Source organism: Seriola dumerili, unplaced genomic scaffold, assembly GCF_002260705.1.
Source record: "Seriola dumerili isolate Sdu_G_001 unplaced genomic scaffold, Sdu_1.0 BDQW01000147.1, whole genome shotgun sequence".
NCBI lineage: Eukaryota > Metazoa > Chordata > Actinopteri > Carangiformes > Carangidae > Seriola > Seriola dumerili.
In genome coordinates this window covers 117617-241895 of record NW_019174402.1, presented here as the reverse complement: position 1 = coordinate 241895, position 124279 = coordinate 117617, and the positions used below count along the sequence as shown (strand labels likewise).

General features: G+C 40.9%; 3 protein-coding genes across 8 annotated transcripts; 1 reads left to right on the top strand and 2 right to left on the bottom strand.

Moving 5' to 3' along the window:
* Positions 1-25699: 25699 nt before the first annotated feature.
* On the bottom strand, positions 25700-84771 carry nrn1l (neuritin 1 like). The gene is made up of 3 exons (XM_022750017.1): positions 84731-84771; positions 40367-40517; positions 25700-25997 (listed from the first exon to the last, which is right to left on the bottom strand). Coding segments are annotated over exons 1-3 (450 nt in total). The 5' UTR covers positions 84732-84771.
* Positions 84772-85722: 951 nt separating this feature from the next.
* On the bottom strand, positions 85723-110025 carry edc4 (enhancer of mRNA decapping 4). The gene is made up of 30 exons (XM_022749948.1): positions 109852-110025; positions 108025-108187; positions 107794-107905; positions 107252-107351; positions 106740-106926; positions 106336-106483; positions 105819-105923; positions 105437-105549; positions 105203-105286; positions 104954-105049; positions 104604-104703; positions 103966-104146; positions 103593-103659; positions 103317-103408; positions 102184-102368; positions 101654-101733; positions 101214-101346; positions 100835-101127; positions 100320-100550; positions 99812-99913; positions 99502-99645; positions 98921-98957; positions 98510-98657; positions 97930-98085; positions 95138-95253; positions 94430-94595; positions 93094-93280; positions 92101-92320; positions 91157-91320; positions 85723-88293 (listed from the first exon to the last, which is right to left on the bottom strand). The coding sequence occupies exons 1-30, from the start codon at positions 109937-109939 to the stop codon at positions 88110-88112; spliced, it is 4182 nt and encodes a 1393-aa protein (XP_022605669.1). The 5' UTR covers positions 109940-110025; the 3' UTR covers positions 85723-88109.
* A 726-nt stretch (positions 110026-110751) lies between these two features.
* On the top strand, positions 110752-120644 carry LOC111225237 (proton myo-inositol cotransporter-like). 6 transcript variants are annotated; one of them, XM_022749985.1, is made up of 13 exons: positions 113461-113600; positions 113885-114354; positions 114586-114745; positions 114953-115161; positions 115303-115411; positions 115592-115755; positions 116140-116254; positions 116653-116778; positions 117086-117204; positions 117389-117541; positions 118293-118465; positions 119749-119817; positions 119925-120644. In XM_022749985.1, exons 2-13 carry the CDS (start codon positions 113910-113912, stop codon positions 119931-119933), a joined length of 1851 nt encoding a protein of 616 aa, XP_022605706.1. In that variant the 5' UTR covers positions 113461-113600; positions 113885-113909; the 3' UTR covers positions 119934-120644. The 6 variants fall into 6 exon arrangements, 5 of the variants coding, with proteins under 5 accessions (XP_022605705.1, XP_022605706.1, XP_022605703.1 ...); XM_022749984.1 differs by lacking the exon at positions 113461-113600 and adding an exon at positions 110752-110824 and having other exon boundaries at positions 113882-114354; positions 119749-120644; XR_002665260.1 differs by having other exon boundaries at positions 118293-119817.
* Positions 120645-124279: the final 3635 nt, after the last annotated feature.

Below are 124279 nucleotides of genomic sequence, written 5' to 3'. Positions count from 1 at the left end.
AAGAGGAGAAACTCTAGAAAATGACATCCTGTGTCAGATATGATCCTTGTTGGAGGATATTACTACCCCCCCCCCCCCCCCCCCCCCCACCCCCCCCCCCCCCCCCCCCCCCCCTCTTCTCACTCTAGCCGGGGACTCCCCTAGAGAGTCAGGGGTAAAAAGAGAAAAAGACAGAGAGAGACCACTGCATGCCGTCAGTACAATCAGGTCATAGTAAACTCACTATTGATTACCGCAGGCACATAATTCCCTGAAGGAATATTGTGTGAATATAATACTGACACCGCAGGAGATAAAAATCTCAAAATACAACACACCCATTGCAAGGACATTATTGACCACCTCAGCCAAGCTATTAGTTTCCAGAGGAATATTATGAGAGCATTACAGTGATTTTTTTCTATTCTTGTTGGAGGGTGCTGCAACTGCATTTCAGGTGTCACAGAGACTAGGATTTTCATTTGGTCCCAGTTGAACTGTGCATGTCTGAAACACCTGTGGTACTAACATTTATAGTCCAGCTAATGGCCCATAACTTCCTTCTCCTGCTGTGCCTCTTTTTTTTTTATTGCAGTTGTTTTTGAAGTTCCTCAAAATCACCAGGGGAATATTTCCCCGTGTAACAGATTCAAAGTCCCTGGCGTCCTTAAAATTCAAGTTTAAGGTGCCCACAGCTGGAAAGTGCCAGAATAGATAGTTTTCTTTTTTCTTGTTGCAGTTCTCATCAAAAAAGCACAGTACGGAGACAAGGAACAAGAGAAGCCAATAGACTGAGCAACGGAAAAAGGCTGATGGAAACAAACGGTGTTCGAGGCATGCGTTGGAATAGGTGAAATAACAGATTAGAAAGTGATTCGGCTGTAGCAGCTATCCATGAATACTCCGCCAAGTTTAAAGTAAGTTAAGTTCTTAGTAACTACGACGTCACTGCTTTTGTACAATGTAATTTAAAGTCTTCCCAGGTTACATCATTATTAAACCATAGTTTTGATCAAATGTTAGATGTTGACAGTGTTATTAAATATCTTATGCTTAGGGCTGTCATATATACATGGTCATATATGATAGCAAGCTATGGTTAGAGCTGTGAATTGAGGCTAGTTCAGTTACAACTTGCAGTTGCTGGGTGTAAATATTTAATAACAACTAATCTCTACATAATAATTTTGTGTGACACAATCCATTTAAATTCAGTAACGCATAAATCTCCACTTACATTATAACTAAGCTAAGTTTGAACCCATTAACAGCTGGTGCAACTAGCTCCAGATGAGGAGACTGTTGATAGATGATAGAAATTATAAAATATATAGTAATAATGTGACAGGACATAATAAGATATTGGGCCACCACAGCCTGCCAGGTGGTGCCTGGTGGTGGAGAATACTGGTCCAAAATCGTCTGAGATCTGATGACTTTGAAAGTCAAAGCATGTGATTTACATCAGATCCATACTCCTCAAGCCATTCACTGTCCCCTATGAAAGGGGACTTTGTCTTCCTGGAAGAGATCAATAATAAACAATCTTTCATATGCCCTTTGAATTTTTTTCCTCATACCTTCCTGATTCAAAATCAAGGTAAACTCGGCCTTATCAGCTATTCCATCCACGTCACAGGGCAAGATAGGATGGTACGTTTTCAGCTGTACAATTTGTTGTGTTTCTCCACTCATTTATTCAGAGTTTTTCCTTTGTCACCCATAGAAGACGCTACAAACAGATGGACGGAAAACTATGACTTGACCTGCACAATTAAAGAGTGGAGAAGATGGAGAGACAGACTGGAAAGAAATCCTGGAAATACTGAGTGGTGGAGAGCAGATAGTTAGGAGCTGTATGCTGACAGTTATGGGCTGAATGGCAGACAGGCTAGCAAATAGACCAGCCGGCAGAATGACATGCAGACATAGTGACAGTGACAGATGCAACCAGGTTTTGACCAACTTCTGTCCAGCGTCAACACTGGAAAGTGGGGTGACTCGCAGAGGAGGAGAAAGCACTATTTTAGATACCCTTAAGTAAAAGAAACAAGTTCCTCAAGTTAAATTTAAGGCCTGATTAACCACTCTTGTAGAAGTGAATAAGAAACTGCTGTGGTGATGGAGTACTTAAGAACTCCTTAGACATTGCAGTCTGGGTATAGGTGTTAATTCATTAGCTTCCAGCTTAGCAGACAGAGGAGTAGAGAGGCTGGCACAGTGGGATCCACAGGCAGACAGAGATAAATAGAGCAGACGGGTCTCAGAAACCACAGATGTGGAGGAAGACCACATTTACTCATGTGCATTTACTCCAGCCACAGCTTTAATGAGCAACGTTCATATTAACCCCAACTGCAGGTAAAAGCATGTGTGATTCGCTGCATGCAAACAATTACTTTGGCTCAGCCAATTGAATCTTCATGGTTTGCTTGACTTGTCTAGGAACCTCTGAGAATCTGTGTTATTCCTGAAATTCTGCAACAACAGCAATGGCCAAATAATGACCAGAAAGTCAGGCCTGACAGGCTGTTTTTAAAGTCCCTCTACCATCAACATTTCTCTGTTCTTACTGTTTCTCAGATGAGGTGGTAGATGAGACTCTGAGAGCCAACATCTGTCATCCTGTTAACACTGAAACAACCCACTGAGTTGAATCCCGTCTGACTTTCAACAATCTTTTTGTATTTACGGAGTTTACTTTTACACTACACTCAGATATAGTCTTAAAGCTGTCAAAAGGGAAAAGCTTTTGAAGTCAAAATGTGGATTGTTTTAGCTCAGTGTTAGATTATCTTAGACTTGTTTTCCCTCAGTCTGAAAATGTAATGGAAATAGATGACAAAGAAGGTATCAGCAGTATCCTCAACTTTGTTGATATCATGTAGGAATAAGGTGGGAGCAAATTCTTCTGTGGTACAGTGCACCATTATGAAGATTCACTGCATTTCAGGCTCTTAACAAAGGTTTGTTTAAATCAGTGAAGGTTTGCTAAATAACCCCTTCAAATTAGTAAAAGGTGCAAAATGAAGAACAACAAATGAAAGGAGAGTCAGTTCCGCTGCCCAGTGGAGTCTCCATACAGTGCACCAGATGACTGTGATTTTTATGGAGGCTCATGAAAGCAGAACAATTGAACAATGGTACCACAAATGACTTCATTAATGGCTAATAAATCATTTTGCTAATGATTAGGAATGGTTGATTTAGGGTTCTTGGAATAATCCATCAAGTTTTTAGCTGTAAATGTTACTAAACTGTTTATAAGAGTATTTTAATCCAGATGCCCTGCAGACCTTTTCCAGAAGGGAAGTAAAACAGCCCATTGGAAGGGTCTTAAAGAGCTGGGTGAAAAAGCAAAGCATCACGCTGGAGGAAGATTTTCCACAACCTGGCAACCCAAAGATATAACTGATCTATAAAGCAGCAGTAAATAATTTATAAACCATCGACAAAGCCATTAATTGCATCTTTTAAACCCTTTGTAAAGATTGCCTTGTTTTTAAGTGGCTGTCTCATACCTTCTATTTATATGAGGTGATCTCATCCTTGTATCCAGAGATAGGCAACAAAATTCACATTCCTGCTTCTGTGCAAAAATGCATTCAGTTCAGTGGAATATGAGGCTGCAGCAGTCTGAGTTAGCCGCAGTGAAGAAGAGGTCAAAGATACAGTCAAGAATTCCTCATTTATACACAGAATGATGACTGACCAATAACATGTCTAGTTAACAAGACATCCTGTTTATACACAACTACTTTGCAACAGTAAATACATTTTAAATACATACAAGGAAACATAATTGAAGTTACATTTTGTCTTTAACATGATGAGAATATATTGTTCATTTACACATTTGGCAAGTAGCAGGATTTGGTTAATGTTAAGGAAAGATCCGGGTCTGGTTTAGTACAGAAAAAAGTCCACAGTGACTTCAGATACAATGTGTTTATTTGTGATGCAGTTTGTAAATGTGCCTCTTCATTCTTTCAAAGAAAGGTTGCCTCTGAATGTTAATCCAGCCTGGGATTACATAGCCACCACAATGTAATGGGAAAACAATATAGTAACATATGAACATAAAAATCTGGTGCCACCGGACTGCTAAGATGACAATATGGATGTATGGATGTACTTAAGATAGATGGAGAAAGCAGAGGTGCCAAGTCATGCAGATCTTTATACAAAGCGACACAATGAGAAGACAGGAAGCTGGCTGGTACAGAAGCTTCACTGCTAAGAGATTGAACGATTCAAATTTCTCAAGCAGAACGGACAGTGGACGACTGTGCAAAGAGGAATGCTTAGGGCACCCAGGTTAAAAGACATACTGTAATAAGACAAGTCCTCGTAGCTCAGCGACAAAAGGCAGTTCAGTCACAACGCTTGCATCAAGGTTTTACAGAATACATGTTTTACCCTTATGGTGTGGCTCTGCTCATGTGATGTTTCACTGAGCAAGCGTGACACATGAGACTGGCCCTCGCCTCACAGAGATGCACAACATTTCATGAATATTAAATATTAACACATCTTACAACTCTGTTTCTGTAGGAAACACAATTGCTGGCTGAATTATATTAAGAGGCAACATGAATGAAGCACTACATATATAATATCTATATCATATAACAATAATAATAATGATAATAATAATAGTAATAATAACGATTAACAGTGGAGTGGTTGGAGTGGATGGTGGGCATACAAAGCGCACGACTGTCACACCAGAGACCGTCGTTAGGTTAAGGTTAGGGAAAGACTGTGGTTTTAGTTAAATGTAAGTGAAGTCACTGTGAACCTAAACTTAACCATTACACAGTGTGATAACGCTGGAGTCAGTATAAGCAGATATTGAACTGCAAGATCGGTGACTTTGCTGGAAAACAAATGTGTTGTCTGTGAACATCACACTGATATGTTTAGATATGTGATTTGATAAATACGTAAAGTAACATGTCCTCATTACATTGATGGAAAACGTGATCCAGTTGCGATGATGTAGCTTACAAAACACATTTGTTGTTGCAGGTTGTGTACAAGTGGCACATTAAAGGGAAACATTCAAAAATGGTTAAGAAAAAAAAATTGCGCTCAGCCAAGCAAGTTTGTGTTTAGACTTTGGTTTTTGAGCAGAGCTTTACACTGCGCTCACACATTCAGACACAAAGTACAGCAGACAGTCTCTGAGCTGCTGGTAGACAGACAGAGCTAGGCTAACTCTTTGCCCCTGCTCCCTGTCTTTATGCTAAGCTAAGCTAACAGATGTCTGGCTCCAGCTTCAAATTTGATGGAGAGGTATCGACCCTTTGATCTGATGCTTGGCAAGGAAGTGAATGAGCTTATTTCCCTAAACGTCTCACAGTTTTTTTACATTTTGTTTTTTAACAAATGAAGACACTTTTTTTCTGGTGAGGACAGTCTCCAAGAGGAGCAGCTCTGCAGCAGTTGAATTCCCAAATGATCCGTGCTCAGAAACGTGTAAACATGTGAGGATGCAAAGTTAATCTTTGCTGATAGAGCTGTGAAGCCTCTGACAGCAACACATGACCATACATAAACAAAAGTGGATTATTCTGCCCTTAAAAGTGCAAACGTGAAGCATTGCCTCTGAATGTCGATTGAGGTTTATTGTTGTTTAGGCACACATTAAGACAGTCATGATAAACCAGGGATTGTGAATACCAGTATTAACATTTGACCTAATATCCTGGCAGAAAGCTCAAAGGACTGTTTATTCTGTGGGCCACGACTGTGCCTTGGGAAGATGCAAGAGATGAGGCATAAGAAAAGGAAGAGCAAAGTGAGCTGGCAGGTGAGACTGAACAAGCAGACAGAAAACTCTTGTTTAGGTGGTGTGGCTTTGTGTCCACATTCACATCTACATAAATTGAGGGAGTGGAGGATTTGAGCAGGCCACAAAGGCATCTTCTGAGGGAGGCAACATCGAGAATAAAGAGGTGTCAGGGGCATAGTCTGATGAAGCATTTGTCATGGAGCTCCAGGAATAAAACACCGACAAGCCTGTACTCACCTTCCTTCAACGTCTAGTCTAATTTTAAAAATACACCCAATTTCCCAACGGCGAGCAGTAAAGTTTCTTCTTGTCACATATGCAAAGCTCTAACAGAAGAGCTCAATACCTCTTGTCCTGTATTTTAGTAAATGCCTGTGCCCTTCTCTTCTAAGCACTGGTCATTAGACATTAAAAGCAGCTTATGAGTTCATTACAGGCATAATGATCATAATATAATAATCTTCTGTGCAATTTGCACAACCTCAAGGCAATGAGTACCTTCTGAAGGAACTGTGTGGGTAATAGTACATTACAGATCCATAATGATGGATAGTATGTTACTCTCAAATGTAATAATAATGAAGCACAACACTGCAGTCAATGTAAACCAAGGACTCTAGGTCATTCAGAAATACCCAGAGAGCCATGAACAGGTACAGTTTGGTCAAACACATTGATGAGTTACACAGCAGGTCAATGATGTGGTTTTATCATATTATCACTGATTCATTTAACACAGCTGTTGAATGATAGGAATCACTGTGCTGCACACCCACTTACCACACATACTACAAATTTCATATACTGAATAACAGCATGTGTATCAAGGCAGCCAGTATTTGAAGAGATATGAAAAATACATGAATTAGACCTTGTGAAAGAATGAAATATGTATAGCAGATATGTAAGCAATGCTCATGCCAGTATGTGTTTCTCTATGAAATCTGAAATTGAGAAGATGTATGAATGAAGATACACACACCCATACAAGTTTGATAAGTGACTCAGTCACTACACATTAAACACTATATATATATATATATATATATATATATATATATAATATATTTAGTGTAATTACTTTCTTTTTATCTGTTACTTTCAGTCTTACATACATATTTATATCTCTCTTTTTTTGCCTACTTGGGGGCAGCAGACATTACATTACATTATACAGTTGTTGTGGTTAAAAGGTTAACAAATAGTTGCCTGTTTTTACTGAACATATTTGCATTTGTTCGGAGTAATGTATAAGATTCACTCCCTTTCAACTCTGTTTTTCTTTCGACCATCAGGGAAATATCTGGCTCTTTGGAGCCTAAATGCTTCACTGTGGTCGCCACGCTTCTGCTTGATGCTGGGTCAGGCAGCGTACAGTAGGTTTATTGTAACTTCCTCACATTTGCAGTGGCTGTTGATGGAAGCGGTGAAAGTGAACCAGAAGCCACTGCCAGTTGCAAGCTAACAAACAACATAAACAAATAAAAGATGCTAACTTTGCTAACCGGTCCGTTCTGATATGTCTGCTAGTCTGCACAACAGACTTTCAAATGTGTGGCTGAGACTCTCCGACGTTTCCTCTAACCGCCTTGATATGCTCTGCTCTTTCACCTGTCAACCTAGTGCAAGCAGCGGTGGTGGGCGGGGCACAAGGCAATGAGGAAGTAAGTGTAGCTGTGCTTCCAGCCCCAGTTTTCCTTTGTTTTTTCACTTCTGAAGTGGGAAACCATGTTAGACAAAATGTTAATCATAGCAAAATATATTTTTTTTGCGTTGCTTAAAACATGTCTTTAAAAAATATTGATATGTGCAGCTTTAATAGTGAGGCATCTGTAAGCAACATTTAGTTTTGTAGTTGGTGTAAGGTGAAACTAATTTTAATGTTTCACAGTTTTTTGTCATTTTCGGTTGTATAATATGTATAACAAATATGACACATTTTGGTGATTTGTTCATTAAAACAACTCCACTACAGCCCAATTATAGCTTTAGGAGTGTTAAATCTTTAATTAACTTGTGCTGACGGATTTATTTCTTTGATTTATTTTTAAATTCCAGGTTAGCTCTAAAATGTCTCCAACACACATACTAAATTTGGCTTTCTGAAAGCTGCAGCTACAAGTGTGTATGTCACATATAATTAAACTGTTGGAGACCTGCATCTACTGACTAATACATGTGAGAAACTACAAGAAAATCATGAAGAAATGAACTGAGAACATATAATGAATGCAGATTCTTCCATAAATGGAACAAATGCTTCATGTCAATTTTATTTTGACCTTTGCTCTTGGCAATGACTTTATTTCAGGGTGGATTTTCCTTCTCAGTTCAGTGCCAGCTGCTGGTATTGAGCTGTAGCCTGAAAATGTATGTTTCCAAACAGATACAACCAAACCAACACACTGATCCAGCAGTGAGGGGAGTCACACACTGGGGGTGGATTGGCAGTAAGTGTGAATTTTACAGGAGGGAAAAACATAGCTTTCACTTTCCCCCTTCATCCATCAGCAAACACACTCTCTGCCGCCAGTTCTATCTCTCAAATTTCTCTCAGTCACTCTCAGGCTCTCTCATCTCTATTTTGCTTAATTCCTCCTCCTTTCTCTCATCTCTACCTTTCTATAACCTCCTATAACCTCCTTCCTGCCTTCACTTGCTCTCCTTGTACCCCCCCCACCCCCACCCCCAAACCGCCACCCTTTTTCTGTCTACCCCCCCCCTCCCCTCCATGGATAATTCATCAGTGTTTCTCAGAGCTTGCTGTCTGCCTGCCTGCCTACTGTGATTTCCACTGGGACTCTTTCAGGGACCATTCCCACCTCAGCCGGGAATTAGAGCCATGGCTACAGAGGGAAATTAATCACAGCCACCTTTACTAACGTATATACACAAACACACACACACATACACATGAACAAACTGTGACACACTGGAGACTTTCCTGCCTAACTTTGCTTGTTTTTTTTTTTGTCATACACATTTATTCCCCCTGCTTTTTGTTTCCACTCACTTTCGCTTTTAGCTTACATACACTCGAGAGATAAGTGCATGTACAAACATTAGCAATTCTCACACGCGGTTTCCCCCACACACACACACACACACACACACACACACACACACAGAGCAGCAGTCTTGCTTTGATCACTTGTATGTCCCGCAGCTGAGCAGAGTACCTGGTTTGAAGCAGTGATCGCTATAACTATTTTATATATTTCAAATAAAAGTTGAATGCTCTCATCTACAGATTTCAACACAAATGAATGAACATACATATTCCAATCAAACAGAGACTTTTAGACCAAAAGAAGGATGTTCATGACAAATGGCTGTCAAATATTTCGTATCAGAATATGTCTACTATCAGAGGAAGTGTAGAGGATTAGAGGATGTTTTGCTCTGTTAGTTATTTATGTGATACAATGAAGGAAGGCAAAGGAGAGAAGAAGAAGAAGATGGAGAAAGTGGAGAGTGGACACAGAGAGCAGATAAGATACAGCAGAGACACAGTTAAGCATGTGAGTCTGCGTGTGCGTGTGTGTGTGTGTGTGTGTGTGTGTGTGTGTGTGTACGGGGAGAAGCAGTGTATTGATCAGAGATCGAGTGGCTCCCAGTGTGAGCACCAGAGGAGGGATTGGGAGCACAGTGAATGTCACCACATGCACTTGTGTGTGTGTGTGTGTGTGTGTGTGTGTAGGAGTGACAGAGAGCGAGCAAAGGAGATAGAGAGAGAGAGGGAGAAGAGAGAGGGAGAGAGAGTGAGAGAGACAGAGAGAGAGTTGTGGGAGGATACAGAGTGATGGGAGAATGTCTGATGAGATTTGTCTTTATTAGAACTTGATTGAAACATCCTATTTTCTGCCGTAACAAGCTGTTTGAAGCATACTGTATGTCAACAGTTGAAGAGTCAAGGCTTAGCCATAAACAAGATGAAGCAAAACCTTCATGAACAAAAAAATACATGGAAAATGCAGACAAAAAAGTTCTGCATAAAAAAAGTGGCAGAGGCAGAAATACAAGTCTAAAGAAGTCACAGAGAAGATTTTATACTTGAGGGGAAAAGTTGATGTATCAATAAAAACAACAAGCAATAAAAGTGAAAGTGGTATAGTGCAGGATATATGCAGGTATACAGCGCATATCCACTTCAGTCAGCATTGGGGATACACACTTCCAAATCCCCTCTGATGTGCATCCTCATTTTTTTAGGATGGTGAAGGCATGACCCACCCTACTCTACTTCTGATTGCATAATACTCGTTGCCTTAGCTGGTTGGGTTGGTTAGGTTTAGGCATGTTAAAAAGAGTTGGAGGTGATATTGTCTTGGTGGAACATTTGCACGTGGGGAAGTGATCGAGCACTGTCATTAAAATGGCTAATCCCCTGCAAAGAAAACGCCACAAAAACAGCCAAGACGTATGTCGACTGTATGGTTGCAAGACTCAAAAACTCGCCATAGGTCGCTAGCTTGGAGGTTGTTGTTGTTTCCAGTAGCACAAGGCATTTTAAAATGGAAAGGGAGGAGAATACCACCTCAAACAGGCGCCCAATGGCAGGCTACATCCGGCCAGTCAGACTACTGCTGAGCTAACCACAAACTCGCTATCCAGCCAGACAATGCTAACGCAAGTCAGTCACAACAGCTTCCTTAGCTTTTTGCTATTATCTCTGTACTCTGTCCTTTATTCCCCCCTGGCATGTAATTCTCCAGATTGTTCATCATTTTATTCAAGAAAGTTTTTTTTTTTAAGAGCAAACAAGTTAGCTAACAGCTTAGCGTGGATGCTAATAGAACAATAAGTTCACACAGTTTATGAATACTGAACACTTTTAGGACGTCAATGCTGACTAAAATGTTGAACATGTTGAAAAGATCCACAACAAGCCAGTAAGTGGACCTTGAGTTGTGTTTGTTCTGTCAACTGAATTGGTACTGTTAAAAGATTTAGCAGGGAAAGAATTTACAAGAATAACACAGAGAAAGAAACGATAGAAGTCAATTGATTAGAGTCAATTAGAGAAAAGGTCAGGCCACAGCTGGGGCAATAAGGCCACTGTCACTGGGATTAGTGCAGCAGTAACACTACGGAAACACACACATATAAACACACACTTGAACTTAACACGTGTCTGCTCTCATGTAAACTAACACACATACAAGTACATCTAATAGAGACAGATAAACAGAATATGTATCATGTCACACTCAAGCACACAAGCTGAGAAAACCAATGTTAACACACACACAGACACACAGACACACACAGACACACACACACACACACACACACACACACACACACACACGTTTCCTGCTGCTTATCTGATTGCTGTTCTGAACACTGGATCAATCCTCCTCATGTGTAATGAGCCTTGCAGACCATTAGGCCTACCACTCTGTTAGCTCATCCTCACCAACAATATATATGTGTGTGTGTGTGTGTGTGTGTGTGTGTGTATGTGTGTGTGTCTGTGTGTGTGTGTGTGTGTGTGTGTGTGTGTGTGTGTGTGTTTCTGCTCTCCTGTAAACTTCGGCACTTCTACCTTCAATTACATGTATCTACTGATTTGGTGATTTGGCCTCTCAAGGTCACACACACACACACACTCACACACACCCACACACACACACACACACACACACACACACACACACACACACACACACACAAAGAATTTTTTTTTTTTCTTATAACAAACCATCTTTCTTTAAACATCCCTTGACACCCGTACATTCTCTTCTTAACCTCCCTCTCCTCTCTTCTTTGCTTTTTACTCTGCTCCTCTCTCTGCCCTCCCCAGTATCACCATTCATTAGTATAACCTTCACTCGCTTTCTGTTCCTTCTTTCTCTTTTTCTTTCCCCCGTGTTCACATCTCCCTTGCATATATCTTCATAATCTGTCCTTCAAGTTCTCATATCTCCTTAGCATCTTTTTCTTCCCTCTCTCAGTTTTTCCTTTCTTTTGTTTGTCACCACAATCACCTCCATCCATTCTTCCTGCACCCTCTCATTCTCAATGTGCATTTAAACAATAATGCTTTAAAAGCAAACAAACTGAGAGGAATAGGGAAGCTACTCTCATTCTGGTATCTGTACATGTAATACTTTTTGATTATTTCTACTTCACAGATTTCTCTTCTTTGTTCTTTCTGTTTTACTTGCAGCGAATGTTGATGTTCAGAAGGAGAAAAAGGACTCTTTCTGAAGAGAGGTCCCTTTAAGTTATTGATGTGCTAAACTGAGAGCAGCCACAGTTTTCAAATACTTTTGTGTAGTTTCTATTTGTAAGTTTTCTCTGCCGCCAAACGTGGTCATTGTCTTTATAATACAAGAGGTTATAATACGCCATCTGAGCAGTGCTAGGTATCCAGGGCAGAATACAGGCTACAGTGAGATGCTATCGGAAATTTGCGAGACGGGCTGAGGCTAGCTGCTTAGCATGCTAACTTCAGTAGAAGAAAAGATGTGATAGAGACGAGAGTTAACGTTGGCGTAGCTTTCCAATGCTGGAGGCAGCTCTTGGTGAGTAAACAGCTGACAATGCTAACACTGGGCATGCAGCAATAGCAAAACTTACAAATAGCTCCTTTAAAGTGAGTCTATGTAACTAAAATTAATAACACAATGTCTATTTTTAGAAGTTTAAAAACTGGAAATTTACAAACAATAAAACACCTTTACGCTAACTTCAATACACGCATGTTTTGCTGCCACAGTCTTACTTGGTCTGGTATGACCAGTGGCTAATGTTAGCTAACAGTGGCTAATGGCATGGCATAAAAAAGACAAATAGTGGTAATGCCGCATTGGTTTTGATACATTTTTTAACCGCCCATCTTCAATCTAACAATGTTATTGGAGCGTATACTGCTAAATCAGAGGAATACTCTTTTAACGAACAGCAGCAAGTGGTGCAGCGGTGTCTCGGGTTAAAAAGAGACTGTTTTATCTTATTGCTTTATCTTACTGCAGGTACTACTCTGAAGAGGTATAGTAACTTTGTTTGTTTGGTAATGTTTATATTTACAGTTAATCGTCTCCTAAAACAACCCTAGAAATGAACATCTGTCAGAGACAAAACACTGTCAGGTTCGTCCATTAACAATCAGATACATACGTAGTATTTACATTTATTTATTGCCTTTTTTTTTTAGCTATGGAAGACACAATAAAGCACTAAAACACGTGGAGCTGATATTAAAAAATATGTAAAAAAAAAAAAAATACAAAGGTTTGAGAAAAAAATTGTAATTTAATAACCTTACAAATGTACCTATTGCTACATTAATCAATATTTTTATGTTAACACGGAATCATGACTGGATGTAAAGTGACAGGGGTTAGTTGTTGTGACAAACCCACAGTGAATAATTAAACTGGCACCCAACTTAGCGCCCTCTTGTGTCTGTTCTCTAGGGGCAGCGTGCAGGACTTTGTGACTTACCACTTCTGCTAATAGTAACAGCATTAGTAGTAGTAATAGTATGAGCTTGAGCAATAGTAGGGGTCTTAGTGGTAAAAGTAGTAGAGGTCGTAGTAGTGGCAGCTGAATATTACTAGCAGAATTGTAGTAATACTAATAGCCTACTAATATTAATAATACAATAAAAGCTTTGTCCTTTGAAATTCACCCACTGCCTATAAGACTGTAACAGCAGAATACAGAGAAGTTTCTCCTGTACGCTCAGTCATTAAGAAGTTCAGCCAGTAATTTCCGGGTAATTATTAGATTTGTTGTGTCCCTTAAAGACTTTTGTGTAATTAAGTAGTTTAATTTCACTAGCAGATATTCATCAGCAACCTTACAAAATGATACAGACATGCATGTGAGTAAGTTTTAGAGATATTGCAGAGGTAATTAGTTAGTTTCTTATTTTAGAACGTCATGGTGAAAAATGAATCAGTGACTCATAATGTGATTAATGGACTGGCAACCTGTCCAGACTGTATCCTGCCTCTCATTCAAACAGATACCAATGACCCTGAACAGGATAGACAGGTATATATGAACATGCAAGATGGAAACTTTAGCTTGAAGTCCTTTAATTACATTCTCAGCCAACACATATACGTATATGTTCCAATCTTAGTAACAAACCAAATGTAATCATCAATATAAAAAACTGAAAGTGAATCTCATTGTAAAGCAGGGGCCTCGTTTATGAAAAGGACTGCGATTTGAGATTTCTTTTTAAATTCAACTGCACAAGTAATTAATGCAGTAACAAAGGACAAAACAGAACAAAGATGAACTTCAGTTCATCATTTACAACAGTGGAGTCTGAGTTTGTTTGAGAATGCTTTTAACTTCCCTTTAAACCCTCACAATTAATTCCTATTACAATGGGGCTTGCTGCAGTTTAGTGTTGGCTTTCATTATGTAGAATAATCACTTGTTTCACAGCTGTCTCGTATATATGCAGGAGTGCTGCCGCTGTGCTGGAAACATTTGCACCTCAAGGTCAAAATGAATAAATAACGAACTTTGACACAAACTGCTACCTACAGTTTTCTGAGCACAAGCCTGAGAAGAAGCTTTCTCTATAACCGAGGCCACTGGGGCTGGAGGTTTGCTGCTCATTGCCTGTTGGAAACACAGAGGAAACGCAAGGAGGGAGAGGAACGCTGAGTCCGAACACCTTCACACCGCCTGTAAGTGCAGATGTAGTTTTTGAGTCTGCAAGTATTTGTGTGTCAGTGTCCATCGGAGTGTGTGTTTACACGTGCTTATGCACTTACTGTGTAAACCCGAGGAGCTCTGGGACTTCATCTTCACTCTATAAACTGCTGCTGCTTCTCTGTTTACGGAGGCATCCGGCAGTGATAAAATATTCATCTGCAAAAAACCATCCAAATAACTGGGAGCAACTCCTGCGTAGCATACAGTACATGGCTTTCACCTGAGACTCTCACGCTCCCTCACACCACACCATGATGATGAAGTACAGTGCAGGGATAAATATGGGCGAGACCGACACATACACTTTCCTAGGGTTGCATTTACAGCTTGAGGACTCCTCCTCTAAATGACCAGAAATAAATCACAGCACTGACTTGGGCTGTTTATGTGGCTTGAATACTCCACTCGTTGTACAGTTTAAAACATTTTTTATTTTCAGTACATTTTCTCAGGGTCCACAAATATACTTGAATACATATATGTATACCATATTCAAGTTGCTCAGATTAAATTTATCATTTTCAAATATAAAAAATTAAGTCAACTCATAAAATCCAGTCACTCAAATTGACTGGTAACTTCAAAACAAAATTCAAGATGAAAAACTGAAACAGATTACTAATCCTCAAAAGGAAAGAAATTGTACAACTTGTGAATACCTTTTGGAAATTTCAAAGTGGGGAATTTCAAATTTCAAAACATTAAGTTTTCAATAGTTATTCAATTTCATGTGATTAAATGGAAATTTTTTAGGAAGCTGCAGTGGTTTCCAAAGTAATACAGTTTTAAAAACACATAAAAACTGTGGTCTCCTCATAGTGACAAGATCCTGGTTTTGAATCTTCAAGCAAGCTGCGTGGCTGGATGTGTTATTAATATAAGAATCATCATATTCATACCTCTCTTATCAGTGTTTATATTCTGAAAGTGTATATACTGTATGTGTTGTAAAATGTATTAGACACAACATATGTGAAAACAATTTTATATGTTTATATATATATATATGATGACTGGAAACTGGTGAGAGACATACTGTACATGCAAATACATTGACATATACACTGTCAATGTAATTTCCATATATGCCTATACATCAGATTTATGCATGGGTTATGATACACTTCTCCGGCTCATTGTATGCAAACAGCAGCAGAAGGTCAGGAGGTAGTGTGCCCACTGTAGGTCAACGTCTCTCACCACATTAACACAGGAGATATTTTAGGAGGCCCAGAGGGTAAAACTATCCCTGTGGTGGTTTTGAATGAACACGAGGAGTCGAGGCAGTGTGTGCGTATCCTGAATCATATTTCACATAATGGCCATAACGAGCAAAAATAGGGTTCCTGGAATCCGCTCTGAATCACTAACCCAGGGGAAAAAACAATCAACCTAGAAGTTGTTTTTCAAGAAAAAAGGCACAATATGTTGTGTGTGACATCTTTAAGTGGTCAGAGAAAACACTCAAAGGCCAAGAGGCCTGAGAGCAGATTCAGGCAGACTAAGGCCATGTGATCAGCTTTAGTGCTCGCATTCAGCTGCTGTTACAGAAAGCAGCACAACATTTTCCTTTTATTGTCAAGCACATGCTGTAAGTTCACTTCATTTGCTTTATTCCAAACACTTTTAGCCGGAGCTCCTCGATGACGTCTGGTGAAAAAATAAAACCTGAGAAATTCAACGACAAATTACTTCCAAACATGTTGTGTGAAACTGGACTGGAAGCAATTTTAAGTGTCAAATTCTACTGTTGGATGTGTTGATGTTTCTGGTCACAGGAAATGAAGAATCAAAATTAAAGAGTGGAGTCCAGTCTGACTCCCACACACACACACACACACACCAGAGAAAGCAGCTCTTTGTCCAGAAAAAGCTGCACTCAGCAGTATAAGACCTTCTCTGCCTTCATTACTTTGCTCTCCTTCGGTATAAAAGCATCACAGATGAGAATGTTGTGCTGCTTACTGATGTCACCTGAAAGGAGTTCTGGGCATTGAAGTTCAAAATGTTCAAACACTTATCTCTTGTGGCCATTTGGAGCTGCAAACATGCTGAGTTGCTCGGTGAGGCTTTAATTTGGAGTCATGAAATGTCAGAGAGAGAGAGAGAAAAAAAAATCCATCAACTTTTTAGAGGCATCTTCTGTAATCAGGTCTGAACGTGGTGGAACCTTCTTTGTTTCAACATGAAGAGTGAACAGATAATAAAGAAAATAAATCCACATGCCTGTTTTCTTCTGGCCCAGTTCACACCTGGCTCCACGGCCCGAATCCGGCCCGTGTGCAGCATGATTTTTAAGATGCTACTTGCATATCTGGACCAATTCTGATGCACACAAAGAAAATCTTCCGACTGTCAGTCAATACTGGAGGATAACAGCTGGACTCTGCCCAGACGTGGAGGTACATGGGCCGGACTCGGGCCGAGGACCCAGGTATAGGTTGGGCCAGAAGTTTCAATTTGCTATCTGCTATCTATAATTTACAACAAAATCCACTTATCAGCACCTCTAAAGCTCACTGATATAATTTGTTTGTTAAATCCATGAGAAAGCTACCACAACGAAATACAATGGAGCAGTCAGACAAACAACCAGATTATAAACAAGTTGTAACACCAAACATACAGCTACAATATCTAAAGCACTTTATTTGAAAGTAAAACTGAAAGTGGTTGTTAATGAATGCCAAATTCAGCAATATGGTTCGTCAAATATGATCCAGGGAGTTGGTCTGTAAACTGTGATGATGCAGTTTGGGTAATAATTTTACTGTTACGTTTGGCAGACCTTGTTGCTTTGCTTAAAACTTGTCTGATTGTCTGTTTGCTTGTGTTTCTTACCATGTCTGACTTCTTGTGAGCTAAGTTACCCTGTTCCCAGATGTTACTCCCAGGACACACTGCTGGCGTGTGTGTGTGTGTGACGACTACCTCTCTGAACTGCTGCGTGTCTGCTGCCGCTCTGCTTCTACCAGCTCTATCTTTCTACGCTGAGTTTGTCTTGGATAATGGCCATCAATTATCAAATGTTTGATTTCTTTTCATTATAAACCTTATTAACCTTATGTACCTTCGTTGAGAGCAATACACACACACAAAGAGAGAGAGCGAGAGAGAGCAGTGGAAAAGTACTGCCCTTCACCTGCCCTTGTTAAATTACTGACATAATATGATTATTATTATATAATATTATATTCTGCTATGGCTCTATAGCATATGTGGCCTCAACTGTGTCCAAATTCAACTGTTAAAATGGTTACAAAATACTTATTTCTTGTGAGTATCGTATTCAGACTCAGCCTAGACATTGAATCTACAGTGAAAGGTGTCAGTTTTATGTAATGTTGCTGTTGGCAACAGATCTTTTCCCTGTGAACCTCACGTCACGCATGAAAAGCAGGTGAAACGCTAAAACTGTAGACGTCCGTCCCATGCCGGCTGTGTGGCCGCTCTAACCTGTTAACATGAACGATCCATGACCGCCGCACACACACACACATCGGAGGCACTGTGGGCCGGGCTTTGACCATTAACTTGGTAAGTACGATGTTTTTATTAGCAGTAGGAGAGATGGCCAAAGCCATAAAAATGAGACGCGAGTCGTAATAAACTGAAATTATTCTTCGAATAGCGGGTCACAGAATTTTACTCGTCTCTCTCTTGGACTTTTTGTGTACAAGAGACATAAACTGTTAAAATTTCACAACTTTATGATGAACTTGACGGACCCGAACAAACAAATCTCAACTGTACTGAATAAACAACACAAGGTTTTTTCCTCCTGCAGGAAACATCCTATGAAAACTTTTGTGAGTGTAGAAACCTGTCCTTGTGTTTTGCAATAGTTCTGTCATTGATGAACTTCCATACTTGGTCTAGTGTTCAAACTGAAGACAAATGTGAACACTGGGAACAAAATCTTGCAAGGGCTCAGTCAAAACACTCAGAAACTTGCTCCAAATACAACTTGTAAGACCTCATCACAAACCAGCCCAAGTGCTTTTTAGAACATGTAACCTTGAACAGGGTTTGAACCGCCATGAGAAAGTACATACTCTGATGAACTGTTTCTAGAGGAAATAATGTTGCTTCTTTTCTTTTTTGTGTATGTAACCTTGCTTTCACCTCAAGCACATAACTCACTACCCAGAAACAATTATTTGAATATTAGAGAGCAATATGAACACACTTAGTAATTCAGTCAGTCAGCACCAATTTAATGATTTTCTATAAAGGTAGCAAAACCTACTACGTATGTATGGATATAAGCACGGAGGGGCAGAGAAAATACCTGGAAGAGAAGCACAGAGATGGGACATTAAGGTCAAAGAAAGAAAGGAAGGAAGAGGAATAAGTGCGACAAGCAGATATAACTGAAGACGGCCAAGGGCAAATACAAAAATTCTTAACAAAGTTCTTTTTGAAAGCAGGGAATGCTGCATCTGCACCATTTGAAAAGACTCTTGGCTGTATGAACTAATGAACAATATAGAGCTTGTCGTTACTGTCCACAGAAATATACAGCTACAGCTATGTGATCTGTGTGTGCACAGAGCGTCTGTTATGTAGTTTCCCGCTTTCATCCTCAGAAAAGTCCATCCTTCATCCATGATCCCACATGTCTGGATCTCCATTCTGTTTGATGGGGAGCTCTGAGCAGCAACAGCAGCAGCAGCAGCAGCAGCAGCAGCAGCGCCACTTAAAAGCCAGCTCATGTTTCTCAACAGCAGGAACAGGCTCTCTTTGCTTTACAGTTTCACACAGGTGTGTTACGTAAGTATAAAGTTAACGCATGTCACAAAATCATACATGTACACACACTGGCTTTAGTCCTGCTGCTGTGCTTCTCACACATACAAAGGCAACGAAAGCTCAACACTGCATGCTATCTCTACAAACAAACAAGGTTAGAGAGCGACATTTTGTAGAAGAGCACAATGAAGTGCGCGTGTTGCGTGGATAAATGGTAAATTCAACAAAGAAATTTACACCACAGTGAGATACAGCATTTGATCTCTTCTTTCTCCCTCCGTCTCTCACACATTTACATACAACCTTGAAAACAGAAAGCCATCACCATCTGCCGTACAAAGACAACGATACAGTGAGAAAAAGACAAACAATCGAGTTAAATATCTCCTTAGAGTTTATGTATATGCTCTCTTTTTTTCTTTTCTTTACAGTTTGGTGTAGATTTGAATAAAGGTGGCACAATCTTTAACTTTTGTTAGACTGGTCGTTTTTAACCAACACAGTATGTGTATTCTGCTTAGACTATACATATTATTCCTAGTCCCATGAATGTGAATTACAGGTGCAAATTTTGGTTTATCCTTTCTCAGAACTGACCTCAGTGAGAGTTCACGCTATTCTACAGAATTTGATTTAGCTTAATTGTTGAACTGCGCAGCTTGTCCCCGAACTCTGTTACATGTAAGCTAATGCGAGCTAACTCTAGTTCACTTCTTCAGGTCGTCCTCACATCCCTGTGTAGTACAAGGCAGAGGTGTGATCATATTACCTGATTTAGGGTGTGACAGCCTGTGTTCCCAATCGTAGACTATGTATAAAGATGGACGTTTGAAGCTCAGAGTGGGTTGCTCCACTGTCGCCATCTTGGCAGTGACTGACTCCACCTGTGGGGTGTGTGTGGAGCCAAGACTACACTCTACCTACTCAAAGCGGCCACGCCCTCAATTATGCAGAACTTTAAGCCTTAATAAAATAAGTGGGAGAGTTATATAAAAATTCACCCCTCATACAGTTGTCGTGAAGGGGGAAATTAGCTATAGAGCATAGGCGGAACAAGGGGGGTGGCTTATAGGGCTCCGGCTCCAGATGTTTCCCCAACACAATGTCTAGCTCCACTCCTGCTATAGAGACCAAAACTATTTTTTTGTACCAGGCTGTAAACATGTTTATTTCTGCTGTGAAGTTGGGCATTTTAACGTGGGAGTCTATGGGGACTGACTCGCCTTTGGAGTGAGCCTCAAGTGGCCATTTGAGGGACTGCAGTTTTTGTTAATGACTTTGAGCCACGAAGGTTGCTGCTTTGTTCCCACATAATTTATTTCCAAAAAAAGATTGAAGAAAAGGGAAGACACCTGTAGCATACGGCTAGACTCATGTTCAGTGACGGGAATAACCAGGAGTCACGCCCATAACTCACACAGGGAATAATGGAACTGGGAATAACATGGATAAGGTGCAAAGCACAACTAATAGAAAATGTTAAAGCTTTAAAAGTAGCACTTGCAGGGCATATATGACATTGTCTATATACATATGAAATACTGCTATTTACACTGATATTCATAGAGCTGTAATTATTCACACTATACACAGTGATGCGACTTTACTCATTGACAATCTGTGCATTTCTTGTCATAAAACAGTGATTTGTAAGACTGATATTTAGAAACAGTTCTTTCAATTTATTTGAGCAGTGTATGTACGCGCGCGCGTGTGTGTGTGTGTGTGTGTGTGTGTGTGTGTGTGTGTGTGTGTAAATGAAGGGAGGAGGATTTTAGATTCATTTCTATACTATCTTCTTCCTTCATATAAGCAATAAATTTAAGATAAGAAGGGAAAAAGCAGAATTATTTCCTATCATCACTCTCCCCAAACTTCCCAAAAAGCATCTTCTGTGGTGTATACTGGAGGTCAGAGTTACACTTATCTTGTACTTTACTCTCCCAAGTTTTCAGTTTCTTGTAATTTCTCTTTTGTCTTATCAGTAATTAAAACCGGGAAGCCACAGGTTTGAACTTTGAGCATTAAAACACAGAAACTTGCTGGAGGCGAGTATATGAATCCGGTGCTCAGGTGAGAGTTTGCCTTTCTTTCCTCGAGTCTGATCCTCGCTGTACTCTGGTCAAAATGTCATACATTTTTCACATTGCCATCTGCCACATTTCACCCAGCCGAACTTCTGCTTGTTCAAATTCAAAAGTTACTTGCTAAAGCGCTGTTGAGTTGGAGGGGTCTGTAATTATTCACAGCAAAACCCAGGTGACCTGCTGATGGAAAAATAGACCTGGATTGAAGCACACAGTGCAGCTGAATGATTTCCGTGGCTGATAGACTCTGAACCTCAGGTTGAGAACGTCCTGTGTTTGATATTACGCCTTCTCTCTTTTGGTTCGACCGCTGCATTTAAGGTGTTATGTGCTTCAAAGAGATAGTTCAACATATTGGGGATTATTATTTGCTTTCTTTTCAAGAGTTTTATAAGAAGATAGACACTACACTCATCTCTCTGTATTGGTATTTTAAGAGCTGGAGTCAGGATGTGTTTAGCTCAGCTTAGCTAACATGACACGGCTCTGTTCAGTGTCCACGAATACACCTACCAACACTCATTAATTAACATGCTGTATCTCATTTATTTAATTTGTGCAGAAGCAGAAATTTAAAAACAACAATTTGTTTCTGCACAGAAATACTGGGCATTACCCGGGGAACCCTCGACACCTACTTGAGTAAATGTTGAACAATCTCTTTAACGTAGAAACAACAGTTGCTGCGAAGATTAGCATTGAGAAGAGGAGCGTCTATCAGCCTCTACACTGTGTTTTTACACGGTGCACCAGTGGGCTGGATTTAGAGGATTTATTGGTTTGCTCTGTGGCACAACGAGGTTCTCTCCTTTTAAGTTCTGATAGCTGTTTCAATTATGGCTCAACATGATGTCAACATACCAGGATTTGCTAAACTCTAAATCCAACAAATCTCTTATTGAACCTTTTCTCCCTCCTCAATCTGTTTAATTAGCGAAGAGCCAGGAACAGGAGGAACAGGAAACATTCAGGTAACTTTAGCAGGCTTCTCATTTTTAGCCCTGACCGCTGCTTTGACTAGTCAAAGTGACGGATGTTAACAGAATGTAAATTAGTTCGTTAATTATTCGTGAATTCTTTACAACTGACATGAAAGTTTTGTCATCTATCTGGGTAACACACTCTCTGCATGTGTGTGTGTGTGTGTGTGTGTGTGTGTGTGTGTGTGTGTGTGTGTGTGTGTGTGTGTGTTTTTGCACCTCAACAAGACAGAGTGAGGAGTTGTCTCTAGTGAAACAATCAAATGAATCATGTCCTGTGAATTTCAGGGGTGTGAATCTTTTTCTTCAGCAGAGAAAAAGGAAACCAAGAGCATCTTGGAGGGGGGAGAAATAAGTGGTACGTGACATCAAAAGCAAAAGGTGTATACAAAATGCAATCTAACAATAGCGTGATATAGAGGCTACCAGTCATTTGTTCATAGTAATAACACCAAATATACTGTACCATTAATGTGACAATGATGTATCGGTGTTTAAGAGTGTGTCTCCTTCTCCTGCAGTCCTTTCTGTCCAATTTAACCTATTTGTCAGAGCACCGAGCTTTTGCTGGAGGCGAAGAGATGCACCATCTCAAATGTGGTGCTGGAAAATAATTCCCTGCTGTGCTCCGGTCAATAACGTTGCATTTACACTGCTGCGTTATTGGGAACCACTCTGAAATCGGATTTGTCCACAAACCTTACATGAAACATATCTTCTCATAAAAGAGATTTCATGAGTTCTTTTGTGTTTGAGACCACAACACCTCTGCACACGGCAGACTTTAAAATCAAATCTGAATGAGTTATTTTGCTATAACACGATGGTTGGTGAGGTTATGATGACTGAACTCACTCTAGGCCTGGATTTACACAAACACGTCCAATCAGATTTTTTCTGTGTAGCCTCAAATTTGTGATTTACTCAGATTTAGCCTCTGGTGACAACATCTTATCTCAGCTCGACAGAGTTAGTTTTCAAATTGCTGCACCTTGGTGAATCAGCCATTGAGGCCTCTAATTTCTAATTCTGTCACTTTAATTAAAGTTCACAACTAGAGCAGCCTCTTTAAACCTTCCAAGCGTATCTCTGGCTGAAGTCCCTTATGTATTAAAAAAAAAAAAAAAAAAAATAGCTGTTGGCTGATTAGAGATTTTTCTTTCCATTTTTCACTCTTTATTTTTGCTCAGTACTCCCAGCCTTGCACTTTTACCTCACAGTGTTTTCTGCCGTTGGGCTCTTATAGCGACTGGGTTTATTCTCAACGTTTGATTGAGTTAAAGCCAGGTCAGTGTTTAAATGTCAGTGTTGAATGTTGGTCAAAGGTTTATTTCAAATGGAGCTTTTGTGTGGAAAGAATCGACATTGAGGTCCCAAACCAAACACTACTGTATATACCTGTGTTAAAGTCTGCTTCCTATACCTCGCTGTTTATTTCAACCGTGTAGGTATGATTAATGAACTTGCCACTGGCAAGGTAGATAGGCTCACTCAGTTCTTAAGGTGAAGCACAACCCTCTTCGGATTTCTTTGTCTAATCAATTTTTTTTATTTCCACCGCTCTTAAAGTGAGCGCACTGTTGCAGCCTTTGAGGATTTTGTTTTGTGCTTCTTCACATTCGAGCGTAACTCTTTAAAGTCGGCCCGGCTTTGATTTATTTTTTGTGAAGAAAGAAAAGTAAATCTACAACCTAAAGCCCCTTGTGTAAAACACACTCACTGGTAGACAGGTGGATTCAATCCTCAACAAGGTGTATTCATCTCTCTCTCTCTCTCTCTCTCTGTCTCTCTCTCTTCCTCTCTCTAATCTGATAGTATTTCTGATCCTGGGCCAGACAGAAACAACTGTTACCTGCTGCCACTTAGAATAACAAGCAGTTTCAGCGGGCCTTGCGGGGCCAAACTGCGAGTCCTGGAGCATGAAATACACTTGGCATGCGCGAGGATTGTGATTCTGACTGGAGAACATATTGGTCTCATACTGTATGGCTACAGTGCAGGATGCCAAGGAGGCGCCTCGGAGGATTTCATACCTGGGCAAGCACCAAATAAAAACAGCTGCAGAACTCTGAGTTCACTTTAACTTCAGCTCAAAACTCATGTTGCTGCAGCAGCTGCAGAGGAAGCCGTTATGGCAAATAAGAGATCCATGACGATGCTCACTGTTTAATTTTCAAAATAAAGGAAAACAAGTGTATGTTCCATGTTATTATATTAGTCTCTCAGCAAATATTATATATATTTCTTTCCAGCGCTGCAGTTGAGACTTTATGCAAATGTTTCTCCATTATCTTTGATTAATTCAGATTTGGTAGTCCTATATGAACCTATGAGCCAGCACATGTTCAGTATGAGGAATATTATTGCAGGAGCCATGTTGCGGTTTCTGACAGCTTGGATATTTTATATTCCCTTAGATGATGTTATTTCTCAAACACAGCTTAAAACATATCTAGTTCTTCATAAAATCCAGGGCCAATTTACACTACTATGTGTATTAGCTAAGAACCTGTACATTTAGGGAAACATGGTGTGGTTTTATGAGCACCCACTAGCCTGAATTTTGGAGGAGAGTAACATTGGTAGGAGTCCTACTCAATTTTATGTTCATGGACGTTGGGCTTTTCCTAGTAATTCTGAAAATGACGGGAGTATTTGTAAACTATATTTGCACAGCAAGTAAATTGCATGTTCTTTTGCAGATTGTCGAAATTCTGTTAAAGTTTGTTGCTAAACTTTCGATGGGAGCTCCAACAGTGGTGGTGTTCAGAGACCAGAAAGGAAAATGAAGTGGAAAAGAATGGGGAAAAGTTAACCAAATAGAGACTTAGTGCAGCATTCAGAATCCAAGCGCAAGGCCCGTTAGATTCACCATCCATCAAATGGTTCATTCTGTGAAGATAATACATAAATGAGTTCAGCTGGAACTACTCGTGGCATCTGGCATCTTCATCACTTAGTTTTCAGGTTTATTAAGTCAGACGTTGTTATTATATCTCTCTTATTACACTCAGGAAGACAGACTCCCCCTGGAACCATCAGACACGAGCTCATACTGAGTAGATGTAGGGGGATAGGAGATAAGGACAGATGACACGAGGCTGCTGTTTGCATCTGTTTAACTATGCATGTGTTTGCAGGCCTGTTTGTACAGTGGCTCGTGTAGCTCTGTATAAATTTTGTGTGTGTTTGCAACAGAGCGACTAATTTAAAGGCAGAGAATATGCATGAAACGGCACAGGCAGTTTAAAGATACATTATCAAAAAGACTGTCGGGCCTCTGAACATGCAGTTAGAAGTATTCACCCCCTGGCAGAGCAGAGGAAAAAAAACAGTGGAAAGTCTATGGACTTGTGGAGGGAAAAAATACACAGAGTTTATATCTATTCACATTAGTCCCATTTCTTTGGGGGTAATTATATCCAAAAAAACAAGAGCAGCAGAGGAGACAGCAGCATGAGAAAGTGGAGGCATCCTGCCAGATGATCCGCACGCCCTCTTAGAGACTCCTGGTTAATCTCTTCCTGGCCGGGTGAACCGTGTGGGGAGACTGAGGCTACTGGGTGGCTGTTTCGGTTGGAGCACATGTCGTAGAGGTTTCCAGAGAACTGCATCTTTTTGGACTCTTGGCGGAGAGACTCCCACACAGCTGCCGCTTCCTCTGGACAGCCAGCCATCGCCACGTTAGCACAGTCATGGAACTCGTCCCACGACCTGCAGAGATGAAGAGGTTGAGGAGGGGAAAGACGGACATGGAGAGGCATGACACCAAAATCTGATGGTCATTTCACTGCTTCCGAACACCCAATAATAATCAATAATCATTATTCAAATTAAATTAAAACTTTCAGACCAGAAAACAAATGAGTTAAAATGTTATACTAAGTTATATCAGGAGTTTTGTGTTGTAAAATTGTAAACCCTTAAAAGTTATTTGGTAGAAAAGTATAAGAGAGTTTGGAATAACCAGTGGCAAAAAGTATGTACTGTATTTATGACAAATGAATGTGGTGGATGAAGGGGCCCATCCAGGCAGAAATCACTGCACTGTGGAGGAAAACATGGTTGTTCATATCAAATGGGGCCAAAAATAAACATAATATATCAGTATTGCCACACGAATGGCCCTGGAAATGACAGCTGGTTAACATGTAGTGTTAATGGGGCCGAGCTTCAGTTTTCAAACTTGTTCCGTTGTCTGGTAACAGAAACAGAAAAACGTGAGCTGAGAACAGCTTTATTGGAAATTCTGTTGTTTTAAAACACTGTGTCTGAATACTGAATTTAAACTATACTGAATTTATGAATAATGCTAATTCGCGCATTACGTCATCTGGTGACATTTAGTGACCTTTCCTGCAGGTTTTAGCTACTTTCCATTGAAAGCAGTTATTTAAAGTGGTTCTGCAGAAGTTCTCAGCTACATCCTCACGTTGACCACACACAGTGCGGCCATACACTCCGATCTGACCTGGTCTCGCTCTTTTATTTATATATTCACGGTTTAGTCACAGTCATCAAAGTCAATCCAAAAGTGTCTTAATGCAATCCAGCCACATCTAAAATTCATACCTCAAGTATGAAGCACCCGAGCCACTATTGAAGATCTAAACAGACAGCTCTAAAAGTAACTGATAAGGATGCACCGAGAGCCAAGCATTAGTCCTTTCACTGAGTAAATCAAATTCAGTCTATCTGTTTGCTCCCGTGGCTTCTTTTGGTCGTTGCCAAGAGACCATCTGCTGATCTTCACCACTCCGAGAGCAAAGGTCTCCCTGCAGATTAATCTGAAACTTGGAAAAACCTTCAGTCATCCAGAGAGTGGAAAAGCTGTCATGAACTGTGTTTTTGTTGTTATAGAAAATTGAAGCAAAATGGATATTTGAAACACTGTCTAGACCTGAAGAGTCACAATAAGGAAGAAAATAGAGTGAGGAAGAGGAGGGGACGGTGAGGAAGAGGAAATAGAGAATTATCCTACCCAGACCTCTCTCGGATATAAAGAACTTTTTAGTTTTGCAGTGAAACCCGGCATTAAACTTTATTCCAATAACCTTCAAGCTCCACATCCAGAGCTGAGTCTGACTGTAATTGGCTGCTAATTCTTCCTCTCATCATGAATGTGTTGGCTAAGTTGTCTCTGAGGAAATACTGGCTGAGTGTTAAATAGAAGAACAGAGGGGGAGGGCTGGTGGAGAAAAGCAGAAGCAGATGGCTCTGTTCAAAATCTGCCTGACACAAAACACTCAAATACTAACAACCCTTAAATACTTAAAGAAAAAAAAAAAAGTCCATATAATTAATACCATGACGAAGAGCATGTTGCTCTCCCACCGTCACAACAGAAGAGCTATGTGCTTACGTCATCCACACTCACACATGAACCTTTAACATTTTGGGAAACACCGTCTATATAACTTCAATATCAACTCAGTCTTCATCCATGTAGAACAGAAGTTGATCAAGGATGTGTTTAGCAAACACTGGAAGCAGCGGGGAACCGATGGTCTAGCTCAAAAGTGAAAAAACAAAAAAAAAAAACAGCTTCCATCAACCTCAAAGCTGCTTCATTCTCACATTGTGGCTTGTATTTCACACAAGGACACAGAAAACAACACATGGTGGGTGCGATGTAGCAAGGCTGGCACAATTTCCTTGACAGTAAAGTCAACAAAAGCCAGGTGACTCTAGGATGTATTGGTGGCTAGCCTGTAAGCTAACAACACAAATGTACAGAAGACAGACAGAGGGTTGAAAAGTGCTTTTTTTTCCCCTGTATATGACTCAGCAGTTTGTTGTTGATTTACATACAGTATTTGGCAGCATGCGAATATGCTGATATTGGACATATCAGTAACACGATACAGGTAAGGTTCGGGAAAGATCTTGATCTGGTTTAATACAGAAAAAGTTCACAGTGACTTGAGACACAAACTGTTTATTTATATTTACCAAAACCATGATGTTTCCCAAACCTTAACCAAAGTGCTTCTGTTGCATAAACCTAACCGCAGACTGGACTGTGGGTGTGAACACAGCAAGTCAGTCAGTAAGTCAGTAAACATCCCACCAGCTGGGTCTGGCAATGTCAATCTGAGTTTTCATTAAAAGTGTTGGACACATTTTTCGTGCTAAATAATTATTGAAAAAAGGTGTTTGTTGTCTTTTTACTACAGTAGAACCTTGTATTTGAATTAATGAATGAATTCCTCATCCTGAGTTGCCACGTTTAATTCTGCAACAGTTCAGCTGTAACAGAATTTGTAGTCATGCACTAAGAGGATTTAGTTAAATGGATGTTTACTGCATGAATATTCATAAAAGCTGTAATGTAATATATTGTGGAGAGAATCATTATAATTGTTTTTTCATGTAAAAAAATTTTGCACCGATTAATACTGCACATTCGAATTTAGCTAAGTTACTGTTTTTTTTCCGAGTAAACAGAGGTCAGACTTTCAGTCACATTATCTTTTAGACTTTCAAAAAGCAACGACGCCTTTGGCTGCCTCTGTCACATGACCCTTACCTTGCAGGTCGTAGTGGGCCTGTGTCCATTGGTTGGCTAAACTAATCAAATCTTAAATCTACGTCTGTAAACGAAGAGAAATTATATTTTTCTTCATCATTATCATCAGACTTGATGGTCTCTAATGTCAGGACTGTCACTTTAACTATCGATGTTCATGTTACTGTAAAATACCAAAATCAAGTAAGTCATCGAATCAGCTTTTGATGTGTAACACCAAAGGAAAGGGACACAAGAGAGACAAAGATCTAATGTTGGTGAGTCTGGCTGCCTCTGAAGGGAGCACGTTCTCATTTTTTATTCATCACTGAAGTTGGTGAGGGATAGATCACCAGAATTTATTTCAAACAAATAAGATAAACATGATGGGATGGGACGCTCTCCTCCTATGATGTACTTGAGCCCTGAAGGCTTATACCGTGTAGTGTAGCTATAACTCTCACCTAAACTGAACTCCTGAAGTCGTACAGCTCTAAACACAGAAAAATCCCTTAAACATTTCTTCACTTTGGAGGACTTTTCTTCTTCTATCTGTGCTGTGTGTCAGTTTGAGGACGTTTGCTTCTGATCATAAGAACAGAAATGCAACATAAACACTCACAGGCGCACACATATTTTCTATCTCCCTCGGGCAGATTCTTGCACACATCATGAATTTTGTGACTGTGTTGACACAGTGCTCTCTCTCTCACACACACACACACACACGGCTACAGGCCTGGCCTCCCTTGATGACTCTGCATGTATGTGTGTGTGTGTGTGTGTGTGTGTGTGTTTGGCCTGTGTCCAGGACTTAAACACTCCAGAGGTCCACCTCTGACAGAGCGGATGCTGAAGGCTGCTTACCTGCTGCTGTGGGAGGAGCAGCTGATGGAGGGGAGTGGCCCTGTGGGGTGTCGGCATCTGGCTGTCGTCTGCACACCCGTGTGTATTGGAGGAAACAGTGTGTGTGTGTTTGTGTGTGTGTCTGTGTGTGTGTAAGAGTGTGTCTAAGAGATGGCATGAGGATGACAAAATCAGAAAGAGAAAGCGATGGTGTCATGTGCAGTGGTGCAGAGTTCTTCATCTGTATCGTGTGTGTGTTTGTGGGTGTGTGTGTTTGGGTGTAGCTGTGCGGGTCTCTGCTAAAGTCACAGGTGGTGCAGAGACAGCAGAAATACAGGACACTGACAGACAACCAGCTGCTTTCACAATAAGAAAAACCTCCCAAGTGTGTGTCTGTTCTACTGCAAACACGCTGCTGAAAACCTCCAAACCCCAGTCCTGAGCTTATTTTCTGACTTGAAATGAATCACCTGGGTGTCGACTAAGTTTCATGGCTCTGTGCTACAGGATTCATTACTGACATCTGGGGCAATATTTAGCACATTTAGCTAAAGGAGGAAATACAGTACAAGTGAGGAGAACAAAAGGAGAGTAAAACAGCAGAGCAGCACAAAGAACAAAAGTGCGTTTCACTCCACTGACTCAGTCTGTGTGCTGTTTATTGTGGATGGGAGTAAGTCTGAGAAGAATGGATTCAAGTAGAGTTTCTAAACTTTGTTGTCAGGACCCCAGACTGAGTGAACTGATATGCAAAAGCAAGTTGACAGTCTTAAGATAGATAGATGCGTTTTTAATAAAAACTCAACACTGCTGTAATTCCTGAAGCAGCTACAAATTCTGCTCCACCTGACAACAGCTTATCTGGGACCTAATGACAGCAAATATATAAAACTTCATAATAAGGTTGGGAAATGGCAGGATACACTGAAAAAAAGAACAGTTACATTTAGAGTAAAGCTAAGAGAATATTACCGTCTACCCATTACTGTATCTATACCACTCATCGTTTCACAAACGTCTTCAGGTATCTACAACCGAGTCCTGTTTCCCTCCATTCAACTTTTCTTGGATAAGTTTTGCATCTTTTGTAATATTTACATTTTAAAAAGGAGAAGTTTAAAGAAGTGTCAAACAAATGATCAGATAGTTTAGTTACGTTAGCTTAGTTTTTTTTATGCCTCCATGCTGGTGACAGCCAGGACGGGAAGTTTTATGTTTTCAGGTTGTCCCACTTTCGTGATCTCTCTCAGTAACGCCTTGAGGGAATTTCTTCAACTTTGGCACAAACAGTTATTTACCATATTATATTATATTATATTTATTACTCCAGGATGAACTGATTAGATTTTGGTGGTCAAAGGTCAAAGGTCACTCTGACCTAACAAAACTAAATTCATATGCTAATTATGACACAATTTAACTCAAATGTCTAACAGGATAAAAATAATGGAGCGATGACATTTTATATCCAAATGGTAAAAGGTCAACTCCACTGTGACATCATCATGTTAATTCAATGCTGTAACTCAGGAAGATTGTGATCATATTTGCTGCAACTTGGCTGGTTGACGGAGGTGTACAACTATTTTACTTCTTTACACTACTAACTCATAAGGACTTACAGATTCACAATGCCACACATTTCACCATGAAGGTATTATACCGCCAAACTTGTAGATTCAACAAATGTTCCCAACTCTAACTATCATTTTTTATATCAGATATATATATATTTTTTTTTTGTTAGAGCTGAAAATAACACGACATAGTTGTAAAAGCAGTTTGGTCTAAAACCTCAGTTCTGTTGGTCTTTTTATATATCCTACACAATCCTCAGAAAGTGTCGTGACTATTCTGTCCAAGGTTGATGTGACTAAAAGGTAAAAAAAAAAAAAACAAAACAGAAAAACTGTCGCAGCCTTTCAGCTCCGGCGTGTTGCACGAATTGAAAAGCAGCAAAGAAATGAAAAGAATTCTATTCTTGCAGAAGACTTTGACAAAGCTTTTATATTAAACCAACACACTTGAGCTGCAGTGGCCTTCATCAGGGTTACTGGGTTGACGCGCTTCAAGAAGGTTTCCTTCACCTTGTTGCAGAGAAAAGCTTCTTTGCTTTCCACTCACACAAGAGTTGATCTATATTTTGCAACTGCAGTATCTCTGCAGTACAGGTTTAAACAGTGATGACTATTTTTATACATGTTATACAGGCTATTTTGTGTGGGGTATGTGGGCAGTAGAGGCCTGTACAGATCTATGATCACACTTTGTTATATGTGACAGTTTGTTTTTTTTTCCTTTTCTTTTTTTTTTTAAAAAGTAAGACGTCAAAATCTTCCTCCTTGCCACTGTAAATCATTTCTAAATCTGCATGATACCCAGTGAGAGAGGCTGAACTTGGGAATATTAATGGCATCTTTGTTTGGCAGCGGTTTAAATCCTAACTGCTGCATCCTGAATGAGCTGTAGCTGAAAGTGACTTTAAACTGAGGTGGGAATGGGAACAGAGAGCGCTGCAATGAGATGCAATGAAAACATGAATGGCCTTATCTAAATCTGTAGAGGATAAAAGTATAAAGGCAAATAGAAAGGCTGCTGCAAAAGAAGCCTGAGTGAAAGAAAACTCAACCTTGTGAGAGAGTTTTCCGATAGCACCCATTTTAGCGATCGGTAGACTCCGGCTTTTGTTTGTATGACTGTAACCAAGGAGACAAATGCCTCATTCTTTCCTTGCTCCTGTTTCTGATTTACAAATACTTTAGCTAAATGGGCTGAATGATGACTGTTCTCAGTGTTTCCTGTCATTTCACTGTGACCTCTTGTAAGACTTTTTAAGATTGAACTTCCTTGAATGATTACTATCTTTATTTTATTATTAGTTTTAGAATGCATTTGTGTAATTTGGGATCAATGTTTTTTTTCTATGACATCCTTTCCGATGACAAAATTGGATAAGTCTGTAATCCCTCTGTGATGATTCGGTATCTTTGACTGAGCCTGTCCACACTCCACCTGAACGAGCTCGCTGCCTCCTCTGTAAAGTGGATATATGATCAGCGGGGTGTGGCTTTTGATTCTACAGTATGTCCTACTTATTAATCATTAAGTTTAAATTTGTCCTAAACACCAAGCTAGTGGAAATGTTTTCACACTTTTACCTGTTTTAGATCTGTAATAGTGGCTCAGGTGCTTCATACATCAGGTATGAATTTTCAGTGTGGCTGGATTGCATTAAGAGGCAAAGACACACCCACACAAAAATGAACATTTGACTTCGATAACTATGTCTAAATCTAAACTGAACATATAAAGACAAGACCAGGTCAAAACATAGTATATGGCAGGACTGTGTTTGGTCAATATGTAGGATTGAGGACATAGTTGAAAACTGTTGTGGAACCGCTGTAGCCTACGGTCAACGGACAGTGGCTAAAGCCTGCAGGAAAAGTCGCTAAATGTCACTAGATGACGTAATACACTAATTAGCATATTCATGATGTCATCACGTCACGTTTGCATTCTGCCAAGTGTCAGCTGGTTTCAGCTCTTTATCTGTTTGCTTCTCTCCTCCTCTCTGTGCTCATATATACAGTATTTTAATGCAGCCAAATTCCCAATAAAGCTGTTTTTTCCATTTACATGTTCTTCTGTTTCTGTCGTCAGGCAACGGAGCAACTATGAAATAGTGACTGAAATGCGTCAAATTAAGACGACATGTTAACATGCAGTCACTTCCAAGCTGCTGCTCTGCCTCCACGCCACTCACTGACCAGAGTAGATGCAGAGAGAGGTGTGCATCAAGTCTATCACTCACTCACTCAGTCACAGACATTTGCGGATGTAGTGATGGACTGTGAGTGAGTGCAAAAGACAAGATTTATCCTTTAACAACATCCTACATGGCTATGGAGAGAGTAACATCAGTCTAACATCAGGTCAGTCTGTCCACCATTTTTCAATTATCACAATTTTCTGATGGATTACTGTGAAAATTTGCAGAGACATTCATGAGTGCCACGGTATGAATCCTAATGACTTTAATGAGCAGCTACCTTTCCCTCTAGTGCCACAGTGACATTTGTGATTCACAGTGAAATATCTTGGCAACTATCACGTGGACCGGATAGGAAATTTGCTACAGATATTTCCATCAACAATCAATCATTGTAATGACTGATGATTCCTCTCGGGATTCCAGCAGGTCAAAGTTTTTACTTCTTCAGTGACATATCTAATCAAGTACTTGATGAACTGGCACCAATTTCTGCGCAGATATTCGTCGTATCCTGTTGACTTTAATGATCCACCACTTTTAGTCTAGCACCACCTCAGGGTTTCCATTTTCGGTTCAGCGTGAAATGTCTGACACAGACATTCATGCCATCTTCAGAGTTAAGTGTTATGATTTTGACTTCTGACTTTTCCTGTAGTGCCAGTGTAACATTGAAGTTTTTGTTTTTGTTTAGATATTTTATTGACTTTTCATCTCCCACCATCACATTTAAAAAATACTGTTGGTATTTTAATTTGGTTTATGACCAAATTGCCTGCAGAAATAATGACATTCCCAACATGCTACACTAAAATGGCAAATACTTATACCTGCTGAGTATGGTGTGAACATTTAGCCTAAAGTCCCACTGTAACTTTGGCTGAACAAATCATACTGCGATGCATGTTTTGGCAGATATTGTGATTGCAATATGTGTCACAATTTAAGTTGGAATGGTTATTTTTGTATTTTATTTTCACCAAGAAAAAATATAAAATTATGATAATGTAATTTTTGTTGGGGCTTATGCCAAACAAGTTTGTTCATTTATGTCTGGAGAATATAATTTGCACATTTCACCTTTGTGAAAAAAAATTGCAGCTCCTGCGATTTGAATATTACACTAGGCCATATTGTGATTTTACTTTATAATACTTTAACTGTTCAGCCCTAACTGGCTGTACAACCTTAGTCTTGTAAACTGCACAATGAACCATTAACTGTCTTGTTTTAAATATACAGCCATCTAGCCTGCTACACATGTTGATGCACCGTTAATACATGGTTTTGTGCCTAGCCGCATTCCTCCAGACACAGTGCATGTCGGGGAGTCTTACTGATTGATAAAGAGACATAAGCAACAGAGGAAACGCGCTAACCAAAGAGCGTCCCGCACAAAATATGAGTTCACAACCTGGCTACCCATTACCCATGGGCATTATAATGGCTTACTGCAAATAATAGTTATAAACTTATTAGTGATAACCAATAAACCCTATTTAACTTTGATTTAATGTTAAGTGGTGACTATTTTTCATTTTAACCTTCTCTATTCATTTTAAACCTGCAATAAAAGGTTAGTGTTTAATTCTATTGTACCTAATTCCTGTGTATCTTTAGTCCCAAACATTTCCATTTCACCTCACCTACTCTGGATCCACAGTGAATGATTGCAACTGCATAATGCCTATTGTGAATGGGAGGAATAAAAGCAGCGCTGTACTCCTGGGAGAGCTCTGACAATGGAGCAGCCTTGGCCTAGATGCAAATCATAGCCTCCTGTTCAGACTGTGGCGTGCATGCGTTTGTGTGCGTCCGTGCATGCGCGTGTGTGTGTAAATTTTGTGTGTGCACGTGCTTGCGGATCTTCAGAGGGGAGCGCCATGCTACCTCCTCATTAGGTGGCTCTGATAGAAGTGCTAAAACCCTGTTCCTGAGTGGAGAGAGAGAGAGCAAAGAAAAACAGAGTGGAGGGATGGAGGGGGGTGAAAGAAGATGGGGGGGCAAAAAGAAGGAAGGAAGAGAGAGGGAGTAGAGGTGATGGAGAGAGAGAGAGAAGGAAGAATAAGAGAGAAGAAGTGAGGCGAGGACACAGAGAATGAGAGTGTGGATTGGAGGGAAGTGTGTATGTGGACATGTGGATTGTGTGTGTGTGTGTGGGTGGGTGTGTGTGTGGGTGTGTGTGTGTGAGAGAAAGAGAGAGAGAGCTTATATGTCCCTGCATTAGGCAACATTCACACTGAGGTGGCTGGGTTGCAGGATTAGTAGTTTAATTGGTACCTCAAGGAATAGCAGAGACTTAACAACAGTGGAGTGGTACCACGGGTGGGCTGCAGGGCCATGGTGACACACACACACACACACACACACACACACACACACACACACACACACACGCACAAAAAAGCTTTTAGATAACTTGCTTGTGAGGAACCATTCCCTTACCCCTACTTTAATCAAAAGTCACCATTAAACTAAACCCTGTTTCTAAATTTTTGAAAATGTCAATATCAATGAGAGGACTGATACTGCAAGCAGAGGCAAATCCTCACAGGAGGGATAAGTCCATTAAGTTTCCCTCAAGGACTATAATGTCACACTTCGTAGATCTCAATGAAAATGTGTCTTGAATAAAAGGAAAATACTCCCTATATTCCTTGGGGTCAGACGACACCTCCCTGTGAACTATCGAATGTCTGTAAGCTGTTTTTCATGGAGCATGTATTTTTGTTGCTACCTGATTAAGTGCTCTTTAGTTCTCAAAAGCCTCATTCATAATGCAGAGAGAAAAGAGTGCCGGTCACTACTCCACAATATGCTGCATTAAATGACTACTTAACCTGTCACTACCTTTATCTGAGCGTCACATCTGCGTTGACCTCTTTGCTTGACCTCCCCGGCTCCTACCTGCGTACGGTCCGCTGCGAAAATTCTGGGTTCAATATGATTTCAGCACTGTGCAAATTTCACTTGACAGAAACATTGCTCTCAAATCAGCGATCCTATTCTAAGACCCTTCACACATTAATGGGTCCTTTCCCTGGTCGAGAGGATACGGAAGATGGATGACAGAGGTATGTATAAATAGAGTGGTGAGCGGAGATGACAGAGGGAGAGAGAGCAATGATGGATGGATACAGGATATAGAGAAATGAAGTGGTGAGAGAAAGTAGTGGGGGGGGGGCTGGGGTTGGGTGGGGTGTTATGCATCTTTAATCAGAGTCATCAGGCCTCTAGCTGAAACAATGAGAAGATAAAAAGAGAGCTACAGAGTGAGAATATGAAGGAAGAGAGAAGAGCCAGTGCTGTTTGTGTTCATAGTTAAAGTCCACCTGAAATTAAAATCCATTGTTGCTAAGAAATCAGTAAAAATATCCCTGGTGTTTCATTTAACTTGTTTTGTTTTTTTTTAACTTGAGGAGATTAAGTTTTATTTATTTTTGCTCCCTGTATCAGTGTTCTGGGGTAATGAATATTTGATTTACTGGTAATTTGACTAGTACAACATCTGTGTGGGTGGGCACTAAAAATAGTTCATAATATCACTTAGAGGAAAAGTTCTACATTTTGTTTGAGAGCTAAATGAGAAGACTGACACCTCGCTAATGTCTGCACAATAACGATGAAGCATGCTGACAGCAGCTGGCTAACTTATCTTATTACAAAGATTGGTCAGGACCAATAACTTCCTGGAGCGTGCACTACAGACGCTTGGCAACTGGTCCGGACAAAGAAATAATAAGCTGTGTCCCAGTTCAGGAGCCCCATCGACCGCGAAGTCCGAACCCAAAATGAGACGGCCTGGACTTACAGAGAGTTTCCACTTTGCATCCCTGGCTGTGCCCGCCCTCCCTGTTGTGCCAGAAAGCGCAGCTCATGTTGCCTAGCAACCTTGACAATACACACTTTTTTTTTTTTTTTTTTAATAAAAACAAAAACATGAGGTTTTAGGGTTCATGGTTTTTCTTTGTTCCACTGAGCTGAAACCTAAAACTTACATTTAAAAGTGTAATCCTCTGGCTCGCTGTCTCTGTTTGTTGTCATTTCATTTTCTTTATCAGCAAGCACTGAATCTTGGGATTGGGTTGGGCCCAAAAAAGGATCCACCCCTTGAAGAACTTCATTGCCGACAAAACCACGGATGCATTTCTTGGCCGCATTTGAAGGAACCTACGAAATGGGACAACCTAGTCGCACTAATCGCTCTTCAAATGCAGCCTCCAAAGGATGCGGCCGGAATTGGGACACAGCTTATGTCTGACACATAAACCGATGATTTGTCATGTTTACATACTTTTTGTAGATCGTGTTTTAAACAAAAGAGATCAAATGTGAGCTTTGGAGTTGGTGGTAGTCAGATTTTGTTGCTTTCAAAACAGAGCCAGATTAACTGTTCACCCCTATTTTTCCGAGTTCGGTGCTAAGCTACATTAGCTGCCTGTTGGTGGCAGTTTTGTGTTTACACTACGGACATGAGAATGGTATCTTCTCTAACTGTTGGAAAGAAAAAAAAGGTTGAACTGCCTATATGACCTCATGACCCCTTACATTACATCATGTCATGATTTGAATCACAGGACACTGTGTGGACTGCTGAAGTTACAGGATTCCTCTTCTTAGTGTGAGTTATGACATTTTGGTTATTTACCATAACTGGACCCTAGACGAGTGACAGATTCGAATCCCTCCTCTTTATAATAATAATATAAGACAAACACTCAGTGTGTGTAAACTGCCAATGACTCAGCAGGTGTTGAACAAAAAGTAACATCTAGTCAGAATCAATAATTCTAGAAAAGCAAAATTAACTAGCCTCCATTCAGAAAGTCAGAGGTACTGAACCAGCCATGTCAGCTTGTTGATAAAAGTCTTAAATCAACTCTAATAGGTTTAACACAGCCATGCCGTTCTCCAGTTAGTAGCACCACAGAAGTTGACAGCATGTCTCTAAGAAACACTGGCTCTCAAATGTCAGTCAATCACTGTCAGAGGACGCATCGACCCAGAGGCCTGAAGCGTAAAAACAGTTTCCACAAATATATCCAAAACTGTTTTATCCATTTCTGAAAAGTACAAAATATCAATTATCAAGCTTTTTTTTTAAATTTATTTCCTCACATAAAACATGAGAAGAATTTAAATTTCAGTCTGATTTTGAGACAGAAGTTACAGTAAAATCACAAAAATCATTTCTGATGTCTTTATATAAAACTAATCTTACACTGAAGAAAATAAACATGTTCTTCAAGTACAACTCACACCTGGCAGAGTTATGGCAATCTAGCAGTCGTGCTGCGTAGATCACTGCAATCATTTGGATTGTGTAAATGAGAGAATCAGTATTCCGCTCATATAATCCCAGTCAGTAAAATCATTCTTCATTTTATCAGGGAGTATATTCACCACCCTTTGATGTGTGCTTGTCAATGACACAAAGGGAATTCTCCATAGCAAATGAAAATTGAGTTTGCAGTAGAGAAATATTAGCAGTCTTGATGTCAGTTCTTCAGTATCATGCTGTTGATAACAAAGAACCCAGAACAGAAAAAAATCCAAGTGCAATTCTCTCTGCAGAGTCTGCAGTCCACTGTGCAGAATTTCCTTACAACATATTTAGCATTTTTCCTGTACTTCCTGTATGGACTCCTAGTTTACATTAGATATTAGATACTAACATGCTAACAGGCAAAACTAACAACATGGTAAACATTATAACTGAACATCAGCATGTTAGCATTGTAATTGTGAGCATGTTAGCATTCTGACGTTAGCATTTAGCTGTGCAGCTGTGCCTAAGTAAAGCCTAGCAGAACCGTTAGCACGGTTGTAGCCTATTATGAACTTATCTCAACTGCACAGAAGCTCAGGAGCGCAGACACTACGTAGGCGTCTCAAAGCACACTTGCTATTTTGGTTCTTGTGGCTGCAGCTGCGCAAAGTGAAAAAGGGCTCACTAGGGTGGACTATAAATCGGAGAGTGTGGTGATGAATAAATGAACTCTTAGCCAATCACATCACTGGTCTCATTTATCATCTCTCATCTGAATGAACCTCCCACCTTTTTATGCCACCCATAGCTACACTAAAACTGCAGCTGAGGGGACGTACATGTCAGTCACTGATTAGAGAAAATGACTCCCCATTCCTGCAGAGCATGGGCAGCTTCAACATGATGTCAGACTAAATGACGAAGTGAATTCAGTCTGATTTTTGTGGTCCGATCATCACCCTCTCCATTATTTGAAGGCACACCAAGATCCTATGACCCAGGATTTTTAGCTTGAACCATACCAGGGTCAGGCGTTGACTGAAATCCCCCCAACTTTGTGGATTTACAATACTAATATCCTGGAGTACCTCCTTAAAGAAAGCCTGCTCAATCTTCAAGTCAAAGGTATTGTACAGACAGCTAATTGTCTTAGCAGTATTCTCATTTATGTAGGTAATAACACTGAAGAGTGTAATTTAAAGCATATATTAAATGTAACACACTCTAAGACCAGGTCCAGTGTTATATACAGGTTATATATATATGTATACACCACTAGCTCTGCACCAATTGATTCCCTTTTACAACAGCAATAAAAACTTTAAGTGCAAAAGTCACAAACATTATACTGTAAATAACTACTGATACAGATTTGTTTATATATTTGTCATCTATTATTGTTTGAAAAACAACATTATTTTTCCAACTGCATGTGAACAGGTCATGAGTAAGTCCAGTGAGGGATTACAGAGCCAAGAGTTCGATTTGTGGTATCGTACAGATGCACAGCCTGTACGCGCCCTATTGATATCAGATAGCAGAGCGGCTTTGTGGAAATGTAAAATGCTTTTCTAAACTTTTCTTTCCAGAAGACATGCATGTGTATTCCTGTCCGTGAGTGTGGTGTGTTTGACTTGGCGCTGTGTATGTGTGTGTATGTGTGTGTATGTGTGTGTGATTACACTGACCTGCAGATGGAGTGTATCTCGTGCGTGTCCTCGTCCTTGCGGGCGCTGTCTGTAAGACTGTCGCCCAGAGCCATTAGACACTGAGCAAAACCCTTATAGATGGAGTGACACCTTCTGGCTGAAGCTGTAGCCACAGGGCACGGGCTCAGCACTGCAAAACACACACACACACACACACACACAAACACACACAGAGAAGAGATGAATTGAAAGTTGAACTTGCTATGTCATATGAACTAGGAAATCTATTTGAGCAGATATATCAGTTGACTATAAATGTATTACAGTTTCTCTTTGTTAACGGCTGCAGCTGTTGGACTGGAGTGAGATCAGACAAGTGTGCATATGAAAAGAGCGTCTGTGCAGCTGCAATGACACCGCTGTCTATGCAGCTGCTTGCTTCAATGATAGACTGAGAGGCTGAGTATTATCCATCATACACACAGAGCTACAGACAGCAGAGGGTCCATCTTCAGTCCTCCCCCCTCTCACTCATTCAGGGTTTAAAGTCAGCAGCTGATTGATTGCTCACATCAAAGATGAGACACATCAAGGCTCATTGACCAGGAAATGGAGATACAACAGGGGAGACAAGCCCAGTCCCACATGTATCCATGCTCAGTGATCATATTGTGTTCACAGCAACAACACAAACAATATTCATGTGTGAATGCAGCTAAGACCCAGTCACCCAAACGAGCTACAAGTGGAAAGTTTACTGAAACCGTCAAACACTCAACAACCCACACGAAATGCGGATTTTTAGTCTTAACAGTCAGAAAGGACACATACTGAGCAAATGATTAGATGCAGAAGACAACACCCTGGGCGACAGGTAGACTATGACGAGATTAACAATGCTAGGAAACCCCAACGGTCCCATGGGAACAGCCTGGTTCTGAATCACCTTATACATCTCAGATTTGTTCAACGTGTCAACGGGCCTGGTCCCCATTGATGGCTGAATACCCATCTACATTCATGAGGAATAGCAACAGAAAAACGGCAACAATCTTGAATGAGATTTATGCACCTGTGCAGGTTGTTAGAAACTCTGGTGTACTTCTTTGGGCAACGTGAGAAATGTTAAATGTTACAAACAACCACTTCTGCAGCGTCCAGGTCGACAGAAAACTAAGTCAGAGGGACACGCAAGAAACAAAAGAAATTCCACTCGGCACGCTCCACATTGTTCCTGCTGGCTTGGCAGTTTTTTAGAAATCATTATTTTACTGACTATGTGAGACTGATGGTTCAGATTCTGTAAAGATTTAACACGTTTGAAGTGATAGGGAAAACAACAGGCAGCCACTTGATCAGAGGGCAAATACGTGGCTCAATAAGTGGGTCTCAAGACACACCAGTGACTCTTCTGGGTATTACCTAATTTTTCTAGGCACTTCAGGGCAGCAACATGTTTCCATGCACCGTAGAAACACTGGTAATTTTCTGGGAGAAAAGTTCAATTATTGCAAAAAGGTTTTTGTACGCTTGGCTGAGGTAGAAAAGTTGATCTATCAATAAAAATTGACAAAATGACAGAGCATGTGACTTGTTTGTCACTCACATACATGGAGACAAAATGGAAAGTAGGGCTGAAAAAAATCAAAACAATGAGCTGAAAGGGGCAAAAAAAAAGGAGCTTCGAGAGGAGCTGCAGTCAGGCATCTGTGGGTTTATCGTTTCAAGTGATGCCTTTCACATTAATTAATAAATAAATCAATTGGTAACACAAAATTATTGGTCAGTGAAGCCTTAACACTTATATTTGAATGCAGTACCGAAACACTCTTACTGCAGAAGCTCAAATAATCAGGATCCAACCCAGGAGCAACAACAACAAATCTTTCAGGTGTCAAGCAGCTATAGCATCTTGTCAGTTGTCAGCATGGATTGTCGGGACAATGCTGATGGAAAATATGCATGACAGGGTGTTTACTTTCAGTTCTAGGTACGGCAAAGGTTAGAGGAAGATGTGACATGCATGACAATCTGTGCTTTGGCAGGAGAAATCAAATCCAAATTCATAAAGAGGAGATGCATTTTAAAGGCAGGTGTCAGGATGTAATGGAGGTAATGTGGTAACCCACAATTTTATTTTCTGGTTTTATAATGTGTCAGGCTTGAATTAAAGGGAGAAGTGTGAATCATATTTCAAAAATATTAATCAAAATCAAGGTCATTCGGAGAATTGCTTCTTGTTTATATCTTCATAGAAATTAAGCTCCTAACAAAATTTAAAAATCAGGCACTAAAACACACACACATGCACATTCCTGTGAACCCAGTCTCACAAGTCATTTACTTTGCACATAGCTATTTACAGCATCTCACCAAAGCTCAAAGCTGTTTACTGAGTCAGACTTCAGGATCAGAAAATTCTCTCAGAGAGACGAAGTGTGTTTGGTTGTTGCGTTTTAAAATAATAATTAACACTCATTCAGTTGTGTTCATGTTGCATGTTACAGAGGTTTGAATTAAGAGTGAACTAAGCTTTCATGTACACACAGCAGAGAACCACATCTCTTTTGGGACATGGGTACCACTGTTTGATTAGGCTGATCCTTTCTCATCTTTTAAGCACTGGCAAATGAATATAAATCAGAAGCCTGAGAAGACTTTGAGGAGTGTAAACTGTCATGAAAACAGAAGCTCAAATTATTCCATCACAGGCTTTCAACTTTACCGTCTCTCTTCTTCACCCTTTCTCAACATTTCTGGTTCGGATCCTGACCTTTCAATCACCGCCAACATCTCCAATGTTCTCGATGATTCAGTGAGGTCTGATGTTGTGTGCTTATTCACAGCTGTTTCCCTGTCTTTGAAGAGACAACCAATCACAATTTTACAGGTGGGTTTATGAATGAGGATGTTACCTTCAGGAGCAAGAGCCTCAAAACTAGTGACATGAAAACCATGTCTTCCACCTGTGGTTAGGTTTGGGCAACAAAACCTTTTTTTGGCCTCTTTTTGAGCAGCAGTAGAGATACAGACAGGAAATGTGGGGACGGGGAGAGAGAGAGAGAGAGGGTCATAACATGCAACAGAGGTTCATCAGGTGACGGTTGAACCGTGGATGTTATGGTTATGTGGTATGCTGTCACGGTTCAGGAAATACTGGGCCCAAGTACACGACTCTGATGCAGCGTTAAAATTCAAACAGCTCGCGCTTTAGACCCTGAGATACAGAGGAAGGAAGGCAACGGGGTGGAATGGCAAGGGATGAAGACAGCGAGCAGGTGGAGGTCAAAAACACCAGGTGAACAGGACAAAGAGGGGCAGGTGAAGGCAAAGGCCAACAACTGACAGGCGGGGGGGGGGGGGCGGGAAACAGGCAGAAGTGCAAACAGGGAAAAGGCTGGAAGGCTACAGCTCTGACGGCACAATGGACAATCTGGCAAAGAGCAGGTGGAAGTGGGCTACAAAGATATATATGTATTCTGGGTCTAATGAGGGAATGGGGAACAGGTGTGCAGGTGGGTGTGGGGAATCAGGTGACAGCGAAAAGTGGGAAGAACTGAGGTTACTGCAGGGCAGGAGGGTGCGGCGGGATCTGAAACAACAATGGAAACTGACTGAATTAATATTTATGATAATATTTATGGTTGGCACTTCTCCTGCAATAGCCATTCAATGTATCCACTAATTCATTCTCTGTATAGTAGTTCTATAATATATGGTTAGATTAAAGTGGCGGAGGGATCCTTGATGGGAAAAAGACTCACAATAAAAAGTACAAGTTCCAAGAAACGACTGCACATCTCCAGCTCCTCATCAAGGTACCTTCACTGTGTCCTGCTGCTGAGTGGAAAACTACTTGTGCTGTGTACATCATGACTGCAACTATTTTTAACTGTCTGATTATCAAAACTAGAAGGTCACTCGGAGAGCACAGACTTCAACCAATGACATTCAATCAAATCAAAAAAACATACACCAGACTTAAGAGAGAAGAAAAATAAATAAAAAAAAATCATGTAATCCAGATCTGCCCCAAAATTTCAACTTTCAAGTTTGGTAGAAATCAGGTCAGTATTTCTGTGTAGCTGTGCTGACAAATAAACCGACACGGGTCACTGCTTGGTAGAGGTAATGATGGTGGAGGTAACAAGTTTGTTTGGCCGCACTGTAAACAGTTACACCAGATAGTCCTGGTGTTTAATATCGCTGAAGTTGCTACAAGTGGACATTGTATTGTAAGAGCAGATTTTTTTTTTTTTTTTAGGAAAACAAATGAAATACATTGCTAGTGAAATTTTACAGCATGTTCAGTATCAACACATCGCAACCTGCCAGACTGACAATGTTTCCTCATTATTTTCATTAAAGAAAAAACAGAATCCAGGCAGCATTACATGTCCTTCAAATTACTTTTCTTGTAAATTAGTATCATATAACCGCTGTGTCTAGGAGACATGGTGGACAGGTCCCCATGGCAAATTGCTACCACAGATTTCCTGTTGATTGAAGATGATGTTGGCAGGACAGATCACACTTGTTACCGATTGATTAGGGGAAAATAACAAAGCTCCGAAACAGAAATCGGCTAAACATGAGCAGGATGCGAGACTGATTAATGCAGTTTAACAAAATGCCAATCGAGTCCGTTTATGAAGCCACAACATTTCTTCATCAGTCATCCTTCCTGTTAGTTTTATATACATGTGTGTGTGTTTCTGTGATTATCTGTGATCCCGATCTCTGATAACGTGGGAGGCAAGAGAAGCCGCTTCGGGTGGAGGAGAGACAGGTGATCAATAAAATGAACCTTTGGACTGTCTGACGCGTCTAAAAACCTAAACCACTTGTCACTTGACTGGCTTAAATACAAATACAATAAAAGGAATCATCCCCTTACCTCTCTCTCTCTCTCCACCTCTCGCTCTCCTCTTGTGGGACGAGTGATGGAGAAGGTGGAGACAAAGGAGGCACTGTGGAAACTTTTGGCAGCTTCTTTCTTTTACCATCTGTTGCTTATTCCTGTCTTTCTTCTCCTTGAATTCATCTCTTTACTCATTCATCTCGAAGCTCTCATGACAGGCAATGCACACCAATGACTACCTGCCTATTGAATGACAATGTTTGAATAGTTATCCTTGCATATACATGAGAGCGGGGTAATAAAGAGCGGGACTTGCTCTCTCTAAAAGAGATTTGATTAGAACTGTGATCTTGAATTTAAAAACAAATCCATTATAGATAATTATAACAGCTTGATTTGACTGCCGCCTTTTTCATTGCCATTCATCACAACTCTGTTTACTCAAATCATTCAGTGTTTGCACTGCCATGAGCATCTGTTGTTTATCACGTGAATTGGTCAGGTTATCAGTTAAAAGATGGAAGATGGAGTCCTCGCTCAGTCAAAAAAGTGTTTTGACTTTGCTACCCGGCTTGGATGTTTTGCCTTCACTGTGCAGGATAATAAGATTATTGCAGTGATGACGTATTTTATATTCCAGTGCTAAAGTGTATGTGCCGTATGAGCAGAGCTTGACACTAGACGGCTTTTTCACATTCATCTGCTAAAGGGGGAAAGTTTCCCTGTGCTCACCTTAAATCTCAGTTTGAGACGTGTTCATGTACCAGCTGGATTTTGCAACTTCACAACTAGGTTTAGATGCCAGTCATGGTTCGATGTGCATGTTGAACATACAAGTGAGATGTGCATATACAGAAAATTGACTTTTCATTGACACCTTGTAGGATTAACTTTAGAAATGAACAATATTTGCATTTTCATAAATTACTTCTCCATATTAATTTTGCATCGAGGGAGAAGGAGTAGATGTCATTTTAAGAATGTTGAACTCAGTAATTGAACATTTCGGGGGAAAATACCATAGGAGATATAAATTATTGTTCCAAGCAGAAGATTTCTATGTTTTAAAACATGTCTGTAGGGGATCTTAAAGGATGAATCACAAATACAATATAAAGTTTAATTAAAAAAAACAAAGCTTAGTTATTTCCCATAATGGCCAGGGCTCTGTTTTTAGCAAATCGGAGTAAATAGTTTATTTGTTGGGGATTTTAATTCATAATTGTTGCATGACTATTTACAGCAGAGGAATTAAAAATTAAAACTGCTGATGTTCATTGTAATGAAGGAACATGTCACCCATTGCAACAGTTTATTCTTACCACAGTGGAGCTCTATGGCACAAAGGAACACGCCACACTAACATTAATTGTTAGTATAGTATAATTGTTGCTTTTGCTCTTTTCATGGAATTTGTTGTCAGAAAGAAAAATACAGAGTATTGCACACATTGACTAATGCAAACATTTATATGGATGAAGTTTCCTCCTTATGCATCCAGCCAATCTGGACATTGTTTCTCAGTTGTGTTTGTGCTCAGGTGATGAATGTAATATTCACTCTCCTTTTAGCTTGTTTTGGTCCGCACCAACTCGCCTTAATGCTCCACTATGTTTACCAGCTAGTTGCAAACCTAGCTGTCTGCATTTTGGTGTTGGGATCCTAGGGTACAGTGGATTTTTGGAGCTTCATTTATTTCACTGAAAGAAGCTGCGTGGTGCTGCTGGATTCAAGGTTGATGAGAGCAGGTCAGTTGATGCTTGCTATTTGTAAGTTTTGCTATTGCTACATAGTCAACGTTAGCATAAATAGCCGTTTATTTACCATTCTTGACAGAGCTTAGGCTATTGTTGCTTTTACAAGACAAGAGGTTATAATACGTCCTCTGAGCAGCACCACCTCTTCAGGGTAGCCTGGAGGCCACAGTGTCTCTGTACCTATCTGAAAGTGATGAGACAGTCCACCTTGGCCGGAGCTAGCTAGTTAGCATGCTAACTTCAGTTGAGGAAAAGAAGTGATAGAAACAGAAGCAAAACAAGAGGGTTGCTTTCCACCACTGGACACAGCTCTTGAAGATGCTGAACTCACAATGTTTTCTCTTCACTGGTAAGTAAACAGCTGCTAATGCTAATGTTGGCTATGTAGCAATAGCAAAACTGACAGATAGCTCCTTTAAGAGTGGCCCAGTCCCTGAAGAGCCTCATGACTGGTAACATAGAAAGCTGAGACAATTTTAGCAAAGAGTTTACTCATCCCAGAAGAGCCTCATTGTGAGTTGTAGACAGCCAGCTGTCCTGCAGAGCAAGATCATTTTGGAGCTGGTAGTAACCGATATTTCACTGAGCTAAGATGGCCCTCTTCAAGGGTGTAACAGGCACAGATGCATCGTGTCATGATTAGTGTACAAGACGGCGGGGATGAAGCTACTGAAGAGTGTGTGACTGTCCCAGAAGTGGATTGTCGTGACTAGTAAAAGTCAGAGTAGAGCCACGGCTGGAGCCTGGCAGGTGAACAGGAGATGCTAATTGGGTCAGACACTGCATCACCACAACTCTTCCCCCTCTCCCCTGAGACCTGCTGTTTAATATTTGATAAACCAGACCTTCTCCCACCCCACTATTCTCTTTGTGTTGTTTTTTTTTTTCTAGGAAACCTATTGATTTCAGGCAGGGTTGTTCACAGAGCCTGAAGATTATTGGCTTCACTCATCTCCATCAAGTTTTAATGAAGACCTGAGGAGGAAAAACAGCAGGAGAAGGAGAAAAGAAGACAAGTGTGAGAGAAAAAGTAGTGGAGGTGCAGATGACCAGGAAGGAGGGGAGAAAGTAATGCAAAACTTGAAAGAAATTAAGAAGGTTGATTGGGCAGTTTATCATAAACAAAAGGCCAGCAAACACTTTTTCATCATAGGTGATTGGTCAATGACTTACTGAGGAACAACGTTAATCCTTTTTAACGTTGTGTCACTTCTGTTTGTGTATGGATTAAATGAGATACCAGCCAGGCTAGCTGTTTCCCTCAGCTTCCAGCCTTTATGCTAAGCTAGGCTAACTATGCTCTGGCTACAGCTCATGAAATTGATATCAATCTTCTCATCCAACTCAAGAGAAAGAAGGAAATAATACTGAATAAGAACAGTCTCCCAGAAATGCTGAAATATTCTTTTGAACTTGTGCTGTCTAACTGACAGAAAAAGGTTTGTAAGTTAAAGATTACAAACTGCTGTTTACCATAAAATGGTGTTAAACAGTGGGACTGTTGTGCCAAAAGCTCTGAATGATTGTACCAATATGTATGCTTATGAAATATGTCTTATTCAGCCCATTATAGTAATTAAATGAAAATCAACACGATGTAGGGGAGTCCCCTGATGCACTGATTTAAATTTTCTACACTTCCTTGGAAAAGGTCCTCTTCAGAAAAGTGCTGTATGATTATCTCCACCAGCCACTATTCAAACTGAAATGAGTTCTGGGAGTGCAGTTGGGAAATCAAGGCAGGGAGGCACATCTGTTCAATTGGCAAGAATTTGTTGTTCCTGGTTTGGCTTGTAAACTAATTATCTGTTTGCAATGCTTGATTGAACCTTTTCCCCCTCATGCTGAGATGACCTGGGGATCTGATAGGGCGGCGTGACCTAACTCTAATGGCTCAGTGTTTTAACACAGTGGTCTCACAGAGAGACTGATCCCCTGAGGTTGATCAAATGACCTTTACTGTGTGGACTTTATATGCTCTCTTAGTTTCTGTCGTATAATGACATACATGTCAGAACCCTATTTTAACCAAACAGTCCCAGGAACTAATCTCAGAGAATACAAGTCCCTTTCGTGAATTCCTGTTTAAATTGCATCTTAAAACTGAGGATTTGTAATATCAGACCAATTATGGATTAAGCCTTAAACCATAATGCCACACGAGCAAGTCTAACCCTATATGTTGGCACAGCACTGCTTTGAGCTAAATGCTAATGGAAGCATGCTAACATGCTCACAATGACATCTGGGAACCATGAATATCTATAATAAAAAAAAAAATTGCCAAAACATCCATTAGTGTTGAGATATTGTAGTCTGGCCCAAAAGAGTGACATTACCAGCCCCAGCCACCCAAGTCAAAAATATGAGCAGCTACTGAAACTATATATCACACTCTCACACTAATATCAGATTCATGCAGGTACAAGGTTCCTGGAAAAGCTCCTGGGGTCAAAAAGGGTCAACAGTCTGTCTCTTACTAAATGCAATGTAATGTGCATTCAGCTTGTAAAGAAAGTAAACCAATGAATGAGTCTGAAATTTTAAATAATCTTGAGAAGTATTGAGGCTCTTGCAGGACTTTCCCTATTAGTCGGTGATAAGAACCTGTCAAGGTTGGTGCAGATGTGTGCTCACAGGAATAAAAAATTAACCTGAAAATATGGAGCTGAAATACCACAGCTTTCAAAAAAGTTGCTGAAAAAAAAAGTGGAAAAAAACATGCATGATAAATAAAATTAAAACTACAGATGTTTGGACCAATGGGCAAATAACTCCAGGGACACATCAGTGCTGAGGAGAGCAGTCAGATCAATGAAGGGACAGCTGATCAACTGCTTATCAACCTACCTCGATTAATATTTGATATCTGAACTAAAACTGAGCCCAGGGAGAGAGAGAGCGAGCAGCGGGAGTGGAGAGGGGGAGTGACTGATTGATATAGGCAGCAAGAGAAATCTCCAGGCTTTGCAGACTTGATTGTGATCAGAGAGAGATAAAGGGGATAAAAAGAGATAAAGAAGCGTGGAAAAGCATTTTTCTAAGGGGGGGGGTGATGAATAGCACTGATAAATAGTATTTGTTTGGTGGAATTGTTGAGGACTATTGATGTCAGGAAACATTGCTCTCACTGCATCCAATACAGCGGGTTATAATATCAATATGACAAATGTTAAAGGATAAGACTGGCATTATTCTACATCTTTCTTTATCGTCAACAACAATGAAGAGAACGTCTGTCTCTCAGTACTTTGTCTTCCCTGCACTGTCTGTGGCACTCCCTAAGGCCCCGAGTAAGTCTGCTCCTTGGGAAGATGTTATCTTTAAAAACAGGTCACAAATACTGTATATAGATTCATTCTTTAAAAAAAGCAGTAAGGAGCTGTCTTAAAACAGCTGGCCGCTGTAGTTTTCAGCTGACGATAACTCGGACGGGAGGATTGTGTGTTTGTTGGGAAGGACTGGATCATCAGTTAGGTGGCCCCAGACACCCAGGAGTCCCAGAATCCCAGGTTCACCTCATGGCAATTAGATTCAGGTAATATGATTAATTATAACTTCATTGGGGACTATGGGAATATGTACTACTAAAGCACGACATCAACCGATGTGATGTTATATGGTGTTTTCATACGTAACCCGTTTAGGTTCAGCTGAACCCTGGTGGGTTTTTCCCGTTCTGTGTGGTTCTTCTGGACCGGACCGAGACCACCTCGAAACAAGGGTCTTGCTCTGCTTCCAAGCAGCAAGTGGACCTGTTATTAAATCCACCAAGGGATTGTTCAGGAAGCGATCTTAAGCAACCTGTATAAGCTATAGATATACGTATACAGTACATATACATATACAGCCTAAAACAGTTAAAAGTCTGCTGTGCTTGAATCCTTCTCTGTGTACTTTGGCAGTTCATTAAGTCAGTGACAAGGACGTGACATAATGATCCCGCAGTAATCCCACTTGTATTACCGATGCCTCTACCCATTTAATCATTATTTAGAACATAATTGATTTACAGTCTAATAATACTAATGCTCAGAATCAGTTATTTCTCCGTGAGCTCTGACACCAGACAACGTACTCTACATACACAGTATCAGCGTGACCTGCTGTCAGTCCCCAGACACTGATGATTCACTGATGATTCAGGATGACATTTCCCAAAACTGTCCGGACAATAAAGTTACCTGTCGATCTGTTTAAATTCATGTTTACAGCTCTGGGTTCATTTGTAAAAGAAAAAGTGAGCGTGAACATAAAACTTCACCAGAACTAAAAGGCAACGATTCCTGATTTTTCTTTGGTCCAAAACCAGATGAAAAGAACAACAGGTGTGAACGCAAAAAAGGGTAAACCCGCTTAAAAAGGCGACTGACTCCTTTCACACTGCCAGACGAGTTTGCCTTTCTGTTTGGACTGAGGACACACACACACACACACACACACACACACACACACACACCTATAGGGAGCAACATCTCATGCAGATATAGGACACGCACACGAGTGAGCTGCAGTACAGACTGGTAAAATGGATCCCTCGTGTCTCATCCCCGGGTCGGTGCTCCTACAAGTGTCGCGTTTGTAAAAGTTATTGAGCGCAGCACACTCTCAGCCGAAGGCGTAGCCGCAGTGTTTGTGGTTTAACAGCACTGTGCTGGTCAGGGGACAGGTGTGTTCACAGTGTCTGCACTCCAGAAGATGTTACAGCGTGGAAAATTAACGTGGACGTCGTGTTTACATCACTGCCGATCAGAGCTGAGCCAAATACCTGTGACTTCTTAAGGCTTTAGTGTGTGTGTGTGTGTGTGTGTGTGTGTGTGTGTGTATTTTTTTTAAATATACATATTTATATTTAAAGAAATGATATTTAACTTATATTAATTTAGATTTAGAGTAAAGAAACAGAAGCCAACGTGGCTTGTATTTTAAAGAAACAAAACTTCAAATACATTTAAGTAAAGTGCAGCGATGCAGTTCAACGCGATTTATGTTGATGTTTTGAAAGATGTAACACATTTGTTGACCTTTGTGAGGTGTTCACATTTATTATGACTGTATAAGAAACTCAAAGAGACTCTTCTCTTTTTAATGTCTTTGATTTGTTCTCTCAGAGATGCCAGAAAGCTCACCTTCTCCCCAGGCTTTGAAATTCAGCTGCAGTTATTTAAAGGAATTTCTGTGAGTACAGTTTTATCACAGACACAGAAAGGAAAAAAAAGAACATCCTGGATTCTACTTTCTCTTTTTAAGATTGACCCTGAAATATGAGTAGGCCTACACAACATGTGAATGTTAAAGCATTATATGTTTTGCTCAATATGTGATTTAAGGCCCTACTTACAATACTTATACACACACGCAGTTTTGCACTGTGTAATAATAAAAAACAGTTAGTTATGATAAAGGTTGCCAGAATTAGCAAAGTTCATTCTCCAGGGCCCATGATCATCCACAAAAATCAATATCATTATCAATCAATATCATGCCAATTTAATTTGCTAATAAAGCTAGAGATTAGAGCAGGGCTTTCTGCCTGAAGAGACTTGCTCTAAATTGTCTGTTTGGTTTCATTTGAAACGAGACGATCAAACGAGCAGCAGCATGTTGTGTTTCACACCACACCGAACGGGACAATGCAGCAGTCAACCTGAAAATCCAATCCTGAAGTGTGTGGTGGAGCTGGTAAATTGATTCCACAAAATGACGTCTCACACACTGAAACACAAAAACTTTAAAATGCTGCACATGACGACTTCAGACAGCAGGCATCGCCATCTGCTGCCGAGGCAACACTGAACATGTGCTCCAACGCCTGTCTTCATTCAGTTTATACAAAAATCTATAGTTCTTTTAACCTCAGTGCAAATAGCAAAGCATTAAGGGGATAGTTTGGGGTATTTGACGTGGGGTATAGTGCATAGTCGGTGCATCACCTGGAGCAGATTCAGATCAACTTTCTCTTTGGTACTACTTTTTTTCCAACCACTGAACTACCGTATTCCTACGCACAAGCGTACCTACGGAGCACACTGTATCACGCCGCAGCCGCAGGTCAGCTGAGTGAATCAGAAACTGAACTATCCCTTTAAAAATCTTGATTACTGGCGCACTTGGAATACAGGAATATAAAATTCACTGTGAAATCTTCTCAGATGTTTTAATACGTTTTGACGTCTCTGGAAAGACACAGTGCACGTTGAAAAATTAGTCATTCGCACCTGATGATTAAACTGCTAAAGTGAATCGTGTGCTCCAGTATTTCATTGGGCTTCAGTCGTTAAGAGGTGGCCCACTGAGCTGTTTGTAACCTGTCCTCCGCTGAGAGCACCGACCTCCATTAGTGGAGGGGCTGAAGCGTGAGAGACTCCTTTTAACCCGTAAACTTTCAAGCTTGACGTAAAGCGTTGTAGTTCATTTCTCTTCATACAGTTTCACACGGTCTCATGTCCATCCGAGCCATGGAAGTGCTTCATCTTTTAGTCACCGGCTGTTGACTGTGCAGAAAATTAATGGGACTCATGGACTGTTGTGGAACAGTGGAGACCTGGTATCTCTCCTACCACCTCGCAACTCTATTAGCGACCTTACAAGGCGACTACCTGCAGTTTCTCAGTGCAAGACTTTCATGTTTTCAGTGGGTATATGGGACTGGAAATAGGGATGGGGATGGGAAAGTGGTCTCAGACATTTGGAGCCCACTGTATGTGGTTTATGACGTCTGTGATTTGTGCCTAGCTCGGCTACACCACAACTTTGTTGACAAAAAGCAAGTTTAACGTCAGGTACTGAACCTGCTTGTAATGAAATTGCAAACAGAGCACCGGCGTGGTGAACTGAAAATAAGCTAGTTTGTGACAGACTGTCTTTAGGAAACTCTGTCGCTCTACCAGAGTTACAGCTCAGGTGTTGTTTTCATTTGTGCGTATAGTAAAAAAACATCAAAGCTGTTCTTTTCCCCTCTGCTCCACTTTCAAAGCGGCGTGCTGTGTGGAGAGGCGCGCGCACAGCGAAGCCCCGCTGACAGCCCCGCGCTCAGAGCAGGCAGGAGGGCTGCTGCCATGCTACACGCTGAAATGCCCAATATATATGAGATGGACGCACTATGATGTCAGCGGGTCTCGGGGAAGTAGAATGCAGATGGCATCCAGACACGTCCACGTACAGTACACACTACCACACACACAGAAACACAACGTACTGATCTATTCATGAGTCTGGTCGTGCAGAGGCTGGCAAGATCACTGCTGACTGGACTGAAATGCTGCTGATGCCGGCTGCTCACCTCACCTGACAAACACACACACACACACACACACACACACACACACACTCTCAGGGGATAACATTCAAATTGATTAGGCCTGCAGCTATTTTTCTTCAAGTGTCAATCCATTCCTGAATGATGCACATGGCTCCTAGTGACCCCCACCCCACCTCCTCCTCTCACACACACACACACACACACACACACCATTGCAGTGACTATTTTTTCATATGATGTTATGGTAACTTTCACTATGGAAACTTTGGCGTGCCTCCTCATGAAAACATGTGTAGAACTAATGATGGTACTCAGGGTGACAGGCCTCATCGCGTGAGAAACATCCCACTGAGACTGTTTACATCTCTCTTGCATAGTGTGTGTGTGTTTGTGTGTGTGTGTGAGAGAGAGAGAGTGTGTGTGTGGGATTTTTCCCAGGCAGTTAATTGAAAACAAAAAAAGAGGGTAAATAAGTATATGTATGTGCACATAATATATACTCCTGCATATAATCTAAGTGTGTGTGTGTGTTTGTGTGTGTGTGTGTGTGTGTGCGTGTGTGTGTTACCTGTGCGTTCATGGGACCAGAAGTGAACAACAACACCTTATAATTAGACCAGTCCAAGTCAGGTGACTCCTCACTGTGACTGGGAAACCTGCTCTACACTACCTTTCCATTAACACCTCTGTGTGTGCTTTTGGGGGGCGGAAAGGGGGGAGGGGGGGTATATAACCCAGAATGGAGAGGAAATGAAAGCTAGAAAGACAAATATGACAAAGAGAAAAAGGAAGAGAAGAAAGAGAGGCATCCAGTCAGCGAGTCCTTCATTAGTGAAAGGCTTCAGGTAACTGACTTGGAGGAGTGTGTAACCTGTGAAAAGGGAAAAGTGCAGAGAGCCTCTGTGGACGAGTTCAGTGCTTGTTAACATGAAAAGATGGTATGAGAGAAATGGGGGTGGGGGGTTCCTCATGAACTTAATTTTCCAGTCGTTTGAAGCTTCATACTGAAGTGCTGAAGTTCCTCCCACACAGGACTGCTTTTCCTCCTCCTCAGGTAGCAACTGTTTAAATCAAGACTCATGTTTTATCTTCATCGAAATATCAAAATGTAGGTGTTGCTCATACAACCTCTGCCAACCCCCGATGAGCAGTGCCGACGTCACTGAGGACAGTTCTCTTCATGAAATGTGTCCAGTGGCCGAGTATTCAGTAGGTCATGCTGCGGGCCATGTTCAGTCAATCCTATGAAGGTTTACAGTTTGACAGATTGGCGCCAAACAACTGTCACTGTATTACTTTGGTACTGAGGTACACTTACGGTACGTTCAGACCGAAAGCGGCGAGAGCGAAAGAATTTGCTCTGACAAGGACGCTGTTGAAGTTTGCTCTGATGTAGATGAATCAGACATCTAGTGAGCGAATCCTTGGTCCTTCAATCTGTGTTTAAAGCAAACAGACGTGTCAGCCGGTATCTTTGTGCCAACTGACCGCAAGTACAGTTTAAGTCAACCGCGTGAAATCTTTTAAATTAGCGACGTTAAAGTTACCGACTGACGCATCAAGTCGTCGCGCAACCCTGTTTTATTCTCCCACTTCTACATTCTGATTGGTTTCCGCCGAACCGCATCATAGCTAATTACCAAAATGTTGCCTTGACTTCAGCTTTTTCTGACGCTCACACTGCCTGAGACGCACCGCCAATGGTCATCGCCACCAAGAGACGTTGGCTCACGTGCGGTCCCTTTGACATTCTCGCAAATTTCCGTCTGAACGTACAGTTAAAGTGGATTTGTGGATATCTAATGGAGAGCAGGTCCATCTCTGGACATTTTGGTTCAGTTATCTAACGGCAGCAGTGAAGGAAACCAGTATGCAGTTGTCTTGCATTGGTTTCACTGATGTTTAGCAGGTGCACACACCTCTGCAGTGCTGCTGTTAGTCTGGCATTTTGTTACTGCTGAGGTTAATGAGTGTCTGTCTAAATCCTGTCCAGACCTTCCTGCTGCAAAAGAGTCACGCTGACATCCTCTCTCTTGGTGGGAAGTTGCACTGAAAGTTGTATAATTAAGAGAAAAAAAGAGAATTAAATTAAGGTGGTGAGCACAGCGATAAGTGAAAGTTTCATATTAATAACAGCTGCTTCTCATCATGCAGAGTCATGCATGCTATTATTTCATCATGTTTCCCCTACTGTACTTCATCACGTGCCTCAGCACATCTCCTCTACTGCAACTCTTTGACATGCAAGGAATTAAATGGTCACTTAGATAGATATTAAAGTACACATACACTTTTGCATGTGAGGGTAAATGGACATATACGTATCCACTTACACAGATACACACTCAGATCTAAGTCAGTAACAGTGGCGTGTTTCTGTGACGAGCTGTCTTATCCGTGCGGGTGGTTGAACGAGCAATTTGCACTGTGGTTTCATCACAGCAAGTCAACCCACAGACATGTTGTATTACTGCGTATCCATGTGTTCCCATCACCGCACAAAGCTGCGAACGGCAACTCCACACAAAGACATGACGCCCGAAAACCGTCGGCTACAGCTGACAGAATGTTAAACTACTAGTTATTAATGTAATAATCACAAATGTTTATATGTTTATTTAATCTTTAGATTTCTCCCCGACACATTGACAAGGCACATGGACCAGCTGATAGTTAACAGCACGCAGAAGAGTGAACACTGCACTGTCAAACCTATCTGCTAACAAAGGTCTGACAGCAAGACAGACAAGCAGCAAACCCTTCCACACCTGCAGCACACGTACATGCTTGTCTCATTTACAGCCCACTGAATTAACGCGCGTGTGTCAGGGCTCTACAATACGGCTAAAAGATCGACATATTTTCTGCACTGGAAACAAATGCTTTTATAAACTGAGAGTGCGATTTGTTGTCAGGAAGTACGACTGAATGAACGGCTGAATGGGCTACTAGAGTTCCTCAAATCAAATGTCACTTAACATGTAAGCGCATGAATAATCAGGGTTCGAGTTAGACACTGTGACACTGACCCATTTAAAAACATAAAAATGCCCCATCGCTGAAGCCTGCTATCCACTACACTGCTGTCATTACAGACCCGTCTGTGCCGACCACAACCCCCCGTGACTCACTCATGGACCTGCCTCTTCTGTCAAGCGGTGACATTTAGCCTGCAAACATCTAGGGCTTATTGGAACGGTGGAATAAACAACGATATTAGGTCGTTTTTCAAAAGACTATTGTCCTTATGACACATACTGTTGAGAAAGCCTCTGTTCCAAGGCCGGGGTTTTAGTTACTCGTGTAGTTACAAATGTCAATGGGATTTCAAATGAGGTTTTCCTCCCACTGAGGTATCCTAGTGATGTAGTTATTATCACTGAATATGGACTGATCTGGTTTTCTAGATATAGATACATTTTGAAGTTCAAGTAAAACTTCTTCTAAAAATCAGTTGCAGTTTAGTTCAGATGAAAGGAGAGAACTTTCTCAGCCTGTTTTTCATCCATATGTTTGTATGAAAACATCTTGCAACAACTTACAAATCCTCATTTCTTTTCATCAAAAACAAAATCAAATTTACTGAAAAACATAATCAATTAAGTCCCCCCCCCCCCCCCCCCCCCCGCCCACTGATAACACTGGATCAAAATAATACTGTATAATAACCAATTGCTGAAATCTTTTTTTATCTGCTTTTCACCATAAAAAAAATAGCAGTTCTGTAAACAGCAGGAAGAATTTACTTTCTCACAATTGGGCCAATGTTGTATTTGTACCAGCGAGTCGCCAGCACAACTCTGTAGAAGTTATTGCACTTGCAGACAGATCCAGCTCTGATCTTAATACATTTGGTGCATGAGACAGTTGGCAGGAGCGAGATGTTTAATACCAACTAGGCAGACTAGCACAACTTTCCCTCTAAAGCAGAGATGAAATGAAATGAGTCTCGGAGTTTACGCAGGGCTTTTAAGTCTGATAAGGCTTGTGATCAGTGATTAAATTGGCTTTAATAGCAGGGAGGTCTGAGCGTGTGTGGGTGCGTGTGTGTGTGTCCTCTGGTTTGATGTAAATTGGTAAAATTGGCGCTTGTAGCTGCATTTTGTATCTCTCTCTCCCCTCCCGTTGCAGGGCAGGTGCTCATAAAGGAAAAGTATTTGAAAGAAAAACTTGTCTTTTATCCCCTTGTGCCAGTCCTCCCCCCTTCATCACTCGATAAGCAAATACTTTCTCTCCCTTTTGTACATCTCTGGTTGAACTTCCTGAGCCGTGTTGAAGGTAAAGGACAGAACAACAAGTATTGGAAACAATTTCAGGCCCCCGCTGGCTGGTGACACGTGACTGTAGGTGGATGAATATTCATCGAAACACGACACGTCTGAGGTCGCAGCGGGAGTTTATTCTAAGAACAGCCAGAACACGCAGTCTACATTCAAACATGGCCGTTACTCCTCCTTCTCCTCATAGGACAGTTAAATCCTTTACACCTCCCACTGCGCCAGAGTGACAACCTATTCTACTGTCAGGGCAAACATGAAGTGCTGATTCGGATGATTTCGTCCTCTGGACGAGGATCTTAACATGATAATATGATGATATGACATCAGCATGAGGATTTAAGTCACGTGGAGAATAAGTCAACAGAGTTGATGCCAAATAATGTCAGGTTAAAGTTAAAGCAGTAAATCGAAACGTAAAAAAAATAAATAAAAAATAAAAAGCCAGTTACCATTTTTCGTCTGTAATAAATGTTGCTATGGTTACAGCATGCTATGGTTACACTCAATATGCTACGTCAGCAGAACATCCGCTTCCACTTTGTATGCCGTTGTAGCTGTTCCTCCATGCTCCGCAGCAACATTTCCTCAGAAAAATCAATTCAACTCCACACCAGGTACGAACACAGGCGAGCTGCAGAGTAACACATTGATTACCTGCTTGCTAAACTGGTATATACGAACACATACATTACAATCCATGCAAAAAGCTCTCAAGGAATATATATATTTTTTAAAAAAAATGTAAAAAAAGCTGGTATTTGCTAAAAAACATACTCCTCAAAAAATCCTTCCAACATGGCTAATTGTGCTCCCTCGGGGTTCCTGTAGCATTTATCTAACAAGTGAATCCCCAAACACCAATTACCACCACTGTATGTTGCATCTCATTACATATTCAGACACACACAGTGGGTAGATAGCTGCTGTCCACTGTGTACAGTGTACGAGCTTCTCTGGACTCTGAATCTTTCTACAAGCTGACAGGTTTAGATCACCTGACTGTCTGCTGCTGTCACTCAATATATATATATATATATATATATATATATATATATATGTATTTTTTTTTCCCCAGCAGAGACTGATATCTTTATTGCTGTGGCTTGTCAACACGTTCTCCACTGGGTATGAATTGACACCTGTACTTGCTACTTTTTGGTGCGCATTGTGTAAAGTAGGTGTTGTTCACAGCCATCACAGGAGACTGTCTGAGCTGTAGGTGGTTTGTAGTTGTGGAGCGAATCAACCACACCGCATTCATATTCACTGCATAACCCTCTGCAATGGGCAGGAAAAAAAAATGGTGGAGCCCACTGAGGCTGTGTGAAAAGATTCGCTAATTGTTCTAATTTTTGCTTTGACTGCAGCCTCAACTGCCACGGGCCCTAAACAACGGCCAAAGACAAATTAGTAGTTTCAGGGATGTTAGTGTTTTTGCAGCTACCAAGTGTTTTTTGCAGCGACAAATAACAAATTTATTTTCTTTTCCCAATTAGTCTGCCATTTCATGAATTGATAATAAACATATTCAACTCAGATGTGTTTAAGAAGCATAGCATTAATTCAGGTGTTAGCTCAGTGGTTCCCGACCAGATATTCAGGAGGCCCGCTAGGGGATGCAACATAAATCTTAGGGATTGTGACACAATTAACAAGAGTGGAAAGCAGAAAAACATATTTTTGCCACACATAATTAGTTTTTGGGGATTTCTTTTACTTTAAAGTTTGTTTGTGTAACCCTCTCTACCTGTCCTTTAAGGATAGTATAGATTATTTTAGTAGAACAGGGGTTCAACCTCTAATCTCAACGAGGAGATTGGCTCTAAGTTACTTGTCTAAACTATAAAGTAGACATGAAACATCCACCTCAATGAACACACACAACAGCTGACTGGCTCTGGTTAAAGTAAGTGTATTATATTCAATTGGTCACTTTAAAGTCATAAAAACACCCTTTCTTAGTTCAGCTAAAAATATATTGGAAGGAGATAAAATGTACTACCAGTATTGCATTACCAGCAACCAGATTACACACCAACAGGCATAAAAAATAATGACAGTCTTATTCTGCAATCACACTAACACTTAGTGAAAAAGACTGTCATTATTTTTTATTATTCATGCATACCAAAACTCTTGTACACATTAGATGGTTCTCTTTTAACCTTGCTGACCCAAAATAGGCAAAAACAAATAAGTTCTAAACAAAAATAAAACCAGTGAGATCTCAGTAAAACCTTCAAAGTTCAACGAAAATAGAAAACAAATGAAAGTAAATGAGTGTTTTCAAAATGTCCTACCACCCTCGTCTACACGGATGGTCGAGTGGAGATGGAGACTTCCTGGGAGGACGGCGAGATGCATATGTGGATGGACAACAACAGACAGAAGGTCTCTTCAAAACCAACCTACACAACGTGCAGGAAAGTTATTCACAAGTCCTCATGAATTATCATAAATGTGCTTAAATAAAGTCACTGCTGTAATAAAAAAAATTGTTTTCCTTTTTTCTCATTAACTCAAACAAATGTGACATAATACAACCCACATTATACCTCAAAGTACATTAACTCAACACAAACATATGAAAGAATTTAAACAGTTGTTAAACTTGCTAGCCTCACTGCTGAATCTCCACACCACCTGTGGCACAGTGCCTGCACCCCACATGGTAATTAAGCATAAAACACACCACGGTTTACCTCACTAATGTCTGAACAGGAGGCATAAAACACACAAAACAATTATCACACACTCATGACAAAAGTTTTATCCCCTGCATAATAATCCCGACTGGTTTTGATAGAAAAACAGAGCTTTTATCTGCTCTTTTTACATGCACGCATCATTTCCCAATGCAGTTAGCATGCTAAAGTAGCACACTGAGTTACAAATGCTAACTCACCTGGATATCAAAGGTCGCGAGGTCACAGCTCCTTCGTCAACTCTTGCTGTGCTCAGCATAAACTTACAACTTATTGTCATCAAGCTCTGACTTTGGCTAAATCCAGCAGGTAGCTCCTTGTCTCTAGCAGGACTGCATGGCATCCAGGGAAGATCAAAAATAGGTGTTTTTTTGAGTAAGAGTGCCACTCTGAGCACTTTTTGCGCACTGAGCAGAGACTACAACCAATCAATCACAATTAAAGGGACAGTAACATAATAGAAATCCGGGGCTAAACTATAGGTTACTGGTTACATTTGCTTTTTTTCCACCCTACAATATTTCATCTCCTCCAGCCTCTAAATATTAGTCAAGTAAAACTGGAGCAAAAAATAATAATGATGGTCACAACTAATGGATGCAGAAATTCACAGCCTGATACTTTTTTCTATTGCTCTGTTGGGGGGATTAATGTAATTCTTTGAGACCGGAGGCCTTTTCTGCCAAACTCTATCTATCTATCTATCTATCTATTTATTAATTTGTTATATCAAAAAATCCCTCCATATTAAAAACCCCACCATACTAAGACTGAGTCCACAAAGTCATTCATTTTAAACAGAACAACTTCTCAAAGTCTCTCGATGACATGACTAAAAACGGTTTCTGGTCCCTTTCAGAGACAAGAGTTGAAATTACAGTATTTCCAAATGCAGCGCTTGTGATCTCTGAGCCATTAACACTGCACTGTGCTGCATTAGTACTGCAACATCTTCCAAACTCTCTCACTTCACCAGACAAATCTGCCGCACTGAGGTTGTCTCCATCCTCTCTGTTCCAAAGAACAAGATGCCATTAGGATGCCAGTCAAGAGAGTGAAATGGCTGCAGCGCAGTGCTGTAGTGTTGAGTGGCTGCATGTTGCTGATGGGTATAGTGTGTCTCCACCAGGTGATACAGTATATGTCTGTGGCATTCGGATCAATAAGTCAGCGTAAACTGCTGGAGCAAGAAGAGAGAGGAAAAGCCTCTACTACAGCACTGCTCCACGAGACCGTGTTCTTTTGTTCATTTAGAAAGATGTTAACATGTTCGTTTAGGTCTTTGCTTATTGTTTTATTTATTCTTTAATTCATGCTCATACTGTTATTTACTCACCCATTTATTCATTCACTCACAACAACAAATTCTGAGCTGTATATCCTACTAACTATCACCGGAGGATAGTTGGTTAATTAATTTGGTATAGGATTTACTGACAAATAGCTGCATAATAAGGCTCTGTCTTGGCTTTAAGTTGCTGGTGCATAGCCAATTACACTGACTGACTGCCAAACCTATATTGCCCATGTGCTGACAAACAAACATTGAGAGTGTGATTAAGGTGGGTTGAAGCACAGACAGGTCGGCACCGCTGCTCACAAAGTTGGACAGATCAGAGAGAGTCTGAAATGAACACTAGCAGACACTGGTGGATTTTAGAATAGTGACTGTCTCAATCAGACGACCAACTAAGGAGTTGGCTGCTGAAAAAGATTAATTCTAACAATGTGTTTTAATGATTGAAGGGAGTCATAAATTTGGCTGATTAAATCTACGGTTCCAGTTTAGCTTGGGGACAAAGTGGTGCAGTTAATACCCTGGATACATGTTAAAACCGGCACACAAGCAATGTCGCACACATCTCACTCAATTAACTGTGACCTTCAGTTAGTCATTAAAAGGAAATTAACCACCACGAGAGCTGTATTAATTTTGGCATTTCACCTCTGATGAAAATGTTTATAAGTTTTTGTCACATAGTCATTTGATTATTGTTAGTTTTAGTGTAGTTTTACCCAGTGAATTTAATTCAAATTATTTTATTGTACTTTTTAAAATTCATATCTTCTAGGTATTAAGAGGCTTCAAACCAGGAGCTAAGCCATCAGATAATGTTAAATCAGTGATATTTCTTTAATGAACATCTGTCTACCTTATTCCTGGCTCCTTGATACCTTTTTGGGAATAAATGATGTGGGAACACATCCTGTCACACCTTAAACAGGATAATGTGATAATTCATCTGCCTTCTGCTACTGCTGACCTGAAGTGGCACTTGCACAGTAATGAAGCCAAGCAAGTTTTAATAAATGAATCTGGAAAAGAACCTTGTCTGCCTCAAAGCAGAGAGAGAACTCACAGCCCTAAAGTCCCACATCAGCACATCATTTAGCTAATGCTAAGCTAACCTTGTTCGTTAACTGCTATCCAAGGCCACTTCTTCAGCTCACCTCCCACCCCCATCCCAAATATGCTTATTTGCTTTCTTCCCGGGAGTTAGATGAGATTATCAACACCACTTTCTTATCTGTACACTAAATATAAAGCCACCACCAGCAGCAGCCAGCTAACTTAGCTTAGCACCAAAATCAGAAACAGGAGGAAACAGCTAGCCAGGTTCGGTCCAAAGATGACAAAATCTAACTTCTAGCACCTCTAACGCTAACTAATCAACATGTTATATCTAATTTACTTAATCCATCCAGAAACAAAGTGTAAAACCAACAAATTGCCTTTACACTGATTTTAAAAAGAAGTATAACTTGTTCACTAGAGACCTTTTGAAGCAGTGGTAGGTGGAGCTAGCTAGTGTCTCCGTTTCCAATCTTTGTGCTAAGTTAAGCTAACTTCATATTGACAAACAGACATTTGAGTGATATTGATCTTTTCATCTTGCTCTTGGCAAGACGGCAAATTAGCCTATTTCCCAAAATGCCTAAGTTTTCCTTGAAGGTGAGACTGCATGTGCTCTCACATAAGTCATTCCCCGAACAGGTATCATGGGGCTAGAAATGGGGCTTGTTGCATCCCACTAACTCTAGCATTCACCGGTTCAGTGAAAGGACTAACCAGAACTCATATCCATAATTCATGCACTGGACCAAGAATAAGGTGGAGAGGAACATTTAGATGACTGGCAGCTGACATTAATCCTGCTTACCTATTCATTCCTTAGCACCACAGATAAATGACTAAACTGTGTTAGCTTGATGACATTAGCTTATCTTTTTCTAAAGATTTGAGGACTTTTTGAATATATGCAAAAGTATGCACTAAAACAGTTTTATAATTTACTGTATTCTTGAAGATTTAACTCAGCCAGAAATAGAAATACGTACCAAATAGTAGTAATAGTATTCCACAAATAAAACCTGGGAGTAAAAATTCAAGTTCAGCTGGGTATACCTTCTAGAAAATCCCCAGTGTTGTTCTCCATCATGTCATCTTACCGAGGTGGCACGTAACACAACCTAATAAAGTTGGACAGGAACACAAAAGACTTTTCCGCATTTTTGGAAATATGCCGAGATATGTCGTTGAATATGTATAAGGTTCAGTTTGAACCACTGTGAGCACATGTGTAAAGTGAATTCCTCCAGAGACAGACTCTGATGGGTACAACCTCAATCTCACACAAGACGATCTAACGGCTGCAATCCACTGAGTGAGAGCGACTGATGCACTTATCTGAGAAAAAGAAAGAGAAAGTGGAAGCTGGGAAGAATTTTAAGAGTGGACAAAAAAAAAAAAATGGGAGGAAAGTTAAAGGAGGCTCTGGGGAAAGTTGAGACGATGTAGTGAGAAAGAGAGAAAGAAAGAAAGAAAGGTTCATGAGGAGAGAAGAGGAGGGTGTAGTGAGAAAAAGAAGTGGGAAGAATAGGACACCTTGAGAAGGAGGAAGAAGAGTATATGACAGACTTTTGGGAGTGTGTGGAGGGGAAATGCAGCCACTCAACTCAGTCGTAAGTTTTCTATCTGGAAGTTAGTTATACTGAGCAGAGTTACAGCTGTGAGGGGAAGGAAGGAGGAAAAGTGCAGAAAACATAGAGAGAAAGTGGATAAAGAAGCGAAAGAGACGGCGAAAGCAACAAGAGAGATGGAGATACAGAGGATACAGAAAATAAGACAAACACAAAGTTGTTATGCTGCGGTAAATATCTGTCAGTCTCTCCTATAAAACAAAGAAGGCAGCGATGTGTGGCCATGATTGTTCTTGGTGATTTCCCTACTGGTCTCTCTCTCTCTCTCTCTCTCTCTCTCTCTCTCTCTCACACAGATTCACAGATATACAGATACACCATTGTGAGTGGTGACAACACACACACACACACACACACACACTCCTGCTTTACTTTCAGTCCCCTCAGAGCAACACTGGGGTGATTAAAAAGACCTTTGAACAAATGGCGTTCCTTGAGGAATGTCTGTTCACCTTTCAAAAAGTGTGGGTGTGTACATGCGTGTATTGTGTGTGTGTGTGTGTGTGTGTGTGTGTGCAAAGTGGTTGGGGATCCTCCAGGCATTTAAAAAGCTGAGCGTGTCCCCTTGCTGTACACACACACACACACTCACACATAATACACACACACACACACACACTACACACGCACACACACACACACACTTCAGTGACTGTCGCACCTTAGGAGGTGGAGGATCTAATCATTTTGGCAGGAAGCTTTTAACATCAGCGCCAGTGTTTTATTCAGCAGACTTGCTCCCATCAGCCCCTCTGCGCATCAAGACGGCGCCTGACAATAAAACAAACGCACCCGGCCACAGGAGACAAGAGAGGGGAGCTACAAGAAGAAGTTTTCCTCCAAAATCACACAAAAGCATCAGCTGCCTCTTGGCTGTATATATACAGTATACTGTATATATATTGAAATACATCAGATTTCGCCCTTTGCACTTTGGCCTGTTTGCACTGCACGGCCCCATTTGCTTGTTTTCTGTCCAGTTTTTGGCCAGTTTAGGTGATTAAAAACAAATTAGTGAACTTTCTCTCCAACTTATTCTGCTTCCTGCTGCTGTCTCGCCTGATGACTGTGTCACCTCCGCGAGTGTTTGACTGCAACCTGCTGAGCAATAAACTTGATTCCTCATGGTCACATAAAGAAAAGAGAAAAGAAAAAGAAAACTTAAACACTTACAAAACACATTTGTTGCAAAATTAAAAATGCCGTCTGCTCTGTTGTGACCGACTCCACCTCTGGGAAGTTCATTTGGCAAGACCTAAATACAAAGTTATTGTCTGCAAGCAGCATCACTTTGCTTTTTTGTTTTTATGCCTTCAAACCCTGAGATAATTATAATCCACTGTATGTGGCCATTTCAGATTCTACTCAAAGCTTATGCAAATGTTGCCGTGTTCTAAAAATAATGATCATAGTTTTGTCAGAATTATACACAGTTACAATGTGTGCTTTATTCTTAAGTGCCCATGAAGCATTATGAGGTGTTGCATGCAGGAGTACACAGCATTATATAACAGCCTATCAGAGAGCACTGAAATGGCACAAATAACGCTCCAGACAACAGCACACACAGAGGAAACCTCATCTGTCGCTACAGAGGACAGATTTAGTTTATGTCACAGCTACGCAAACTGGCTTTTCACATTAAAAGAGAGTATGACGATCCTCTCTGTTGGTGAATCATTTTCAAAAACCAATATTGACACATGAATCTCTGCTTTTGAAGTTGTTTCATCTTGATGTTTTTGCCGCAGAAATCATCAACAAGCCAAGCAAAAGTGCCCCCATCCATCTTTCACCCCTTTAGCTGGATTTATGCCTGAAGCAAGAGGTTATAACCGACCTCACGGCTCTTGGGTGCCAATTTTTGGGGGTTAAATGTTTCCCATTGTACCAACATGTAAACATCCTCTGGCTCTTCCTGGGAAATTCCTGCATTCCCAGGCAAGATGGGGCATTAAAGTTCTCCGGTGAGTTCTGTATCTGTGTCCAGAGGTTTCCATCCAGCTGAAGGTGCCAGGAAACCCCTCCCCCCCACGGATGCAAGAAGCAGGGGCTGTTTTACTCAAAGCTCCTTCTGGATGCCACTGTCACCACGTTTGAGGAAACTCTTTATGGCCGCTTGTATAAGTGAAATGATTCATTTTGATCGCTATCCTCAGCTCACGACCACAGGGGACAGTTGGGACCTAAATGACCGGAGAGAACCAAGAACCAAACGAACATTCGGACAAAGTGACTAGATGAACTGGACATAAGCCCGGCTCATAATGAACGCTGATGTTGCTCTGTGTCTCCTTGATGTGTAAATAAATGACTGTTTGCTAACACATTAGCCATCAGCTACTATTTATCAGGTAATAGCTTTTTGAGAAGCTGCAAGAATTTGATTCGGAGGTTTTCAAGGATTGCTTAGATATTAATTAAGGAATCTGAGACGCTTGAGATCCTTGGTATTTTGCACACAGATGACAGAAGACTGTGTGAGGTCACTTCACTACCAGTGAATCGGTGTTAGTCGCTCCATTCAAGAACATTTTTGAAGGAAGCGACTCGCGTTAATTAATTAAGCATTTACTATATCCAGGCTTCCCTACCCCCGCTTGTAGCTGCGGCCTTTTCCCATGAGGAACGGAGTATTGATTTACAATACATTAACACGTTTGAGGAGACAGATACTGCTTTCTAATTTAACAGGATATAGATCACAGCGCTTGATTGTGGCTGGAAGAAGGGGTGTCCACTGATCACATGCTTATTCGATCATTTTCAGTCATTTAGACGTGACCAAGTGAGACTGAACGGTTCATGTGTAACAATTTTCTTAACTAATTGAGAAATTGCCCATTTTGTCCTTTTGGCGCGCCCTTGGGCAAGACACTAAAGCCTGCAACCTCCCTCCAGGGGCTCAGAGCTGTCCGCCGCAACGCCAGCAGCAGATGGGTCAATGGGGTGACTGGCCGCTCTCCGCTACGGAAGTGGATCGGACCTGCGAGAACGTGAATCAGATAATACCCGCGCACAGTCATATTCAGACACACAGAAGTGATGTTCGGCCGCTGGCCACCGGTTGGTGCATTATTCAGCCTAAAAGCTTGTTAGGGAACGCTCACAACGGAACTGTAATGAAAGATTGATGTGTAAAAAAAACAGTTTAGTTAGCTGGTGTTATATAAAGCAATAAAGCAGCGGTTGAGAGATGGGCATGTAAAGACAGGGAGGGAGAGGAAGAAAGAGGAGGGTAGAGAGGGATTTACAGCTCAGACACAGGACGCAAGGACAAACACACCAACAAGGAGCAGAAGAAACGAAAGAGAGAGAGTGACAGTAAAAAACAAGAGCAGAAAGATATGGAGAATACAAGAAAACCAGAGAGAATGTAAAAGATGGAGCAGCGAAAGCAAAGCAACCAGAGTGAGAGAAAGAGTGATCTCAGATGAATTAATGAAGTTCTCCCCGAGGCACAAGCCAACATCTCCAGATGAGACACAAGTTACAACCTTTCCAGACCAAACACAAGTCAGCAGAGCACAGACCATTACAGCACAGAGGCAAACAGCAGTCTGCAGCACGTTGTAGCGCAGCAATGTGCGGCACAGACCAGACCAGTGCAGCACAGACCAGTACGGACCAGCAACCAGAACCAGTAGACCTCGTCAAGTCATAATCTCTGTAGCATGATGCTGCTCGAAAAGCCACAACTTTTCATGGTACGTTGTAAGTACATAATTTAAGTTGTTTAGAACTGAAAAGTTTCAGAACTGCAGACAACTTTATAAGGATATAATAAGTACATCTAAACAGTATATATATCTCTATATATATATAGAGATATATATACAAAATATTATCGAAATTGCAATAAGGCCAAGTGCAATATCCAAATCGTAAGAGCTGGAATTTATTTTTTTGATAAAGGTCAAATGTGTCACAACAGAGGTGAAGCATTGTGGTGCTACAGAGATGCCCTGGCCTCCAGATCATATTCTCCAGACGTACAGGAACATGTTTGTTTGGTACAAGCCCCAACAAAAATCAGTGAAAATGAAACGCAAAACTGCCGACTCTGACTGAATTCGTGACTCATATCGCTCTCGCAACATCTGCCAAAAACAATTGCAATATGGTTTTCTTTGCATATTGAAGTTTATAAAACCATATTTATTACTAAAGCTGGAAATCAGTTAATGGTCCCGGTCATTTAATGCACTAAATCAATGTAGAGAATGTAAAATCGGTCGCTCAAACAAATCTGCACAAAGACTGTGCAGTTCCCCTCAACTCTTTGGTGCATTTTAGTGCTTTTTAGCTTGTTGTTTTACCTTCACAGCCGAACTCTTTACTGTTTGGTTTTACCCTCATGGCTCTCATCAACATTGTCTCCAGCAGAAACAGGCAGCTGCTTCCAGTGAATAATCCCATTGTACACTACCTGACCGACACCAAGCAGCAGACAAAGTAAGTGGTAAATATAATGGATATTTCCATCATGGTATGATAATGACATTATTTTCAATTAAAAAAATAATAAATAAAGATGTTTGCTGTAATATATAGATGGATCAATTATAAACAGTCATAGTGTCAGTGATAAACATTGCTTTTTCTGCAATGATTAGTCAATATATCCTCTGTTAAACAGTCTGTTACTTATCTTAAGCAATTAAGACTGACGTGAACTTCAGCTGCCTGAAAGGTGAGAAATCAATCTGAAGACTTGTGATAAGCTTTGGGAAATAGTGGGCAGTAATGTAGTGAGTAAGTATTATGACACAATCACTGCTATCATTGGTCATGTCTTCATGTTGTCTTTCATTTGTTTCCCTCTATTCTCCACCCTCCGCTTCCTAACTCCCTGTCCTCCTGGAGTCGGAGGAAATGAACCGTGCAGTCCCATTGATCCAGCAGCTCACACATGCATGCATACGCAGAGAAAAACGCAGCCACCCTCACACACAACCACACACACACCGATCCCCTGTGAAGAAGACAAAGTGGGAGGTATATTGTGGTGGACGGAGCCACTGACCCTCTTGTTGAGTTAATGAGCTTTTATTGACTTCAGCACCTGAAGCTGCTGCTGTAACTTATCACTGTTAGCACCTCACTCCCCAGACACACGACACACAGGGGAGCACGCACACACACAGATGAGCAAACACACATAATATCTGTTTGTGTGTGCAAAGAGCCATGGAGACGCAGGAACACAGACACGCACACACGCACACACACACAGCTTCAGCTCAGAGTGTGTGTGTGAAACCACAATCTCTCTGGAGGTTCAGAAGCACAGAAGAACTCACAGACTGGGATTTAAACATATATTTAACAGTTTGTGCTGTAAATGATGTATTTAATTATCGTTTGCATCATTTTAAATCAGTAAAAATGTTGATGCTGGGTTGATTTACAATTAACGGTTTTGTACAAAATCCACTCCTTATTTATTACGCACTACTTTCTACCAAGGATGTGCAGAGGATGTTAGAGGGACGGGCCCAAATTCATTGAAGGAAAATTTTCTTTTCTTTCTCCATGCATCAGAATGCTGAATTAGTAATTAATTGTATAACGTATTATTATAATTATAATTATATTTATTGTTTTTTAGCCGACTGTTGTTATTCACCACCTTATGCTACTAATTACTCTGTTTCTACTACCCCAGCAGGTCTGCCTATACTTGATGTGTGCGTTGTGTCCACACACAACAGGAGGGAGGGTAGCGATCATCGCCTGGGAACACCAGAAAAAAGGCCGAAGCTTTCCACCAACAATTACACAAAGCAACGCGGCGCTTTTTATAAATGCAAAAATAACCTTTGTGACCTTTGTGTTTGTCAGCTATGACACAGAATAATGACAAGTATAAGTAAAATCTCAAAAGAGTAGCATTTGTAACATTGTGACTCAGCATAGGAAAAAGCACAGGTGTTACTTATAACATTAACGATGGCTCTGCTCTAATTAAGTGTCCCAGTAAAGTGGGGGTCACACTGTAAACTGACATTTCTTCATCTATGTGGAAACAGAAGCTTGAGTTAGCCGGTAAACTGCTGTAGCTAGCATGCTAACAATTAACTTGCTAATTTCACCTCCTTGAGCCTATATTGTCTTCCAAGTTACTTTGAGTGCGCCATATAATTAATTTATTGTACTTTTGTTTGTTAATCTACATGACAGAGGAAGAACCAGAATAGTAATCCTTCATTTTTCATTACCTTCATCACAGCTCCTGCATTTCTGTGTTCCTTCCCTGTCAAGGTTGCGATTGTGTTCAAGCCACATACCTGTGACTGAGCCTCAGCCTGTATCCGGCTGCCTGTCTGTGCCGTGTCCCGGCTCCTGTTCTGTAAATTTGTCCACAACGTGTGTTTTGACCAACTGCCTGTTCCTGACTGGTCTAACCTGCCTTGCCCCATGGGACTTGTTTGCTTTCTCTGACTGCTCTCCTGTTGCCAGGTCTAAGCCCCTTCTTCAACCAACGATTCTTAGTAAAGTCCTTCTAATTGTTGGCTGCTCCCCCTCACCGTCTTTTGCCTGGTACACAAGCATTACAGCTACTTTTAACGATGGTTAGTTCAACTCAGTAAAACGGTCTAATACAAATTAATATCTTTGGCTTGATTTTCTTTTGCCATATCACGTAAAAAACCAAAAGGAGGCAAGATCCTCTCTGTATGTCTTAACTCATCACCCATCTTTGAATTCTGTTGACATTAAATCTGGGTTGAAATTTTGATCCTGATGTTTCCGATAGTAGATAAATGCAAAGTGAGTGTTTACAGTCATGATACAGGATCCTGAAATATAACATGTAGCTACACCTCTAAATCAGACAGTATTTAACACATTCTTCATGTCTTAATTAAATTTAAAACATTTAAATTCTTACACCATTTATTTCATCTAAACCAATTATTCACTTACTGACCAGACAAACACAAGCCCCTGTGCAATCTAATGCAATCCAATACAGCAGCCTTGTTATAAACCCAGCCTTTGTGGAGTTTATCCTATTAGGTCCTTGTTGATACTGTGTCACAATTAAGTTATTTTGGTGTTACTGGACTGCATTATGCTCAAAACTGTTTCAAATATTACATCCACCCGCAATCAATTAATTGCAATCCAGTACACCATCACAAACTCTAGCCTAAATATATTATCATAAAGATGATCAACACCTCTCTGGCACAGCGTAAACAAAAATGAAAAATGTTCATTTTCACAAAGGTAGGACTCACGCAGGTCGCTCTCTATATTCATTTTTTCACACAAGACCCAGTCAAAGAAGCAGCACTGAGATGAATATAGAGATGGAAGGCAAATAGGAGTGTACACAAGCAAAAGCACAATCAAGATCTTTGGTTTACACGGCAACACATCAAGTAACAACGTACCCCCCTCTGACTGAAACAAACTACACTGTGCATCCCTGCAGTGATTCTTCTGCTTCAAACCTGAGTCTTTATGTTTACACATCAGTTTAAGTGAAGTCAGTCCTATTTATGTAGACCATGTCTCAAAAGGCAGTCGTTCAAGGTAAGAATAATCTGTTTTAAACAGTGTGTTTGTGTGTGTGTGTGTGTGTGTGTGTGTGTGCATGTGTGTGTGTGTTGCTATAGAGCTGCCGATTACAACAGAAACAAAAGTCATATACCTATATTTGTTATATTAAGCTAAGAACATTACACTTTTAGATTTGCCGTCACTGAGATGAAATGAAATTCAAATCCCTCATCACATAAAAAGAATTTTGAACTGTGCTCCTTAGCTCTGAACCTTCAGCTCTATTCCCTCCAGAACCACATGCACTCACACACAAACAGGAAGCCAGAAATCCTGCGGAAAAAATATACACCTCTAACATACACAATATGGAAATCTAATCTTCTGCTTCCTGTCCCTGGGGCTGTACGTGCTGTGTGTTGTTATGTGTCCATAAAGAAGCACACATCTACATTTCAGAGCACTCAGTGATTAGGAGGGAACCTGTAGCTGTGCCACATTATCATTTGCATATCTGTGTGTTCACAACCATGTGTATACGTACATGTATGAGCTGCTCTGGCTTGTGAGTAGATTTCTTTGGATTCTTGTATGTACATGAAACCATCCTGAATGCTTCAAAGAGCATTTTTTAACCCCGACTTAATGTGACTGCGTTTACAATTTTCATGTGATGACAGCATCTGATTCACAGCAGCAGTGAAGTGAGACGGGAACATGCGGCCGGGAGTCGAATCCAGGACCTGCTGTTCACGGCTCTTACACTCATGCGGTACATGCCCTAACCACTCGACCATGGTATTCAATAGAAGCCGTTAATGGAATGATGGGAAAAGGCCAATTACTGACGGCTTTATCAAAAAACACAGTTTGGCTCAACTGGAAACAGATGCACCAGTTGCTCTTCTGTTGTGTTTCTGACAAACTCAGGGTGTCCTGTAGTTTTAAACTGCACCTGCTGATACAACCAGTAACCACAACAGAACTGGACTCTCAAAGATTAGGACTTGTATATATGTAGCTTCATCACACCAGTATTTACAACAGCAAAATGTGTCTCACAATGAATGAATGAATTTGAATAAAATCACTAGTGCATTCACTTGCAAAGTAAATTTGCTCAGTGTTTTTGTGTAGAATTCATTTTCAGTTGCACAAATTCACACCATTGACCAATATAAACTCACATACACAATATAAACTGCTCACATAGAAAGATGCCGTAAGAGATGATTTTGAAGTCAGTCGTGAGACAGGAGTGGATGGTATAAATATCTTCTTTTGAATTAACTGTGGAAACTGTTCTGTTTGAAACAAAGAGCTTGTAGTAATTTCAACACCAAGCTTCCAGCATCACCTACATGTATTTGAAGAGGATGCAAATTCATTTTCTGTGCCCCTCTCTGTGTGAATGGGCACTTATGGGATCTGCTTTAATTTCCATTGATCCTAAAACTAATTTTCCGCCATGCTCAGGAGGTGAGTTCTAGATACAGGGCGTTGCTGGTAATCAGTAGGTGCTAGTAACACTGCTCTCAAACAATTCATGCTTGGTCAAGCAAATGTGTCACATCACAACAAAGTCTACTAAAACAAATATACTTTATTACTGCAACTACAGTCTTATTTTACAAACAAGCCAGAGCAATGGAAAGTACCTGATGAGCATTTGGGGAGCGGATGCTATTCATGGGGAGCTGGAATCAGCTGTAGGAAATTAAAACGTGTGCCAGAGGATATTGCAATGCTTTGGAGATCTGAGAACGCACCACATCTTGTAAAAGGTGCAGGGAGGAGATGAGGAAACTCAAACAAGCATGTACATGGGCATCTATTTCTATAGAATTTTTATATAAGAAATATAAAGGAAGAGAACTGAGCGCGACATCCTCACAGTTCTTAAACGTTTAGGTTATGGAAAGGTCGCGAGCTATTAAGTTTCTGTCATTGAAAACAGCCATGTGTCTAAACGTCTGTGTAGGTTGGCTCCGTGGTGAACAGCTCAGGCAGACAGATGAATGTGCCTTCCTCAACCTTCACATCTTTGGTGATTTTAGTTTGATTTTCCTGCTTGCTTGCTTTTCTCTTCCCTTCGACTGTGTCTGCCTGTCTTTATCTTGACTGTCTGGTTTCTGAAGGAGTTGGCGGTCGATTGTGTTCTTTCTCTAAGCCTCCAAGTCCTCAGCCCTGCAGCCACAAACCTGGGCTCTGTCCACTTCACCTTTCCCTCTGCCCCACAGACACACAGGCGTTCATGCGTACTAGCACACAAAACCAAACACACATAGGTACACGGGGGCAGGTGCAGGCGTGCATATATGCACATCCGCCGAGGCATGCACATCTTTTTTTAATGCTGGAGTCACTTCACATCCTCGCAGGTTGTGCAAAGTTATTCAAACAACTTCCTGTCTCGTCTGTGGCAGGATGCAGACAAACAAAAACACAAGGAAAGTACTTTAAAATAGCTGCTATTTAGAAGGAAGGTGCAAACGCACCATTGCTGAATGCAAATCACCAATATAAATCACATTAAAAGAACAGTTCAGTTTTTGGGGATATATGGTTTCTTTGCTTTCTTTTCAGGAGTGAGATGTCTCATTTCGTGTGCATTGCGTATGGAGCCAGAGCCAGCTGGCAATTAGCCTAGCTTAGCATAAAGACTAAAAGCTGGAGGAAACAGCCTGCCTGCCTGCCTGAAAAGATGAACAGGCCTACTAACACCTAAAATGAACTAATTTGTTTTATCTGTACATATTATTGATCCTGGCTCAAGCTTCATTCTTAATCATAATGACCTTCTCTCTTCTTACACTCAAAAAGAAAGCAAATAACATGTTTCATTGACGTGTATACGTTCAATAAAATCACTGCACTCGCAAAACAATGCTGCAGTGCATCAAGGCCTCTTTATTATTATTTATTATTACTATTATTTATTATATATTTAATTATAAATCATGTGTTTGAAGGTTGTAGGCTGTGCACTGTCTTTTACGATGTTTGGGTAACACAAATTTCCTCTCATTAGAAACCTGAGGATTTCTTTTTGTCAGACATTTAGCCCAAATGAAGGTCTGGCGACAGAAAGCTTGATTTTTTTCATTAAATACTTGCAGTGGACCTTACTGTGCCAAGCTTTCTGTAACCTGAATTTCAAAAAAGTAACTCATTCTTGCCTTAATGGCTCTGTAAACAATAGCCACTGCCACTAGATGTTGCAGTAGACCACCATCATCTCAGAAACCAAACCAAATACTGTGTCAGCCACACCTCCGACCTCGCTTTGGTCACAACCCACCCTCCCCTCCCTTCATTTTGTCAGTCAGCAAAGTGTTACAGAGCTCAGTGACGGCAGCCACAAACAACAAGAAGCACAACTGAATAAAGTTCCCCTGTGTACATGAGAGCCAACAAAATACAATCCAGCCATAACCGTTAGCCCAGTAAGCCAGCTAGTAATAGCAACAGTTGCCGAACAAAATTCATAATATGGGAAACAAATTAGCAAGTTAGCTAATGTTATCATGCCTATTGTAGACTGTCACTAGTAAAAACAGATATGTAACATTATATAGCCATCAAATTACTTACACATAGAGGACAAGAGAAGCCAGTTCCAAGTCAAAGTAGAGCCTCTAAGCAGCTCATAGGGTCAGACTGGGAAAGAAATTCAGCCTTGGACATATCCACTGGGACCGGCTGCACAAATGACACTGACTCTGCTCTGGACGCCATTACTCCACTATATCTTTACATAGAAAATAGTTGTTTGCTGCTAGATTATTGTTTAAAATCTTGTTTACAGAACCTTTAACTGCAGAAGCAGAAATCACAAATCAATCAAATCAATGCACAAAACAATATTTTTATCTTAACAACAAATGAAATGGCTCCATGTAATGTGAAAGGAGTTGCTTGTAGAGACGAACCCGCAGAAAATTATCATCTGATTCTCCAGTTCTCTTCAGCACTACGAAGCATTTTAGCTTTCAACTGATGTTTTGGTTTTATGAAAAGAAACTTTGGTGTTTTGGTTTAACTCACTGCTCTGTTTTATTTGAAAAAAAAAAATCAAATAAATCCATTGAGCTGCCTGCCCAACACCAAAACAGCAATCAGACAAAGTGGGCAACCATCAGGTGAAGACAGTGAAGCATTTAGCAGCTTGTTTCCCTCGGGAGGTGGTGGAGATCAAACTGGAGGGAGACTTCAATTCATCATGTGGCCAGAAACAGGAATCTGGATGTGTAAATAAGTAACTGTCTGCTAACACGTTAGCCATAGAAACTTGCTAATATGTCACTGCTGATGTATGTTACATGTTGCTGTTACATGACCAAAATAATCAACTTGATGCAGCTTTAAAACCTCACAAACATACTGCACTGTACTGTATACAGAGCACAACATGTACTGGCGAACTGCAGTGATCAGGGTCTTTTTACAGCAGCAGCTGACTATTGCTGAACACTGCTCTGCCCATCAGGGATAAGACGAGAAGGCTATCAATCTAAAGATGCTACATAATCTGGGCATTTATTACCCTAACAGGCTATATCATATTTTCTGCCCATTTAGATGGATGCCTGATTACATTTCGAACGATGATGACATCATAAGTTGCTACATGCCCCCTTGTCTCTGTTTACACTGTACTCACTTCTATGAAGTCTTCCCTTGAACCAGTGTTGGAAACAGCCCCCCCCCCACTCGTCCCTCACAAAACTGCAGGTTTTTCTGTGTACACATTGTCTCCTTCTTTCTCTTTCTCTCTGGTGGGTTTTATTCAAAGTTTCTAGAGTTGTTGAGCTTTTGCTGGATCTATTTTGTTGGCTTCAGATCATATCAAATTGAATTGTCCAGAGGCTCTGGTCAGTGATCCATGATGGTTCGCCTTTTTCTGACAGGCTTGATAAATACAGGTCCTGATCTCTCCCTGTGCCTCCATTCCTCTCTCCTCCTCCTCCTCCTTCTCTCCATCTTATTTTCTCTGTCCTCTCTCTCTCTCCATTTGTCCTCTGCCTCTCACACTCACCTCCATAACGCTTCTCTTACTTCTCTCTTGAATTGTGTTCCGATGAACTACATTGCAGTTTTTCACTTTTCTCACTTTCTCTGGTTCCTTTCAGACTGAGAGCAAGCACTCTCTGCACTCCTTCCCTATAGAGTGGTGTGTGTGTGTGTGTGTGTGTGTGTGTGTGCGTGCGTGCGTGCGTGTGTGCGTGTGTGCGTGTGTGTGCGTGTGTGCGCGTGTGTGCGTGTGCGCATGTGTGCGCGTGTGTGTGTGTGGGTGTGTGTGGAGGCAGACTTAAAGACGAGCTCATCTGACCTTGGACACCCACTGTTCTTCTCCTTTCCAATAACCTTCCTATATACCTATATGCTCTGTGTCCACACTGTGGGGTGAACAGTGTTCGTGTGTGTGTGTGTGTGTGTGTGTGTGTGTGTGTGTTTGGAGAGAGAGGGTTTGAGAGAACGAATGAACACACACACATATATACATGACCACACAGTGAGAACAGGAGATGAATACAATTAGAGTGATTACAACAGACGACAGTGACTCCTTTATGCAGTATGTAGCCGGATATATATGTGTGTGTGTGTGTGTGTGTGTAGCGATACAGCATCTTTAAGCTTGATATGTGTGTATCTATGTGTATGTGTGTATGAATATTCATGCTCAGTGTAGTTTGGGGATGAGGAGAAGAGAGTCATGCTCTGCTGGTACTTCATTACTTGGTATTTGTTTGAGGAAACCTGACACACACAGCTTGTTTAAGAGGTCTTAATCCAATTCTTTCAGGATGTACACACACAAACTGTCAACCTTTGCTTACATGTACGCCCACACACACACACACACACACACACACACACATACACACACACACACACAAACCTACACTAACAGTCCCTCTCGAGGAGATCAAGGAGAAGGAGATGCTAAAACAAAAAAGTGTACATGTGTGTGTGTGTGTGTGTGTGTGTGTGTGTGTGTGTGTTCAGTGTGTTTGCTGGTGTCAAGTGCCGCCCATGGACGGATTAAGTGCTTGTGAAAGATTTCAGTGTGAATGTATCTGTGTGTGTGCCTGTGTCTTTCTATGGTTGTGAGGACATTTTGGCCGGTTTTTGAGGGTGATTATGAGGCAATTATTGGTGATTGATGAGGTTAGGGTAAGGGGCTATGGGCAGTGGATCTCAAAGTGGGGTCTCCAGCAAAAGGGGGAATAATATCACCATAATTCCTTCCATGCGTAACACAGTGACAGGAAGTATGACTATTTCAGTCATGAGTTTCAAATACTTTGTGTAACAAAACATCTAAAAGCAAAAATCTTCAGATGGGGGTCCTTGGTTGAATTTCTGACAGTTTAAGTCCTTGATGTGAAAACGTTTGAGCAGCTAATGTAATAATGACAATAATTTGTGTGTGTGTGTGCGTGCACGCATGTGTGCATTCCTCACCACGAGTGTCTGCATGTTGGTTAACAACAGGAAAGTGGAGCTGAAGATTACAGCACACATACAGGGAGACTGAGGAAGAAAGGACCGACTGCTTGATAAATAGAAGGCAAGAAGAAGGATGGAAGAGGCAGGATACAGGTAGGAAACATCGAACACGGAGGCAGAACTGGGGAAATTAGCAAGAGAGAATTACAAATCACTCTGTCTCTCCCCCATCTTCAACCTTTTTGGTTTTTATTGCATTTGATTTGTCTGTAGTTCACTTTTAGTCATGCAACAATAAGAAATGTACGGTGCAATGAAACCCTTCTGTGACAGACCTGCTGTCAGCCCAATAAAACTATCACCAAACAGGATGTGATGGAGGCGTTCGGGTGATGCTGAGCCGAGAGATGCTGCAGTCCAGAGTTTACAACTGTAGAATTCGTGACTTCTTAAACACAATAAAACTCTTTCTGTTTGCTAGCTTTGCAATTTTTTTACATCACATTTCAATAAAGGTGAACGCAGCCCAAGCCCAGACAGAAACCAGACACATATTCTTAAATTTGTCCTTCACATTGGGCTTCAGTGGAAGTGAATGAGAGGAGGAGCAAATATCTGATGGAGTGCTTCAAGTGTCTCAACAGATCTCTTATTTTTCCTCGATCTTTGATGCAAAGTAATCATTACTGTGAGCTCTCCTCACTTGTGATCTCCTGAGATCACACGTCAATCAAACAGTGATGCCCAAGAGTAGCCTGTATCTTACCCCAAGAGAGCTCTTAAGATTCCTCTATTGAAAGGGGGGAAAAAAAAACCTGGGATTTTCTTTGATTTGAAACATATGACAGCAGATTCTCAGCATCAGATTTATCAATATTTGTGAATCCCTGATGAGAAGGACGGAGAAGAGCGGGGGGTAGGAGGAGATGATGAGAGAGGCAGAGAGATGAGAGACAGAGCAAGTTTAAGATAAGAGAAGAAGAGGGACTGATGGACTGATGGCATGGGGAAAAAATGAGTGCAGAGATGAGAAGTAAGAGGAACGAGGGGGGTTTGAGGTTTGCTCGAAGTAAGGAAGGAAGGAAGGAAGGAAGAAGGGGGAAGAAGGGAAGGAAGGAGAGGGTAGAAAAAATGTGCCGTGTGGTAGGCACAGCTGTGTATGTGTGTGTTTGTGCGTGTGTGTGTGTGCATGTGTGTGTGTGTGTGTGTTTTGAGGTGTGTGTGTTCAGCTGTAGTGATCTTGGTGAGTTGGAGAGGAACGGAGGGAGGAGGAGGAGGAGGGGGAGCGCAGGCAATTTTCCACGAGACTTTAAAAGCTCTTTTAATGAGGAATCTTCCACTTCATGTGTCTGTGCTGCAGTTTCAAAAACACCTCGAAAAAAGCTGCAGTCGACCCTCTGAGAGGGAACTCGGAGAGAGAGAGGGAGAGAGAGAGAGAGAGAGAGAGAGAGAGAGAGAGAGAGGGAGAGAGAGGTTAGGAAGTGTTTCCTGAGGAGAACAATTAAAAGCCAAATATAATCTCTCTCTCGCCTATGGACTGCTTTTAATGTGATTTTTGGGCCGCTGATGACGCAGAGAGGAGACCTGCACCCAGGAGAAAACCTCTCCCTCTCTCCAGCCCTGATACTCGCAGACAGAGACAAACAGAAAACTGACACATGAAGACCAGAGGAAGACAAGAACGGTACAAGCCTCCCTGTCTTCGAACAACAAATGCAGTATTTTCAATATTTCGGGTGACTTTTATTTCGTTAATTTATTAGTTATCGGTTGCGCCCAAGAAATCGTCCGCTTCGGTTTTTGTTCCCATTTAAACATATATGGTGTTGACGATTGAGCTAGGGATAAAGCCAGGCTAGCTGTTTCCGACCTTCATGCTAAGCTAAGCTAACTGGCTGCTGGCTGTAGCTTCATATTAAAGCATATAGAGTGGTATCAGTCTTTGTCATCAGAAACTGAATGATCGTATTTCCCAAAACTATTCCTTCAACCGGTTTTGCTCATGACAGGGAATTGTTTTTTACAGTATTTAGCTTGTTATCTCAAAGGGGCCCTACACTGATTTTACATGTGAAGTTAAGTTTTACTTTTCATGGGGAAAAACAAGAAGAAGAAAAAAAGCTGTAACAGTCTTATCTAGTTTTCTAAAAGTGGGTATATCTGGGGCAACTGCAGGTTGTGCCCGGACAGGTAAAACCCACAGAGAGATTTGCACCTGTAGGGAAAATGTTCCCTGACCCCGGTGAAACCAAAACCCGTGGTGCATTTGTGTCCGTCGGGAAAAGAGGCTCTGTGGCAAAAAAAAAAAAAACAGTTTTCATTTCGAGAAGAAAGTGTCTTATCTGATTTTACACAATCTTAATACGTCTTATTTAAATGATGTTTATTTATTCACATTTGTTTTTACAGTTTTAAATGCAATTCTAATGTCGTCTCAGTGTTTTATCCATAATGTATTTATGCCTCTGTGAAGCACTTTGAATTGGTTTGCGTCTCAATGGTGCGATATAAATAAACGTATATTGCCTAATGTTGGAGAAGATTAACCCTGATGATGTCATGGTGATGTCATCAGGGTTATGCGTTTGGTCATGGAGAGACAGAAAGAGGGTGTGGTGTTTGAGAGAATATTTGCCAGGTATAATAGTAATCTAATAGTTAAAGACTGGCAATGGATCTACTGAAGAATTATGGGAATTGTAGGATCCAGCAAGTTTGGAGCTTGACCTTTACTAGGGTCTAAAAAGCAGCATAAATGTTCTCCATTCTTAGATTAATTTGACCTTTTTTACCCTCCTACCTCACCCTGACAGCTGAGGACGCAGTCAGGCTCTGTCTCACTGTCCTGCTATCCTCCAAATCTATAGGTTTCCTTTGGGTGCTGCTGGCCTTTGCTAAAACCACATCTCAGATAAAATGTCGTGATTTTCATACTGCTGAGGTGGCAGTGTTGCTATTTGGTATTCATCTTCATGAGATTTGCAGATAGAGAGATGACAGTTTCTTACACGGTAGCTCCAGTAACATCTTGTAAAACTAAATTTCCTCCGAACTGGAGAAGACGGAGTCGAGCGATCTGTGCGGGATCATCCTGTTTGTTTCCTCCTTGTGCTCACACACATATAATCTGCAGTTATTTTAAAGAGATTTACCCTTACAACAAACTTTAAACTACATAAATATTGTGTAGTTTTCAGTAACAGTTCATGTTAATGTTCTGTCGCATTTGAATATTGGTGGTTTTGAAGCCAAACTATCACATTTAGTCAAGAACATTTTAAAAATCCAGATAGAAACGTTTGGAAAGAAGGTGGCTAAAAGGAACCAGCGTCACATTTTTATGATTAAAAGACGTGAGAAAATTTAACCAGCTCAATTTTTGGCTGTAATTTCCTTGTTTTTCCTTATTTCTAGACACATTAACACAAACCTCTTGATGCTGCTTTGTTGAAGCTACCAAACAAACTAGCCGCCACTGCAAGCCTTTTCTCCGCTCCACGTCTTCTGTGCCGTCTAGTCTTTGCCTGCATTTGTACACACACGGAGCAGGTTAGGTTTTTCTCACTTCTGAATCGTATCTCAAATTTCCCTTTGGGGTACATTTTAGAAAAAGATTATTGTTGTATAAATGTGGTAAAACGCCTCTGGCAGGGCTGAGTACAGACCTACGAGATACACTGACAAGGCTTTTGCCACGGGTGTCCTCAGGGTGGAGCTGTGTGTCGTACAGAGCTTCAGTGAGCTTTAAATACTGTGCAGGTTAAATGAGAAAAACACTAATTGTAGTCTATTATTAATGTTAGCCAATAGCCAGTTTAGTGTTTAATATCTGTCAGCTTTTTGATATTCAGATATTTTCAGTATTGAAATGAGCCAACCTTGAAATGTACTCAAAATTATTTTAAACACAGATCAGTTTAACAGATCATTCTGGAAACCTGATGTAATGTTCATTTGTTGTCAGCACATCCACTGTGGCAGGTTTGACTGATGACACACCAGCCACAGTAACACACACTCACACACTCACACACACACACACACACACACACACACACAGGAACAGAGAGAGAGTCTCAGATATGAAAACATCAGCCCACATTAACACACAGAGATGCCTGTTCCTTCCCTGCGTGTCAGTAACATGAGTGAGCGGAGGGACGGAGTGAGTGAGCGGGGAGATGACAGGCAGCGGCAGCAGCAGCAGGGGAGTGTTTCCCGCTCAGGTTCAGATGTGGGGATGAACGGAGTCCCCAGAGACGCCGCTGAGCAGAGGAGGTGGACAGATGCGATTCATTTATCATTTATCTCTATCGGTGGGACTCTTTTTCTTCTTTCCCCCCACGGTGCCACACTCCCGTGGGACCCCAATCCCATCCGCCCCCTCATCATCATTACTGTGACATCGGCAGCAGCAACATGGGTTGATGATCAATGGTGATGGCGATGGTGATTTTTTAACCTTACACGGTACTTTAAAGTGGCATTGATACACTTTGACGCAACGCCAGTGTAACTCAGTATTATTGTACGTTTAACGGGTCAGAGTCGTTAATGAACTAAGGAGGGTTAGTTTGAATGATGATGTCACAGTGATGTCACCAGTTATCTCAGTTTACTACAAATTTTTTTTTAATCATTTTATCTTTATTACAAACTGCAGGTGTGGAGCTTGAGAGATGCTTGTATTTATGAGGGAGGGGTGTTGATTGAAAGGTGCTATCAAGTTGCATTATGGGAAATGTAGGATCCAGTGATTTTGGAGCTTTACCCACTGGGATTAACAGTGCTGCTTTGATTTGGACCTTTTTTTATGTGTCTTATGAGTGTCCTAACTTTATGAAAGTGCGGAACTAAATTGCTTTAATTTCACATACTTCATGTAGCCTAAATATACTTGTATTACAGAGAATGAACTACGGGCCTCTATCAGTTTGACATGAGATTGTATCAGCTGCCTGTTTAACATGAATGAATCCACCATCGTTGCGCTGTTACTTTAATGTATAAGTTACCTGATGGAGTTAAAGTATTACACGCTGGGGGGGGAAGTGATATCATATTCCGCTCCAGCTGTTAATCAGCAGCTGTTTGCTGTGTGTAACAGAGCTGGAGAGATGCAGTCAGATCACACTCAATGAGAATCACGACGGCAGTTTGCATAACGATCCTGTATCCAACAAATACTCTCACACAGCGGCTCTGCTGCATCCACAACCTTTGAGGCTATTTTTGCCTTTTTGTTTTTTATTTCTATGAGCGCTCCCCGATCGGATCGCTGCTCCAGCGGCAGCACATGTTCCGCTGGATGCTGGGTGTAGTAGGTGTGGAGGGATACGGGACCCCTCAACTTGCCGTGCACAGAGCTGCAGGGCAGAGTCAAGTCTACAGGACTGTGAGTCGCAGAGTACAGCAGCTGATCATCTAAATACATTAAAAGCAGTCGTTTCATAGCCGCATGAAGTCCACATCTACATCTGTATCATCCCGTTACGCACGGTCACCCGCAGCGCTAACTGCAGTGGAAGTTGTGCTTTTCTCACACACACAAGTTTCACCTGAATCACTCAAGATATTTTTCAGTACTTACTCAGAAGCAGAGCAACAGGCAAGAAGAGGAGACATGCAGAATTCATCAGAGATGCCATGCTGACCCGACAATCTGTCCTCCGACCTCTCGAAGTTTCAGGTTTGCACCGGGATTCCCAATTTCTTTTTTTCTTTTCTTTTCTTTTCTTTTTTTTTTTCCTACAAGAGGCAGTCCAATGTCCCGCTCCTCAGCTGGTCAAAGTGTTTCCCTCCTGTCCTTGGTGCAGCTCTGTACTCCAGTGTTAAAGCATCCACAGTGCGCTCCCCTGCGCTGAAGGGGAGGGCGCGTCCGTGCCGAGGAGGGGGGAGGAGGAGGAGGAGGAGGAGGAGGAGGAAGGTCTACAGCAGCTCAGAGTCCCACATGAGCTGCACAGAAGCCAGGTCTGGCCTGGGTGGAGGGGTGGCTGCTGGGAGGATTTTAGGGATCTAAAAACAGTGGGAGAAGTATTCAGGTCCTTTACTCCAGTTAAAGCACCAGTACCTCAAAATGCTCAATTACAGGTCCTGCAGTCAAAATGGTTAGCAGCAAAAAATATCAAATTAAAAGCACTCATTCACTCAAGGCTGATGTATCAGTGTAAGGCTGTAAGTCTGTTCTAGTACATGTTCTTACAGTGAGGTTTAGTGCTGTGGTTCCCAAGCCAAAAAGGTTGAAAAGCATTCCTTTCAATTCTGATGTACAGGTTTGTATTTTATAAACATGTTAGTTTTTATGTAAAATCTTAATCTGAATAAGTAACTATAGCTTCAATATTCCCACAGTTTGTAGTAGAGTGGGAGAAAGTAGCGCAAAATAGAAATGGTTGAGTAGAATTACCTCAAAACTGTACAATAAAAGTCTGTTGCTGTCCACTTGCTGTAGAAAGATGTTTACATCAACCTTAGGTCTGTTTTCTGGAAGCACATAACAAAAAATCCTTTACAAATAAAGACAATAACAAATAGAGACACAATAAATTGAACAATTCTTTTTTCTTTTTTTTTCTTTTTTTTTATTCCAAAACGTTTGGGGTAAAAGAAACTGTAAAAGATACAACAAAACCAACCAAGCAGAGGGAAAAGAACACAACAGAGAGAACAAGTGACACAGCTGCCACTCACGGTGAAGCCAGAGTCAGCCTGTCCTTCAAACAGGGGCTGCAGCTGAAAGGTGAAGGTGCTAGTAGTCAAAATAATACATCGCTCTGTTTCATACACTGACATGAGCGCTCAAATATCTGTCCAAGCCGACTGTCTTCAAGACAAATGTTTGCAAACAAAACATACAGGTTCTCCTCCGCAGTGCTGTCTGAGCCTGACTTCAGATCCAACCACACAGCTGAATGAGATAAATGCTTGTTAAAGTTACATGGAACTGCTGTGGGATAATGCTCGAACATTACGTGTTGTCTAAAGGCCCAAATGGGATCAAACGTCCAAAACAGATAAAATACAATAAGGCACTTGCTAGACAAATCCAACTTAAGAGATTCTAAACACGGAGGTGAAATTAACAGAATTATTATTTATTATACAATCAGCAAAAAGTGTGGCCACCCTGTAGTTAAACAATAGGTGTGAATGGGCTGTACACAAATGATCATACACTTTGAACACACTTTAAAGATGAATAAACAGTGCATTTACAACCTAAAGGCTTTTCAATGTTCACTAAAACAGAGACTGCCAGAGCAGGAATGATTTCTGAATTCAAAACTTAAATGACAAGCAGGGTGAATATCTGCAGTCCAACTAAGTGCTGCCTCCTAGAGTCTGTGAGAAGTAACTGCACGTTAAGTTTAACAAACATTATTTGGAATATCCTGATAAAACAACATCAGCAGTAACAATTAATGTTTAGGAAGTGTTTTTATTATGTTTTATAACTAGTTTGACAACTCTTAAAGCAAGTATACAAGTCTTACAAATACTAAATGTTATAAAAAAAAAAAAGAGAAGGGACTAACACAGAAGAAAACATGGGGAGCAGTCTGATCAATTTACAGGACCGAGCTGTACACATGGACGGCTGCCAACCTCGATGCTGGGCTCCAAACATTTCAGATTTTAAAGGGGAATTTTTTCCGCCTGGGGCATCTTCGCAAATATTCATTAGATTTCAAAAATCTTTTTTTATAGTTATTCCTTATCCTTTAGTTCTTATTTGTATCCCTCAGATATCAGATAGATTTGTGAAAACAAGGTCAGACTGAAAAGGTGTAATGAGATATGCTCGAATACATCCAACTCAGAACAAATGTTATTAACTTTCAGTAAAACAATTCAACATGTTGATCCTCACTGAGACAGATTTGGCCTGGCAAGGTTGTCATCTCCAACCTAACGAGAAATAACTGAAAAGAAATATGCCACCAACTTAAATTGGCTTTGGATGTTTCATACTTTTGGTTGCTGGGATTAGCCTGGTACTGTATTCCTGCGGCAACTGAATTCCAAGTTAACTGTAGCAGGGATGCTGCTCTGTAAAGAAGAAGAAAAAAAACGTGTCCAGGCCTGGTGTTCGCTCATAAGGCCGAGATACAAGGCGACATTTTGAGGTGAGACACTTCTTTTGGCGTGCTGTTGCTCAGAAGTAGCCCCTGCATCACAACTTGTCCAGTATTCCAAAACTCAACATGTCTGACTGACGGGCCAGAGGACCGCAGCAGAACAAAAAGAAACAGCCATGTTTGGTCTTGTGCACCACTCAGCTGAACATTCTTTGAGTCTTATGCACATTTGGATGATGCAACATCAAAGGAGTTACAGGTATTGTGTGTCTGGGAGACCAGACACCGGAGCAGAATCATCAGGCTCTCTGGCTGTCGTTTCTGACACAGTCTTTTGCTTCTTGATGGGGATAAAAGGATGAGACACGACCAGACTGCCTGCAGCAGTAATGAAGGTCTAGAAGAAACTACAGTGAACTTAAAGAGTCTCTTTAACAGAAATCAACAACAATCTTTCTGTCCAGACCATTATTGTCTTGCATTGAAGATATGTCTAGGAAAAAAAAACAAAAAAACACAAAGGTAACAAAAACAGTCTTTTTCCTTAATGGACACTTCACCTGTGCAGTTAGAGGAGGAGGAGGAATGGGAAGAAATGCCCGGGGGTAGAAACAGCTGGATTCAGGGTTGTGTCAAGGGACTGGTGGACTAGAGGGGTCCTTCTTCTTTAACCAAGTGAAAAGTTTCAAATATTTTCATTTAGGAGCCCTCGTCTTCCGTCTCCAACCAACAACATGATGTTCCATCCTCAAGCTCCAACAAACTGCTCAAAGTGAGGGGTGGGGGTGGGGGTGGGGGTCGTCCTGGTTGCCTTCTGCAGACTCGTAATGGACTCATGATCTGTATTTATGAGGACAACGACTCCTCTGCGCCAGACTTTAAATGAAAGAACTAGTGGTTGACAAGACCCTGCAGCATCATCATCAGGCGCCGCGCCCTCTTGCTGAGCAGGCTGTGGGGGTCCTGCTGCAGGAAGGCAAAGAGCTTCGGTCTGACCTGGGCCAGCACGGAGGACATGTGGTCTCTTGTCAGCGGGTCGCCGTGGTCCAGATTCATCACTGCATCCTCCAGGTAACTGCACAGGGACACAGAGGGAGAGAGATGTAAGATAACAATGACAAAAGACTAAAAGTTCCAGCCAGGCAGATATCATCTTCTGTAGGTGTGAGCAGGAAAGACATTGTTAGAAGAACTACAGTGTTTAGCCACCAGGCAGACTCAAGAAAAAGACAGGATGATGAAAAATTAACTTAGAAAATGACGTGAAATGAAAAAAAGGTTGACGTGTGCATCTGAATCTCCAAACCACAGGCTTCATTCACTCCGATATAAAAGCAGTACAAGGATAACTTGCACAGACTTTGTGTTTTGACCCTTGGAGCGGCTGCAGGGGACACAGAAAGAGCTCGATCACTGTCTCAACTATCTTTCGCAGCTTGAATGTCAAGCGCTGTCCTTGATCACCTTCCTGGCCGCCAGCCCACTGTGTGAATATATACGTCTTCACTCAAATATCACAACAGAAATTGAGTTTTGCTCATTCTCACCTGCGTCCTGTCCTCTCACTCAGGCTACACTACATTTAACTCCACAACTAATTGTTTCAGTCAGACATCTGGTGATTACACTGTCCAGACTGTGCTCTATTTCTGCTCTGCTCTCTCACTCTGTGTCTTTCCAGCTTCTACCATTTATCTCCATGTCCGGAGCACTTCCTGCTCCCAGTCTAACCATTAGAGCTGTTCCCACATAACAGAAAGATGCCAACACACTCTTCAAAAGGACATTTAATGTCACTGCACATTACATTGCAGATACTGCACGCCTTTGTACAGTTAATGTCTTGCAGGAGATAATCTGCCTTTAAATTAATTGTGTCCAATCCACTCAAATTCACGTTTTCCTCATGTGAACTGTTAATGATCCTGCTAAGACCGCGGTTTTTGTGGATAATCACATCTTCTCAAGTCCTAACAATGCCAGCAGTGCTTTTGTTTCTCCCCTGGTTTCTCTTGTGGATTCTTCTGAGATACTATCTATCAGAAGTAAAGAAGAGGAGGCTTCTTTATCTTGTGCAAAGCCTTAAAAAGTGCTTAAAGTTTAGGATGCAAAGTTTACAGTGCCATCTATCCTTTGATGTGAACAGAGACTTGGGAATACATGCATTAACTATCTATGACATTTAGTGTACACATGTTGTGATTTTTGTATTATCCCAATATTAACTGACTTCTAATTACTCATTCTATTTGCTCATTTACCACAGCTTGGAGTTCCCTGTATGGCTTAAATACAGTTAGCAGTAAATGTAGGCAAAAGTGACATATGTTAAAAAGTTTTATGATTTGTCTTGTTTTGATTCTTTCCACTGCACCCTCTCCCACCACAATCATCCAACCATGGCTGTATCTGCTCTAATAATGCTTTAGACTGAACCACACCCTGCTGCCCTCATCTTTTTCTCCAGATGGCACACAGCGGCACCAGAGGGCTGTATTAGCAGCAGCAGGCAGCTGCAATGTAAACGCAGCACCAGGCATGTGCTGTAAAAGGACTCTGATAGAGAAGGAGGGTTTTCTGGGGGAGAGAAGTACAAGAGGAGATATGGGATGTGAGGATTCAGAAAAGAAAAGGAAATAAAGTGAATGGGATGGGGGTCACGCTTTCATTTTGAGGAAATATAAAAGTTCAACACAAACTGTTAAAAGAACAGAAAAAACAGGAGGGAGTTCAGGAGTGAACAACGGGATAAAAGATACAAGGACACAGAAAGAACAGAACGATAGAGAGAATCCAGAAATTGCAATGCTATTCACAGGATCATCTGAGCTCCCTGGACAGCCATGTAGCAGGGCTACAGACGGAGCAGGGTGATGGGGTCAGCAGTTTAGCACTGTTTGGCACTCGGGAGACAAAGAATAATGGACATACAATGGAGATGAGATGGGGAGCAAAAGTTTAGACAAAGACTGACTTTATTATTGATTGAGGGGCACACAGTGTTTGAGAATGGGCACGTAATAAAATTCAAACCGTGTTCGCTGCTATCACTTTGTAAGAAAATGAACTTAAAATTAATTTGAGGAAAAAATAAGCTTATACAGTTCACAGGTTTTTGATTAAAGCCAATGACATTTTCCAAAATTGCAAGTTATGCCTGCTGCATTGCAAGACAGGTCTTATATCAAGCTACAGTGGTGTGAGACAATCATTTAATGAGACAATGATATCCTGCAAGGAATCTCAAAAGGTAAGAATGTTTGTATTATTTTAAACTGGAAATGGTCCATGTGTTTAATATGTCAATGTTCATGTGCAAGAATATTCAGGTTATTTTAATCATCTATATTGCAGATTATAAATAATTCAGTAACTGGTCTAAGACCTAAAGTGACAGTAATAAAACCATGTAGGAAGACCACACAGTAAAAATATACAAAGTGGTGCATTTGATAAGGAAACCCTGGAATATTACGCTTCTGTCACATTATTAGTCGTTATGTGGAGGACAGATTGTGCTTGAGGCTCGAGGCTTTTGGAGCTGATGTGCTATGTCAGTAAGGGGAAAAAGGTTAAACACAATATTGTACCCGAGTACTTGTATTTGAGTTTGGCTTGTTTGAAACAGAGCAGCTGTTTCATTCAACATCACTCACATATTTTTTATTTCCCACTGTGAGTATAGGAAAACCTACATTAATTTACCGTTTTCTGATGTCACAGACATTTGTGATGAGGCGGTCAGTCAAGTTCATATCTCAGGTGTGTCTTTCACATTTTTGACTTCCACAATTAACACACTAAAAAGAGACAATTACTCTGACCCTTTAGGAGAGCCAAGTAATTTTCAAGTTGGTAACGATGTGACAATGTGCAAAAGTCATGTACTATACAGTTCTTTCAAAATATGGTGCATGAAATAACCTTGGTTTCCTCACCTGATTTTAAGCTCAGAGCGGGTTGCGAGGTTGGAGGAGAGCTGCTGGATGAGCGACAGCAGCACGGGCTGGCTGAGAGGGCAGGGGTGCTGACCAAACACCTGCTGAGAGTCAATGGTCTCGCACACATACAACACCAAGTTCAGATCTGTTGCTGACAGAGCCTGCGGACAAAGTGAGACAGAAAACCATTTTCATACATCCTTGACAACATAAGTTCAAAATCACCTTCCCTGCAACAGATCTATGAGAAAATATTCCTGTCCACCAACTATAAAGCAAAAAAAAAAAAGAACTACTGGTAGCATGTTACTTCTAAAACTGGGCAGAGAAATGTCTATAAAGATAAAATTTTTTCTGCTATATTTTTGTTGACGTCAGATCACTACGCTTGTTCAGACCACAAAAACTCAAGATGAATCCATGCAACAACAATATGTTTAGCATCCTATTAAAACTTTGAGTGTAGATAATCTATTCTAACCCTGTTCTGTTTACAAACGTCAACCCAAAAGGTGACGCATGAACTGAATTCTGCTCGTGTGAAGATGACTGATAACAAAGCTGAGAGAGCGTAATGGCTATTTAGAGCAGGTTCAGCTAAGAAGTTACTTAGGGTAGAAAAACACAAACATAATGAGCGCTCCTAGCAGAGCTAAAGCACTAGTGGGGCCTGCAAATGGGACTGTATGAAGCTGTTGCATATTGGCTTTCTGGGCCTTATAGTCCTGGTGGGCCCTGTATGCGTATGCGTGTGTGTGTAAGTGCATTTCCATCAGTGAATACTAATAAGTTATGTGAGGGTATTTGCATTCATTATCAACTGGAAAATACAATTAAGCTACAGAGGCTGCAACGTGCACAATGCTACACCTGTGTGTGTGTGTGTGTGTGTGTGTGTGTGTGTGTGTGTGTGTGTGTGTGTGTGTGTGTGTGTGTGTTACCTGCTGGAAAGCCTGGTTAAGCTGGCCCTGCTGGAGGAGCTGCAGGATGTTGGCCTGCTGTGTCTGGTAGTCTAGGTGTGCTGTGGGGACGGGTGTGCCAGCCGCTGACCTCATTGCCTGCATGATGCTGGAGGTGACCACTGCCTGCTGCTCCTTCATTGCCAGACTCACCTCCCCTTTGACAATTCGTTGCACGTGGCTAAGAATAGACTCCTGCAAACTGGGCAGGAAAAGGACAGCAGAGAAAACATAAGGACAGAAAGTTGGTTCCAGTATCTTCAACCTCTAAGTTTGATTTGATTTGGTGAACCTAACATACAACCTTGAATCTCAGATTTAAATTCTGGCTCAATCGGGCATTGTCATTTGTTTTTCAAGATTTTTAAGTTTTAGTTGGCCAACTACTTGGTCTCTGCTCCACCCCCAACAAATGTATAAACTCTAGAGGCCATGAAATTAATTGCAGAGGGAACAAGAGACTCGATCGAATTTATGTTCTTACATTAGCCCCAGGATTAAGCTTTGCTTGTTTCTACTCTCCAATCCATTACACACCTGCTCGATAGGCAGTGAATAAGGCCAGGACTGCTGGCATAGGCATCTGCTGATATGCATATCTGATATTAAAAATGTCTGCTTAGAATGTTAATCAGTGATATCAGACCAGTCAATGTGAGTAATATCATTCAACAGCAGGAGTCTTTTGTCACTTGACAGTGACAGCTCATAGTACTGAGTGGGCAATGTCAGTGATTTTATTTATTTATTTCAGTATCAAAAACTGTAACAAACTTCACTGATGAGTGCAGGTATGCAACATCTAGTTACAGTAGACTGTATTTAGGGAAATATATAGATGTAGCTAAATGACAAACGAGGACAAGAGGAGGAGATTCAATTCTTTTCAAATGTGACCGTAAAAGATTTAAAAAGCAGATTTCCAATCACAAGTGGATAGCAGTGTGATCAATTAGGGTTAGCCAGGATACATACTTTCCCACCATCATCTGGATCTGGTGCTGGATCTCTCCCCGGACATTTGCTGTGATATTATTGGCCATCTGATCACTGGAGCTTTGGAAGCTGTCAATCATCTGTTGGAGCTGGCCAATCATGGGGTCTCGTGTCTCCTGCTCTCTCTGCTTTCTGTTCTTCATATGAGTCTCAAGCTGCTGGATGTCTGCAAAGATCACAGTCAAAAGAAAATCATTTCTTCAATTAATAATTTTTCCTTTAGCTAAATTACATTGTTATTCACTGGTTAACAAGTGAGGTGCCACCATAGTAATGGTGGCTTGTTTACTTCCGTCCACAAACCAGATTCATAAATACACATTATAAAGTCGAGTCTGATGGCTCTCATTATCAGCCTTATGTAAAGCATCAATCAACTGTTCTGTTAAACACCCAGATATTTTCTCAGGAGTTGGAGGATCAAACAGTGCAAAGGTTTGTTGCTAACAGGTTAGCCATAAAAACTCAATACACTGATTGTGTATAAGGACTGGTTTTAAACCTTTTTCCTTCCTGGTAATCATGGACCTTACTTTTTCTACTAGTGGTTTGAAGAACAGATTGATAAATATTATGAAAACAAATTAAATGCGAATGCATTCTGGACCGCGTTCCCTGGTTTCAATAAATTATCTTTTTCATGCAAAGCAAAGTTAACAACATGCATGAAGTATATAAAATATACAGCCTTACATTCAATGTCCACCCATATATATGACAAATTAGGGGAAGCACCACATGCTGTACACACAGCATGTGGTGCTACACACTGCCCCACCCCCCACACACACACACACACACACACACACACACACACACAACCAGGTAAGTATTGTGGCCACTCGATTTACTGTTGGCTATCTGTGTTTGTCTCCCTGCTCTACACACTTTATGACAGCCTTGGTAAATTTAAAAAAAATCCATCATTTTTCCAAGGTGGGCATGAACACAGTCTCAGAATAAACACATCAGTGCCTTGGGTTAGTCTGAAAAAGCAACATTAGAAAAGCTGTCCCTGAGCTTTCTGAAGAAGGTGGTTATTTAATTAGACCTCCAGATGAACAGACCCTGATTTCAGGGCTAGACACTGGACACAACCAACACGAACAAAGCACCATTCCTCCCATCGTAAGGAAACATGCCACTGAGAGCGACCACAGAAGCATCCAGGGACATTTCCAAAATGTTTGAGTGTCTGAACATCTAATGAATAGTTATTAATACATTTCCGGAGCATTCAAGAAAAAGATGAATTTGACCTTGTGTTATAGTAGGTCATATCTTTAAAACTCCACTATATTTTGATATTGCTTACATTCTTGTGTTCCTTGTTTGAAGCTGTCATTGATTTGCTGGAACATGGACTGGCAGCCTCTCTCAAAAACAGGCAGCACGATGCTCTGGAAGGCATCTTTATAGGCTGCCTGGATGGGCCCCTGCATCGCTTCAGCTGCTGCTCGGCCAATTGCATCTGTTGTGTTCTGGAAAATAGAAAGCAGAAACAGAAGATCTGTGTTAAAACGGTAGTGGAGAGTATAGAGGGCTTACTCTGGACAGCATGAATAAATTAAAATTAGTGCCTCGCAGTTATATGCCTCCGCTAACAAGTCAAGTTGCAGGAAATATGGTCACAATCGTCCCTTCTGTTCCTGAATTACAGCGTTGAATAATGGCCAGAAATGTTTTGGCAAAACATTGTGATGTCACGGTGAAGTTTGGATATAAAATGTCATAATTTAATCCTATTAGTCTTTTGTGTTAAATTGTGCCATAATCAGCACATGAATTCTTCAGTTACAGCCATAAACGTGTTTTGTGAAGTCACAGTGACCTTGAACTTTGACCATCAAAATCTAACCAGTTCATCCAGGAGACCAAGTGAATGTTTGGACAAAATTTGAAGAAATTCCCTTCAGTTGTTCCTGAGATATCGTGTTCACGAGAATGGGACAGACAACCTGAAAACATGATGACCAGCGTGGAGGCATAGAAAGGCAGGTGGTGAAGTGAGCCAGCTACCTACCTTGGATTTGACCACCTTGCTGACATTGTCCTTTAGGGTGACCTCCACAGCAGTCAGCTTGGCAGCAATTGTGTTGCTCAGCTGACCCGTCACAGGCTCCAGGCTCTTAGAGATCGCTAGAGAGGAAATAATTAACAAGACAGATTAGCAAGAACTAACCTATAATTAGGCCTGTGATCAAGGAAAGGGTAAAAAGACAGGAACATCTCATCCTCGAATTAGAGGGCAGGAGAGGCGAGGCAAGAAAACATCTCTCCAAAGACTGCTCAATATTAGTGTCACAGTCCAACCTAACTCAGCTGCCTTTGTTATATTTAATTTAACTTATGCCTGGGATGACCTCAAGCATTAAGATAACAATGTGATTTATTGATGTGCAGCCTGGTCTGTATTTTGTCCATTTTTTGTACTGAAAAACTAAGACAAGATAAAAGAAAGAAAACAAAATCAGTTAGTAGACCAGATGTACTTCATCTATGAAAGGCATGCTAGACCTGCATTGTTCACTGCTAATTTAGATCAAGGATGCAAGTATCTGATTGTCACAGTGATATCAGCACACTGACCTTACCAAATGAATAACAAACTGGCCATGACATGACCAGTGTACATAAATCACAAAGTCAATGAACACACAAAGTCAGTGCTTCACATTCATTGAGTCATGGCAAGTCAGACTATGTCTATATTAAATCATCTGAATTTCTCAACAGTGTTTTCATTTGAAAATGATTTGCATCCACATTAGCATTTCCAATTAATTTCTGTAGAGACCTCAGTCCACAGCAACACCTGAACAACATGAAAACAACTAAATCTAAAACAATGAAATGGTGCGATACCACCATCATCTGGTAAAAAATATGGCTGACTGTGCTTACAAACACAAGACTCCACCTGGTCTCAACCGACTCTAGTTCTGGTATAAAGACTAAAGCTTTCCTTACTTTGTGAAACTGCGTTCTCTGCTTATTTTGTTCTCACAGACATTTCTTCATTTGTGCTGACAAACTAAACTGACAGTCTATCCACACTGGAGAGTAGACTGCCCTCATATTAATACAGCTCTTACCTGGTGCCTAAATAGTTGCTACTAGAGGCATCTAAAAAACATTAGCACACTTACACGTTGCAGAATCTGCTAATGATTTAGGAAAATCTCTCACCCATTGTAACTGCCATTGTTAATGCAGTGGAAGTTGACTATGTTCTGGACACTATTGGCCTGGTGACTTCACTACAACTGGCCTTTAAAATAGCCCCAACCAGTGGCTGCCCAGCTCCACTGGAGAGAGGATCTCAGTTAATCTCAGCCTTGTTGGTTCAACCACTCCGAGTATGAACGGGAAAAGTTTCAGGTCTACAGGAGAGCTTTTAGAAAAATACTCGACATCAAATTGCTCAAAGAAGAGACTAACTTCATTTCCTCTGTTAAGCCAGGGAAACTGGTTAAGGTGGCGTCCAGCTTAACTGGAGTATTTTGCACAGGATGCATGAACAGGAAACATCTCGGACTACTGCAATTGAGATATGTGTCAAGAGTCTTCAAAAAAGTTCTCCTTATGTGAAGACTATCCAGCGGAAATAACAACAGCCTCCCTTACTGCCTGGTTTGAAAAGCAGCCGTGCTTCGTTAGAGACATCACCGTGCCCTTACTAAATACCAGCAGAGTGGAGGGGCGACACAGACGGCAGCGTATCTATGGCAACATTGTAAGGCAAGAGCTATTGACATTATTCTTAACAATAGTTTTTTCCCTGACTCTCTGCCCGGTGTCAGTGATGTGAATAGTGTACGAGAGTATTATGCTGCTAAATGTAATATTCTCTCCTGTGCCATTGATCATGGCCCCATGACGTGGAAACACTGAAACAATTGTGCCAGACTATTATCCAGACACGAACAATTTCACTTTAGATGAACTAAATTAAGTCCTCTCATCTCCAAAACAACAAAGCAAGAGGCTACGATAACATCATACTTGAGAATCTAAAAGCCACTAGGCCTCAGTCCACTCAGACTCTTTCTCAGGGGTGCCCTTATTCACAGAATACCAAAGAAAGAGAATGGTCCATCTACATGAAAAGACTTTTCTCTCCTCCCTAAGGTCTATAAAGTACTTATGAAATGCATGCTTGCCTGCACACTGACATGACTCATGGATACACACATTCTTTAACCTAAACAAAAGTATATATATGGACAGACGAGGCATGAATGAGGATACATTCTGCCTCAAAACTTCAAGAATGAATCATCTAAATTCTACACTGCATTCCTGGACTCTAGAGATGCCTTTGGAACATTATCACACAAGCTGGTACTTAAAGCACTGGAGGAAATTCACCTTCCTCAACCATTTGTGGACATTTTATCTGATGTGTTCAAAGGCTCTTCTCTTTTAGTGGGAATAAACTCACAGGACATATACCACTCAAAGTAGTGCTGTACTTTATCCTAGCCATCAATCCGTGGATGAAACTGCTTTGTCACTGTTCTCCCCCACACCTTACATCGACAAAAATCCTGTCCACTGCTATGCTGATGACGTTCAGGTCTCATCCAGAGATGAACACATTATCAACATCATGCTATCTTAACAGATGAGTTACCATAATGCTCAGACTCAAAGGTGAAACATAGTGATAGTTATATTTGGAATCAGCTGTGTTTTCTTTACCCCCGAGTGTCAAGGAATATAGAAGACCTCTGTACAAATTTGAGTCCAGTTAATTGTCAGTTTAATTGGCAGATTCAAACAAGTGTTTAAAATGTCTGTGTGCTTCCTTACTTTGTGGGACTGTTTTCTTCATTTCCTCTCGCAGCACTTTGTCCATTCTGTTGGTGAGGGCTGAGCTGAGGGCGTGGCTGAGCTGCTGGCTGAGCTGCTCCTGAAGCTGCTGCTGATGATTCTGACTCTCTGCCAGAACTCGCTCCAGTCTGCGCTCTGAGATCATGAATGGTCAAGGCTCGAAATAATATGCTGTTAAAGGATCACCATGGAGACGAGCATGTGCACAACAATGACAACTCTAGACGGGTTTGTCCTACAGGAGGGGTGTTTCAAATGGAGCACATCCTGTACACAACACCTTTTTGTGCCACTTACTCATCAAAACATTGTGCTTAACGTAATGCACGCAGGGTAGCGTCAGTTGTTCCAGTTGACACCAGGCCTCAGGTTGTGTAACCAAAGAAAAATCATGTTGCTTCTGCACAGGGCCTTTTGCTTAATTCAATTTTATTTCTGAATAATGGCATCACAGTTCTTTACTGGGCCTGGGTGTAGAGTGGGCTAATGTTTTTAAATTGGTGGCACATTTGTAAAAGAAACAAACTACTGAAAATGAGTAAGAAAGACTGAAGGATACGTTCCTGTTCCTGGTGGTTGGTCAGGACGTGCTCGACCTGGGCCATAATGGAGCTCTGCATGGCTTCAATTTGCCCACGCAGTTCAGTCAACTCTCTCTGCTGGCTACGCAGGAGCATCAATAACTCGTCCTGTACTTCTACGTTCATCTGTGAACAGATGGAGAGAATGACTGAAGAAAAAAGGAGACCAAGTGGAGCGAGGAAATGTGCTACTGAAAAAATACATCTGCTGAAAAAATAAAAATTTTAGTGATGCTAACTAAAACTAGCTTGTTTTGATTTTCCTGTCCACTAGTAGCTAAAAATCAAATACTGGTTTAAGTTAGTTCTACAAGAACTTCGAAAGAAGACATAAAATATAAAATAAAGATACAATAACAGCAATATGCACAGATTTGTGATCATCTTACCTGACCAGAGTCCATTTGCCTGGACTGAGATGATTCACTGAGGAGAAGGAAGAAAGAAACTTCATGAGCATTATAAGACCTTCAGAGTATCAAGAATTGTGTTTACATGTGTTCTACAAGTTCATGTGTACATTAAGAGTTATTAACAATTATTTTGTATATATTTAGGGAGATGAAATAAGTGATATTGAATTCAGGCATGGACATTAAATTAATGACTGCTTCTTACTGTGACATTACAACATTACCAACAGCATGTTAGCCAAATAATATACTAAATAACACTAGCAAAGTATTTGGAGATACAAACACATTTCAGCCACGTCTTTGCCATAGCTTGACAATCCATATAACCTCATCTGCTGAACTTCAACTAAATTATGCTGGATTAAGATCGAAAGCAGGCTCAGTCATTGCTCAGTTTTGTTTGTTGCACTACTTCATATAGAGAGATACAGTAAAAAGCAAACTGCTGATGAATACTCAAATCAATGAAGCCTGGGTGAGTGTCTGATAATCTCCTAATTATCATTTTTATTATATCCCCACTCCATACAAAGATTTTTCAAGTATCAAAATACCTGTCATCTTTTTTGGCCTTCCTCTTTAGTTTTGGCGAGCCTCGCGGAGAAGTCTTCCAATCCTTAACAGGGAGTCTGTGAGAAGAGCGAGAGCCGCAGTTCCCCGAGGACGATGCCAAGCTGGCCACCTCATCATCGGGGTCGCTGGGTACACAGATACACACGCCACACAGTAAGAAAGCCGCTGTAGCCTGTGAAGCCTACTGAATGCCATGTGCACAGTGATCATCTTGGAAAATGAATAAATGTTTTTGTGCCTTAAAAAAAATTACTGTGCTCATTTTTGGATGGTGTGTTCCTTAAGAGTTACCTCTGCTCTGCACCAGCGTCCTGACTGTCGCTCTGTGTGAGGTGATAGGAGCGCCGATGGTAAGGTGAACTCAAGAGTCTGTCATTTGACTCCTCTCTTGAACTGCAACAAAGAGGAGACACATGCCACAAACCTCTTTGTGATGAAAGGTTTTCACACTCATTTTACTATTTCAACACAGATGTCACACATAAACTGACCTAGTCATATTGTCAAAGCCACATCAGCTCTCCCTTTACACTTGCAGGCCTTACGTAACAGCTTGTTTATGCTAATGTGTGTGTGTTCAGGTGCTCTATATACTTTTGTATGTTACAGGTTTTGAAAATAGAGAACAAAACTGTTTCACAAGTAATCATTTACACTAAATGTTACAGACAATATACAAGTTTTATTTTCCCAAAGTAGTGGTCAGGGTTTACAAATGAGATTGCAGGACCTCTGAGATATTTCATGTAGATGTGTATGTTTATATTTGTTAATTGTATTCGTATGTGGGAATTCTTACCAGTCTCCAAGACCATTGTCCCTGAGGCTGTTCCTGGTTTCTCTGGTGATGTCAGGTGCAGCTGGCCAAGGTGTGTGGCTAACACTACCATCTGAAGACCCTCCTCCTACCCCAGGGTTCTCCTGCGATAAGGCATTCTCCAGTAAAGATGGGGTGTGGCTGAGTCTGGGCTCTGACTCTACCGCCCCACCCACTGGTCCATCTGCCCCTCCAAGTTCGAGGGGCAACAGACTGAGACAGAAAATACAGTAGTTTGGTTAATTTAAGGGACTGTACTGGCGTTTTTGCAAGTTACAACATCATATATGCTTTTCATTATTCCTGACTTTTTTAAAATACATATCGATTTTTGAAATCAGGTTTTCATTCCTCATGTTACAATAGGATCAGCTAACAGTCTCTATATTTTTTATATATATATATATATATATAATATATATATATATATATATATACACATTTTCTGTTTCTGTTTTCTGTCATGGTAACATTATGATTACTGGTCATCAGCGTACCCGTTGTTAGCTGTGCGTGGTGACGTGAGCAGGTGCAGCGCAGAGGCAGCAGAGGCCATGCTGTCTGTCTGGAGAGCAGACAGTGGTAGGGGCTCCAAGCTGGACACTAATCCACGCTGAAGCTGCAGGGTTTGGGATGCAATCTCTGGCATGTCCTGGGACATGGCTGTGGAGGCTGAAGAGATAACATCAGGGGAGCGGGCCCTGGTTGGAGAGGCCAGTGGTGGTAGGAGGGGAGAGTCCAAGACCTGAGGGCTGTCAAGTGCAAGAGGACCGCTAGGGGACGCCAAAGGCTAAATATAGAGAAAAAAAGTGTATTGGAAAAAGATCATGCCATATGATTATTGGAAGACTGATAGGAGAGTGTTTCAGGTCCTACCTGTAAGTTCTCCAGACCAGGCAGCAGCACAGCAGTGGCAGCTCTGGGGCTGCTGGTGGAGGCAGAGAGTGTCAGACTACTGCTGCTGTTGTTCTCTGCTCTGTTAGGACTCTGACTGACATCATCTATAGCTCTGCACACAGTAAGACAGACATACTGTACTCAACCATACATATTAATGTGTGTGACCAGAAAACAAAACAGGAACAAATTATGTGGCTATGTCAAACATAAACAGGGTTTGTATGTAAAATGTGTAGAATGCAGTAAACCCCTCAAAAAACATCCCATATGCAGTAAATTATCTCTATGCAAGTGGAACATATCTGAGTTAGCCAGCACTAAAGATATATAACTATTAAAATGGTTGACATAACACTGGCCACTACTAATTACTGTATCGTGAGCTTATACGAACTAGACGGCATAAAGAAACCTACCTGTTAGTTGAGTCAGAATTGCTGCTGATAGCTGTTACAATGGTCAGACTGCTGGCACTGCTGCCAGGAGATGCCGGTACCTGGAGGGTAACATAAAAGTAATTTATGGGGAGCAAATGTAATGAATGTTCAGATAATCACTTCTCTGTGGTTTAACTGCCTGTTTTTTTAATATTACAAATTTCATTACCTGGATCAAACTGAAGACCTACTTTATCTTTGGCTGTTTAGGTTGTACCTTCATGTAAACTTAAACAGCCAAAGATGAAGCAGGTCTTCAGTTTGTATGGATTGTGTATTAACAGGGTTATGGGCTTGTGTGTGTTAAGTGCTGGCAGCAGCACTCGACTGATATGTGGGAGGAGGTGCTATTCATGGGAAGAGATGTTGCTAGGTGACAAATAAAAACATGTTTGAAGCATAGTGTCCATCTGCTGGAGTTGAAGTGTTTTTTACCATTTTGTAAACTGCACGCTGAACTGAAACTCAAGCCCAGTAGCACTAAATACATGGCGTATGAGTGTTCATACCGAAGTGCTTGGTGTCATGAAGGCGTCAGGAGTCATCAGCTTGGGCATTGGCCCACTACCAGGGGTAGAGTTCGACAGGAAATCAGCAGGAGCAGGAAGAGATGGGATCTTCCTTAGGTCGGTCTGTGAGCCACTTCCTGAGTCCTTGTCAGAGCTCTGGTCAGTGAGATGGTCTGAAAACCCTGCTGGTAATACAAAATTTAAGAGTACTTTAGTTATGTGGAAATATTTGAAATGACACAAACCCAATGTGCTATATATAGAGCAAAGAAACCAGCTATGTCTTCAAAGCATCTTTTTACATCTTACAATACAGAATTTCTTTAAAGATATAATAGCACGATTTTCCTACAAACAATGTATGGACAAATACAAAAGTAACCCCACTCAATCATCACTCATGACCCCCTAGAAGTGTGTGGGGGAATATTTATCTGCAGAGAACCTGCCCTCTGCCTGTATTTTCCTCTAATTTTGCTGTGCTCAAGACATTTCTGGGCTACAACCTTTGGGCCCAGCCAATAACAACACGCAGGGTGCAAGGGTGGAACTGTCTAAAAACGGAGCAATTGGGTTATGTTGCTTTCTCCGTCTCTCTCCTCTGCTCTGTCTGTGTCATAGATGTATAAAGAGCTGCATGTCTGTGTCTCTGTTTGACCAAGGGCAGGACTGAGCTTTGGCTGCATTCATACAAAATACGGCAATGTGCCACCTTCTCTCATGGTGCGCGGAGGTATGTAACTGCTGTGAAACAATCAGAAAATTACAATTCATTTCTCCCATTCACTACTTTGTTCTCACACTGTCTATGCTGTGTGGTGGCTACTGCTCTGAACTGCTGCGGCTTGCACAGAGGTGTGTGTACTACCTTATTAACCTTGTTTGTTTTATTTTTGTACTTACTTTCTCTCTAGTAATTAGTAAATAACTAAGTCACACTTTTTTTAACATGCTAGATTATTCAGCTGTTTGATTAGATAAAACTAAACCTCTAACACTGTTCTCTCTACATACTTGGTGCTGTGGACACAATGAAAAAGAAATTTATGCAAACATTAAGTTGCATCATCTTCTTTGATTGGGATTTGTCCTTCCTGTTTGCTTTATTCTGAAATCTTGCGACTCTGACTTACCAAAACCATCCTGAGAATCAGAATGAGGCAGGAAGACTGCAGAGCTGGACCCCATAGTGGGCTGAAACCAGATCTGGACATCCTGCAGACTCCTGAAAACACACACAGACACAAACACATAAATTAAAGTACTACCCCAATTATTAGGATTTAGGCCAGTTGAAAATTTGAAACACGATTAACTTGACTATTTATATTCACTGTCTGTAAGCCAAGCTTTACTCTACTCTACGCAAACCAATGTGAGCTTACATCAGGTAGAGGGTGGAGACTTACTTGGTGTGAACACAGTAGAGTTTAATCTGGATCCCAGACTTGGACTCTGTGGGTCCTTGAGTGCCCTCTGGAAGAAAACAAACACGAAAAGTAGTCCTGTGTTAGTAGATAAATGCTGCTAAATATTTAATGTTCTAAAAGGGGAAAATTATTTTAATTCAGCAGTGTTCCCAAAAAGTCACCAAATGAAAGCTGAAAGTAAATAAATCGCCTTGTTTTAAAGATAACTGTTTTTATAACAGCCACTGAATATCTAAATGACCAACAACATGCAATATACAGTATTCATGGAAGAAATTATATGGTAACAGACTACAGGAGTGAGGAGAGTCATTTGCTTTTTGTGATGTAGTGAATGTGTGTAAATGAGCACCTGTGGTCATGCTCTCACTCTCCTCCTCTGCAGGGAGAACCTCAGTGTGTCGCAGTCGGCTGTGGGTGACATCCCGGACCCCGAAGCTGAGCACAGGGTGGGTCAGCAGGAACTCTGACACAGCTGTGAAACTGGCCTTCCCTTTCTCCAGATCCTGCCGCAGCTCCATCACATACAGAACCTGGCAAAGAATGACATCAACAAAGTATAAAGTCAAACTCGGGATAAAAAGATAATATGGGTAAAAAGGTCCAGATACCAAGTCCACAACTTAACAAAAATTTGGGGTCTTTTTCTTGGACAGACTACGCCTTGCTCTAGCAAGAGCGGCCTTTTGAACAAGATTAACTGAAACTGGCACTCTGAGATGAAGCATAGCCCAAGATTCAATTTAATTTAATTGGTGTTTAATTAACTGGAACAATTTCCTGAAGGAAGATTTGATTTTAACTCTCAAGGAGGCAGTTTATCTTCCGATTAATGCTAAATGTCAATGAAGTGACACTGAGTGATAGAAAAGTGAGGAGCTTGCTCAAAATTTGTGTCACTATCAAGGAATGAGTAAGCACTTGATTATTTGTTAAAACAATTTAATGAGAACATTCCTGAAAATATGCAACTGAAAACATTGTGCTGACCTTCCTCTGTACATCGGTGAGGATGAGATACTCAGCAGAGAGGTCCAGACTAGCCTTCAGACTTGGTAGAGCTGATGAGTTGAACGGATCTGGAGAGAACCTATGAGAAGAAAACACTCCATCATTAGCATCTTTTAGCTAATTAATGGTATCTGCTTCAGATAACAGAATGAACCATCCTGAAATCTCTTTACTCAAGAGCTAAACGTGACATCTGGACTGGTCTGAAGAACCAACTTGATGAGAGTCTTTCAGGAAGACATTTAATGTTGGACATAGAGCTGATACTTTACTGGTTCTGCCAAGGATCAGAGTGATTTAAATTCTAAATGATAGACCAAAGGAATAACCTGATGGTCTGTAAACAGGTCCAGGAAACAGTGCACCACATCTTCAACTCCTGGTTCTGATCTGCTCCAGTTATGAGGAACCGCCAGAAAGGAACCCTACAAAGAAGAAAAGTAGAAAGGACCAAAGATGACAAAGGAGAAAAAGAACATAAATGAACTAAAAATCAAATGGCAACAACTTTGGATTAGTGTATGTACTGTTTGTCACAACTTTCACTGAAAGCTGCGTGTGCACCCGTGTGTACTAACTCTGGATCCTGCCTCTTGTGGTTGTCACAGAAAAGAAGGCAAGAGAGGGGTCGTCCCCCATGAGGCCGCAATTCATGGAGACATCTGACAGAGAGTGAAGAAAAGAGAGAACGTGAAGAGAAGATGCAAAGAGAGAAAACCAGAATGGGAGAGAAGGAAGAAATTAGACAAAACGTTAATAACACACTACACACAATCTCAAACACACATTCAAAATACATCCTCCTTGCTTACCTGGGCTTGTCCTGTACACCTTCTATATATATCTGCCAGAACTTGATGTATCCATCATGGCTGGCTGTGGCTAACACAGTTCCATCTGGAGACAAGGCCCCTTCACTGACTCGCTGGAGGGTCAGACATAAAACAACACAGAGAATCAGTACAGCAAGGAATCCATGTGACAAGCCCAAAATCATACAGTATACCACTTTGTACTTCTTGTTATTGTGGTTTCACTTTTTCTAATGGAAACATCTTTAGTAATGTTTACTTCAAAGTAGTGACTACATGTTTCATATAAGATCATTTAAGTGTAGCGTATTGAACAAATACTTTACTGGTTAAGTCTTATTTAACAAGAAAGTTAACATTAGTGTTTGATAATGATCCCTACCTGGGTATGTCCTTTTACTGTGATTAGGCCTTCCTTCAGGTCCGTGGCATCAATAGGCCAACTGCTGTTGTTGGCTCTCAACACTTCCAGGTCCCACACCTCAGCCTGGAAGAGGAGGATGACAAAATTAAAAATCAGATGAACTCAAAAAATATTACTGTGATTTCAAGGCTCTTTCTTCTTTGTAGAGTTTATTATTATGAGCTCATTCCCCTAACTGACCACGAGGTTGTAAATATGTAATCGGTAGTACGTAATCTCTTTTAACTACTGTGTAAGTGGAAATGTTTATACATCTAATATATCCTGATTTTGTTCAAGGAGGGTTATAAAGCTGATGTTAAAATTCATAAAACTGTGACTAAAAATCAGTATTTGGAACCCCCCCACATTCCCTACCTTTTCCTCTGTTCTTAAAATTAGTTTTAATAAGGAATACTACTCGAACAGTCTATTTGCGATTACAGTGGTCTTTCCATTCAACTGGGTCAAACATGTCTGGGTAAAACACTGATACCCTGTCTTCGTGTAGAAGGGCCAAGGTCTGGCTGGTGTCATCCTGGTTCTCCTCGTTGTCATCCAGGATGAATGGACACCAGATGAGGCGACGATGGGAGTTCAGTGGAGTGTCTTCTGGTCGTTTGATGTGAACCACCATCTGATCTCTGTGGGGAACATGAGTTAAGGAAAATGGGAGAGAAGAACAGTTCGTGGAGGATCTGTTTCTGTCATGACCGTGACAAAAGCAGGCGGTGAAAAATCTGATGTTTTGGGCTGTTGTGCGTGGTATTTTAGTGGTTATTAGACACAGAAATATAAACAGTACAAATAAAAGTAGTAACATCCACTGTTACTACGCACACACGCAACACAACACATCCTCCCACACACGGTTTCGGTTTCTGCCACATGTCAGGATACAGTATCTTGTTTCCAGTGCAGGTGAGTTGCCAAACCATTAAGTTGCCCGCTTCATCTACACAACCCAACAGGGAGGAGTCAAGGTGGGCAAAAGCCAGATCTGTGACGGCCCCAGTGAATCCCTTCAGTAGGGAGCGCTCAGCAAAAGCCAGACTCAGGACACGAATCATTGCGTGGTTGTTGGCTCCTGGAGGAAGAGGTTTTTATTTTAAAGAAAAAGATAAACCAAGGGGCCGGGGGTATCACAGCACTCATATAAACACAGATAAAATCATTACTCTTTGAATACTTGTGGTGTGGACTGAACACAGGAAAATGTAATTCATTCAATGTATATACATGGTTACTGTTCAAGTTGAGAACAGTCCAACGTAAAGTCACTGTATTATAAGCAGCCAATACAATGTACTAATACTAGTACTGTAGTATTACTTCTTGATTTATAACAAGTAATATGTTTCTGTCATTTTGTGGTAGAACTAACAAATAAATAATTACTCCGGGACTCTCACCTCTGATGGCATAGGCCAGGAAGGAGTTGGACACAGCTATCAGTCTCCCATAATAATACTTGTGTTCCCAGTCAAACTTGGCAACTGGTTGAATCTTCACCTAAACAGAAAAAAATTCACCATTCAAAATTAATTCATACTGTCTCAACAAATGACTTTTTTAATAATGAGGCTGTGTATAAATAAATAAATGTATAATACTCATTTCCTTTTTGAGAATTAAATCTAAATACTGACACAATGAATGAACATTCAAATTGTGAAAATTAGAAAAAATATCTTTTTAAAGCACAGCAGCTTGTCACTTGTAAGAAAGCAAGCTCTTGACATCCTGTTGAGACATCACAGATGCAAGTTTCAGTCAATATAAAAGTAAAATATTAAAAAATATAATAACAATATATAACAAAATAACAGCAACAGACCCTTTACGGGCACAGCAGCTTGACTATCTTACTTTGTTGGTGTAAGAGTTCACCAAATTTGTGATTTATACACTTAAACGATAGCTGTATTTTGCAGCTGATGATTGAATTTCTTACCTTGTTGCTCCCTCGAGCCTTGCTGTTGATGCTGGAGTCCTGACTCGCTACAATCTCCACATTGTTCGAGGTGATGGGGATACAGGTGGACCCATCATCACCAGAGAGGCAGCTGAAATTATAGCACATGGATTTAAATACAAATATGGATTGAATTTCTTCAAAACTTAAAACACCTACAAATATACTTTGCAAAGTAGGTTAAGTAACAGATTATAAGCACCCACTCACATTATCTGACTCTCCTGAGCAGTGCTGATGTCTGTGGAGATGGGTCTAGTAGAGTCTGACATGGTTGACCGATCAGTGCTTCCTAGAATGCCTGCTGTTCCCAATAACCCGTTCAACTCTCCATTAAAAGATGGCTTTCTCTCACCGTCACTTGATTGTGCATCTGAGGAAAGAAATTGAATGTATGGGATATGTCAGCACACATTGTAGAAAGATGTAAATTCAAAGCCAACATGAAAAATCCAATCCAATCCAAGATAATGTTTGCTCTGGAGGTTTCTTACTGTATTAATTTGACAGTGCTAACAGCCTGATAAACAATCACGTAACTTATACACTAAAGTGTAAAAGAAATACACTTTATGCTTAAAAAGCAATTTGGTGCCTTAAATTTACATTCTGACTGTATTTTTCCGTAATAGAATTTCCCTGTTTCTTTTTCTTGTAAAATTCCATTCAGTTTGGTTTTATATTCCAGGGAAAAGTAGGCAATAAAATATTTGTACTGCTCCATGGTAACTAAACTCAAATTAAAGATGTGGTTCTGTGCTAGACAAGGATATTCTACAAAAAAAAAAAAAAACACATCTAATAATTTACTTTCAAACTATTGCAAATATTTGTTTTGTTAAGCTGTTAAACTATAATCTTGTTTAACATACTAAATTATTTGGACGGACAGCAAAAAACTAATGATACAATGCCTGTTAATTTGCTTTTACAGTAAGTAAAATGGTGTCTGCAAGATGCCAGTCACACCATTCTCCCTTGCAGGCAGTAATCAGTTCTCTTCTTATTGTAGCATAATACTTATTTCACACACGTTTTAGAGCAGGAAAACCACAGGTGAAACTAATAAAATAAATTACGACTGTAATCAATAACATGTTCACAAAATGCTGTTCAGGGATGTTCCAGTACGTTTTATAGTAGGCTACCGTATCAATAGCTGATAACAACACAGCCGAGTTACTTTGAGTAGAGAGAATATGGTGCACTGACTTTTTCTTCCAAAAAAGACATGCTGCAAATACTGCAACACAACGGTAAACAACGTCAGTGCAGAAGCGGGACGCTCGCTTCACAACAAATTAGTCTAAGTTTAGGGCATCTGTGTTTTCTTTTACTCCAGCTTCCCCAATGCCGACAGTGTCTTCGTTACAATACCGTGATCATTTCGTGGGTTTCTAAATGACTGTGCACTATGGTGAAGGTATCACAAACAAAGCTGAAATCGGTGTAACCGAATTAACCAAGAGCAGCGACCTTCGCACGCAGTTAGGCTCAAGCTAAATCTTGATAGCAGTAAAATAACTTGGCTAAATGCGATATAAAAGCCCAGTTGATATTTACTGCATTAGGGTCACAAATGAGCAGGTGCCACAGAACGCATTTCGAACAAATGAAACATTTTACAAAATTTTTCGCCGCTTGGTAATAAAAGACACAGTTCTCCTACACCAGAAAATAGACTGAAACATAAGCTAGCTCGCAGCGTAGCTAACACTGGGGACGATAAAATACTAGACACTTTTCCGGCGCAGTTAGCTTTCTAACATAACGACGAACTTGAACACAACCGTATCTCCACATAAATGAATGTGAAAATAAGAGTGCAAATTTACTGACATTCAAATTGTACTTTGACGCAAGTGGATGCCTTTCGTTAGCAGGTAGTGAAACAGCTATATAGCTAACTTCACTTGTGTAGTGCAGCGTGCTAAACCCTCTCATATTAGCTAGTATCAATTTAGCTTGTAGCTAGCTTTCCATTAGCTTCTGCGGCCTAAACTAGCGCAGCCGTTTTTCATTCCCGGTTCAACTTACCGGTGCCATTGCCGGGACGGTCGAGCTTGAGGATATCCCGGAGATGCTGGGTCGCACCCTCGATATCTATATTGGAGTTGGACGCCATGGGTGAGGGAAGGGGGAGACTGGGTTTATTTAGGGGGAGAGAATAATTTCTTGTTTGGTGCGATGCTGTCAGTGTTCACTTCGTTCACCCAGAGCAACCGTCTAAACTTCCGTTATGTCCGTGCCGTAAGTTCCGACTTGTCGGTGTCAGGTCATTGGTTCCTACCCAAACCTGATATCTGATACTTTAAAAAGTGTTTGTCCTTCCATCATTTTTGTATTTAGAGTTTGCTCCCTGGTAATTTTATCACCAGCCTCATAACCAACGTGTTCTGTCTCCCACATAAATCTAACTAGACAAGTATTTATCTGTATTTGGTATATGACAAATTCCAAATCCCTGATGTTTCATTCTTTAAAGCTAATAAGACGGGAGCGACGAGCTAATTACTGAAAAATGGCCAGTATTAAAATTTATGACATTACGACACTAACAATAACATATGTTCATACACTAACCAATAAAATTATAGATCAACCCAATCTTAGTCTATAATCGTATTTAATCATCTATGTTGCCACTACAGCCCCGGATGTTTTCCCAAAAGCCCGACCCATTTATGAAGTTTATAATAACATTATTTAAATTCATAACTTCAACTTTGTGTCATTTCCTCTCGGTTTCTTTGAGTGGACCAGTAAATCAATGCAGCTCTATTAGTACTGTACTGGGGAAATAGCCATATACAGGTCACCGGACAAATTCTGGAGCATTTGGGCTTGACTCAAAAGACTTGGTAGTTTCATTTTCGGGAAAATGAGTAAGAGAGCAAGGGGAAAAGACGGAAGGGAGGGGTGGAGACGGGTGAGAAGAAGACAGAAGAGGAAGTCTGGATTTGAAGAATGAAGAACAGAGTAGAAAGGGAGGAGTGAAAGAGAAATGGAGGTAAAGAATGAAGGCGAGATGAATAAATGAGATGTGAAATCTTGTGCAGTTGAAGAGAAAGAGGGATGGCAATGGAGGTAGATTTTGTCTCAATATTATTTATGTGAACCAAACAATCAGTGAGTAAATGTGTGATCTGTAAATATAAAACACCTTCCACAAATACAAAAAATACATTTCTAAACTTACAAAAATAACTTGCAAATATAAAACGGATCTACAAACAAGTGCCACGAATAAAAACATATGTGAATACATTCAATTGATTTACATATAAATGAAAAGCATTAGTGAATATCTTCCTAATATTTACAACTTTCAAACAAACATTTTTGAATCAAATTTCTTTCTTGTACGCTTGTGGATTTGCATTTTACACACACACAGTTTTGAGACAAACCTCCTGCCGGCGGAACGAAAATTGACTTGTATCGGGAAAACAAGTGATCGCCTGCTGACGCCGCCATTTCCGCTTTTCAAAGTAAGAGCACACAGTCTTCTTGGAGCTGTTTTATTTCCTCAAATAATCGACAAGTAACGTGCGCTATGTTAACGATTGTAAGATATGAAGTGACAGAACCTGGTTAAGGTGATAGTCTTGATAGTATGGCTTTTAGTGTTGATATTTGTTTTGTTAAGAAATGACATATAATATCATTTTATTGTTCATTGTTAATATACAGGCTAAGCTAACTTTAACTTGTAAACCGGAACCCGTTGCCAAGGTGACAGTAAACAGTCATGCTGTAGACTGAGATATTGAAAGCAGGGTTCTGACATTCCATACTGATGCATTGTAAATAGACCACATTTCATAACCATCCAACCTGTAAAGAGATAACTGGTGTCATTTCATTACCATTGAGTTTATTGTAATCATTCAGTCCATTTGCTGTTTACAGCATAATTGGTATTTTCTACATGTAGGCTACACTCAGTTGGCAGTTATCCTCATTAGTCTTGTACAGTCACTTGAACAGCCAACTCATCTCTTACAGGTGGTAATAGTAAGGAATATGTCATAATGCACAATATATACTAAATAAGTGAAAGAAAGGTTACAAGGTTCATTTATTTATCATTTGACACAGGGTTGAGACTCTACCATTAAAAAATATTTTTATTTTCATGACATCTTATTTATTCATTCATTTACATTATATAAATTTGTTTTTTTGAGTGGAATAAAGGGAACAACAACTAACACTTCTCCATGTACAATGTTATAAATATCCAGTCAGAGATGACTTAAAACAAAGATAAATTGAACTCATCATTAAAACATACACTATACAAAAAGAGGTCACTGTAAATGTGCATTTAATGACATTTTACAATTTTCTTTTACCAAAACGAGTTATCATGCATGAATACAAGTGGACATAGTATACATTACACCTCATCCTAAAGAAACTCCCCGGTGGGAAGCACCTGTTAGGAAAGAATACTAAGAGATGTCTGTTTGTGACAGATCAACCAGTTAGACATACTATGCATTTAGAAATTATTCAGGCACTTTTTCTTTTACATTTTCCAATTTATTATTCTTATGTTGAAATTGTTTAATTCATTCATCAATGTACAATGCCAGCTAGCAGCTTGCTAATGCTAATGCGCGAGGGAGGCACTAGCTTGCCCACAGTGGGCCATGCCTGAATGACTCAGACGATAACAATGTCTTCTGGGTCATCTTCTGTTTGTCCCTGTTCTTTTCACCAAGAAAGAAAAAAAAAATGCTAAGGCGGCTAGCTTGACCTCAGTGCAGCGTGCCGCCTCTGACTTATAATTAAAATACTTGTTTGGAAACTTGCCGTCTCCGATTTGTTGTGAAGGAACTCATTGTGACATAATAAGGAAGTAGTAAGGAACTACTCAGTAACAACTCTGATTTATCACTTAACTGACCAAAGCTCTACAACTGTAAAATCAACCACCATATGCTGATGGATTTCACTCTAGTTTACAATGCAGTTCTGTTGTAATGTGTTGTAAATTACCCTCAAAGACAATAAAATACTGCAAAACTTTGTGTAAAACCTGGTGCTCAAAATTCCCACACAGTGTGAGACAATGAAGTTACAAGTAGAATTTTGATCCTATATTTACACCTGAATCTAAATGGACAATGACCAATGTGCAGTCACAAAGCAGAGTCCAATCAATTACCATTTCTTGCTGGTTGTGGGGGCCTGGAAGGTGTGCTACTGGCCTGAGATGGGCTCTGGCATCCCAATGAAAACACAGTTATATTAAATTAAATAAACTTTCCATTGCAGGGAAACCAGGACATTTGTATCAAACATATGCCAACATATGTGTAAGGTCAGGAACAGATCGACCTGAGATCTAGAACATAGGATATTTGTGGCATAATTAATTTGAACTTTGACTACTTACAGGCAGCGTCGGACATGCAACCGAAGATTATTTCAACACGGGAACCACAGAACAGACTGCAGCCGCAGTAAATGAACTTGAACATAGCCACAATTTATAATACTGTACAGCCATGACACACTCGGACCTGCTTCCGGTCTCCTAAAGAGGCGGGGAGATGGAGACACCCACGTGACACAGATACAGGAACTAATCGCAAATGAAGTGTCCCGGTTTATCTACTGTCTCTGGTCATTCACGTGACATGACGCTGAGCCAACAGAACCACTCGCTCCGTTAACCACAGGGATTTATCACAAGTCGTTATCTTTAGCTAAGATATTAACTACGGCCGTTAATAGACTTTCTTTTTTCGAGCTGAACCGCTGAACACGCACAGGTGAGGAGTTTTATTTGGAGGTCGATGGGATGACTAGTGTTTAAAGAATGCGGCAATGTTATCTACTTTTCTTTTGGATCCACTTTATACCAACTTATACCAACCAACGTTATGTTTTGAGGGAGTTTTATTAACTACAAATGTCTGCAGACCTCGCAGCCATCTCATGGTGTCATTTAACCTAAATAGTGAAGGAAGAAAGAAGAAGAAGAAGCTGCTGCTGTTGTTGTTGTTAAACTAACCGCTGGTGATCTTAACTCCTGGGCTTCCCTTATGTCCAGCAGCCACGATGAATACGGCTTGAAGCACATGAGCAACCCTATGGCCAGCAGGAGGCAGAGAGCGGTGGATGATGGAGAGCGGCGTCTCATTGGACCTCCTGCCGCCACCACCACCAGTGGGGATCCCCTGGACCAAGATGCCTCCACACCGGGGTTCGTCTATGTGTTGGCATTTTTCTCCGCCCTGGGAGGATTCCTCTTCGGGTATGACACTGGGGTGGTCTCTGGGGCCATGCTGCTCCTGAAGAAGGAGATGAACCTGAACGCCCTCTGGCAGGAGCTGCTGGTTTCCAGTACGGTTGGGGCTGCCGCGCTCTCCGCCCTCAGTGGTGGCTTCCTGAACGGGTGGCTGGGGCGCAGGATTTGCATCCTCATGTCCAGCTTCATCTTCAGCATTGGTGGCATCATCTTGAGCGTCGCCCCGGACAAGGTGGTTCTACTTGTGGGCAGAATCACAGTTGGTTTGGGCATAGGTGCGTAGACATAGTAGAATATTAGAGTTATTTTAATACTTATTGTCTTTATCTATCCAGGTAAGGTGAGGTGTTTATGCTCCAGAATGACTCATTGGACTGTGTGATTATGTAACAGAATCAAATTCATTGTCTCAAGATTTTTTTCAGCCAGAATTTGGATGTATGAAGTCTGTGGGGAAATCTTTCTGTGCACGTCAAAATGAAACCACCCCCTTTTCCTCCTGTCAGGCATTGCCTCGATGACAGTTCCTGTATACATCGCTGAAGTTTCCCCGTCTCACCTGAGAGGTCAGCTGGTCACTATAAACACCCTCTTCATCACTGGTGGCCAGTTCATTGCCAGCCTGGTGGATGGAGCTTTCAGCTACCTGAGCCATGACGGCTGGAGGTACACGCTTGTTCCACATTTGTTGTCCCTCAGGTATCAATCCTGTGGATCAACTCTGGACGTCATAACTTGTGTTGTTGCCCCAAGATATGATTTAGGTTTTGTGTAATGACCCCTGAGGGTCTTCAGACCCCAACTTGAGAATCAGCAGCGGCAGATGTCCATTTTCTCCCGTTCACTCCCCTCCTTGTTCTCTCCATACTGCAGGTACATGTTGGGTCTGTCCGTTGTTCCAGCGCTGCTGCAGTTTGTTGGCTTCTTCTTCCTGCCTGAAAGCCCTCGCTGGCTTCTCCAAAAGGGCCGCAGCGAGGAGGCCCGTCAAGTTCTCAGCCGGATCAGAGGAGGCCTGACCGTTAACGAGGAGTATGACGCCATCAGAACCAGCATCGAGGAAGAGGAGAGAGAGGCGGGTGGAGGTGACAAATAAGAGCAGTGAAAACCATGATTTGTGACAAAAACAAAAGTGATAGCTAAACATTTAACAGAAATAAAGTTACACAAGTTGTTAAAGTTTTTTTTTTTTTTTTTTTTTTTTTTTTTTTTTTGGTTGTTTGTAGGAGGTCTCGTTATTTTGCGGATCCTCAGCCAAGGTCCGACTCGCAGGGCTCTCATCGTTGGCTGCGGCCTCCAGATGTTTCAGCAGCTGTCTGGGATAAACACCGTCATGTAGGTCATCTATTCATCTTGTCATAGCTCCCACATAATTAGCTCCCCCTCTGCCTGGTAACATGGCCGACTATTGTAAATTTTTGTTTATTTTCATCCAGTGTAACTGGAAAAACTTGTCATGGCTGAGTTGTTGTGCCTGAGTCGGGGGTGGGACTGTAAATGGATCTGGTTTCTCAGGTACTACAGTGCAACCATCCTGCAGATGGCGGGGGTGCGGGACGACAAACAGGCGATCTGGTTAGCCGCTGCAACCTCTGCTACCAACTTTGTGTTCACCCTGGTTGGAGTCTGGCTGGTGGAGAGAGTGGGCCGCAGGAAGCTGACCCTGGGCAGTCTCTTAGGTGTGTCATTTAGATCATGCTACACTGACAGCCTGACAACTGAGACGATATTGTATTTTCAGTTTTACATCACTGTAATTAAACAGACTTGTGATTAACTTTCAATTTTTTTTGTTACTTATTTTCCTCATTATTGGTCAATTAAAAAGTTATTTTGCATATAAATAGAATCATTTTTGCTTGTAGTAATTAGGTATTTTATTGAGACCAATGTTTCTCTTATTGTTTTGTGACATGTTGCCATGGTATTTAGTCATTGATTGTATTCAAAAGTGCATTAAACTAAACAGAAAAGAAAGATAGACTTATGGAGAATCTGTGCAGGCTTCATTTATTCATAATTTGTATCAGCTTTATTTAGGGTGCTCATTTTCTCTAATGCAGGTACTGGTCTGAGCCTGACTCTGTTGGCAGTTGGGTTCTTGCTATCCGCCCTGAACTCTCCGCCCGTCACCCTCCACCCGGTCGACGCTCAGAACTCGACCTGCAGACAGTACGGGTGAGAGATCATCAAGCAGCTTTTCTTCCACGAGAAAATGTATCATTCTGCTGTCACCATCACCGTCTTCTCTCTCCTTCTCCCTACGCATAACCTAGAGCTGAACACATTAAGTCCACACATCTTTTCTTTTCAAGGAGCTGTGGAAAGGCATTCTGGGAAATGTAGGAAAGCAAAGGGTTCCTGACACCATCTGTTAAGAACTACCTAAGTGCCTTTAATATCATAAACTGAAGATATAGAAATAGTGGCAGAATATTTGAATCAATTTTTTTAATAGACTTAACAGACTTCTCATTGTTCTTCCTGCTTCTATGCACGTTGTTTTCTACTGGCTGTAAAGCATCAGTGTGTGAGTTGCACGTGTGAGAGGTTTTACGATGAGCTCTATCCTCCAGGTCCTGTGAATTCTGCATGTTGGATCCGACCTGTGGATTCTGTTATCGTGAAAATGGGACCAAAGTGTACGACTCCTCCTGCGTCCCAGCCAATCAAGCGGCCACAGATCATGCGGCGTGGGGAAGGTGAGACTCAAAATTACTGCATGTTTGTGCGTGACAGTAAGCGGCGGACATATAGCTGAATATATAACTGCAGTTTTTTTGCTTTGTGCATGAAATATTATCAAAAATAGCAGCTATAATAAACAATGACAGGCATTTGAAAAGAGGACGCTACTGTGCCTTCAAAATAAAACAGAAATTCCTGCAAACCAGTTTTTTTTTTCTTCTATAGTTAATAATTAAGATTGAATTGAAAAATGCTCATTGGCAAAACCTGAAGACAAAGATGGGTTTCAATTTTTTGCTTTTTTTTTTTTTTTTAATCCAGATGTTCTAACCAGACAGAGGCAACTGACAGCCCAATTTGGGCCTACAACTACTGTCCCACGTCTTACTCCTGGATCGTCCTGGTCGGCCTCATCTTCTACCTCGCTTTCTTCGCTCCAGGTGTGAAATGACTTCCTCATTGTTTTTCAAATATCTACATATCTACAGTGGCTTCAGGAAGTATTCAGACCCCTTCACTCTATTGTGTTGTAGATGTCATTTTAAATCAGGAAAGCTAAACCAACAGTTATGTGTATAATTGTGAAGAATGCAATGTGTACTGTGCCGTCCTTGTGAATATTAGGTATGGGCCCAATGCCTTGGACAGTGAACTCGGAGATCTACCCTCTGTGGGCCCGCAGCACCGGAAACGCCTGCTCAGCCGGGGTCAACTGGATCTTCAACGTCTTGGTGTCTCTGACCTTCCTTCATGTCGCTGAGTTTCTGACCTATTATGGTAAGACTATCAGGAGGTCAGGGGATATTAAAAACACAGGATAATAATCTGCATTTACTCGTGAGGTGAGACCTTTTTTTTTTTTTTTATCAGAAAAGATGGAGTGGAGTCTGAGACAATTGCCTGACAATTGCTTTAGGACACTTCTGTTTTTATATTTTGTCCACTTTCCGTTTGCAGCCACGTCTTTGTATTGTTCCCATTTCAAACTCCACTTAAAGTCACCCTCAGCTCAGCTCTTCTTGTGTGATTAGTGTACAGATAAGTATCCAGATTTTCCAGTTTATTCTGCTCACTTTCTCTCAGCACTGTTATCTAATACATCTCTTATGTTCCTAAAAACAGAGATTTAAGAATATGCTGTCAGTGAAAGCATCTCCTGACACTTCAGAGGGTCTTTTGCTTTAGCCTGATCCTTTAATATTTTCACTCCTTATATAACCAGGTGTGGTCACTGTAAACACCATCTTATCTATAGCAACAGAAAAGTTGTAACGGAGATGAGAAGTCCTGGTTTGCATGTAAGAACAACGTGGAACTAAATCAAACCATGTACTGTATATGCAGGGTATAAAACAAAGTGCTTGATTCAGTCATTTAACACAAACTATACTTTCCCGGTGACGTTTGCTGATAGTTTAACTGTCCAAATACTATTTAAGGCCACTGTACATCCATTGTGATTTATCTCTTCTTTTTGCCATAGCTCAGAACCTAACAGTGAAAATTTACTCATGACTCTCTCTTCCAGGGGCGTTCTTCCTGTACACAGGCCTGGTGGTGCTGGGTCTCCTCTTTGTCCAGGGCTGCCTCCCAGAGACCCAGGGCCTGCAGCTGGAGGACATCGAGAACCTGTTCACCGGTCAGCTCTGCTCCTGTGGAGCCTCCACACACAGCGGCAATCGTCACATCCACTACATCCGGGTAAAAGGCAACAACCGCCTCCTCTCTGACAGTGATGCCTCAGACGTAGACTAGACTGGGAAGGTTTTCTTGGGGGTTCTCTGTCTTGTCTGTCTTGAGGATTGGGAAGACGCAGATGTGGGGAGGAAAGGTGATCATGTCGCTCTCTGGTGGCTGCAGTCAACTAAGGGAAAAAAAGGTGTGAACTCTCAAGTGAATGACTAAAACTGGCACTTTCCGTTGCTCTGGCGACTCTTTTGTAAGTTATCTCTGTTTTTCCTGTTCAAGCCATGTTCTGTCGCGCATTCCCCTCATGTCCCATCGCTCTCTCTGCCATCTTAAAAGGGAAAACTGAAGCTAGGTTCATTTGAATGAGTTTTTGATAATGTTGCTGAGATAACGAAAATCTCAAGAAAGTGTGTTCTTCAGTCTCTGTGCTGCAGCACTTTCAGTATTGAATAAAACAATGAGTAGGCTGAATTCTGTGCGCTCATATTCATCAAAACTCACTGGACGACATTGGAGCTTTTCAGAGTGAACAGGTGGAATATCTTCGGCCAAGTCGGTCCCCTCATCTCAGTCCAGTTGAGTTGCTTTCCACTTGATGAAGATAAGACTGAAGTCAGAAACAAGTAATAGCTGAAGGTGGCTGCAGTGAAGGCCAGTGAAACGCAAACACTTGTACTCTTTCAAGGAAGGTCTGTTTTCAACAAACAGATCTTCTGTATTTTAAGGACGTGAACTTTGGAGAATGATTTTTGTTTTTTCAGTGAGTTCAGAAACCAAGTGACCTGGTTGCTGACTCACCGCGTCCTCAGCCTTTTTTTCTGTAGTGTCAAGACAATTTAATTTCCAGATGAAAAACTCTTTGCAGGACTTAAATCAGACCATCCATCTTTTGTTGGCACTCAGACTACAAAACCTACACACCAGAAACAATGTGTGTGTGTGCTAACCTTAATCATCTGTAGTTTTAGAGTCATAGATTTCAGAATTAAAAGATCCACATTGTGGAGAAGAGACTATCATTGATTTCTGCCTTATTGGGACATTTTGTATATCTGTACATTCTGTAGAACTCTTTCCATACACATTCCTGTTAAAATCCACATTAGTGATTTGAATCTGTGCTTTTAACCCACTAAATCAGCTTATTGTGGGTTGCTGCTATTGTCTACACAGTGGGAGTGGGAGTGATTGCACTTTTAAAAACCAAAAAGGTGTCTTATTTCTAAAGATTTTTATGTTTTTATGATATTATGTCTGGTTGCGAGAATGAGTTGCTTAAATCTCCAATTTTCTAGTCAGGCTCTGAATTCAGCTCAGCACACTACGCAGCAGTGGGGTCAGACAGTGCCATAGCCTATATAACTGTAAGTACTGCATCAAGGTGCTAAGTGCACTGAGGACTTTCCTGCTATGATACAACAGTGTTAAATATTCCTTTTTAATGCTCAGTCTCATTTCCTTGTATCCACAGCTCAAATAATGGTGACCAGGTAGCCCTGAACAACATAACGCAGTGTTCACACTCCGACATCATAACCATTTAGTGTTCCTGCTAGCTTCTAAACACTGTACAAGATTTCTCTTTAAAGGTCTTTTTGATGCATTCTTCTTTTTTATTACACTGCAAGCTAGAAATTGCCATTTCTGTGCATCTTCTAAGTGTTCCTTTTAAATGGACGATCTATAATTTGGTTTCTTATAATATAGGATTCCTACATCTGGGAATGTGTGAACTGAATCGTTTTGTGATGTGTGAAATGTGTGAAACCTTTACGGGAACAAAAGATGCTCAGTGTTTTTAACTAGATATTTTGTGGTTACAGATCCATAATCCTTTTTGACTTAATGTCATATATAGAGGTGATATGACCCCAACACTAACATGTTTTTGCTTTGGAAAATGTCCAGTATAAATGTAGTGACATATTTAAAATACTGATGCTGCCATGTTGTACAACAGACTCAATTTACCCTCAGGGGAAAATTAACGTTAACAATATTCAAAGGGATGTTTCAGGTAAAATGATGTTTATAGGCCATAGATCCATTTTCAAATGACGTATGTGTCCATTTTGGTACTGTGTCATTTAGATTTTATACACAAAATGTTCATGCTGTATATAAAATAACTCTCCATGTTTCTTTGATCATGCACTTTTCATTAATATGATCTTTCAGAAATAAACATATTGAAGCAATCTAATCTGATCTAAAGTCAGTTGATGTTTTGTATATTATTGTGTGTATTAAATTAATTGATTAATAATATAGGTCCCATTTTAGCTGCACTGTGAGGTAATCAGCAGGATTTAAAGGGTCAGTTCACAAAAGTTTGACAAAATCTGTATTATTCTCTTGATTATCTGATTATTTATTTTGTCTGGAATATATCAAAGTAGCAAAATGTGCAAATTATAAGAATATTTGACATATTCAAATGTATGTATGTCAATTTATCTGACCAGCAGTCCAAAACCCAAAGATACTCAGTTTACTGTCCTACATGACAAAGAAAATCATCAATCAGATGTTAGAAGCTGGATCCAACAAAAATAAAAAAAATAAGTGATGTAGAACCAGGAGGAGACGGGTGAGAAGAAGACAGAAGAGGAAGTTTGGATTTGAAGAGTGAAGAAGAGAGTAGAAAGGAAGGAGTGAAAGAGAAAGGGAGCAAAGGAATGAAGGAGAGATGAGGAAATGAGGTGAAATCTTTTGCAGATGAAGAGAAAGAGGGATGCAAATATAAAACGGATCCACCAACAAATTTTACGAATAAAAACATATGTGAATACATTCAATTGATTTACATATAAATGAAAATCATTAGTGAATATCTTCCTAATATTTACAACTTTCAAACAAACATTTTTGAATCAAATTTCTTTCCTGTACGTTTGTGGATTTGCATTTTACACACACACAGTTTAGAGACAAACCTCCTGCCGGGCGGAACGAAAATTGACTTGTATCGGGAAAACAAGTGATCGCCTGCTGACGCCGCCATTTCCGCTTTTCAAATTAAAAGCACGCAGTCTTCTTGGAGCTGTTTTATTTCCTCAAATAATCGGTGACAAGTAACGTGAGCTAGTTTGTAAGATATGAAGTGACAGAAGCTGGTTAAGGTCTTTGATAGTATGGCTTTTGGTGTTGATATTTGTTTTGTTAAGAAATGACATACTATAATTTTATTGTTCATTGTTAATATACAGGCTAAGCTAACTTTAACTTGTAAACCGGAACCCGTTGCCAAGGTGACAGTAAACAGTCATGTTGCAGACTGAGATGATGAAAGCAGGGTTGACATTTAACCGAAAGTTGCTACCACTAGGTGGTACACCAACCACCAATAAACATAAAAGAAGGAGTAAAGAGACAGGCGGAGGCAAAATGCATCATGTCAGTCAATAATGTAGCTCAGGCTGAAGCTCAGGCTGAAGCTCAGGCTGAAGCTCAGGCTGAAGCTCAGGCTGAATCTCTCTGCTGCAGACTTGATAGGGATCGAAAATAAATGAAATCTAAAATGTGCTTCTTTGGACTCTAAAGCAGATGTCCCTCTCTGTAGTCACCACTCTGGTCTGGAGCAGTGTCCCGCCCGCAGCACCATCTGATTGGTTACACATCACAAGTAAATAGCCTATCACACTGAAGGCTACTGTGTGCACAGCCGGTCATAGACTAGAGCAGCTCCGGTTAGAGAGCGGAGCCCCGTGTCTGAAGTCAAGCCCGTTTTCCACTGGTCAAGAAACTCTGTAAGACCCGCTAACATCGGGCTTTTGTCGGTAATGGAAAAGGGTGCAATCGGCATTCATCATTCTATGATGCTATTCCTTAAAGAAATTTAATATCATTGGAGGAATTGTTCATCTGTTGGCCTAATATTCAGTTCAGAGCCTGAAGACATTTACTTGGCCTTGTTGTGGATCCCTGTCTGCTCAGTTAGAGCAGCACATATTATTATGGTCTGGATTTAAATGAAGATTTGACTTCTAAACATTAAATCTGTGAACTCTACTCCAGCATAGTGTAACAAAAATAGGTGTCAAGATTAGTGATACTGTTTATGCAAAATTCATTCCCCACCTAAGTCATGTAAATTCAAAATAGTCACATCAGACAATTTTTGCATCTTTGTATCTGACTGTAGTGAAAATGAGTCATTGTCAAAATCTGTCGTGTTGTGGTTTCAGAATGATGGAGACAGAGAGCAATTAGATTCAACATATGAACTTTCATGTTTTTCCCAAATGATGTACAAACAGCTTGATACAGTAAATAGTGCATGTAGCTGCTGTGAATGGGGAGAAAAATTCCCCATGTCCCCTGAATATTGACTGAAGTTGGGGCTAAGCACCGAATGTTTACAGCGTCCAGCTTGGCCCCTGTGTTGCCACAATAATGTCCAAGGAGAAACAAGCTGGTTTTACACTCAAAAATAAGTTGAGTTTCTATTTGCTTCATTGTGGATGCAGAAAGGCTCCTCACTCAGGCCCCCTGGTGGCACAGCATTTTAACCTCATATCAAGGGTGCCCGTCTTTGTAGTAGTTTCCCCACAAATTCACCTCCCTGCAGCCTGCCATTACTTTTTCTAGCCCCATGCACCAAAGATCTTTGAGAAAAAGGGTGTTTTTCAGTGAAATGTCCTGCAGTAGGTAAAGTCACACATTTAATCAAGGATTTATGGTCCCTTACTTGTTTCCTTCACTAGTCATTTAGTTTTTACCTGTACACTTCAGGAGACATGCTTGTGAAGACATAACTTACACCTACATGTTTTTGGTAGTCTCGTGTACAAATGGAAATTTTAGCCATGACAGAGGCACTTGTGGAAAGGTCAGGTCGTGAACCTGACTATATATAAACCCAGTTGTCAGTTGATTATTTACTCCTGGCTTAAACTAATGCAGTCTAATTCAATTCTGCAACAGTTGTGAAGGTTATAATGCTGGGTTATTGATGAAACTGTGTTAAAGAGGTACTGATTCAACTGCACGATCATTTCGGAGGCTGCAGTTTGCGTTGCTGTTGAGCTGCATTGCATTATACAGAAGTGTGTCTGTTTAGTCTACCCTCATTCATTCGAATGCGGTGACCAAAATACTAGAGACATGTCCTCATAACACAATGCAACTCAACAGCATCACAAACTGCATCCTCCAATATGATCATACAGTTGAAGGAACACCTCTCTATGTTCTGACGTCTGAGCATGTCAGGTGACTGGCTCCTGCTTTCGGATGTAACTGATGCAATCATCACAGGGAGGTGTCAGTGCACAAATGTATCAGCAAAACCTTTCTGCACCTTGTAATGTATTCAATGAAGAGGTGCTGCCATTTCAACACATGAATCATACTGATGCTTACATAATGAAACATTTCTGCCTCATACAAAAAGATCTTTGACTTGTACCATACAGTCTGTAGTCATACCTTTGTGGTACTGCTTCGGTTCTACTTGAAGTTGTGCAGCACTCATAGAGGAGCACATACTACTGAAAAATACTATAAAGTGTCAACAATATATAAAGAAGGGTAACATCTTAAAATCACTAGAATATTTGGCTACAGCTGCGGCTAATTACGGATTTACTGATCCAACTTTTTCTCTCCCAATTCCTCAACTCATGGTATCGGTCAATACGGAGTAGCAGAGTATCAATCCAAGGTATCCAAGTATCATGTGAGGTAAAATGAGGCAAGGGCTTGCTGTGACAATAAAAACTGAGTCAGCAGCTCTGTGACCTTACTGTAATTACTAAAACAGAAATACTGAAGAAACTGTACTTAATGTTGATCGGTCATATCTGGCTGATATTCAATCCACTA

Excerpts from the sequence above, each read along its gene's own strand:
- nrn1l (XM_022750017.1), bottom strand. Across the intron at positions 25,998-40,366 it reads GAGATACACTCCATCTGCAG|GTCGTGGGACGAGTTCCATG; the intron begins GTCAGTGTAATC and ends TCATCTCTGCAG.
- edc4 (XM_022749948.1), bottom strand. The coding sequence starts at position 109,939 with ATGGCGTCCAACTCCAATATAGATATCGAGGGTGCGACCCAGCATCTC. Across the intron at positions 107,352-107,793 it reads AGGCTCGAGGGAGCAACAAG|GTGAAGATTCAACCAGTTGC; the intron begins GTAAGAAATTCA and ends TTTTCTGTTTAG. Across the intron at positions 94,596-95,137 it reads GCAAGGTGGTCAAATCCAAG|AACACAACAGATGCAATTGG; the intron begins GTAGGTAGCTGG and ends TCTATTTTCCAG.
- LOC111225237 (XM_022749984.1), top strand. The coding sequence starts at position 113,910 with ATGAGCAACCCTATGGCCAGCAGGAGGCAGAGAGCGGTGGATGATGGA. Across the intron at positions 114,746-114,952 it reads CTGAGCCATGACGGCTGGAG|GTACATGTTGGGTCTGTCCG; the intron begins GTACACGCTTGT and ends TCCATACTGCAG. Across the intron at positions 115,162-115,302 it reads GGAGAGAGAGGCGGGTGGAG|GAGGTCTCGTTATTTTGCGG; the intron begins GTGACAAATAAG and ends GGTTGTTTGTAG.